This window comes from Bufo bufo, chromosome 3, assembly GCF_905171765.1.
Source record: "Bufo bufo chromosome 3, aBufBuf1.1, whole genome shotgun sequence".
In the NCBI taxonomy this organism is placed as follows: domain Eukaryota; kingdom Metazoa; phylum Chordata; class Amphibia; order Anura; family Bufonidae; genus Bufo; species Bufo bufo.
The window spans coordinates 7913185-8035080 of NC_053391.1; the positions used below are offsets into that span (position 1 = coordinate 7913185).

At 45.4% G+C, this 121896-nt stretch overlaps 1 protein-coding gene across 1 annotated transcript; it reads right to left on the reverse strand.

Annotated features, from left to right (window-relative positions):
• Nucleotides 1-46940: 46940 nt before the first annotated feature.
• Nucleotides 46941-120584, reverse strand: LOC120994366. Its single transcript, XM_040422858.1, has 5 exons — nt 120376-120584; nt 61587-61937; nt 52180-52288; nt 48595-48649; nt 46941-47644 (listed from the first exon to the last, which is right to left on the reverse strand). Exons 1-5 carry the CDS (start codon nt 120434-120436, stop codon nt 47543-47545), a joined length of 678 nt encoding a protein of 225 aa, XP_040278792.1. The 5' UTR covers nt 120437-120584; the 3' UTR covers nt 46941-47542.
• Between the last annotated feature and the right edge of the window lie 1312 nt (nt 120585-121896).

The following is a 121896-nucleotide window of genomic DNA, read 5'->3' on the forward strand; positions in this document are numbered from 1 at the left end:
GCTTCTGACTGTACTAGGTAGGGTCTGGGGAGAGTCTGAGTAGTGTGAATGTGAAGTTTTATTCTGCCAGGTTCTGTTCTTGCAAGATGTCCAGGAGGTGGAGCTTCACTGTGAATGTTCTCTGTATTGAGATACTTTATAGCCCCTCCCCCCTGCTGAGTGACAGCTGTAGCACCCAATCAGGAGACCACTACAGCTCTCCCCAGCCCCCACCTAGTTCTGTCAGCAGTTTAGCATGCTCCAAACTGCTGACAGACTTCCTTCAAAGTGAATGTATCAGATTTATTTATTTATTTTTACTAAAATTAAATATTTTCCTAATTTGTTTTTATTTTGTGATTGCAGATTTTTTTATCCCGTTTTCCGTACATAATTTTCAGAGGCGGCCATATTTCTTGAGCTGCCATGGGAGAGTGTTGTGGGCATGCTTTGTGGCCTGTGGAAGGGAGGAGGGTTGAGCTGTGCTGGAGATATTGTGCAGGGAGGGGGAGGAGGTGAGCTATAACCAGTATCTGCAGACTTGTGTGTGAGAGTGTTGTGGGCATGCTTTGTGTCCTGTGCTGATGTCACTGTGTGGGAAGGAGGAGTGAGCGGTAACCATTATCTATAGATTTGTATGTTACAGTGTGGGTATGCTTTGTGACCTGTACTGGAGATATTGTGCAGGGAAGGGGAGGAGGTGAGCTATAACCAGTATCTGCAGACTTGTGTGTGAGAGTGTTGTGGGCATGCTTTGTGTCCTGTGCTGATGTCACTGTGCGGGAAGGAGGAGTGAGCTGTAACCATTATCTATAGATTTGTATGTTACAGTGTGGGTATGCTTTGTGACCTGTACTGGAGATATTGTGCAGGGAGGGGGAGGAGGTGAGCTATAACCAGTATCTGCAGACTTGTGTGTGAGAGTGTTGTGGGCATGCTTTGTGTCCTGTGCTGATGTCACAGTGTGGGAAGGAGGGTGAGCTGTAACCATTATCTATAGATTTGTATGTTACAGTGTGGGTATGCTTTGTGACCTGTACTGGAGATATTGTGCAGGGAGGGGGAGGAGGTGAGCTATAACTAGTATCTGCAGACTTGTGTGTGAGAGTGTTGTGGGCATGCTTTGTGTCCTGTGCTGATGTCACTGTGCGGGAAGGAGGAGTGAGCTGTAACCATTATCTATAGATTTGTATGTTACAGTGTGGGTATGCTTTGTGACCTGTACTGGAGATATTGTGCAGGGAGGGGGAGGAGGTGAGCTATAACCAGTATCTGCAGACTTGTGTGTGAGAGTGTTGTGGGCATGCTTTGTGTCCTGTGCTGATGTCACTGTGCGGGAAGGAGGAGTGAGCTGTAACCATTATCTATAGATTTGTATGTTACAGTGTGGGTATGCTTTGTGACCTGTACTGGAGATATTGTGCAGGGAGGGGGAGGAGGTGAGCTATAACCAGTATCTGCAGACTTGTGTGTGAGAGTGTTGTGGGCATGCTTTGTGTCCTGTGCTGATGTCACTGTGCGGGAAGGAGGAGTGAGCTGTAACCATTATCTATAGATTTGTATGTTACAGTGTGGGTATGCTTTGTGACCTGTACTGGAGATATTGTGCAGGGAGGGGGAGGAGGTGAGCTATAACTAGTATTTTCAGACTTGTGTGTGAGAGTGTTTTGGGTATGCTCTGTGGCCTGTGCAGAGTTGCAGGGAAGAACAGGAGGTTTGCTGCGACCATTATGTATAGACTTCTATGGGAGAGTGCTATAGGCATACTCTGTGATCTCTACAGGGGTCATTGTGAAAGGAAGGGGGGTAAATAATCTGTCACCATAACCTATTGTGAATTCTGGATGTATATACTCTATAGATGTTATCTGTCATTGTAATCATGTCTGTGATTATAATGAGATGACTGCTGAGAAGCAATCTGTACAGAACGGGAAGGTCAGCCTCTTATAGTATTTTTATAAAATATTACAATTTAGCATTGCTTAAACAAATCGTGGCAAAAAGAAGGTAACAAGACTGCGGAGGCGACGGTGAAATACTACATTTGGCAATTAAATATTAATTTGAAATAATAACTTGGATAGCGGATGGTATTTTTGGACAAGGGGGGGGGGGTCGTCACAGCCTCATGGTTTCACACTTTCTTACCCTAAACTCTAAGAACTCTCATAGAATCTGTTGATGGATGCTCGTTAAGTGACTATTAATGAATTCGTTTTCTCCTTGTTGGTTCCCTCTGCTCAGACTTTCTGGATTATTAGGCGCCGGATTAATGAGATTTTGCTATCCAGCAACTAAGATTTGTTTCCATAAAAGTGCTAAATTTTCACTAAATCCCCTTTATTATCCTCTTATTAGTATTATTATGATTATTGCTATTATTATAATATTGCACTGGATATAATTGGATGAGTAACTCTATGTCCCTCTGTCTTTCAGGTCCGTCCATCGATCCCTGTGTCATCCTGCAGTGGACGCTCCTGGGAAAGCTTCTCCTCGTCTGCGCTGCAGCGTTAGCGCTTGCTGTGAAGTACTACAAACGTGTCTTTCATCCGGATTGCAGTATAGTGAATTGTAGCCATGTGTGCCATGGATGCCAGGAGCTTCCAGAAGATGTGGAATGAGGTCATGTTCAGAATGTTGAAAACAGCAACAGCCCTTCCAATATGTCTCCTAGAATTACTGGACACTAGTCACCCGGAAACGACCTCAATCCCTTTTTAAATAGAGATATCCCATTTACTTGCCCGCCATCTCAATATTACCAACACGGGTACAGAAAAAACTGGACTGAGCTCTGTGAGGACTCGGGGGTGTAGCCACATCTACAATACTTTGCTTTGATTGTCTCCTGATTAAGGCAATTTTTCTGAATTGCTTTATTCACTGTAAGCTCATTAAAAAATTAATGTTGATTAATTCATATATTTTTTTTTTTATAGAGGTCAAAGAATCATTTTATTCAGATAGACCTAACGCTAAACTATGCATTTGTTGACACCTGTAGTGACCATTAGGGGGAGCTCAATGTATATAGATTATACAGTCACCACAAAAGGAAGCTCACTACATACAGATTATACAGTCTCCACTAGGGGAGCTCACTACATACAGATTATACAGCCACCACTAAAAGGGAGCTCACTACATACAGATTATACAGCCACCACTAGAGGGAGCTCACTACATACAGATTATACAGTCTCCACTAGGGGAGCTCACTACATACAGATTATACAGCCACCACTAGAGGGAGCTCACTACATACAGATTATATAGCCACCACTAGAGGGAGCTCACTACATACAGATTATACAGCCACCACTAGAGGGAGCTCACTACATACAGATTATACAGCCACCACTTGAGGGAGCTCACTACATACAGATTATACAGCCACCACTAGAGGGAGCTCACTACATACAGATTATACAGCCACCACTAGAGGGAGCTCACTACATACAGATTATACAGCCACCACTAGAGGGAGCTCACTACATACAGATTATACAGCCACCACTAGAGGGAGCTCACTACATACAGATTATACAGCTACTATTAGAGGGAGCTCACTACATACAGGTTATACAGTCACCACTAGAGGGAGCTCACTACATTCAGATTATACAGCCACCACTAGAGGGAGCGCACTACATACAGATTATACAGCCACCACTAGGAGGAGCTCACTACATACAGATTATACAGCCACCACTAGAGGGAGCTCCCTACATACATATTATATACATATTATATAGTCATCACTAGAGGGAGCTCACTACATACAGATTATACAGCCACCACAAAAGGGAGCTCACTACATACAGATAATACAGCCACCACTAGAGGAAGCTCACTACATACAGATTATATGGCCACCCCTAGAGGGAGCTCACTACATACAGATTATACAGCCATTACTAGAGGAAGCTCACTACATACACATTATACAGCCTCCACTAGAGAGAGCTCACTACATACAGATTATACAGCCACCACTAGAGGGAGCTCACTACATACAGATTATACAGCCACCACTAGAGGGAGCTCACTACATACAGATTATACAGCCACCACTAGAGGCAGCTCACTACATACAGATTATACAGTCACCACTAGAGGGAACTCACTACATACAGATTATAAAGCCACCACTAGAGGGAGCTCACTACATGCAGATTATACAGCCATCACTAGAGGGAGCTCACTACATACAGATTATACAGCCACCACTAGAGGGAGCTCACTACATACAGATTATACAGTCAACAGTAGAGGGAGATCACTACAAACAGATTATACAGTCACCACTAGAGGGAGCTCACTACATACAGATTATACAGCCACCACTAGAGGGAGCTCACTACATGCAGATTATACAGCCATCACTAGAGGGAGCTCACTACATACAGATTATACCGCCACCAGTAGAGGGAGCAAACTAAGCTGCAAAAACCAGTGTCAGGCAGCTGCTGCCAAGGCCAATAAGATAATGGGTTGCATCAAAAGGGGCATAGATGCCCGTGATGAGAACATAGTCCTACCACCTTACAAATCATTAGTCAGACCACACATGGAGTACTGTATACAGTTCTGGGCTCCTGTGAACAAGGCAGACATAGCAGAGCTGGAGAGGGTACAGAGGAGGGCAACTAAAGTAATAACTGGAATGGGGGGGACTACAGTACCCTGAAAGATTATCAAAATTAGGGTTATTCACTTTAGAAAAAAGACGACTGAGGGGAGATCTAATTACTATGTATAAATATATCAGGGGTCAGTACAGAGATCACTCCCATCATCTATTTATCCCCAGGACTGTGATTGTGACGAGGGGACATCCTCTGCGTCTGGAGGAAAGAAGGTTTGTACACAAACATAGAAGAGGATTCTTTACGGTAAGAGCAGTGAGACTATGGAGCTCTCTGCCTGAGGAGGTGGTGATGGTGAGTACAATAAAGGAGTTCAGGAGGGGCCTGGACGTATTTCTGGAGCGTAATAATATTACAGGCTATTGCTACTAGAGAGGGGTCGTTGATCCAGGGAGTTATTCTGATGCCTGATTAGAGTCGGGAAGGAATTTTTTATTCCCCTAAAGTGGGGAAAATTGTCTTCTACCTCACAGGGTTTTTTTTTTGCCTTCCTCTGGATCAACTTGCAGGATGACAGGCCGAACTGGATGGACAAATGTCTTTTTTCGGCCTTATGTACTATGTTACTATGTATACAGTCACCACTAGAGGGAGCTGACTACGTACAGGTTATACAGCCACCACTAGAGGGAGCTCACTACATACAGATTATACAGCCACCACTAGAGGGAGCTCACTACATACAGATTATACAGCCACCACTAGAGGGAGCTCACTACATACAGATTATACAGCCACCACTAGAGGGAGCTCACTACATACAGATTATACAGCCACCACTAGAGGGAGCTCACTACATACAGATTATACAGCCACCACTAGAGGGAGCTCACTACATACAGATTATAGAGCCACCACTAGAGGGAGCTCACTACATACAGATTATACAGCCACCACTACAGGGAGCTCACTACATACAGATTATACAGCCACCACTAGAGGGAGCTCACTACATACAGATAATACAGCCACCACTAGAGGGAGCTCAATACATACAGATTATACAGCCACCACTAGAGGGAGCTGACTACATACAGATTATACAGCCACCACTAGAGGGAGCTCACTACATACAGATTATACAGTCACCACTAGAAAGAGCTCACTACATACAGATTATACAGCCACCACTAGAGGGAGCTCACTACATACAGATAATACAGCCACCACTAGAGGGAGCTCACTACATACAGATTATACAGCCACCACAAAAGGGAGCTCACTACATACAGATAATACAGCCACCACTAGAGGAAGCTCACTACATACAGATTATATGGCCACCACTAGAGGGAGCTCACTACATACAGATTATACAGCCATTACTAGAGGAAGCTCACTACATACACATTATACAGCCTCCACTAGAGAGAGTTCACTACATACAGATTATACAGCCACCACTAGAGGGAGCTCACTACATACAGATTATACAGCCACCACTAGAGGGAGCTCACTACATACAGATTATACAGCCACCACTAGAGGCAGCTCACTACATACAGATTATACAGTCACCACTAGAGGGAGCTCACTACATACAGATTATACATCCACCACTAGAGGGAACTCACTACATACAGATTATAAAGCCACCACTAGAGGGAGCTCACTACATGCAGATTATACAGCCATCACTAGAGGGAGCTCACTACATACAGATTATACAGCCACCACTAGAGGGAGCTCACTATACAGATTATACAGTCAACAGTAGAGGGAGATCACTACAAACAGATTATACAGCCACTACTAGAGGGAGCTCACTACATACAGATTATACAGCCACCACTAGAGGGAGCTCACTACATGCAGATTATACAGCCATCACTAGAGGGAGCTCACTACATACAGATTATACAGCCACCAGTAGAGGGAGCAAACTAAGCTGCAAAAACCAGTGTCAGGCAGCTGCTGCCAAGGCCAATAAGATAATGGGTTGCATCAAAAGGGGCATAGATGCCCGTGATGAGAACATAGTCCTACCACCTTACAAATCATTAGTCAGACCACACATGGAGTACTGTATACAGTTCTGGGCTCCTGTGAACAAGGCAGACATAGCAGAGCTGGAGAGGGTACAGAGGAGGGCAACTAAAGTAATAACTGGAATGGGGGGGACTACAGTACCCTGAAAGATTATCAAAATTAGGGTTATTCACTTTAGAAAAAAGACGACTGAGGGGAGATCTAATTACTATGTATAAATATATCAGGGGTCAGTACAGAGATCACTCCCATCATCTATTTATCCCCAGGACTGTGATTGTGACGAGGGGACATCCTCTGCGTCTGGAGGAAAGAAGGTTTGTACACAAACATAGAAAAGGATTCTTTATGGTAAGAGCAGTGAGACTATGGAGCTCTCTGCCTGAGGAGGTGGTGATGGTGAGTACAATAAAGGAGTTCAGGAGGGGCCTGGACGTATTTCTGGAGCGTAATAATATTACAGGCTATTGCTACTAGAGAGGGGTCATTGATCCAGGGAGTTATTCTGATGCCTGATTAGAGTCGGGAAGGAATTTTTTATTCCCCTAAAGTGGGGAAAATTGTCTTCTACCTCACAGGGTTTTTTTTTTTTGCCTTCCTCTGGATCAACTTGCAGGATGACAGGCCGATCTGGATGGACAAATGTCTTTTTTCGGCCTTATGTACTATGTTACTATGTATACAGTCACCACTAGAGGGAGCTGACTACGTACAGGTTATACAGCCACCACTAGAGGGAGCTCACTACATACAGATAATACAGCCACCACTAGAGGGAGCTCACTACATACAGATTATACAGCCACCACTAGAGGGAGCTCAATACATACAGATTATACAGCCACCACTAGAGGGAGCTGACTACATACAGATTATACAGCCACCACTAGAGGGAGCTCACTACATACAGATTATACAGCCACCACTAGAGAGAGCTTACTACATACAGATTATACAGCCACCACTAGAGGGAGCTCACTACATACAGATAATACAGCCACCCCTAGAGGGAGCTCACTACATACAGATTATACAGCCACCACTAGAGGGAGCTCACTACATACAGATTATACAGCCACCACTAGAGGGAGCTCACTACATACAGATTATACAGTCACCCCTAGAGGGAGCTCAATACATACAGATTATACAGCCACCACTAGAGGGAGCTCACTACATATAGATTATACAGCCACCACTAGAGGGAGCTCACAACATACAGATTACACAGTCACCACTAGAGGGAGCTCACTACATGCAGATTATACAGCCACCACTAGAGGGAGCTCACTACATACAGATTATACACCAACCACTAGAGGGAGCTCACTACATACAGATTATACAGCCACCACTAGAGGGAGCTCACTACATACAGATTATACAGTCACCTCTAGAGGGAGCTCACTACATACAGATTATACAGCCACCACTAGAGGGAGCTCACTACATACAGATTATACAGTCACCACTAGAGGGAGCTCACTACATACAGATTATACAGCCACCACTAGAGGGAGCTCACTACATACAGATTATACAGTCACCTCTAGAGGGAGCTCACTACATACAGATTATACAGCCACCACTAGAGGGAGCTCACTACATACAGATTATACAGTCACCACTAGAGGGAGCTCACTACATACAGATTATACAGCCACCACTAGAGGGAGCTCCCTACATACAGATTATACAGCCACCACTAGAGGGAGCTCACTACATACAGATTATACAGCCACCACTAGAGGGAGCTCACTACATACAGATTATACTCACCAGTATTCAGCTCCCATGTTGAATTTTCTTTGAGCTGTAGTTCCCTGTTGGCCATTTCTTCAGTTATGTTTTTACCCAAAAGCAATATTCACACAAATGTAATGATGAGTACATTCACTTTAATGGGTCAAAAAGAGTTTGAGTAATATCTTTTCCTTTTAAAAACATTTTTTATATTCAGTGCATTTCCTCCACTAGATGTGATTGTACACTTATCAGTGCCACAGATCTTGTCCTCTCAGATCTTGTACCTGTAGATGTGATAATTTACCTGTGAAATCTGCCATTACTATCACTGAGCTTTGCAGTGTGTTTAAATGGGAGGGGGGGTGGGGGTAACATGGATGGGGGAGGGGCATATTTTCTCCCTCCTATTAAAGCCATTATATTTGCATAGTTACATGGTTGCTGAGGTTGGTAACAGACAGGTCCTAGTCTGGCCTATAACACCCCAATAATGTGGTTGCCAGTAACCCTGATTCGAAATCATAATGAATCCCTGGATGATCCCCTGATCTCCAATAATCTGGTAACACTAACCTATGATATGATTACAGTGCAGGCCTAGACACAAGGAATCGGCCATCACACCTCCTCTGGCAGACAGCTCCATAGTGACCCTGCTGTTATAGTAAAGAATCCTGGCCAAGGTGAAGCAAAGGATTGGACTATGGAGCCTCAGACAGCTCACTATTGAGGGCAAAGCACTGCTCCTGCGTAACGAAGTTTTCCTGTACTACAGTACACCACACAGGCATGGCCCCCTCTTCCCACTGTTTCTAGGGCCATCACCAGGACAGTGTTTTCCAAAATGGACAGAGTGAAGTGAGCCATCATGTACATAGCAATATTCCAATAGTCTGCTGACCATAATTTCCTGTTTCTGGTCTTATATTAAAATCTAACTTTTTTTTTCCTTTTATTAAACTCTATATTTCACACACAAAAAAACACTCTTTGGTGGTGACTCTAGTGGTCAGAACTCTGGAAACTGAAATTTAATGTGGATAAGTGCAAGATAATGCACCTGGGGCGTAAAAACCCAAGGGCAGAATATAGAATATTTGACACAGTCCTGACCTCAGTATCTGAGGAAAGGGATTTAGGAGTAATTATTTCAGAAGACTTAAAGGTGGGAAGACAATGTAATAGAGCAGCACGAAATGCCAGCAGAATGCTTGGATGTATAGGGAGAGGTATAAGCAGTAGAAAGAGTGAAGTGCTTATGCCGCTGTACAGAACACTGGTGAGACCTCACTTGGAGTATTGTGCGCAGTACTGGAGGCCATATCTCCAGAAGGATATAGATACTCTAGAGAGAGTTCAGAGAAGAGCTACTAAACTAGTACATGGATTGCAGGATAAAACTTACCAGGAAAGGTTAAAGGACCTTAATATGTATAGCTTGGAAGAAAGAAGAGACAGAGGGGATATGATAGAAACTTTTAAATACATAAAGGGAATCAACTCGGTAAAGGAGGAGAGCATATTTAAAAGAAGAAAAACTACCACAAGAGGACACAGTTTTAAATTAGAGGGGCAAAGGTTTAAAAGTAATATAAGGAAGTATTACTTTACTGAGAGAGTAGTGGATGCATGGAATAGCCTTCCTGCAGAAGTGGTAGCTGCAAATACAGTGAAGGGGTTTAAGCATGCATGGGATAGGCATAAGGCCATCCTTCATATAAGATAGGGCCGGGGGCTATCCATAGTATTCAGTATATTGGGCAGACTAGATGGGCCAAATGGTTCTTATCTGCCGACACATTCTATGTTTCTATGTTTCTATGTAAAATGTATATGGAGGGCTTGGACCTGTGGGCTCAGTATCCTTATTTTCTGGTTAATCAGGAGGACATTCTCTCATGGACATAATATGTGGATTTCTCTATATTTAACCTATGTAATGACACTTCAGTGCCTGTAGGTGTCAGCCGACACCCGGCACACGCCGCACTTGGTAACAATGTTGCGTCCTGGACTATGTCTTTATTATATTGTCCCTCACTGACAGTTTCACGGTTGCTATATTACTTGTATACTTCTGATCTGGCCCTCACACAGGTTCGGCGTCTGCAGATCGCCTCTCCCTAGTCCATCCTCATTCTTATTAAAATGTTACCGACGCAGCTCCCCCCAACATGTTTCACCGCAAACGCGGCGTCTTCAGGGGGATGGAGCTACTATCAACACGAGCGCTTCCTGTCTGCGATCTTTTATGTCAGAAGGGTGGGTCTCATTTAGAAGCCACCTATCGCATTGCACTCTCATGTTGATTGATGTCCACTAACGGCCAGTCACATTCTTTCAGGGTGGGCTCTGCGCTTGCGTCTGGTGTGGGGGGTTGTGCGCATGCGTCGGGAGATAGACTTACTCCCGGTTGCGTACCTAAGTTCAAAGCGCACGCTCCAAGACTTTGAATTTTTCTCCATTACTCAATTATTTCCCCATGTCCTCTGCGCTCCGACTTCAAGCTGCCGACTCATACGATTTCACCTATCTTGCCATCGGTTACGTCCGGACTTAGAGGTTATTTCCTCCTTCTTCATTATGTCCGCGGATGCGTTAATATTTACACTGCGTGCAGAATTATTAGGCAAATGAGTATTTTGACCACATCATCCTCTTTATGCATGTTGTCTTACTCTAAGCTGTATAGGCTCGAAAGCCTACTACCAATTAAGCATATTAGGTGATGTGCATCTCTGTAATGAGAAGGGGTGTGGTCTAATGACATCAACACCCTACAGGGAGTGCAGAATTATTAGGCAAGTTGTATTTTTGAGCATTAATTTTATTATTGAACAACAACCATGTTCTCAATGAACCCAAAAAACTCATTAATATCAAAGCTGAATATTTTTGGAAGTAGTTTTTAGTTTGTTTTTAGTTTTAGATATTTTAGGGGGATATCTGTGTGTGCAGATGACTATTACTGTGCATAATTATTAGGCAACTTAACAAAAAACAAATATATACCCATTTCAATTATTTATTTTTACCAGTGAAACCAATATAACATCTCAACATTCACAAATATACATTTCTGACATTCAAAAACAAAACAAAAACAAATCAGTGACCAATATAGCCACCTTTCTTTGCAAGGACACTCAAAAGCCTGCCATCCATGGATTCTGTCAGTGTTTTGATCTGTTCACCATCAACATTGTGTGCAGCAGCAACCACAGCCTCCCAGACACTGTTCAGAGAGGTGTACTGTTTTCCCTCCTTGTAAATCTCACATTTGATGATGGACCACAGGTTCTCAATGGGGTTCAGATCAGGTGAACAAGGAAGCCATGTCATTAGATTTTCTTCTTTTATACCATTTCTTGCCAGCCACGCTGTGGAGTACTTGGACGCATGTGATGGAGCATTGTCCTGCATGAAAATCATGTTTTTCTTGAAGGATGCAGACTTCTTCCTGTACCACTGCTTGAAGAAGGTGTCTTCCAGAAACTGGCAGTAGGACTGGAAGTTGAGCTTGACTCCATCCTCAACCCGAAAAGGCCCCACAAGCTCATCTTTGATGATACCAGCCCAAACCAGTACTCCACCTCCACCTTGCTGGCGTCTGAGTCGGACTGGAGCTCTCTGCCCTTTAACAATCCAGCCACGGGCCCATCCATCTGGCCCATCAAGACTCACTCTCATATCATCAGTCCATAAAACCTTAGAAAAATCAGTCTTGAGATATTTCTTGGCCCAGTCTTGACGTTTCAGCTTGTGTGTCTTGTTCAGTGGTGGTCGTCTTTCAGCCTTTCTTACCTTGGCCATGTCTCTGAGTATTGCACACCTTGTGCTTTTGGGCACTCCAGTGATGTTGCAGCTCTGAAATATGGCCAAACTGGTGGCAAGTGGCATCTTGGCAGCTGCACGCTTGACTTTTCTCAGTTCATGGGCAGTTATTTTGCGCCTTGGTTTTTCCACACGCTTCTTGCGACCCTGTTGACTATTTTGAATGAAACGCTTGATTGTTCGATGATCACGCTTCAGAAGCTTTGCAATTTTAAGAGTGCTGCATCCCTCTGCAAGATATCTCACTATTTTTGACTTTTCTGAGCCTGTCAAGTCCTTCTTTCGACCCATTTTGCCAAAGGAAAGGAAGTTGCCTAATAATTATGCACACCTGATATAGGGTGTTGATGTCATTAGACCACACCCCTTCTCATTACAGAGATGCACATCACCTAATATGCTTAATTGGTAGTAGGCTTTCGAGCCTATACAGCTTGGCGTAAGACAACATGCATAAAGAGGACGATGTGGTCAAAATACTCATTTGCCTAATAATTCTGTACACAGTGTATATTAGGTGTGCATAATTATTAGGCAACTTTCCTTTGGAAAAATGGGTCAAAAGAAGGACTTGACAGGCTCAGAAAAGTCAAAAATAGTGAGATATCTTGCAGAGGGATGCAGCACTCTTAAAATTGCAAAGCTTCTGAAGCGTGATCATAGAACAATCAAGCGTTTCATTCAAAATAGTCAACAGGGTCGCAAGAAGCGTGTGAAAAAACCAAGGCGCAAAATAACTGCCCATGAACTGAGAAAAGTCAAGCGTGCAGCTGCCAAGATGCCACTTGCCACCAGTTTGGCCATATTTCAGAGCTGCAACATCACTGGAGTGCCCAAAAGCACAAGGTGTGCAATACTCAGAGACATGGCCAAGGTAAGAAAGGCTGAAAGACGACCACCACTGAACAAGACACACAAGCTGAAACGTCAAGACTGGGCCAAGAAATATCTCAAGACTGATTTTTCTAAGGTTCAAGGGTCCAGGACAAACTCAACATTTTTCATTCTAGATGGGATGTATGGCGTAACAGTAAATACTACTCTTCACAGATTTAAAGGCGAATTCTGCATCGACTCTATTATGTTGGGTTCACCCCCTTGAATTTGTTCTTTGTTCTTCTGTTCCTTCCCTCCCTTCCCTTTTCCCTTTATGTGTGTATTTTTCTCTCCAATGTCACGGTCTGCTTTATCAGAAAACGAGTCATTAGCTTTATTGATCCAGTTCCAATATTTGTTTACAATTATGTTTGCATTTACTGTTTGCATTGTTAATGGTACGTGACGTGAGGGGAAGAGTTATGTGTTTTTCCCTTTTTTTTTTTTTGTTTGTCCCTGTTTTTCCATTGTTTTCATTTCTTAAAATATTTGAAAAATTTATAAATAAAATATTGCATAGAAATGAGAGTGAGCCTTGATGGGCCAGATGGATGGGCCCGTGGCTGGATTGGTAAAGGGCAGAGAGCTCCAGTCCGACTCAGACGCCAGCAAGGTGGAGGTGGAGTACTGGTTTGGGCTGGTATCATCAAAGATGAGCTTGTGGGGCCTTTTCGGGTTGAGGATGGAGTCAAGCTCAACTCCCAGTCCTACTGCCAGTTTCTGGAAGACACCTTCTTCAAGCAGTGGTACAGGAAGAAGTCTGCATCCTTCAAGAAAAACATGATTTTCATGCAGGACAATGCTCCATCACACGCGTCCAAGTACTCCACAGCGTGGCTGGCAAGAAAGGGTATAAAAGAAGAAAATCTAATGACATGGCCTCCTTGTTCACCTGATCTGAACCCCATTGAGAACCTGTGGTCCATCATCAAATGTGAGATTTACAAGGAGGGAAAACAGTACACCTCTCTGAACAGTGTCTGGGAGGCTGTGGTTGCTGCTGCACGCAATGTTGATGGTGAACAGATCAAAACACTGACAGAATCCATGGATGGCAGGCTTTTGAGTGTCCTTGCAAAGAAAGGTGGCTATATTGGTCACTGATTTGTTTTTGTTTTGTTTTTGAATGTCAGAAATGTATATTTGTGAATGTTGAGATGTTATATTGGTTTCACTGGTAAAAATAAATAATTGAAATGGGTATATATTTGTTTTTTGTTAAGTTGCCTAATAATTATGCACAGTAATAGTCACCTGCACACACAGATATCCCCCTAAAATAGCTAAAACTAAAAACAAACTAAAAACTACTTCCAAAAATATTCAGCTTTGATATTAATGAGTTTTTTGGGTTCATTGAGAACATGGTTGTTGTTCAATAATAAAATTAATCCTCAAAAATACAACTTGCCTAATAATTCTGCACTCCCTGTATACTCTGGTACGTCTGTATATCCCTTAATGCGCATCTATTTGTGTTTTAATTTCCAATGTTAAATCCGATTTCTTAATTTACTAGATCTTCCATTATACAGCGCATGCGATGACGCTCATTTTTTTCTTTTTCTTTCCAGTAGCATAATCGCATTCGCCCATGTTGTGACTAGGATTATATTCCCCTGATATTAATCACGCTTCTACATTCGGACTTTAACCCCAGAGATCTCCATCCGGCAGTTTACAGTTTATTCTATGGAGATGGTACGCACTTACCGTTAATCTTTTGCTATTTCAAAATCCCAGGATCTTCTTATATAGGTATATATCCACATCTATCAGATCAATTGTCATGTATCCATAGTATATTCTTATTTTTCCACATGTATGTAGACTTAAAGGATTTTTATGGGATTTTTTATCCATATAGATGTTTCAGGATTAGTTCTTATTTCTTTTTCTTTTTTCTTTTTTTACATGTCAGTTCACCTCCAGCCTTTCTGGGGTATCCATCTTTTAGATTCCCTAGATATGCGATGGCCTATGTTTTTCTGGACTAATCATTACGTTTGACAAATTTTTCTATTTTTTGTAGTAATTATCTACAGATATATCATTGAGAAAAGAAAAGTATTTTCCAAAAGGGGTCCATCAGGACTCTCTTCCATTATTTATAGTTCCCATTCTTATATTCAGGGCATTATATAAATGCAGTATATGTGAAGCCCTCATTCAAACCAATTGGACTCATTGTATTGAGTCACTGAATCCATCTTGCTTCATTTTGCAAGAGTTTTTTTTATCAAGGTTACCCCCTCTAGGACCCATAGTTAATTTCTCTATGCCCCAGAAACGTAGAACTGATGGTTTGTTTCCATGCACATATTTTATGTGTCTTGCGATCGGTGTATCTTTGTCGGTTTCTATCGAGCTTAGATGGCCCGATATCCGACGTCTCAGTTCCTGCGTGGTTTTACCCACATACAACCTGGGGCAGGGACATGATGCTATATATATGACTCCTTGAGTTTTGCATGTGATTAATTGTCTGATATCATATTCCCTTTTGTCAGCAGGATTTGTAAATTTTTTAATCCGTGGAATAGACTTACAAAAAGAACAGTCCCCACAGGGTGATGATCCTTGATATTTCCCTCTGTTTTCTTTTTCTTTCTCCTTTAGGTAGCTGTGCACCAATTGGTCCTTAAGGTTGGGACCTCTTCTGTATGTCACACTTGGATTGATGGTAAGTACCGTTTTTAAATCTCTATCAGTCTGTATTATATGCCAGTACTTCTTTAGTATATTATGTATCTCTCTATTATACCCATCAAAGGTTCCTATACACCGGATGATGTCATTCTTTTTTTGAGGTGAAGGTTTCAGAAGGTCCTCTCTATTCACAGTCTTTGCTCTGTTATAGGCTTTCTTTAGGGGAGCCGACGGATATCCCCTCTTCTTGAATCTCTCGAGAAGATTCCTGCTCTCATTCTCGAAAGTTCCTTCATCAGAGCAATTCCTACGGGCCCTCAGGTATTGACCCGTAGGTATTCCTCTCCTGAGTGGCTCTGGATGCCAACTCGTCCAGTGTAGGTAGCTGTTAGTGGAGGTTGGCTTCCTGTGTACTTCCGTATTAAGACGTCCATTTTCCATAATTTTAATTTTTAGGTCCAGGAAAACTATCTCTCGCTCCTGTATTTCGTATGTGTATCTCATCCCTATATTGTTATTATTTAACACTTGAGTGAATTCTTTAAATAGTGGTTGTCCGCCATCCCAAAGGATGAGGATGTCGTCGATATACCTGCCCCAAAAGAGGATGTGACAGGTATACGACGACATCCCCTCCGTGAATACTATCTCATTCTCCCACCACCCTTAAAATAAATTTGCATAAGTAGGGGCACATGACGTCCCCATAGCGGTCCCATTGACCTGTTTATAGAAGTGTCCTTGAAAAATAAAAAAATTGTGCTCCAAAACAAATTCCAACATAGATAATACTAGGTGATTGTGTTGGTGAAAAATACTGCTTCTTGTGCTCAGGAATTGGTGAACAGCATTAAGGCCTAGTGAATGTTTTATGTTACTATATAGGGACTCGACATCCAGACTCGCTAAGATGGTATTTGATGTTATTGTCATTTCATTAATTTTCAGAAGGAGATCTTTTGTGACCCTAATATAAGAGGGTAATGTGGTGACGAATGGTCTCAATATCTGGTCCACATATTGGCTTATACCCTGAGTCAGGTTATCATTCCCAGACACTATTGGTCTCCCTGGAATCTGAATTTTATCCTTATGCACCTTGGGTAATGCATAGAAAGTAGAGATGGTGGGGTCTTTTTCTAGGAGGTACACAAATTCATCCTTTGATATCAGATCTCTGGATCTGGCATCAGAAAGTAGAGTTTTTAATTCATTCGTATAGGCCCTAGTAGGGTCATTTGGGATTATTTGATACGTTTTTTTATCCCGTAACAGTCTCAGTACCATCTCAACATAGTCATCTCTATTTTGGATGACTATGTTTCCGCCCTTGTCGCTAGGCTTAATTATGATATTTTCATTTTTCTTGAGTTCTTCCAGGGCCTCTAGTTCCTGAGTACTTAGATTAGATGTGATATGATCCTTTCTCATTTTCAGAGACTTGATATCCTGCGTTACGAGATTTACAAACGTATCAATCTCTTTAAATTGTGCAAAAGAGGGCGTGATTTTTGATTTAGGTTTTAAAGATGAGAAAGGGGGGTCTGGAGCGATACATTGTCCCTCATTTTCTTTAAGTAGGTCTTCCAATGTCTGAACACATCTCTTTTCATTTTCATATACCTTTCTTAGGTCCCACTCTTCCTGTTTATGGACCTTATGTAAGGCCAGTTTCCCTCAATTGGACCCCTGTCTGACCTAAAAAAAAAAGAGGAGCTATTGGTGCATTTAACTGTGTATTCACCTGTGTTGTTGGTGCAGGGCTTGCGGTTACATTCTGAACTGGCTGACCAAAGGAGAAAGGGTGCACAGAGGCAGAGGTAGATGTTATACCTATAGATGGGTTTACACCCATATTGGTCATGATGTTGCTTGATCCCATGTAGGGCTGTCTTGTGGTCACTGTGGGGCATGATTGTGGACTTGATCTATTTTCTTGGGCAGGCCTTTTTGGTTGTTGATACCTCCCTTTCTTGGTTTTCCATTTAATTCCTATTCTCAAATTTTGAAAGCCACCACTCTGTACTGAGCCTTCTGTACCTGATGTGTCCGTATCAGAAGTCTCTGTATTTCTCTGATAGGTATTTCTAGTATTATTCCTATTTTTCCAAATATATACCCTGTTTGTTTCAAAATCTTGGCGATCTCTGATATATTTAACGTGTTTACGTTCCTTGATCTCGTTTTGTAGGAGATCGATATTTTTCTTCATATTTTGCTCCAGGTTGGTAAACTCTGGGTGTTGACTGAATTCCTGTATTTCCTTGATCTCTTTTTCTAGTTGTTGATCTAGTTTCGCGAAGGAATTTTTTTCATATTCGGATAGATATTTTATTAATCGCAAGTTAGAAGTTGCTCCCAGCCTTTCGTGAATTGTGGATCTTCAAGATGTGTGTTAGGTCGTAGGGGAATACGTAATCCTCTATATACAATTCCTTGTTGTATGTACGTATCAAGGCTGGCTATTTCCCACCAGGCCCTAATGTGCTGGCTATATGTTTTATTCAAATTCCTGAATGCTATATTAATATCTGTTTGGTTTAGTGGAATATTGGTATTGGAGAATACTTGACTGGCTTCAATACTTAGACTATCCAGGTTTAATTTTTGCTTTAAAAATCCTGCCATTTAATACTATGGACCCAGGGCTACCAGGATCCCTTATTTCACAGATGGACACTAGTTGTACTGTCCCTTTAAGAGAGGGCTCTCACATATACTGCACCCAATCCCAGGGAAGATTCCTTTCTCTTTTAAACGGGGTCATATAATTTGAGGGTTCACCTCGATTAAACATACACTATTTCAGATGACCCACTAAACCCAGGAGGTCAAATCAATATTCCAATAGTCTGCTGACTATAATTTGAATTAATTCATATTTATTCACAGTAATTTTCAAACTACTTGCGGGTCCCTCCTCGGTGAAGAGCCCCCTCCCCCCATTGCAACAAATCATAAGAACCCATATATTTCGATTTCGGCATTTAATCCTGCTGGTGTCACGAGGGTGTCAAGAACCACGCCTGACTCCGTTGTACCCGGGGTCAGGAAGTCGCAGCGGTTGGCTGCACGCTCTATTTAAGATAGGGCTGTTTCCTTATGGTAGCTTTCTGGGTTTGCTTTGCAACCCTTTTTGGCTCACTCAGGGATCCGTAGCTTCTCCTCCTCAGCTGTTCCTTGTCCAGCACTCCCAACTTCCTTATATTCCCCTCTCACACTTCTCTGGTTGCCAGATATAGAGCTTCCTGCCTGGACATCTATTCTGACCTTCTGGAGCTGTGTTGCTGCGTTCTCTGGTAGTTGGTCCAGAACGCTTCCCTCCGGATCCCTGTTGGACCTTTGTGGTCTGCTGTGGTCGCCCACCTGGGTGTATGTGTTTGTCTGTATTGTCTGTCCTCTCTTTGGTGTTTTCCCTCTTAGTGTTCACTATCCAGGGCTCATTTTAGGGAAAGCCAGGGTTTAGGCACGTGATCGCCGCACGGGTGAGGAACCCGTCTAGGGACGTCAGGGCAGTCAGGTGCCAGCCGCAAGGTGAGTCAGGGGTCACCATCTTTCCCTCTCCCTTGGACAGGGCTTTCCCTTTTCCCTCCATGTGCGTGACGCCGGTCATTACAGCTGGTAACAGGGTGTTAAAGTCAAAGATGTGTCTTGATTCAATCCTCAACATTTTTTTTATATGATTTCCACCCCTCCAGTCTATTTCTACTTTTTCAAGAGCCGAAAAAACAAGTCCTTTTGGGTTCTGATTGTGTGTGGTTTTGAAGTGATTTGACAGGGTATGTTTTTTGTAACCCTTTCTTATGTTAGAGATGTGTTCTGCTATACGGACCTTCAGTTGTCTTTTGGTTCTTCCCACGTAAGTGCTAAGTAGCACTTATGGTAGCACCAACAATTCAAAAAATTAATAAAAATAGAGCAGATTCATCCATACAAAAATGGACAAATACCACATGTTTTTTCCGGTGTGGAAAATGTATGGGTTGCAAAAACACTACGTTCCCTAAAAAAACATCTATAGTAAAATCTACAACAAGTATTCATGAACATACAATTAAAGACTTCCTTACATGTAATTCTAATAGCGTCATTTACATCATACAATGTCCCTGCAAGAGACAATACGTGGGAAGAACCAAAAGACAACTGGACCCCCTCTCCCTACTTTCCCCAAATGTTGAATATTTCTCTGAATGGAATTTTCCCCTCTGAATCAAACAAATAGAACATCTGTCTTGAATAAATTAAAAAAATTACTGTGAATAAATATGAAAAAGTTTTTTTGTGGGAAGAGACTTCTATGAAGATTTTATGAAAATTCTTTGTAGAAATTTTCTATCGTAAAAATTCTCTATTTATCTGTCCCATTAGAAGAATATATATTGACTTAATAATACACGTAATTTCTGACTATCTGCTGGAAGTTTAATGTCATATATCTATTATAAACAGTATTAGAAGGAATATAAGATTGTGCTATTCAAATATGAGTTAATAATAGTTAGATAATAATAATCATCGGTATAAGACTGAATTATAGTAAAAACGCAATGAAACCGCACTGTATAAAAATCACAGGATTACCGCATAGCGGGTTGTGCGTTGTTCAGTCTTTCTTGCAATTTACAATTACTGTCATAGATAATTACCACAAAAAAACTATGGATTTGTAGGTGATATATATGTCTCTTCAATATAAAAAGAAACCTACGTCACTTCCTATTCACAATACAAGTTAATCACCTGTTCAGGTGTATAAAAACTAGCCATTCTCATGGGAAATTTAGCCACTGAAGAAGGAGTCGTAGCCCACTCCGAAACGCGTATGGTAATCCCATGAAATAAAGGACAACCGGAGGATTAAAAGCGCTTAAAGAAAAGGAAGAGGAGAGGGATCGGTGATTTTCCGCCTTTAAACGCAAAGAAAAGCTGGATACCTGTTTGTTTGGAAAGTCTTCCCCGGTGAGGTTCAACCCTGCGAGATATCAACTAAAAGCGCAGAAAGAATATACTACCAGCCGACCTCCAATACAGCACAGCCGTATATGATCACCGAGGATCCCGAATCCGTACAAGTCCTGTGGAATCTAAATCGCCATACATTGCAGCCTGTAAAGAACTCCATCACACGTGGGACGCCACCAGTGATGAAATAAAAACCGCCACTACTCCATCTAAAATAGTGAGTAAAACAGCTCCGGCTTACTCCTACTAACAGGCAGTAACATTGTAGCGATAACACCTGTGAAGTGACGATTAAGTCGCAAAGATACAAGTGACTATTTAAAGGACTGCATCCGAATATTAAATCTACCTTCACTATTGAAGTATTGGGATATTGATTTAATTAACCCCTTGAAGGACATTATTACACCATACAAAAGACCCTGAAACTCTGGGCAAAATACAGAGAACTATTATAACCTACTTTTATTTATTACTGTATTTAAATATTTTACTAATTTTAGAGTGTTCAATTTTAGCATGTTTACTTTAATTTTATATATCACGACTAATAAATATTGTTATACCAATCATCCATGTGGAACCAAATAGCGGTGTGCCCTACTACTTTTTATTTCTGTTCTTAATAATTTTAGAGGATTGGGTGAATCCTCTTTGTAGGAGCACCCATACCATTCTTGAATAATAGGTGAGCCCTCTCTAATATCTACTTTTTGATAATCTGTATGTAGTGAGCTCCCTCTAGTGGTGACTTTATAATCTGTATGTAGTGAGCTCCCTCTAGTGGTGGCTGTATAATCTGTATGTAGTGAGCTCCCTCTAGAGGTGGCTGTATAATCTGTATGTAGTGATCTCCATTAAGTGGTGGCTGTATAATCTGTATGTAGTGAGCTCCCTCTAGTGGTGGCTGTAACATCTGTATATAGTGAGCTCCCTCTAGTGGTGGCTGTATAATCTGTATGGAGTGAGCTCCCTCTAGTGGTGGCTGTATAATCTGTATGTAGTGAGCTCCCTCTAGTGGTGACTGTATAATCTGTATGTAGTGAGCTCCCTCTAGTGGAGACTGTATAATCTGTATGTAGTGAGCTCCCCCTAGTGGTGGCTGTATAATCTGCATGTAGTGAGCTCCCTCTAGTGGTGGCTGTATATATCTGTATGTAGTGAGCTCCCTCTAGTGGTGGCTTTATAATCTGTATGAAGTGAGCTCCCTCTAGTGGTGACTGTATAATCTGTATGTAGTGAGCTCCCTCTAGTGGTGGCTGTATATTCTGTATGTAGTGAGCTACCTCTAGAGGTGGCTGTATAACCTGTATGTAGTGAGCTCCCTCTAGTGGTGGCTGTATAATCTGTATGTAGTGAGCTTCCTCTAGTGGTGGCTGTATTATCTGTATGTAGTGAGCTCCCTCTAGTGGTGGCTGTATATATCTGTATGCAGTAATCTCCTGAGCTCCCTCTAGTGGTGACTGTATATATCTGTATGCAGTAATCTCCTGCGATCCCTCTAGTGGTGGCTGTATAATCTGTATATAGTGAGCTCCCTCTAGTGGTGGCTGTATAATCTGTATGTAGTGAGCTCCCTCTAGTGGTGGCTGTATAATCTGTATGTAGTGAGCTCCCTCTAGTGGTGGCTGTATAATCTGTATGTAGTCAGCTCCATCTAGTGGTGGCTGTATGATCTGTATGTAGTTAGCTCCCTCTAGTGGTGGCTGTATATTCTGTATGTAGTGAGCTACCTCTAGAGGTGGCTGTATAACCTGTATGTAGTGAGCTCCCTCTAGTGGTGACTGTATAATCTGTATGTAGAGAGCTCCCTCTAGTGGTAGCTTTATAACCTGTATGCAGTGAGCTTCCTCTAGTGGTGGCTATATAATCTGTATGTAGTTAGCTCACTCCTTTAGTGGTGGCTCTATAATCTGTTTGTTGGACGTCCCCAGCAAACCCTCCAGCTCACACTGACCCCACAAAAGTCACATTCATAGTGCTCAAATAACAGTGGTGGCTGTATAATCTGTATGTAGTGAGCTTCCTCCAGTGGTGGCTGTTTAATCTGTATGTACTGAGCTCCCTCTAGTGGTGGCTGTATAATGTGTATTAAGTGAGATCCCTCTAGTGGTCGCTGTATTATCTGTTTGCAGTGAGCTCCTTCTAGTGGTAGCTGTATAATCTTTATGTAGTATACTCCCTCTAGTGATGGCTGTATTATCTGTATGTAGTGAGCTCCCTCTAGTAGTGGCTGTATAATCTGTACGTAGTGAGCTCCCTCAAGTGGTGTATGTATAATTTGCATGTAGTGAGCTCCCTCTAGTGGTGGATGTATAACCTGTATGTAGTGAGTTCCCTCTAGTGGTTGCTGTACAATCTGTATGTAGTGAGCTCCTTCTAGTGCTGGGTGTATTATCTGTTTGTAGTGAGCTCCCTCTAGTGGTGGCTGTATAATCTGTATGTAGTGAGCTCCCTCTAGTGGTGGCTGTATAATCTGTATGTAGTGAGCTCCTTCTAGTGCTGGGTGTATTATCTGTTTGTAGTGAGCTCCCTCTAGTGGTGGCTGTATAATCTGTATATAGTGAGCTCCCTCTAGTGGTGGCTGTATAATCTGTATGGAGTGAGCTCCCTCTAGTGGTGGCTGTATAATCTGTATGTAGTGAGCTCCCTCTAGTGGTGGCTGTATAATCTGTATGTAATGAGCTCCCTCTAGTGGTGGCTGTATAATCTGTATGTAGTGAGCTCCCTCTAGTGGTGGCTGTATAATCTGTATGTAGTGAGCTCCCTCTAGTGCTGGGTGTATAATCTGCATGTAGTGAGCTCCCTCTAATGGTTGCTGTACAATCTGTATGTAGTGAGCTCCTTCTAGTGCTGGGTGTATTATCTGTTTGTAGTGCGCTCCCTTTAGTGGTGCCTGTATAATCAGTTTGTTTTGCCCTTCCTCTTGTAGTGGCTGTATACTCTGTATGTAGTGAGCTCCCTCTAGTGGTGGCTGTATAATCTGCATGTAGTGAGCTCCCTCTAGTGGTGGCTGTATAATCTGTATGTAGTGAGCTCCCTCTAGTGGTGGCTGTATAATCTGTATGTAGTGAGCTCCCTCTAGTGGTGGCTGTATAATCTGTATGTAGTGAGCTCCCTCTAGTGATGGCTGTATGATCTGTATGTAGTGAGCTCCCTCTAGTGGTGGCTGTATACTCTGTATGTAGTGAGCTCCCCCTAGTGGTGGCTGTATACTCTGTATGTAATGAGCTCCCTCTAGTGGTGGCTGTATTTTTTGTATGTAATGAGCTCCCTCTAGTGGTCGCTGTATAATCTGTATGTAGTGAGATCACAGTTTAGAATAAATGACTATACTTGCACATTAGAGAGGGTAAAATCTCCCCTCTAAGATACAGCGCCACTTATGTCTATAGGCGGTGTCTGGAATTGCAGTTCATCGCTATAGAACTTAGGGTATGTGTCGAGTCTAAAGAAGAAGCCTAATGTTAGGGTTTTACTTTTTGTCTTCATCTCTCCCCTAACTTCTTATCAATGCTGCTCACCGATGACTTTGGACTATCACTCTCATCCTCCTCAGGGGAATTTGCAGAATTATTATCAGACGCAGGAATCGACAATGTTTTAATGTTTTTAGTCTATACGAAGGAATGTACTTTGTGAATGTAGGAAGATGAGGGTTGTGGTTTCACATCTCAATCTGATTAGGAGTAATCAGGAGAAGGGTGCGGCTCCATGAATAGAGATGACGATAATCTCCAGATCTCTACATGCCACACAACATGAGATGAGCAGGAAGGGTTGTGTCACATTGAGGCGAGAAATTGCATAACTAGCGATTATCTGATAATGCGTGATCACAAGCCACATTGTTTCTGATACCAACGCTACAGGACAATTCAAAGATGAGCACTGTCCTGAAATTCTCTGTGCTGCTGGGAGGACCCTGCTCCTTCCACTATGTAACTCTCATCCTGTGACCTCCACAAGATCTGCACACTCCTCTCCTGAAATCTTCTGTGCTGCTGGGACCCTGCTCTTTCCACTATGTAAATCTCAGCCTGTGACCTCCACAAGATCTGCACACTCCTCTCCTGAAATCCTCTGTGCTGCTGGGAGGACCCTGCTCCTTCCACTATTTAACTCCCAGCCTGTGACCTCCACAAGATCTGCACACTCCTCTCTTGAAATCCTCTGTGCTGCTGGGGACCCTGCTCCTTCCACTATGTGACTCTCAGTCTATGACCTCCACAAGAAAAGAACTGGATATGGACTGCCTGCCTGCTGTCTGCTATGTACCTGGACCAGAATTGCGAGGCGAGTGCTCCAGATTGGGCAGGACATAGCTGCAGCACTGGAGAAACCACTGCTTCCATTGACACCAACCAGCCCAGCACCTTGCATTTTGGCCCCTTGCAGCAGTCTACCCAGGAGCCACTGGTGAGGGAACCTCCTTCATTTGTACAAGCAGCCAGAGCTTCTTCAATACCACATGTGGCCACAGAAGGTCCCCAAAACTCCACCCCAGCAAGAGCTTCTGCCACAGGATCCGCACCAGAAGGTCTTCTCATATATCTTGGAGAGAAGGAGGCTGAAGAGGACTTCTCTCTTGTTCAAAGATAAGAAAGTCATCTATAGGGACACTGCCGGATGATGCAAATTGGCCCCTGTTGTGTTTTCCATTTGCCATTGGCCTTATATAGTCCACCCTATATTTGCCTGTCATTGTTTCAGGACTCTAACTTCCCAAGTTCCCCCTTCCCTTTCTCAGGTTGCATAAACTACCTGAGATGTTTCTGCAACATTCCAAGTGTATACCAGCCACAAAGACTGTTTCATTCATTGGAGCCACAGGTCCAGGACTTGTATTTGCACTTTAAATGGACTTTTACCTTTTATACGTTTTAGCTAGATAGGCAACACCCTACCTCATGGACTGTCTCTCAAGACTTTGCACCTGATTATTTGTCACTGTGGTAGATGCCCATGTGCTCTTATTTTCTCCACAGCATAGGGCGTGGCGGAATCCAACTCAGATCTGCGTTTTTGGGAACATGTGACATACTACCACAGATGGATTCAGGCACAACCTGAGGACGGCTTGCCTTTCAATAGGGGGGTGTGCAATACCCTAGAGAGGATATTTGCAATTGTTATGTTTTATACGTGTTGCTATGTATTTTAATATATTGGTCACTTATTCCAGTAGGAAAGGTATGGTTTTGCTAGGAGTGGTCTAGTCCTGCTTCCTAACACCAAAAAAGCGAGGATGCTCTTGATAAAAAAAATATGTCTTTTATTCAATAAAGTAGCACAATCAATACAGGTAAAGTCAAAAGGGACAGGACATGAAGAACTGAGCCTCCACATTGTTGAGCCCCATGAGGCTCAGTTCTTCATGTCCTGTCCCTTTTGACTTTACCTGTATTGATTGTGCTACTTTATTGAATAAAAGACATATTTTTTATCAAGAACATCCTCGCTTTTTTGGTGTTAGTTTGTGATTGCTTTGAGGAGTTGTGTGTCATAACTGTGGGTTGTTGTACCCTTAACTAGTCCTGCTTCCTACCAGGATGGGGAGGTCCTGTCTAGTTAGGAGAGGAGAGGGAGTTCCTGTTCCGATAGTGGAGGAGTGAGGAAGCACATGCAGAGCTCCTAGGAACTGTGTCTTATTTCACTGTGAGACCAACAGTCTATTGGGATATTAAGGAACCAGATACAGTTTCTCCTATGAGACCAATACTCCAGATAGATCTTCAGAATCAAGAATACTGCTTCCAGAAAGCAAAAGTGTGACAAGACACCAGAGTGATCAACGAAATACAGCTTTACAGACACTGCTGCAAAGTGGGGGACAACAGCTCAGACACCACCACCTACCTAAACCACAGCTAGGCTAAACTAACCTATATTACAGCGGGCACCTATCTCCACAAGTGCTTGCTAGTGCCAAGTATTAGCCACTCAAGGGGCCACCATACCTCCTCACCTGGTGCAAGAAACTGAATTTTGGATTTATTGCTGCTGGATGTGCCACAAGTTATATGTTGCACTAAGTAAAGAGAGGCTTTTGTACGTTCACTTCCGGCCTACATTGCCACTACCAGGGCCACTACCACTACCACTCCCATCCGCTGCAACGGCTCCTCAGGGGTTGTAGGACGTGATGTCTGCCCACCTGCTCCATGTCCTACTCGCCCTTCTTTGCACTGTATGTGAAAAGACAATAAATTTGACTTGCAGAACTGGTGAGTGCGGAGGAACTTCTTTATTTTCAGTTCACTATTAACCCTTTAGTTTTTCACAATGATGCACAGAGCAAAATGTCTCTTTTTAGAATTCTATATTCTTATTGCTATTATTATTATTACTATTATTATTATTATTACTATTTTTATTTTCATTAGTATTATTATTTCTTAGTTGTTCCCAAAAATTTGTGTATTTTTATTTTTATTTTTTTTGCTGGACACATGGGGCTTTCTTATTATTGGATCTGATTCCTCTTTGTATGCAAAAAATGGTCAGAAGCAGGAAAAAACGAATTTTTTTATATTCTCCTTTAAAGAATCACTATTTAGTAACGAATGATGTAACTAGCAAATTTTTAAAAGACTTCATTTAAAAGATCTTCCTGCATCCACTTGAAAGAGAGCTGTAAAGTTGAGGCCACTAGAGGTCTCACTTCCACCTAAGATGCAGTTCACTGCCTGTTGTCAGACAAGATTCATCCCTGAAGACAGCTGATAGAAAGCGGGGGCATGTCAGAGCTAGCGGAGATACTGAGCCTTATAAAAGAACTGCTTTAACACTGATTTCTGTCTTGTTGTGTGAGGAATAGGACCTTTGATGACGTCACTACGCTCATCACATGGTCCGTCACATGATCTTTTACCATGGTGACATTGTTTTCTCATCACATGTTGTACTTTACTTAGGTGGTAAAATTTTACCGATAAAATATGCGTATCTTTATAAAAAAAAATAATAAAAAAATTGGCATATTTTCCTATTTTCAACTGCAATATTTCACATACATACATAAATACTATTCAATATTTTGAATACTATAATGAATGCTAAGAAGGTGAAAAAAAATATTTTTACACAAAAGTGTCAATTTAACCCCTTAGGGACGCATGACGTACAGATACGGCATGTTTCCCGAGTCCTTAAGGACCCATGACGTACCGGTACGTCATCGGTTTAAACCGCGATTGCGGCGGGGGTTAATTGTGACAGGATGCCCGCTGAAATCATTCAGCGGTCATCCTGTCACAACGCCGGGGGGGGTCATGTGACCCCCCCGTATCGGCGATCGCCGCAAACCGCAGGTCAATTCAGACCTGCGGTTTGCGGCTTTTACCTGCGGTTGCGGCGGTGGCCGGTGGTGCCATCGGGTCCCCATGCGGCTGTGGGGGGGGGGACCCAATGGCATGGAAGGCAGCGCGATGTTTAAGGAAGGCATCGCACCGCCTTCCGGTGAAGAGCCTGTGAGATCCAGCCCCCTGGATCTCACAGGCCCCGGAAGCTGTATGAGTAATACACACTGTATTACTCATACAGCCAATGCATTCCAATACAGAAGTATTGGAATGCATTGTAAAGGAATATACCCCCCAAAGTTCAAGTCCCAAAGTGGGACAAAAAATAAAGTGAAAAAAAAAGTTGAAAAAATAAAGTTTTCCCCCCCAAAAAATTAAAGTTTCAAGCAAAAATAAACAAAAACGTCATTTTCCCCAAATAAAGTTAAAAGAAAATTGGTAAAAAATAGGGGGGGGGGAGTATATATATTAGGTATCGCCGCGTCCGTATCGACTGGCTCTATAAACATATCACATGACGTAACCCCTCAGATGAACACTGTAAAAAATAAAAAATAAAAACTGTGCTAAATAATCAATTTTTTTGTCACCTTAAATCACAAAAAGTACAACAGCAAGCGATCAAAAAGGCGTTTGCCCACCAAAATAGTACCAATCTAACCGTCACCTCATTCCGCAAAAAATGAGCCCCTACTTGAGACAATCGCCCCAAAAAATAAAAAAAGATGACCCCAAAATAGTGCCAATCAAACCGTCATCTCATCCCGCAAAAAATGAGACCCTACTTAAGATAATCGCCCAAAAACTGAAAAAACTATGGCTCTCAGAATATGGAGACACTAAAACATGTTTTTTTTTGCTTCAAAAATGAAATCATTGTGTAAAACTTACATAAATAAATAAAAAGTATACATATTAGGTATCGCCGCGTCCGTATCGACCGGCTCTATAAAAATATCACATGACCTAACCCCTCAGATGAACACCGTAAAAATTTTTAAATAAAAACTGTGCTAAATAAACCATTTTTTGTCACCTTACATCACAAAAAGTGTAATAGCAAGCGATCAAAAAGTCACACGCACCCCAAAATAGTGCCAATAACACCGTCATCTCATCCCGCTAAAATCATACCCTACCCAAGGTAATCGTCCAAAAACTGAAAATATTATGGCTCTCAGACTATGGAAACACTGAAACATGATTTTTTTTGCTTCAAAAATGAAATCATTGCGTAAAACTTACATAAATAAAAAAAAAGTATACATATTAGGTATTGCCGCATCTGTGACAACCTGCTCTATAAAATTACCACATTATCTAACCTGTCAGATGAATGTTGTAAATAACAAAAAATTAAAACGGTGCCAAAACAGCTATTTCTTGTTATCCTGCCTCACAAAAAGGGTAATATAGAGCAACCAAAAATCATATGTACCCTAAACTAGTACCAACAATACTGCCACCCTCTCCCGTAGTTTCTAAAATGGGGCCACTTTTTTGGAGTTTCTACTCTAGGGTTGCATCAGGGGGGCTTCAAATGGGACATGGTGTCAAAAAAACTAGTCCAGCAAAATCTGCCTTCCAAAAACCGTATGGCATTCCTTTCCTTCTGCGCCCTGCCGTGTGCCCGTACAGCTGTTTACGACCACATATGAGGTTTTTCTGTAAACTACAGAATCGGGGCCATAAGTATGGAGTTTTGTTTGGCTGTTAACCCTTGCTTTGTTACTGGTAAAAATGGATTAAAATGGAAAATTTGGCAAAAAATTGAAATTCTGAAATTTTATCTCCATTTGCCAATAACTCTTTTGGAACACCTAAAGGGTTAACAATGTTTGTAAAATCTGTTTTGAATACCTTGAGGGGTATAGTTTCTTAGATGGGGTCACTTTTTTGGAGTTTCTACTCTAGGGGTGCATCAGGGTGGCTTCAAAAGGGACTTGGTGTAAATAAACCAGTCCAGCAAAACCTGCCTTCCAAAAACCGTATGGCATTCCTTTCCTTCTGCGCCCTGCCGTGTGCCCGTACAGCAGTTTACGACCACATATGGGGTGTTTCTGTAAACTACAGAATCAGGGCCATAAATATTGAGTTTGGTTTGGCTATTAACCCTTGCTTTGTAACCGGAAAAAAATTATTAAAATGGAAAATCTGCCAAAAAAGTGAAATTTTGAAATTGTATCTCTATTTCCCATTAATTCTTGTGGAACACCTAAAGGGTTAACGACGTTTGTAAAATCAGTTTTGAATACCTTGAGGGGTGTAGTTTCTTTTTGGGTGGTTTCTATTATGTAAGCCTCGCAAAGTGACTTCAGACCTGAACTGGTCCCTAAAAATTGGGTTCTTGAAAATTTCTGAAAAATTTCAAGATTTGCTTCTAAACTTCTAAGCCTTGTAACATCCCCAAAAAATATAATATCATTCCCAAAATGATCCAAACATGAAGTAGACATATGGGGAATGTAAAGTAATAACTATTTTTGGAGGTATTACTATGTATTATAGAAGTAGAGAAATTGAAACTTGTAAATTTGCATTTTTTGTAAAAATTATTGTAAATTTTGTATTTTTTTATAAATAAAAATGATTTTTTTTTTTTACTTCATTTTACCAGTGTCATGAAGTAAAATATGTGACGAAAAAACTATCTCAGAATGGCCTGGATAAGTCAAAGCGTTTTAAAGTTATCAGCACTTAAAGTGACACTGGTCAGATTTGCAAAAAATGTCCTTAAGGAGAAATAGGGCTGAGTCCTTAAGGGGTTAAGAAGTATCTCCCCAAAATGTATCACCCCATTTCTCTTGTCTTCATAAAGATTCCCATTGTGGCTCTAATCTTATGTCTTGACAAATGGCAGGGTCCAAACATAAAGGAGCACCCAGGGGCTTTCAGAACACAAAATTTGCTTGAAAATGTTTTAGGCCCCATTGCACACTTGTCAGGGCCGGCGCTTCCATTAAGGCAAGGGGGCAATTGCCCCCAGGCCCCCAAGTCTTAGGGGCCCCCGCCGTCCCCCATGGCGGCAAGTGGGGGGCGGCGGCGGCAGGGCACAGGGAGATGAGCGCTTCCATTGTGGAAGCGTTCATCTCCATAGTCCTCTGTATCGCCGTCCTCAGGACAGATGGCTGTGCTGCGGCGTGGCAAGGGAGGGAGAGGCGTGTCCCTTCCCCTGTTCCTCTGATAGGCTGCAGGCACTAGGCCGGCAGCTTATCAGAGGCCAGCGCAAGTGGCGTGATGACGTCATCGCGCCGCCTGAGCCGTACAGCGCGGGACACAGGACGGAAGAGGCTGCATCGCATCACTGACATGGAGGTAAGTATAAGAGGGTTTTTTTGGTGTGTGTGTTTTTTGTGTACAATACTGGCGGCTACTGATATGAGGGGGGGCTCTGGCTACTGGCACATTATAGGGGGGCCTCTGGCTACTGGCACATTATAGGGGGGGCCTCTGGCTACTAGCACATTATAGGGGGGCCTCTGGCTACTGGCACATTATAGGGGGGTTCTGGCTACTGGCACATTATAGGGGGGCCTCTGGCTACTGGCACATTATAGGGGGGTTCTGGCTACTGGCACATGATAGGGGGGGCTCTGGCTACTGGCACATGATAGGGGGGCTCTGGCTACTGGCACATGATAAGGGGGCCTATGGCTACTGGCACATTATAGGGGGGCCTATGGCTACTGGCACATTATAGGGGGGGCCTCTGGCTACTGGCACATTATAAAGGGGCCTCTGGCTACTGGCACATGATAGGGGGGGCTCTGGCTACTGGCACATGATGAGGGGGCCTATGGCTACTAGCACATGATGGGGGGGCTCTCGCTACTGGCACATGATAGGGGGGGGCTCTGGCTACTGGCACATGATGGGGGGGCTCTGGCTACTGGCACATGATATGGGGGGCCTATGGCTACTGGCACATGATATGGGGGGCCTATGGCTACTGGCACATGATATGGGGGGCCTATGGCTACTGGCACATGATGGGGGGCCTATGGCTACTGGCACATGATGGGGGCCTATGGCTACTGGCACATGATGGGGGGGGCTCTGGCTACTGGCACATGATGGGGGGGCTCTGGCTACTGGCACATGATATGGGGGGGCAATTGTTACTGGCACAAGATGGTGGGGGGGCTCTTTTTACTCACACATGATTCGGGGGCATCTATGGGGGCATTTCTTACTGGCACATTATTGGTGGGCACTATAGGGGCATCTACCGAGGCCACAAAGAACGGGTATTTTATATGGGGGGGCTCTGTATAGGGGCATTTTATACTGTGACACATTATGGTGGGTACTATGGGGAAGAGGGAGAGTAGAACTATGGGGTCATCTATGGGGGGCACTAATAAGGGGTATTTTATACTTGCAAATTATGGGGGACACTGAGGGCATCTACTGGGGCACGATATATGGGGCATTTTATACTGGTACATTATGGGGGCACTAGGAGGAAGGGGGGAGAGGAGCACTATGGGGGCATTTACTGGGGCACTATATAGGGGTATTTTATACTGGGACATTATGGGGGCACTATTTGGAACATTAGCTCAACTGGGGGCATTACAAGGGGGTATTTTCTGCACTGTCACATTATAAGGAGAATTATTTCTACTGGGGGGGCATTATGGTGGGCTTTATTACTCCCCCATGGTATGACCCCCTAGTAGCAGCACCAGCCTCTCCCTGCTCTGCTATTCCTCTGCCCCTTCTCCAAATCCTTATTATGAAATCTTTCTCATTAGGATAAAACACAACATCAGCTCCGCCGAGCCCCCGGCCAAAGTGTGGAAGTGGCGTCCGAGATCCCCAAGGGCCAAGCCAAGTAATTGTAAGTTTTCATGTGAAATATGTTTGTTATACACATAGAGCCTACACTGTGCCACACAATATACAGTATACCTCTACACTATGCCCCACAATATACAGTATACCTCTACACTGTGCCACACAATATACAGTATACCGCTACACTGTGCCCCACAATGTACAGTATACCTCTACACTGTGCCACACAATATACAGTATACCTCTACACTGTGCCACACAATATACAGTATACCTCTACACCGTGCCACACAATATACAGTATACCTCTACACTGTGCCACACAATATACAGTATACCTCTACACTGTGCCACACAATATACAGTATACCTCTACACTGTGCCACACAATATACAGTATACCTCTACACTGTGCCACACAATATACAGTATACCTCTACACTGTGCCACACAATATACAGTATACCTCTACACTGTGCCACACAATATACAGTATACCTCTACACTATGCCCCACAATATACAGTATACCTCTACACTGTGCCCCACAATGTACAGTATACCGCTACACTGTGCCCCACAATATACAGTATACCTCTACACTGTGCCACACAATATACAGTATACCTCTACACTGTGCCACACAATATACAGTATACCTCTACACCGTGCCACACAATATACAGTATACCTCTACACTGTGCCACACAATATACAGTATACCTCTACACTGTGCCACACAATATACAGTATACCTCTACACTGTGCCACACAATATACAGTATACCTCTACACTGTGCCACACAATATACAGTATACCTCTACACTGTGCCACACAATATACAGTATACCTCTACACTGTGCCACACAATATACAGTATACCGCTACACTGTGCCACACAATATACAGTATACCTCTACACTGTGCCACACAATATACAGTATACCTCTACACTGTGCCACACAATATACAGTATACCTCTACACTGTGCCACACAATATACAGTATACCTCTACACTGTGCCACACAATATACAGTATACCTCTACACTGTGCCACACAATATACAGTATACCTCTACACTGTGCCACACAATATACAGTATACCTCTACACTGTGCCACACAATATACAGTATACCTCTACACTGTGCCACACAATATACAGTATACCTCTACACTGTGCCACACAATATACAGTATACCTCTACACTGTGCCACACAATATACAGTATACCGCTACACTGTGCCCCACAATATACAGTATACCTCTACACTGTGCCACACAATATACAGTATACCTCTACACTGTGCCCCACAATATACAGTATACCTCTACACTGTGCCCCACAATGTACAGTATACCTCTACACTGTGCCACACAATATACAGTATACCTCTACACTGTGCCACACAATATACAGTATACCTCTACACTGTGCCCCACAATATACAGTATACCTCTACACTGTGCCCCACAATATACAGTATACCTCTACACTGTGCCACACAATATACAGTATACCTCTACACTGTGCCCCACAATATACAGTATACCTCTACACTGTGCCACACAATATACAGTATACCTCTACACTGTGCCACACAATATACAGTATACCGCTACACTGTGCCCCACAATATACAGTATACCTCTACACTGTGCCACACAATATACAGTATACCTCTACACTGTGCCCCACAATATACAGTATACCTCTACACTGTGCCACACAATATACAGTATACCTCTACACTGTGCCCCACAATATACAGTATACCGCTACACTGTGCCACACAATACACAGTATACCTCTACACTGTGCCACACAATATACAGTATACCTCTACACTGTGCCCCACAATATACAGTATACCTCTACACTGTGCCCCACAATATACAGTATACCTCTACACTGTGCCACACAATATACAGTATACCGCTACACTGTGCCACACAATATACAGTATACCTCTACACTGTGCCACACAATATACAGTATTCTTCTACACTGTGCCACACAATATACAGTATACCGCTACACTGTGCCCCACAATATACAGTATACCTCTACACTGTGCCACACAATGTACAGTATACCTCTACACTGTGCCACACAATATACAGTATACCGCTACACTGTGCCACACAATATACAGTATACCTCTACACTGTGCCCCACAATATACAGTATAGCTCTACACTGTGCCCCACAATATATAGTATACCGCTACACTGTGCCACACAATATACAGTATACCGCTACACTGTGCCCCACAATATACAGTATAGCTCTACACTGTGCCCCACAATATATAGTATACCTCTACACTGTGCCACACAATATACAGTATACCGCTACACTGTGCCCCACAATATACAGTTTCTTCTGTATGAACGTCCAGAAATTAAATCTCCAGAGTCAATACAGGACGTTAAAGTCAGCAAGTGTCATGAGGGAAGGGGGGAGGGGCCCCCTTATTGTTTTTTGCCCCAGGGCCCCATTTCACCTAGAACCGGCCCTGACACTTGTAATAGCGTTGAGCTGCCAAAACAATAGAAAACCCCCATAAATGACCCTTATTTTGAAAACTAGACCCCCTAAGGTATTTATCTAGAGATGTAGTGAGCTTTTAGACCCCCTAGTTTTTGTAGAAATTAATGCTAAGCAGGCGGAAAAAACGTTTGGGATGGGTGTTTTGTTGTGTAGATTTTATTATTTTCCCTTATAACATGGTTATAAGGGGAAATAATAGCATTCTTAATACAGAATTACAGTGTAAAATAGTGATGGAGGGGTTAAAAATAAAAAAAACAATTAATAAACTCACCTCAATCTACTTGAACGCTCAGCCTGGCATGTCTTCTTTCTTTTTTTTGATGAAAAGGACCTGTGGTGACATCACTGCGCTCATCACGTGGTCCATCACCATGGTGATGGACCATGTGATGAGCGCAGTGATGTCATCACAGGTCCTTTAGCCAGGTCCTGAAGAAAGTAGAAAGAAGAGGAGATCCGCTACGCGATCAAGTGAATGGGGTGAGTTAAATTTGTTTATTATTTTTAACCCCTCAATGGACATTTTAGTAAGCATTCTGTATTAAGAATGCTATTATTTTCCCGTATAACCATGTTATAAGGGAAAATAATAAAAATCTACACAACACCGATCCCAAACCCGAACTTCTGTGAAGAAGTCCGGGTTCGGGTCTGGGTACCAAACATGCCGATTTTTCTCACGCGCATGCAAAACGCATTAAAACGCTTTGCACTCACGTGGAAAAATCACGCATTTTCCCGCAATGCACCCGCATCTTGTCCGGCCTTCACACGCGACGCCCGCGTCAAAGAGGCCTTAGTGTACTGGTGAGGAACAACTCAATCATTAGAGATCCTCCAAATAAAAAGAATATCATGCCAATAGTGTGGAGGGACATAGTCATAAAAAATGAAATTAGGAAAATTAAGAAAACAAGTCAGAAAAGGTAAAATTTGTTCCACTGTCTGAAAAACAAAAAAATGTGTTCCACAACCCATCCCAAAAAGATCCCTCCCTCCCTGGAAAGCCCACAAACTAAACAGGAAATTAGAATAAATTGACTTCCTGAAAAGACCCCCCCACCCACCGTTTTTTGCATTAAATAAAAAAACCGCCATCGTTCCTGAGGATATGTCTTGCTGGCAGTGGCAGGGACGGGGTGAGGGAAGTACGTTCTGAAAGCCTTCGAACGTCCTCAGATTCAAAGGCTTACCCAGGTGCGGGGGACTCAAACAGGAGACTCTCAACCTCCTTCTCCTGGAACTCGAGGAATCTGAGGGCTCCTTGGGCCTTTTTAAATAAAACTAAATTATTATAGGTAGCAATCTGAATGAGGTAGATCGCTACCATTTCATACCAGGCCCTGTTTTTTCATTTCACCAGGTAGGGTTAAGGCGCCTGGTCCAAGAGGTCTACACCTTCCATAAATGTATTATAACCTGTTGTCACACACAGGGGAGCACCCAGGAATTTTGTCTAGGGGGGGTCCGAAAGGCAAAAAAATGTGGCATCTGTAGTGCGCTGTGCTAATTAAATTTTTCAAAGTCCCCTTTATATTTAAAAATGCAGGGAAAGGGTGTAGTGTGTTGCGCGGATTCTTTAATTGGCGATTCTAAAAGGCCTGCAGGAAAATAACAATGCGGCGCGCGAAGTGCGCCGCAAATTTTTTGGACCCGCCCATTATTAAAAGCCCCTCCTACATATAATAGGCCACTCCCAACAAACACTGTACAGCTGACATTCTATAGTTGAGGCCTGTCTCTACACATCATACGGAGAGGGGGGGTCTGTCCTGGCTGCACTGCCTGCTTATATAACAAGCTACAGCCAGGAAGCTCCTCCGCTCTCCTCCCTCCCCTGATCCTGCTCAAGGCCTGTGGTTCCCCCCACCATCTGACACCCGCCCGTGGCCTGCTGCCCCCCTTGACCGTCCTCACCCAGCTCTGAATCCTCCTTCTGCAAATGGCAGGGGGGGAGCCGGAGCATCTCCTCTCCTACATAGCGCCCCCTACCTCTTACATCCAGTGATGTCACCTTTGTTGTAGACGTTCACTTTCCTCATCTTCTCCATTCAGACCAGACCGCCATGATGATTTTTCAGCCATCTCCCGTCTCTGCAGAGATTGAGAAACAGACATTAGTTTCCCACATTTCCATTATCTTCACATCTTCTGAACACCCTTTCCTGCCACCCCCAATACTGTGCCCGCTGTGCCCCCAATACTATACTACAGAAACAGTCCCCCTGGAAATACTACTACCACACAGATAGTGCCCCCAATACTGTGCCCACTGTGCCCCCAATACTATACTGCAGAAACAGTCCCCCTGGAAATACTACTACCACACAGATAGTGCCCCCAATACTGTGCCCACTGTGCCCCCAATACTATACTGCAGAAACAGTCCCCCTGGAAATACTACTACCACACAGATAGTGCCCCCCTCAACAATTATTGGCTCACAGTGCTCTAAAAAAATAACTGCGCCCAGACACTAATAGTATAACGATAATGTCCCCCAAAAATTATTGTGCTAAGCTGATACTGTGTCAGGGTGCCCCCCAAAGTAACAGCGCTCCCCAAAATAGAAATAATTCTCTGCCAGAGCACACTTAGTAGTAATAATGCCCCTATAGTGCCCATACTAGTAATCATGTTCCTCATAGCCCCCAGTATTAGCAAAGCTCCGCATAATACCTCCTAGTACTAATAATTCTCCCTACAATATGACAGTACATAAAATACCCCCGCTTAGTGCCCGCTGTTGAGCTAATGTCCCCATAATGTATGTCAGTATAAAATACCCCTATATAGTGCCCCAGTAAATTCCCTCATAGTGCTCCTCTCCCTTCCCCATAGTGTCCCCCATAATATGCCAGTAAAAAATGCCCCTTCTAAGTGCCACCATATACCCCAATAGTGCTCCACTCCTCAATAGTGCCACTCTCCCCTATAGTGCCTACCATAATGTGCCAGTAAAAAAATGCCCCCTTAGTGCCACCAGATGCCATAATGCCCCCATAATGTGCCAATAAGAATAAAGGCCCCTTTAGAGCCCCCACTTCCCCTTAGTGCCCCCAAATAATGCCCCTATAGTGCCACCAGATGCCCCATAGTGTCATTCTCCCCTATAGTGCCCCCATAATATGTCAATTAAAAAAAGCCCCTTTAGACCCCCCAGATGCCCCCATAGTGCTCCTCTCCCCCATGGTGCCGCCCCATAATGTGCCAGTAAAAAATTCCCCCTTAGTGCCACCAGATGCCATAATGCCCCATGTGCCAATAAGAAAAAAAGGCCCCTTTAGAACCCCCACTTCCCCATAGTGCCCCCAAATAATGCCCCTATAGTGCCACCAGATGCCCCATAGTGCCGTTCTCCCATATAGTGCCCCCCATAATGTGTAAAAAAAAAAAGCCCCTTTAGAGCCCCCATAGTGCTCCTCTCCCCCATGGTGCCCCCCAAATAATGCCCCTATAGTGCCACCAGATGCCCCCTAGTGCCGTTCTCCCCTATAGTGCCCCCCATAATGTGTAAAAAAAAAATAATGCCCCTTTAGAGCCCCCATAGTGCTCCTCTCCCCCATGGTGCCCCCCAAATAATGCCACCAGATGCCCCATAGTGCCGTTCTCCCCTATAGTGCCCCCCATAATGTGTAAAAAAAAAAAAACCCTTTCGAGCCCCCATAGTGCTCCTCTCCCCCATGGTCCCCCACCCCATAATGTGCCAGTAAGAAGTGCCACCTAAAAAAAAAGTACCATCAGATGCCCCATAGTGCCGTTCTCCCCTTTAGTGCCCCCATAGTGCCAGCTCCCCCCCTCCAAAAAAACAAAATAAATAAATAAATAAAAAATACACTGATACTTACCTCCATCAGCAGCGATGCGATGCAGGCTCTTCCGGCCTGTGTCCCTGCTGTGTGCTGCCCGGCTCAGGCGCGTGATGATGACGTCATCTCGCCTGAGCCGGCCTCTGATAGGCTGCAGGCATTAGTGCCTGCGGCCTATCAGAAGAACAGGGGAGGGACACGCCTCTCCCTCCCCTGCCGCAGCACAGCACAGGCATCTGTATGGCTGTCCTAAGGACGGCGATACAGATGGATTAGATATGGAGATGAGCGCTTCCATGGAAGCGCTCATCTCCTAGTACTCCCACTGCCCCCCCGGCCCCCCCCCACCACCGCCGCGGCCGCAATTACATCCAGGGCCGCGCCGCCTGTGGTGATCGGCGGTGCGGCCCTGAAGGATTAAAAAAATACAATTTCGGCTGGTTGTTCTAGGGGGGGTCCAGACCCGCTGTACCCCCCCTGTAGGTGCGCCACTGGTCACACAGACCGGTTTGCGTTTGTCGGCAGTAGCCCCCCTCTCCCTAACTGTTACTGTGGTGTCCGCGTGCACGGTGGTTGGCATGTAGACATCCTTCCTGTCCTTCCACTTCACTGCAAGCAGCTGGTCACTTGCAAGGGGGTGAAGGATGCTCCTTTCTCCAAACGCTTGGACACCAGCGGTTGTGGGTATCCCACTCTATTTCTACGGACCGTCCCACAAGCCCCCGTGTTTGCAGCATGGAGGGATTTATAAAGGGGTATACTGCTATAAATATTATCGGTGTACACGTGGTACCCTTTCTGTAGCAATGGAGCCAAAGATCCCACACAATTTTTCCCGATGTCCCAATATTTTCGGGGCAGCCTGGGGGGTTTAAGTTGGGAGTCTCTTCCCTCATATACGGACAGACCGCAGGTGTAGCCGGTTGTGCTCTCGCACACCTTGTATAATTTTACCCCATATCTGGCACGCTTGGAGGGAATAAACAAACGGAAGGAAAGGCGGCCTTTAAAAGGGGCATATCATTTTAAGAATAAATCCGTAAGGAGGGAAATAAGGGGTCTCAATTTATTTAGCCGGTCGTAGGCTGGGTCAGTTCTGGGGAATTGTCCAAAAAATGCATAAACCGCATTAGGGCTTCATAGCGGTTTCGGGACATAACTGCTGCAAACACAGGGGTTGGGTGGACAGTACTCGCAGCCCAATACGATCGGACAGATGGCTTTTTTACAATGCCCATGTCCGGGGTAAGCCGCAAATTTTTATTTTTATTTCAGGGACACTTGTGGGGGTCCACCGTCTTATATAGATAGATGTGGGCTTTTGTACAGAAAACTGTGTGGCGTACAGATAAGGCTACTTTCACACTAGCGTTTTTCTTTTCCGGCACCGAGTTCCGCCCTAGGGGCTCTACACTGGAAAATTGGGGTACTTGGGGGGAAAATTAAGTGGCAGGAACCCACATAATAGAAGGGAGGGAACGCTGGGTGGCGAATGAGATGAGGTGGCTACTTCTACCACCATAGGGCTGTGGGGTCTGGAGATGGAAGCTTCCTCCGGTAGCTGCGGGCACGGAGCTCCAGCGCTTGATTTAAACGCTAACTTGGGCTGAAGTGCCGTCGTAAAAAGGCGGCGCTCCAGCCCAAGGCCCCTTAGTGACCGCTGTAAAAACACGTATGGGTGGTCACTAAGGGGTTAAAGATGCTTATCACATTGTGGTCCCGCCTGGTCCTAGGACGTGTGTGTTGGGACTGTTGGACATTACAAATGGCAATTCGCGCCTGGGGGTGCAGCGTTTGCTCTTCCAGGTCAGGAAATGAATTGCTAAATACTGGCTCAGACCCCAGCCCCCTTCTAGGGTTGAATTATTCAACAGAACGGACGACATTCTTCGTCCGGAAAAAAGGAGTATATATTAAAAGGCAGTGCTTGGACAAGTTTACAAAAATTTGGGACCAGTGGGTATCTTATAGGATCAATGCGGCCTAGTTTGGCTTATGATGTGATGGGAGGAGTAGCCTCGGAGTTGCGCTTGGTTTCTGAGTTTGCATATATGAGACCGGGATTGGGAAGGATAACTATGGTGGGTGATCTGGGGCGGAGGAGAGACAAGTTTATCATGGAAAGTGAAGGAGCTAAGACCTGATCCAGGGTGACCGTTCTATCTTCTTCAACGTGCTGACACACACTACCTATACAAGTGTCATAGTATCCGTCTCATCGCTGGGAGGTGGGTTGGGGTTGTGGGGCGGTTTATTTTGTGTTACATCTGAAAGGGTATATTTTTGTTTCTTTTGCTTTCACTATTGAAATATAGATGTCAATTATGAAAAAAGTCTTGATTTTCTATACTCATCTTTTTTTTGTTGTTGTTCTGTATCTTGAATACTTTAATAAAAAACTATCTGATTTAGGCCTCATGCACACGACCGTTGTTTTATTCCGTGTCCGTTGTTCCATATTCCGTGATTTTCTGCGGACCCATTGACTTTTAATGGGTCAGTTGAAAACTCGGCTAATGCACCGTTTGTCATCCGCGTCCATGATCCGTGGTTCCAGTCCGTCAAAAAAATATAACCTGTCCATTCAAGTCAATGGGACCGTGAAAAAACGCGGAGGCACACAAGATTGTCATCTGCGTCCATTTTTTTCCTATCATTTGCATGGCAAACTTGACTTAGACTTTTGTTTACTTTCCTTCATGTCTGGTGGTCCTCCAAAAATAAAGGAAGACACACGGAAACAAAAACGGAAACGGATCACGGAACAACGGAACCCCATTTTGCAGAACGGAACACAACAACGGTCGTGTGCATGAGGCCTTAAAAAAATTAATGACTGGGTCCCCCAGCAATTTTTTGAATGGGGCCACCCCACAGAAACTTCTCCCATGCAACTCTCACTCCTGTAGTCAAAATCACTCTCTGACAAGGCCCAACAGCCGCTCCGTCCGTTTTCTACAGTGTCACTGTATATAATATCATTGTATAATACTGTGGAGGGGGCCCTGACAATAAAATCCTATAGTCTGACTCCTGGGGGCACTGGTCCCATTGGGTTGTCACTGGTGCAGCTCCCCTTGGCTCACTCTATTCTGGTATCGTTATTTATGGGTTATGCGTGATGTTTTTTTATGTGGTTATCATGTTGCAGTTACTGCTCCGTCGGTTGTGACACATACCTGCGTGTAACGTTGTCTATATCAGTGCCCCATAGTCCGTGCTGTGGTCAGGCGGAGGATGAGGCTTCTTGTAGTGAGAACTGTTTTTTCAGGAAGTGCTCATCAAAAAAATATAGCAAAATGTCAGCAACCATTAACCCATTCCTTGCTGGGGGGGTCTGCACCTTTTCAGCACTTAAGAGAATTAAACTGTTATTAATATCCGCTGGTGGAAAAGGCCACAAAAAATAACAATATTTAATTAAATTAGATGGATCTGCAGAGGAATTTTTTGTGAAGCTTCCAGATCGCATATAAAACTAAGTGGGAGGGGATAGAAAATCCTATGTCCCTGAGAAACCTCTGAAAATCACCTTCTAGCTCAGCTACTACATCGGCTTAACCTCTTCTATATATAATATTGCCAACCACTGCTCAAATACTGTAATACTGCGTTAGGATGCCCAAATAATACCACAAATAACACAATAGAGTGCCCAAATACAACAAAATGCATAGATAATAGTACAACAGAGTGCCCAAATAATATCACAAAAGAGTGCCCAGATACTGCTACAATAGAGTGCCCAAATAATATAGCAACAGCGTGTCTACATATGATGCAAGAGTGCCCAAAAATAATGCAATAGAGTGGTCAAATAATACAATAATACGGTTCCCAAATAATACCACTTATGAATACCCAAGAATATCATAATAGTAGCAAACATACCACAACTGGACTGTCAAACACACAAGAGAATGCCAAAATAATACAGCAGCAGAGGACCCAAATAATACTGCAATACCGCAGTGCCTCGAAATATTGCAATAGAGTTCCCAAATAATATTGCAATGTGTGTCCAGAAAATAATGCCACAATAAAGTCCCAAAATACTTTACTACAGGTTCCCAAATAATACCACAATACATTACACAAATATTAGGTAACAGAGTGCCCAAAATAATACCATAAGAGAGAGCCTAACAGTGGCGTACATAGAGAAGTAAGAGCCCCATAGCAAGGATCAAAACCGGGCCCCCCACACAGGACAGAAGGGTTTCCACCTAAACCCTTTTCAATGATCTTTGGGCCATTTTTTCACTGCCTCATTTTGCTAAAAGTCTTGACCAAGTTTTCCCCCCAGTAGAAGAGGAGACGATCCCAACTGGACCCCCTCTTGCCCTGGGCCCCATAGCAGTTGCATGGTCTGCCGCTATGGTAGTTATGCCCCTAGTGCCTAAATAATACTACAATACAGTACCCAAATAATACCATAAGAGAGTGCCTAAATAATACTACAATACATTACCCAATAATACCACAAGAGAGTGCTTAAATAATACTACAATACAGTATCCAAATAATACCATAAGAGAGTGCCTAAAAAATACTACAATACAGTACCCAAATAATACCATAAGAGAGTGCTAAATAATACTACAATACAGTATCCAAATAATACCATAAGAGAGTGGCTAAAAACTACTACAATACAGTATCCAATAATACCTTAAGAGAGTGCCTAAATAATACTACAATACAGTACCCAATAATACCATAAGAGAGTGCCTAAATAATACTACAATACAGTACCCAAATAATACCTTAAGAGAGTGCCTAAATAATACTACAATACAGTATCCAATAATACCTTAAGAGAGTACCTAAATAATACTACAATACAGTACCCAATAATACCATAAGAGAGTGCCTAAATAATACTACAATACAGTACCCAAATAATACCATAAGAGAGTGCCTAAATAATACTACAATACAGTATCCAAAAAATACCGCAACAAAGTGCTCACAGAATATTGAAAAATATTCCAATAGTGTTCCCAAATAATATCAGAAAAGTACCCATGTAAAACCGCAATCAAGTGCCCAAGTAAAATACATAAATTCATACATATATATGCTCCCAGCCTGCACATAGACGCACATAGCTCTCTACATACAGTACAGACCAAAAGTTTGGACACACCTTCTCATTCAAAGAGTTTTCTTTATTTTCATGACTATGAAGGCATCAAAACTATGAATTAACACATGTGGAATTATATACATAACAAACAAGTGTGAAACAACTGAAAATATGTCATATTCTAGGTTCTTCAAAGTAGCCACCTTTTGCTTTGATTACTGCTTTGCACACTCTTGGCATTCTCTTGATGAGCTTCAAGAGGTAGTCCCCTGAAATGGTCTTCCAACAGTCTTGAAGGAGTTCCCAGAGATGCTTAGCACTTGTTGGCCCTTTTGCCTTCACTCTGTGGTCCAGCTCACCCCAAACCATCTCGATTGGGTTCAGGTCCGGTGACTGTGGAGGCCAGGTCATCTGGCGCAGCACCCCATCACTCTCCTTCATGGTCAAATAGCCCTTACTTTCAAAGTTTTCCCAATTTTTCGGCTGACTGACCTTCATTTCTTAAAGTAATGATGGCCACTCGTTTTTCTTTAATTAGCTGCTTTTTTCTTGCCATAATACAAATTCTAACAGACTATTCAGTAGGACTATCAGCTGTGTATCCACCTGACTTCTCCTCAACGCAACTGATGGTCCCAACCCCATTTATAAGGCAAGAAATCCCACTTATTAAACCTGACAGGGCACACCTGTGAAGTGAAAACCATTTCAGGGGACGACCTCTTGAAGCTCATCAAGAGAATGCCAAGAGTGTGCAAAGCAGTAATCAAAGCAAAAGGTGGCTACTTTGAAGAACCTAGAATATGACATATTTTCAGTTGTTTCACACTTGTTTGTTATGTATATAATTCCACATGTAATTCATAGTTTTGATGCCTTCATAGTCATGCAAATAAAGAAAACTCTTTGAATGAGAAGGTGTGTCCAAACTTTTGGTCTGTACTGTACATGTGAGCATTCACGACATATATTTACATACCGCATAGAGACATTTACTTTCAGCACGTAGGCAGAAACCCACACATGCATATACAGTACTGTGTCCTTTCTCCTCTCTCTGCTGCTATCTGGACAGTGGGGAAGAAGAGCAGATGGCGGAAATATTTGTGTTATGCTATACACTGCGTGCAGAATTATTAGGCAAATGAGTATTTTGACCACATCATCCTCTTTATGCATGTTGTCTTACTCCAAGCTGTATAGGCTCGAAAGCCTACTACCAATTAAGCATATTAGGTGATGTGCATCTCTGTAATGAGAAGGGGTGTGGTCTAATGACATCAACACCCTATATTAGGTGTGCATAATTATTAGGCAACTTCCTTTCCTTTGGCAAAATGGGTCAAAAGAAGGACTTGACAGGCTCAGAAAAGTCAAAAATAGTGAGATATCTTGCAGAGGGATGCAGCACTCTTAAAATTGCAAAGCTTCTGAAGCGTGATCATCGAACAATCAAGCGTTTCATTCAAAATAGTCAACAGGGTCGCAAGAAGCCTGTGGAAAAACCAAGGCGCAAAATAACTGCCCATGAACTGAGAAAAGTCAAGCGTGCAGCTGCCAAGATGCCACTTGCCACCAGTTTGGCCATATTTCAGAGCTGCAACATCACTGGAGTGCCCAAAAGCACAAGGTGTGCAATACTCAGAGACATGGCCAAGGTAAGAAAGGCTGAAAGACGACCACCACTGAACAAGACACACAAGCTGAAACGTCAAGACTGGGCCAAGAAATATCTCAAGACTGATTTTTCTAAGGTTTTATGGACTGATGAAATGAGAGTGAGTCTTGATGGGCCAGATGGATGGGCCCGTGGCTGGATTGGTAAAGGGCAGAGAGCTCCAGTCCGACTCAGACGCCAGCAAGGTGGAGGTGGAGTACTGGTTTGGGCTGGTATCATCAAAGATGAGCTTGTGGGGCCTTTTCGGGTTGAGGATGGAGTCAAGCTCAACTCCCAGTCCTACTGCCAGTTTCTGGAAGACACCTTCTTCAAGCAGTGGTACAGGAAGAAGTCTGCATCCTTCAAGAAAAACATGATTTTCATGCAGGACAATGCTCCATCACACGCGTCCAAGTACTCCACAGCGTGGCTGGCAAGAAAGGGTATAAAAGAAGAAAATCTAATGACATGGCCTCCTTGTTCACCTGATCTGAACCCCATTGAGAACCTGTGGTCCATCATCAAATGTGAGATTTACAAGGAGGGAAAACAGTACACCTCTCTGAACAGTGTCTGGGAGGCTGTGGTTGCTGCTGCACGCAATGTTGATGGTGAACAGATCAAAACACTGACAGAATCCATGGATGGCAGGCTTTTGAGTGTCCTTGCAAAGAAAGGTGGCTATATTGGTCACTGATTTGTTTTTGTTTTGTTTTTGAATGTCAGAAATGTATATTTGTGAATGTTGAGATGTTATATTGGTTTTACTGGTAAAAATAAATAATTGAAATGGGTATATATTTGTTTTTTGTTAAGTTGCCTAATAATTATGCACAGTAATAGTCACCTGCACACACAGATATCCCCTAAAATAGCTAAAACTAAAAACAAACTAAAAACTACTTCCAAAAATATTCAGCTTTGATATTAATGAGTTTTTTGGGTTCATTGAGAACATGGTTGTTGTTCAATAATAAAATTAATCCTCAAAAATACAACTTGCCTAATAATTCTGCACTCCCTGTATATCAATTGAAGCATCTGGCGGTAGCAGCAGTTCACAAACGGCAGTCGGGGGTATTCGTGAAATTGCCCCCCATTTATTATCCACAGTAACTGTGATTACAGAACATATTATACCACCGCGGAGGGGTGCACTTTTATATCCAGGACTGGTGTGGAGCATGTCCAGATAACTGTAGAGCGGCTCCCTGGTGCTCCCTCTGGCACCCAGCACCTCATACCCCTCCAGTGCTCCACAGCTACCCCCCCTGAGGCCACCCACAGAGATTATAGTGCTGCTCACTACAACGCCCTTGACTTTGCAGACACAAGGTGCCCGTGGACTCTTGGGTGAGGGAATCATGGTGGGCCCCCTGTGTGCTTCACATCCAGCTTGAAGGCTATAGAGAATGTCTATTTAGGTCACCCCAGGTCCACCACGCCCAGGAGGCCATAGCATCTTTGAAGGCTTCTGTTGACGTTCCTCAACCGCTGAGATCTTCTCCCCGATACATCTTGACTTCCCCTCTCCTGACCAAGGAAGGAGAATATAATAGAAGTCAATTAGTCCATGTAAAGGGTTCCCAGCAAACACAAAAACCATCCTTGTTTCTCATGGCGGCTCTTCCACTATAGATTGTGAGGTCTCTGGGCCATCGAACTGGCCGGCGTCCTATCATACAGAGCGTTAAAACGAAGAAAGTAGTCCTCCTGAGCATTATCATACACCGGCTGGAAGGAAAACACAAAAATACCCATTTAAAGTGGCATATAGTGCTAGATTTTACTTTACAATTCAGTGATGTCATTATTGGGGGCGGGGCAGTGACAACCACTTATTCTCATGAGGTTAAGACTGGTAGTCACCCTTAATAAATATCAGATAGTCAAGTAAATAAAGTGCGGATCTAATAGGCGTTGCCAATCAGCGCAGATGGCGCCGGGGGCAGTGACATTTGGATGGACCCTTTAAATATATTTTCAATAGATACCCTATACCATAAGGTACAATAATACACACAGAAATCCAGAAGACTGAGGTCTACTATGAATCGGTAAGGGTTAAAGGGTGTGTATACTTATTCAATCCAATTTTGTTTCTTTGTCCAATGCATTTAAACAAACAAAATAAAGCAACTTTGCCAATAGCAATGATGGTCAGTCTCCTCCCGTTCTGTGTATACAGCCGCCATGCCGATCTATGCGTCTCCATGGTTACAGACTACAAACAATCCCTGCGCAGTCTGGCCCTGCACTCAGGTTTTGCTCTCTTCCGGCGTTCTTCTTCATGACTGCAGGATCAGACTACACAGGGGGGTTTGTAGTCTGTTACCATGGGAACACAGGGCTGCACAGAAGCTGTATGCACAGAATGTAGGAGGACAGCTATAGGAGGTGCAGAGGAAACAGATGCATCTGATCCCTGGTGTCTGAGGAGGCCAAAAGTTACCTCCGTCACATAAGAGGCCCCAGTGTTATGGGGGTCCTGGACAAATTATGCATTTGATGCCAGGAGGTGTAAGTTATGGATGTGAGCAGGAAGGCATAGGAGCAGTGTACATCACCGATCCGGGCATACAGAGATAATGGGGGGAGGGGGGATTTGCAATAACAAATATTAATCACAAGATCCTCCAATTTTCCCTTTTTGCAATAACAGTTCGTGAGTATTAGCGACTTACCTCTTCCTTCTCATTCTCTTCCGGGCTGGTCTGGTGAATCTGAGAAGGAATTGTGCTGCAAAAGAAAAAATGGTTAAAACTGAAAAGAAATAAAACCACAAAACCTTATATCATTTATTATACTCCAGTCACATCCAAAGAGAAAACAAGATAATTCCCCCTGTATTATAGGAGCTTAGCTGCCAGCAGCAGAATAGTGAGTGCAGCTCTGGAGTATAATACAGGATGTAACTCAGGATCAGTACAGGATCAGTAATGTATGTACACAGTGACTGCACCAGCAGAATAGTGAGTGCAGCTCTGGAGTATAATACAGGATGTAACTCAGGATCAGTACAGGATAAGTAATGTATGTACACAGTGACTGCATCAGCAGAATAGTGAGTGCAGCTCTGGAGTATAATACAGGATGTAACTCAGGATCAGTACAGGATAAGTAATGTATGTACACATTGACTCCACCAGCAGAATAGTGAGTGCAGCTCTGGAGTATAATACAGGATGTAACTCAGGATCAGTACAGGATAAGTAATGTATGTACACAGTGACTGCACCAGCAGAATAGCGAGTGCAGCTCTGGAGTATAATACAGGATGTAACTCAGGATCAGTACACGATCAGTAATGTATGTACACAGTGACGGCACCAGCAGAATAGTGAGTGCAGATCTGGAGTATAATACAGGATGTAACTCAGGGTCAGTACAAGATAAGTAATGTATGTACACAGTGACTGCACCAGCAGAATAGTGAGTGCAGCTCTGAAGAATAATACAGGATATAACTCAGGATCAGTACAGGATAAGTAATGTATGTACACAGAGACTGCACCAGCAGAATAGTGAGTACAGCTCTGGAGTATAATACAGGGTGTAACTCAGGATCAGTACAGGATAAGTAATGTATGTACACTGTGACTGCACCAGCAGAATAGTGAGTGCAGCTCTGGAGTATAATACAGGATGTAACTCAGGATCAGTACAGGATAAGTAATGTATGTACACATTGACTCCACCAGCAGAATAGTGAGTGCAGCTCTGGAGTATAATACAGGATGTAACTCAGGATCAGTACAGGATAAGTAATGTATGTACACAGTGACTGCACCAGCAGAATAGCGAGTGCAGCTCTGGAGTATAATACAGGATGTAACTCAGGATCAGTACACGATCAGTAATGTATGTACACAGTGACGGCACCAGCAGAATAGTGAGTGCAGATCTGGAGTATAATACAGGATGTAACTCAGGGTCAGTACAAGATAAGTAATGTATGTACACAGTGACTGCACCAGCAGAATAGTGAGTGCAGCTCTGAAGAATAATACAGGATATAACTCAGGATCAGTACAGGATAAGTAATGTATGTACACTGTGACTGCACCAGCAGAATAGTGAGTGCAGCTCTGGAGTATAATACAGGATGTAACTCAGGATCAGTACAGGATAAGTAATGTATGTACACATTGACTCCACCAGCAGAATAGTGAGTGCAGCTCTGGAGTATAATACAGGATGTAACTCAGGATCAGTACAGGATAAGTAATGTATGTACACAGTGACTGCACCAGCAGAATAGCGAGTGCAGCTCTGGAGTATAATACAGGATGTAACTCAGGATCAGTACACGATCAGTAATGTATGTACACAGTGACGGCACCAGCAGAATAGTGAGTGCAGATCTGGAGTATAATACAGGATGTAACTCAGGGTCAGTACAAGATAAGTAATGTATGTACACAGTGACTGCACCAGCAGAATAGTGAGTGCAGCTCTGAAGAATAATACAGGATATAACTCAGGATCAGTACAGGATAAGTAATGTATGTACACTGTGACTGCACCAGCAGAATAGTGAGTGCAGCTCTGGAGTATAATACAGGATGTAACTCAGGATCAGTACAGGATAAGTAATGTATGTACACAGTGACTGCACCAGCAGAATAGTGAGTGCAGCTCTGGAGTGTAATACAGATCGTAACTCAGGATCAGTACAGGATAAGTAATGTATGTACACAGTGACTGCACCAGCAGAATAGTGAGTGCAGCTCTAGAGTATAATACAGGATGTAACTCAGGTTCAGTACAGGATAAGTAATGTATGTACACAGTGACTGCACCAGCAGAATAGTGAGTGCAGCTCTGGAGTATAATACAGAATGTACCGCAGGATCAGTACAGGATAAGTAATGTGTATATACAGTGACTCCACCAGCAGAATAGTGAGTGCAGCTCTGGAGTATAATACAGGAGGTAACTCAGGATCAGTACAGGATAAGTAATGTATGTACACAGTGACTGCACCAGCAGAATAGTGAGTGCAGCTCTGGAGTATAATACAGGATGTAACTCAGGATCAGTACAGGATAAGTAATGTATGTACACAGTGACTGCACCAGCAGAATAGTGAGTGCAGCTCTGGAGTATAATACAGGATGTAACTCAGGATCAGTACAGGATAAGTAATGTATGTACACAGTGACTGCACCAGCAGAATAGTGAGTGCAGCTCTGGAGTATAATACAGGATGTAACTCAGGATCAGTACAGGAAAAGTAATGTATGTACACAGTGACTGCACCAGCAGAATAGTGAGTGCAGCTCTCGAGTATAATACAGGATGTAACTCAGTATCAGTACAGGATAAGTAATGTATGTACGCAGTGACTCCACCAGCAGAATAGTGAGTGCAGCTCTGGAGTATAATACAGCATGTAACTCAGGATCAGTACAGGATAAGTAATGTATGTACACAGTGACTGCACCAGCAGAATAGTGAGTGCAGCTCTGGAGTATAATACAGGATGTAACTCAGGATCAGTACAGGATAAGTAATGTATGTACACAGTGACTCCACCGGCAGAATAGTGAGTGCAGCTCTGGAGTATAATACAGGATGTAACTCAGGATCAGTACAGGATCAGTAATGTATGTACACAGTGACTACACCAGCAGAATAGTGAGTGCAGCTCTGGAGTGTAATACAGGATGTAACTCAGGATCAGTACAGGATAAGTAATGTATGTACACAGTGACTGCACCAGCAGAATAGTGAGTGCAGCTCTGGAGTATAATACAGGATGTAACTCAGTATCAGTACAGGATCAGTAATGTATGTACACAGTGACTCCACCAGCAGAATAGTGAGTGCAGCTCTGGAGTATAATACAGGATGTAACTCAGGATCAGTACAGGATAAGTAATGTATGTACACAGTGACTGCACCAGCAGAATAGTGAGTGCAGCTCTGGAGTATAATACAGGATGTAACTCAGGATCAGTACAGGATAAGTAATGTATGTACACAGTGACTCCATCAGCAGAATAGTGAGTGCAGCTCTGGAGTATAATACAGGATGTAACTCAGGATCAGTACAGGATAAGTAATGTAATGTATGTACACAGTGACTGCACCAGCAGAATAGTGAGTGCAGCTCTGGAGTGTTCCTTGTTTCCAGTTTCCTAGTATCAGAGATGTAATACTGCTGGTAGTGTCCTAGGTAGAAGAGGTCCACAGAGGGAATTTAACCCTTTTGCCCCCGAAATGTATGTAACGACATGTAAAATTTCCATTAGGGGTTCACTTACTTGCGCTTTGAACAGAACTTGCAATAAATTATTCCAGCTATTAAAATCAGTATGACGAGCGCTCCAATTACTGAAGACGATATTGAAATATGAAGAAAGTTGGAGGAGTCTGAGTCTGAGGAGAAATGAAAGAAACAATGACTCAAGTTTCCTCAGTCTTCACTGAAATTCTGAAGCTCCTTAAAAGGGGTTCTCCGGGAACGATTCAAAATGGCCGCCACAACCTGTCCTAGAATGTGAGCAGGACGTCAGAGCTGCCTTAAGGGGTGAGGGGTCGGGGCCTCACTACACTGCTCTACAATAGATGGTAATGATGTGATCCTGCCTATGATATGCCATTATGGCTGAGCAGCCTGACAGGAACACTCACCAAGTGCCAGAGCTTAGTGCATAGTGAGGACCTCCCCCAGGGACCTCTGTAAGTGGGGGCAACCAGCCCTGCTCACACTATAGAGCTGGTTTCTGGCAGCCATTTTAAATTATTCTCGGAGAACCCCTTTAAGTAGAATCAGTGGGAGGGTTAGCAGGTACCAGGCATTGCATTCAGGGAAAGATATGGAAATAGCTCCCCCTTAAGGACAGTGTCATTGCCTTATCTCGCAGCAGATAGTAGCCTCTGCTCCCTGCCTACAGGATCCCTGTAAGTGTAGAAGGGAGGAGGGAGATGCGGCTGCAGCTTCTCAGCCTACTTTGTCTGTGAGAGAGGAAAGGGAGCAGCAGAGGTCACATCTGATCTGGCAGAGAGCACACAGCTCATCTGTCCCCCCACTCAGCAAATATAATAAACTTTATCAGATAAATACACTTCTTTCTCCACTTACCAGTTTCTTGCTCATCCTAAACTAAAATAATGTGTCCCGAGAGAATGGGACAGGGTATCAGCTCCCTCCATACACATTTATGGACAGCGTGTAATCTGATTAGTCAGCTGGCAGTCTATCTGGTGTTACTAAACAAGGAGCTCATTAGTTTTAGAGATAAGGGGGGAACATAGCAGATCAGTGGAGAAAGAGACATTTTTTTGTAGATTAGCTATATAACAAGGTTTCTTATATTCACTTGTACTATTGGTTTATGTATGGTTTATTGAAAGGTTAATTGCCCTTTAATATCCTTAATCATAGCATAGCATGGGGGATCTGTGGATGACACTGTTCTGGGGGGGTTCTGTGGATGACACTGTTATGGGGGATCTGTGGATGACACTGTTATGGGGGATCTGTGGAGGACCCTGTTATGGGGGATCTGTGGATGACACTGTTATGCAGGATCTGTGGATGACACATTATTATGGGGGATCTGTGGAGGACCCTGTTATGGGGGATCTGTGGAGGACCCTGCTATGGGGGATCTGTGGAGGACACTGTTATGGTGGATCTGTGGAGGACACTTTTATGGGGGATCTGTGGATAACACTGTTATGGGGGATCTGTGGATGACATTGTTATGGGGGTCTGTTATTGACACACTGTTATGGGGATCTGTGGATGACACTGTTATGGGGGATCTGTGGATGACACTGTTATGGGAAACTTATGGATGACATATTGTTATGGGGGTTTGTGGATGACATACTGTTATGCGGGATCTGTGGATGACAAATTGTTATAGAGGATCTGTGGAGGACACTGTTATGGGGAATCTGTGGATGACACTGTTATGGGAGATCTGTGGATGACACACTGTTATGGGAGATCTGTGGATGACACACTGTTATGGGGGATCTTTGGATGACACTCTGTTAAGAGGGGTTTGTGGATGACACTGTTATGGGGGATCTGTGGATGACACACTGTTATGGGAGATCTGTGGATGACACACTGTTATGGGGGATCTTTGGATGACACTCTGTTAAGAGGGGATCTGTGGATGACACACTGTTATGGGGGATCTGTGGATGACACACTGTTATGGGGGATCTGTGGATGACTCACTGTTATAGGGAGTCTTAGGATGACACTCTGTTAAGAGGGGTTTGTGGATGACACACTGTTATGGGGGATCTGTGGATGACACACTGTTATGGGGGTTCTGTGGAAGACATACTGTTATGGGGGGGCTCTGTGGATGACACTGTTATGGGGATCTGTGGATGACACATTGTTATTTGGGGATCTGTGGAGGACACACTGTTATGGGGGATCTGTGGAGGACACTGTTATGGGGATCTGTGGATGACACTCATGGGGGATCTGTGAATTACACTGTTATGGGGATCTGTGGATGACAATATTATGGGGATCTGTGGAGGACACACTGTTATGGAGGGCTCTGTGGATGACACACTATTACGGGGGATCTTTGGATGACACACTGTTATGGGGGATCGGTGGATGACTCACTGTTATGGGGGCTCTGTGGATGACACTGTTATGGGGGGGTCTGTGGAAGACACACTGTTATGGTGGATCTGTGGATGACACTGTTATGGGGGATCTGTGAATGACACACTGTTATGGTGGATCTGTGGAGGACACTGTTATGGGGGATCTATGGATGACACATTGTTATGGGGCGTCTGTGGATGACACTGTTATAGGGAATCTCTGAATGACACTGATATGGGGGATGTGTGGAAGACACACTGTTATGGTGGATCTGTGGATGAAACTATTATGGGGGATCTGTGGATGACGCACTATTATGGGGGATCTGTGGATGACACTGTTATGGAAGATCTTTGGATGACACACTGTTATCGGGGTTCTGTGGATGACTCACTGTTATGGGGGATCTGTGGACGACTCACTGTTATGGGGAGTCTTTGGATGACACTCTGTTATGAGGGGTTTGTGGATGACACACTGTTATGGGGGATCTGTGGAAGACACACTGTTATGGGGGATCTGTGGAAGACATACTGTTATGGGGGGCACTGTGGATATTATGGGGGATCTGTGGAGGACACTGTTTTGGGGGATCTGTGGATGACGCATTGTTATATGGGGATCTGTGGATGACACTGTTATGGGGGATCTGTGGAGGACACTGTTATGGGGGATCTGTGGATGACACTTATGGGGGATCTGTGAATCACACTGTTATGGGGGATCTGTGGATGAAAATATTATGGGGATCTGTGGAGGACACACTGTTATAGAGGGCTCTGTGGATGACACTGTAATAGGGGATCTGTGAATGACACACTGTTACGGGGGATCTTTGGATGACACACTGTTATGGGCGATCGGTGGATGACTAACTGTTATGGCGGCTTTGTGGATGACACTGTTATGGGGGATCTGTGGAGGACACATTGTTATGGGGGGTCTGTGGATGACACTGTTATGGGTAATCTGTGGATGACACACTGTTATAGGGGATCTGTGGATGACACTGTTATGGGGGGTCTGTTGATGACACCGTAATAGGGGATCTGTGAATGACACACTATTACGGGGGATCTTTGGATGACTCACTGTTATGGGGGCTCTGTGGATGACACTGTTATGGGGGGTCTGTGGAAGACACACTGTTATGGTGGATCTGTGGATGACACTGTTATGGGGGATCTGTGAATGACACACTGTTATGGTGGATCTGTGGAGGACACTGTTATGGGGGATCTATGGATGACACATTGTTATGGGGCGTCTGTGGATGACACTGTTATAGGGGATCTCTGAATGACACTGTTATGGTGGATCTGTGGAGGACACTGTTATGGGGGGTCTATGGATGACACATTGTTATGGGGCGTCTGTGGATGACACTGTTATAGGGGATCTCTGAATGACACTGATATGGGGGATGTGTGGAAGACACACTGTTATGGTGGATCTGTGGATGACACTTTTATGGGGGATCTGTGGATGACACTGTTATGGGGGATCTTTGGATGACACACTGTTATCAGGGTTCTGTGGATGACACTGTTATGGGAGATCTATGGATGACACTGTTATGGGGGATCTGTGGAAGACACACTGTTATGGGGGATCTGTGGAAGACATACTGTTATGGGGGGGCACTGTGGATGTTATGGGGGATCTGTGGAGGACACTGTTTTGGGGGATCTGTGGATGACGCATTGTTATATGGGGATCTGTGGATGACACTGTTATGGGGGATCTGTGGAGGACACTGTTATGGGGGATCTGTGGATGACACTCATGGGGGATCTGTGAATCACACTGTTATGGGGGATCTGTGGATGAAAATATTATGGGGATCTGTGGAGGACACACTGTTATGGAGGGCTCTGTGGATGACACTGTAATAGGGGATCTGTGAATGACACACTGTTACGGGGGATCTTTGGATGACACACTGTTATGGGCGATCGGTGGATGACTAACTGTTATGGCGGCTTTGTGGATGACACTGTTATGGGGGATCTGTGGGAGACACACTGTTATGGGGGATCTCTGGAGGACACTGGTATGGGGGATCTGTGGATGACACACTGTTATGGTGGATCTGTGGATGACACTGTTATGGGGGATCTGTGGATGACACATTGTTATGGGGCGTCTGTGGATGACACTGTTATGGGGGATCTCTGAATGACACTGTTATGGGGGATCTGTGGATAAAACAGTTATGGGGGATCTGTGGATGACACTGTTATGGGGGATCTGCGAATGACACTGTTATGGGGGATCTGTGGATGACACTGTTATAGGGGATCTGTGGATGTCACTGTTATGGGGGGTCTGTGGAGGACACTGTTATGGGGGGTCTGTGGATGACACTGTTATGGGGGATCTGTGGATGACACTGTTATGGGGGATCTGTGGATGACACTGTTATGGGGATCTGTGGATGACACTGTTATGGGGGGTCTGTGGATGACACCGTAATAGGGGATCTGTGAATGACACACTGTTACGGGGGATCGGTGGCTGACTCACTGTTATGGGGGCTCTGTGGATGACACTGTTATGGGGGGTCTGTGGAAGACACACTGTTATGGTGGATCTGTGGATGACACTGTTATGAGGGATCTGTGAATGACACACTGTTATGGTGGATCTGTGGAGGACACTCTTATGGGGGATCTATGGATGACACATTGTTATGGGGCGTCTGTGGATGACACTGTTATAGGGGATCTCTGAATGACACTGATATGGGGGATGTGTGGAAGACACACTGTTATGGTGGATCTGTGGATGACACTATTATGGGGGATCTGTGGATGACACACTATTATGGGGGATCTGTGGATGACATTGTTATGGGGGATCTTTGGATGACACACTGTTATCAGGGTTCTTTGGATGACACTGTTATGGGGGATCTATGGATGACACTGTTATGGGGGATCTGTGGAAGACACATTGTTATGGGGGCTCTGTGGAAGACATACTGTTATGGGGGGCACTGTGGATGTTATGGGGGATCTGTGGAGGACACTGTTTTGGGGGATCTGTGGATGACGCATTGTTATATGGGGATCTGTGGATGACACTGTTATGGGGGATCTGTGGAGGACACTGTTATGGGGGATCTGTGGATGACACTCATGGGGGATCTGTGAATCACACTGTTATGAGGGATCTGTGGATGAAAATATTATGGGGATCTGTGGAGGACACACTGTTATGGAGGGCTCTGTGGATGACACTGTAATAGGGGATCTGTGAATGACACTGTTATGGGGGATCTGTGGATAACACAGTTATGGGGGATCTGTGGATGACACTGTTATGGGGGATCTGCGAATGACACTGTTATGGGGGATCTGTGGATGACACTGTTATAGGGGATCTGTGGATGTCACTGTTATGGGGGGTCTGTGGAGGACACTGTTATGGGGGGTCTGTGGATGACACTGTTATGGGGGATCTGTGGATGACACTGTTATGGGGGGTCTGTGGATGACACCGTAATAGGGGATCTGTGAATGACACACTGTTACGGGGGATCTTTGGATGACACACTGTTATGGGGGATCGGTGGCTGACTCACTGTTATGGTGGCTCTGTGGATGACACTGTTTGGGGGGTCTGTGGAAGACACACTGTTATGGTGGATCTGTGGATGACACTGTTATGAGGGATCTGTGAATGACACACTGTTATGGTGGATCTGTGGAGGACACTGTTATGGGGGATCTATGGATGACACATTGTTATGGGGCGTCTGTGGATGACACTGTTATGGGGGATCTCTGAATGACACTGTTATGGGGGAAGTGTGGAAGACACACTGTTATGGTGGATCTGTGGATGACACTATTATGGGGGATCTGTGGATGACACACTGTTATGGGGGATCTTTGGATGACACACTGTTATCGGGGTTCTGTGTATGACACTGTTATGGGGGATCTATGGATGACACTGTTATGGGGGATCTGTGGATGACTCACTGTTATGGGGGATCTGTGGACGACTCACTGTTATGGGGAATCTTTGGATGACACTCTGTTATGAGGGGTTTGTGGATGACACACTGTTATGGGGGATCTGTGGAAGACACACTGCTATGGGGTATCTGTGGAAGACATACTGTTATGGGGGGGGCTCTGTGAATGACACTGTTATGGGGGATCTGTGGAGGACACTGTTTTGGGGGATCTGTGGATGACACATTGTTATATGGGGATCTGTGGATGACACTGTTATGGGGGATCTATAGAGGACACTGTTATGGGGGATCTGTGGATGACACTTATGGGGGATCTGTGAATCACACTGTTATGGGGGATCTGTGGATGAAAATATTATGGGGATCTGTGGAGGACACACTGTTATGGAGGGCTCTGTGGATGACACTGTAATAGGGGATCTGTGAATGACTAACTGTTATGGGGGCTCTGTGGATGACACTGTTATGGTGCATCTGTGGATGACACTGTTATGCGGGATCTGTGGATGACACATTGTTATGGGGCATCTGTGGATGACACTATTATGGGAGATCTGTGGATAACACGGTTATGGGGGATCTGTGGATGACACTGTTATGGGGGATCTGTGAATGACACTGTTATGGGGGATCTGTGGATGACACTGTTATAGGGGATCTGTGGATGACACTGTTATGGGGGTCTGTGGAGGACACTGTTATGGGGGGTCTGTGGATGTCACTGTTATGGGGGCACTGTGGATGTCACTGTTATGGGGGATCTGTGGATGTCACTGTTATGGGGGATCTGTGGATGACACTGTTATGGGAGATCTGTGGATAACACTGTTATGGGGGATCTGTGGATGACACTGTTATGGGGATCTGTAATGACACTGTTATGGGGGATCTGTGGATGACACTGTTATGGGGGATCTGTGGATGACACTGTTATGGGGATCTGTGGATGACACTGTTATGGGGGGTCTGTAGAGGACACTGTTATGGGTGGGTCTGTGGATTTCACTGTTATAGGGGCACTGTGGATTTCACTGTTATGGGGATCTGTAATGACACTGTTATGGGGGATCTGTGAATGACACTGTTATGGGGGATCTGTGGATGACACTGTTATAGGGGATCTGTGGATGACACTGTTATGGGGGTCTGTGGAGGACACTGTTATGGGGGGTCTGTGGATGTCACTGTTATGGGGGCACTGTGGATGTCACTGTTATGGGGGATCTGTGGATGTCACTGTTATGGGGGATCTGTGGATGACACTGTTATGGGAGATCTGTGGATAACACTGTTATGGGGGATCTGTGGATGACACTGTTATGGGGATCTGTAATGACACTGTTATGGGGGATCTGTGAATGACTAACTGTTATGGGGGCTCTGTGGATGACACTGTTATGGTGCATCTGTGGATGACACTGTTATGCGGGATCTGTGGATGACACATTGTTATGGGGCATCTGTGGATGACACTATTATGGGAGATCTGTGGATAACACGGTTATGGGGGATCTGTGGATGACACTGTTATGGGGGATCTGTGAATGACACTGTTATGGGGGATCTGTGGATGACACTGTTATAGGGGATCTGTGGATGACACTGTTATGGGGGTCTGTGGAGGACACTGTTATGGGGGGTCTGTGGATGTCACTGTTATGGGGGCACTGTGGATGTCACTGTTATGGGGGATCTGTGGATGTCACTGTTATGGGGGATCTGTGGATGACACTGTTATGGGAGATCTGTGGATAACACTGTTATGGGGGATCTGTGGATGACACTGTTATGGGGATCTGTAATGACACTGTTATGGGGGATCTGTGGATGACACTGTTATGGGGGATCTGTGGATGACACTGTTATGGGGATCTGTGGATGACACTGTTATGGGGGGTCTGTAGAGGACACTGTTATGGGTGGGTCTGTGGATTTCACTGTTATAGGGGCACTGTGGATTTCACTGTTATGGGGATCTGTAATGACACTGTTATGGGGGATCTGTGGATGACACTGTTATGGGGGATCTGTGGATGACACTGTTATGGGGATCTGTGGATGACACTGTTATGGGGGGTCTGTAGAGGACACTGTTATGGGTGGGTCTGTGGATTTCACTGTTATGGGGGCACTGTGGATTTCACTGTTATGGGGGATCTGTGGGTGACACTGTTATTGGGGATCTGTGGATGACACTGTTATGGGGGGGTCTGTTGATGACACACTGTTATGGGGGATCTTTGGATGACACATTGTTATGGGGGATCTGTGGAGGACACTGTTTTGGGGGATCTGTGGATGACACTGTTTTGGGGGATCTGTGGATGACACTGTTATGGGGGATCTGTGGATGATACTGTTATGAGGGAACTGTGGATGACACACTGTTAAGGGGGATCTGTGGATGACACTGTTATGGGGGATCTGTGGATGACACACTGTTATGGGGGATCTGTGGATGACACACTGTTATGGGGGATCTGTGGATGACACACTGTTATGGGGGTTCTGTGAATAACACTGTTATGAAGGTTCTGTGGATAACACTGTTATGGGGGATCTGAGGAGGACAAACTGTTATGGTGGATCTGAGGAGGAGACACTGTTATGGGGATCTGTGGAGGACACTGTTATGGGGGATCTGTGGATGACACTGTTATAGGGATCTGTGGATGATGCACTGTTATGGGGGATCTGTGGATGACACTGTTATGGGAGACCTATGGATGACACTGTTATGGGGGATCTGTGGAGGACACACTGATATGGGGCATCTGTGGATGACACTGTTATGGGGATCTGTGGAGGACACTGTTATGGGGATCTGTGGATGACACTGTTATGGGGGATCTGTGGATGACACTGTTATGGGGGATCTGTGGATAACACTGTTATGGGGGGTCTGTGGAGGACACTGTTATGGGGGGTCTGTAGAGGACACTGTTATGGGGGATCTGTGGATGACACTGTTATGGGGGATCTGTGGATGACACACTGTTATGTGGATCTGTGGATGACACACCGGTATTGGGGGGTCTGTAAAGGTTGTACTGTTATGGGGGTGCACATATGGAAACATGTATACAATGTACCGGATATCTGAAGAGTCCAGGATTTGTAGATAATTCCTGATCCAACAATAGTTATCGTACATGTATAATTTCCAGCGTCGTTGGGTCGGGCGTCTCTTATCTGCAGTGCGGGGGGGATCTGTGCGCTCCGGAAGAAGATTCTGGGGTCTGTGAAGTTGGATGTATGTTTATTGCCGTCTGATACATAATGCAGAGAGTGCGCCCCGTCTTCTCTCCTCCATATGATTAATGTCACCTCTGACAAGGTTCTGGTTCTGTTGGACTCATCTGAGCAGCTGAAGGTCACGGTCTCCCCAGCGGAGACTAAAACAACCAGGGAGGAGGACTGGACCCGGGAGGAGGAGGGGGACGCTGGAAGAGAAGACGAGATCATTATCAGATTGTATGAACAATCGATGTAATAACACAAAATGTATCACTGGAGATTAGGATTTAAAGGGGCAGTGTAGATTAGATGACATAGGCTATCATTGTACCCCTGCCCTAGTGTCAAACACTACATTGAACATCATGTTCTACCAGGCTGTCCCCAAATAATAGGGGACATGTCACTGGCAGTACCAGCCACTATTTAGGATTTGACATAGGTACGACCTTCCAACACTGGACAGGCAAACGTGCGCTGTGTGGGAAACACAGAAGGGACAAGGGATTGGCCCAAATATCAGTGTCAGCCAAAGTGTTCACAGCGCAGTGTCAGTCACACTGCCCCTACATCAGTGTGGCTATAGTAGTGCCATCCATCCACTATGTCCCGATAGCAGTGCCAGGCAGACTACCCCACATAGCACTGTCTCTATTGTAATATGTAACAGTCACAGTGCCAGCCACACTATCTGATTACCTCCATAGCAGTGCCAGCCACATTTCCCCCTATATTACTGTAGCCACCCTCTCTTAGTATCAGGTATATTGTGCCAAAGCATTTCAGATGTTGTGTCCCCACATAACAATGCCATCCTGTTGCCCTATAACAGTGACAAACACTACCTTCATAGCAGTGCCAACCACTGTGCCCCCATAGCAATACCAGACATGCAACACCTTGTAGTGCCAGTCAGTGTCCCAAGAAAAATGCCAGCCACAGTGCCACCATAACAGTGCAACCAACTGCTATCATAAGAGTACCAGTCTCCAAAAGTAGTGCCAACAAGAATTCTTAAAAAACAGTGCATAATGTATCTGTGTAGCCACTGCGCCCTCCTATATCAGTATACCCACAGTGCCCCTTATATCAGTGCCCTCCTATATCAGTATAACCACAGTGCCCCTTATATCAGTGCCCTCCTATATCAGTGCAGCCACAATGCCCCTTATATCAGTATAACCACAGTGCCCCTTATATCAGTGCAGACACAGTGCCCCTTATATCAGTGCAGACACAGTGCCCCTTATATCAGTGCAGACACAGTGCCCCTTATATCAGTGCAGACACAGTGCCCCTTATATCAGTGCAGACACAGTGCCCCTTATATCAGTGCAGACACAGTGCCCCTTATATCAGTGCAGACACAGTGCCCCTTATATCAGTATAACTACAGTGCCCCTTATATCAGTGCAGACACAGTGCTCCTTATATCAGTGCAGACACAGTGCCCCTTATATCAGTATAACCACAGTGCCCCTTATATCAGTGCAGTCACAGTGCTCCTTATATCAGTGCAGACACAGTGCCCCTTATATCAGTGCAGACACAGTGCCCCTTATATCAGTGCAGACACAGTGCCCCTTATATCAGTGCAGACACAGTGCCCCTTATATCAGTGCAGACACAGTGCCCCTTATATCAGTGCAGCCACAGTGCCCCTTCTATCACTGCAGCCACAGTGCCCCTTATATCAGTGCAGACACAGTGCCCCTTATATCAGTGCAGACACAGTGCCCCTTATATCAGTGCAGACACAGTGCCCCTTATATCAGTGCAGCCACAGTGCCCCTTCTATCACTGCAGCCACAGTGCCCCTTATATCACTGCAGCCACAGTGCCCCTTATATCAGTATAACTGCAGTGCCCCTTATATCAGTGCAGACACAGTGCCCCTTATATCAGTATAACTACAGTGCCCCTTATATCAGTGCAGACACAGTGCCCCTTATATCAGTGCAGTCACAGTGCCCCTTATATCAGTGCAGACACAGTGCCCCTTATATCAGTGCAGACACAGTGCCCCTTATATCAGTGCAGCCACAGTGCCTCTTATATCACTGCAGCCACAGTGCCCCTTATATCAGTGCAGACACAGTGCCCCTTATATCAGTGCAGACACAGTGCCCCTTATATCAGTGCAGCCACAGTGCCCCTTATATCAGTGCAGACACAGTGCCCCTTATATCAGTGCAGCCACAGTGCCCCTTCTATCACTGCAGCCACAGTGCCCCTTATATCAGTGCAGACACAGTGCCCCTTATATCAGTGCAGCCACAGTGCCCCTTCTATCACTGCAGCCACAGTGCCCCTTATATCACTGCAGCCACAGTGCCTCTTATATCAGTGCAGACACAGTGCCCCTTATATCAGTGCAGACACAGTGCCCCTTATATCAGTGCAGACACAGTGCCCCTTATATCAGTGCAGACACAGTGCCCCTTATATCAGTGCAGACACAGTGCCCCTTATATCAGTGCAGACACAGTGCCCCTTATATCAGTGCAGACACAGTGCCCCTTATATCAGTGCAGCCACAGTGCCCCTTCTATCACTGCAGCCACAGTGCCCCTTATATCACTGCAGCCACAGTGCCCCTTATATCAGTATAACTGCAGTGCCCCTTATATCAGTGCAGACACAGTGCCCCTTATATCAGTATAACTACAGTGCCCCTTATATCAGTGCAGACACAGTGCCCCTTATATCAGTGCAGTCACAGTGCCCCTTATATCAGTGCAGACACAGTGCCCCTTATATCAGTGCAGACACAGTGCCCCTTATATCAGTGCAGCCACAGTGCCTCTTATATCACTGCAGCCACAGTGCCCCTTATATCAGTGCAGACACAGTGCCCCTTATATCAGTGCAGACACAGTGCCCCTTATATCAGTGCAGACACAGTGCCCCTTATATCAGTGCAGCCACAGTGCCCCTTCTATCACTGCAGCCACAGTGCCCCTTATATCAGTGCAGACACAGTGCCCCTTATATCAGTGCAGCCACAGTGCCCCTTCTATCACTGCAGCCACAGTGCCCCTTATATCACTGCAGCCACAGTGCCTCTTATATCAGTGCAGACACAGTGCCCCTTATATCAGTGCAGACACAGTGCCCCTTATATCAGTGCAGACACAGTGCCCCTTATATCAGTGCAGACACAGTGCCCCTTATATCAGTGCAGACACAGTGCCCCTTCTATCAGTGCAGCCACAGTGCCCCTTATATCAGTGCAGACACAGTGCCCCTTATATCAGTGCAGACACAGTGCCCCTTATATCAGTGCAGACACAGTGCCCCTTATATCAGTGCAGACACAGTGCCCCTTATATCAGTGCAGCCACAGTTCCCCTTATATCAGTGCAGACACAGTGCCCCTTATATCAGTGCAGTCACAGTGCCCCTTATATCAGTGCAGCCACAGTGCCCCTTATATCAGTGCAGTCACAGTGCCCCTTATATCAGTATAACCACAGTGCCCCTTATATCACTGCAGCCACAGTGCCCCTTATATCAGTGCAGACACAGTGCCCCTTATATCAGTGCATCCACAGTGCCCCTTATATCAGTATAACCACAGTGCCCCTTATATCACTGCAGCCACAGTGCCCCTTATATCAGTGCAGACACAGTGCCCCTTATATCAGTGCAGACACAGTGCCCCTTATATCAGTATAACCACAGTGCCCCTTATATCACTGCAGCCACAGTGCCCCTTATATCAGTGCAGACACAGTGCCCCTTATATCAGTGCAGACACAGTGCCCCTTATATCAGTGCAGCCACAGTGCCCCTTATATCAGTGCAGACACAGTGCCCCTTATATCAGTGCAGACACAGTGCCCCTTATATCAGTGCAGCCACAGTGCCCCTTCTATCACTGCAGCCACAGTGCCCCTTATATCAGTGCAGCCACAGTGCCCCTTATATCAATGCCCTCCTATATCAGTGCAGCCACAGTGCCCCTTATATCAATGCCCTCCTATATCAGTGCAGCCACAGTGCCCCTTATATCAGTGCAGCCACAGTGCCCCTTATATCAGTGCAGCCACAGTGCCCCTTATATCAGTGCAGCCACAGTGCCCCTTATATCAGTGCAGCCACAGTGCCCCTTATATCAGTGCAGACACAGTGCCCCTTATATCACTGCAGCCACAGTGCCCCTTATATCAGTATAACCACAGTGCCCCTTAGATCAGTGCAGACACAGTGCCCCTTATATCAGTGCAGACACAGTGCCCCTTATATCAGTGCAGCCACAGGGCCCCTTATATCAGTGCAGACACAGTGCCCCTTATATCAGTGCAGCCACAGTGCCCCTTATATCAGTGCAGACACAGTGCCCCTTATATCAGTGCAGCCACAGTGCCTCTTATATCAGTGCAGACACAGTGCCCCTTATATCAGTGCAGACACAGTGCCCCTTATATCAGTGCAGACACAGTGCCCCTTATATCAGTGCAGACACAGTGCCCCTTATATCAGTGCAGACACAGTGCCCCTTATATAAGTGCAGACACAGTGCCCCTTATATCAGTGCAGACACAGTGCCCCTTATATTAGTGCAGCCACAGTGCCCCTTATATCAGTGCAGTCACAGTGCCCCTTATATCAGTGCAGTCACAGTGCCCCTTATATCAGTGCATCCACAGTGCCCCTTATATCAGTGCAGACACAGTGCCCCTTATATCAGTGCAGTCACAGTGCCCCTTATATCAGTATAACCACAGTGCCCCTTATATCAGTGCATCCACAGTGCCTCTTATATCAGTGCAGCCACAGTGCCCCTTATATCAGTGCAGTCACAGTGCCCCTTATATCAGTGCAGACACAGTGCCCCTTATATCAGTGCAGACACAGTGCCCCTTATATCAGTGCAGCCACAGTGCCTCTTATATCAGTGCAGACACAGTGCCCCTTATATCAGTGCAGACACAGTGCCCCTTATATTAGTGCAGCCACAGTGCCCCTTATATCAGTGCAGACACAGTGCCCCTTATATCAGTGCAGACACAGTGCCCCTTATATTTGTGCAGCCACAGTGCCCCTTATATCAGTGCAGACACAGTGCCCCTTATATCAGTGCAGACACAGTGCCCCTTATATCAGTGCAGACACAGTGCCCCTTATATCAGTATAACCACAGTGCCCCTTATATCACTGCAGACACAGTGCCCCTTATATCAGTGCAGCCACAGTGCCCCTTATATTAGTGCAGCCACAGTGCCCCTTATATCAGTGCAGACACAGTGCCCCTTATATCAGTGCAGACACAGTGCCCCTTATATCAGTGCAGCCACAGTGCCCCTTATATTAGTGCAGCCACAGTGCCCCTTATATCAGTGCAGACACAGTGCCCCTTATATCAGTGCAGTCACAGTGCCCCTTATATCAGTGCAGTCACAGTGCCCCTTATATCAGTGCAGTCACAGTGCCCCTTATATCAGTGCAGTCACAGTGCCCCTTATATCAGTGCAGTCACAGTGCCCCTTATATCAGTGCATCCACAGTGCCCCTTATATCAGTGCAGCCACAGTGCCCCTTATATCAGTGCAGACACAGGGCCCCTTATATCAGTGCAGAAACAGTGCCCCTTATATCAGTGCATCCACAGTGCCCCTTATATCAGTGCAGACACAGGGCCCCTTATATCAGTGCAGAAACAGTGCCCCTTATATCAGTGCATCCACAGTGCCCCTTATATCAGTGCAGACACAGTGCCCCCTATATCAGTGCAGTCACAGTGCCCCTTATATCAGTGCAGTCACAGTGCCCCTTATATCAGTGCAGTTACAGTGCCCCTTATATCAGTGCAGACACAGTGCCCCTTATATCAGTGCAGACACAGTGCCCCTTATATCAGTGCAGACACAATGCCCCTTATATCAGTGCAGACACAGTGCCCCTTATATCAGTGCAGACACAGTGCCCCTTATATCAGTGCAGAGACAGGGCCCCTTATATCAGTGCAGACACAGGGCCCCTTATATCAGTGCAGCCACAGTGCCCCTTATATCAGTGCAGACACAGTGCCCCTTATATCAGTGCAGCCACAGTGCCCCTTCTATCACTGCAGCCACAGTGCCCCTTATATCAGTGCAGACACAGTGCCCCTTATATCAGTGCAGCCACAGTGCCCCTTCTATCACTGCAGCCACAGTGCCCCTTATATCACTGCAGCCACAGTGCCCCTTATATCAGTGCAGACACAGTGCCCCTTATATCAGTGCAGACACAGTGCCCCTTATATCAGTGCAGACACAGTGCCCCTTATATCACTGCAGCCACAGTGCCCCTTATATCACTGCAGCCACAGTGCCCCTTATATCAATGCCCTCCTATATCAGTGCAGACACAGTGCCCCTTATATCAGTGCAGACACAGTGCCCCTTATATCAGTGCAGCCACAGTTCCCCTTATATCAGTGCAGCCACAGTGCCCCTTATATCAGTGCAGCCTCAGTGCCCCTTATATCAGTGCAGACACAGTGCCCCTTATATCAGTGCAGTCACAGTGCCCCTTATATCAGTGCAGCCACAGTGCCCCTTATATCAGTGCAGCCACAGTGCCCCTTATATCACTGCAGCCACAGTGCCCCTTATATCAGTGCAGACACAGTGCCCCTTATATCAGTGCATCCACAGTGCCCCTTATATCAGTATAACCACAGTGCCCCTTATATCACTGCAGCCACAGTGCCCCTTATATCAGTGCAGACACAGTGCCCCTTATATCAGTGCAGACACAGTGCCCCTTATATCAGTATAACCACAGTGCCCCTTATATCACTGCAGCCACAGTGCCCCTTATATCAGTGCAGACACAGTGCCCCTTATATCAGTGCAGACACAGTGCCCCTTATATCAGTGCAGCCACAATGCCCCTTATATCAGTGCAGACACAGTGCCCCTTATATCAGTGCAGACACAGTGCCCCTTATATCAGTGCAGCCACAGTGCCCCTTCTATCACTGCAGCCACAGTGCCCCTTATATCAGTGCAGCCACAGTGCCCCTTATATCAATGCCCTCCTATATCAGTGCAGCCACAGTGCCCCTTATATCAATGCCCTCCTATATCAGTGCAGCCACAGTGCCCCTTATATCAGTGCAGCCACAGTGCCCCTTATATCAGTGCAGCCACAGTGCCCCTTATATCAGTGCAGCCACAGTGCCCCTTATATCAGTGCAGACACAGTGCCCCTTATATCACTGCAGCCACAGTGCCCCTTATATCAGTATAACCACAGTGCCCCTTAGATCAGTGCAGACACAGTGCCCCTTATATCAGTGCAGACATAGTGCCCCTTATATCAGTGCAGCCATAGTGCCCCTTATATCAGTGCAGCCACAGGGCCCCTTATATCAGTGCAGACACAGTGCCCCTTATATCAGTGCAGCCACAGTGCCCCTTATATCAGTGCAGACACAGTGCCCCTTATATCAGTGCAGCCACAGTGCCTCTTATATCAGTGCAGACACAGTGCCCCTTATATCAGTGCAGACACAGTGCCCCTTATATCAGTGCAGACACAGTGCCCCTTATATCAGTGCAGACACAGTGCCCCTTATATCAGTGCAGACACAGTGCCCCTTATATCAGTGCAGACACAGTGCCCCTTATATTAGTGCAGCCACAGTGCCCCTTATATCAGTGCAGTCACAGTGCCCCTTATATCAGTGCAGTCACAGTGCCCCTTATATCAGTGCATCCACAGTGCCCCTTATATCAGTGCAGACACAGTGCCCCTTATATCAGTGCAGTCACAGTGCCCCTTATATCAGTATAACCACAGTGCCCCTTATATCAGTGCATCCACAGTGCATCTTATATCAGTGCAGCCACAGTGCCCCTTATATCAGTGCAGTCACAGTGCCCCTTATATCAGTGCAGACACAGTGCCCCTTATATCAGTGCAGACACAGTGCCCCTTATATCAGTGCAGCCACAGTGCCTCTTATATCAGTGCAGACACAGTGCCCCTTATATCAGTGCAGACACAGTGCCCCTTATATTAGTGCAGCCACAGTGCCCCTTATATCAGTGCAGACACAGTGCCCCTTATATCAGTGCAGACACAGTGCCCCTTATATTTGTGCAGCCACAGTGCCCCTTATATCAGTGCAGACACAGTGCCCCTTATATCAGTGCAGACACAGTGCCCCTTATATCAGTGCAGACACAGTGCCCCTTATATCAGTATAACCACAGTGCCCCTTATATCAGTGCAGACACAGTGCCCCTTATATCAGTGCAGCCACAGTGCCCCTTATATTAGTGCAGCCACAGTGCCCCTTATATCAGTGCAGACACAGTGCCCCTTATATCAGTGCAGACACAGTGCCCCTTATATTAGTGCAGCCACAGTGCCCCTTATATTAGTGCAGCCACAGTGCCCCTTATATCAGTGCAGACACAGTGCCCCTTATATCAGTGCAGTCACAGTGCCCCTTATATCAGTGCAGTCACAGTGCCCCTTATATCAGTGCAGTCACAGTGCCCCTTATATCAGTGCAGTCACAGTGCCCCTTATATCAGTGCAGTCACAGTGCCCCTTATATCAGTGCATCCACAGAGCCCCTTATATCAGTGCAGCCACAGTGCCCCTTATATCAGTGCAGACACAGGGCCCCTTATATCAGTGCAGAAACAGTGCCCCTTATATCAGTGCATCCACAGTGCCCCTTATATCAGTGCAGACACAGGGCCCCTTATATCAGTGCAGAAACAGTGCCCCTTATATCAGTGCATCCACAGTGCCCCTTATATCAGTGCAGACACAGTGCCCCCTATATCAGTGCAGTCACAGTGCCCCTTATATCAGTGCAGTCACAGTGCCCCTTATATCAGTGCAGTTACAGTGCCCCTTATATCAGTGCAGACACAGTGCCCCTTATATCAGTGCAGACACAGTGCCCCTTATATCAGTGCAGACACAATGCCCCTTATATCAGTGCAGACACAGTGCCCCTTATATCAGTGCAGACACAGTGCCCCTTATATCAGTGCAGAGACAGGGCCCCTTATATCAGTGCAGACACAGGGCCCCTTATATCAGTGCAGCCACAGTGCCCCTTATATCAGTGCAGACACAGTGCCCCTTATATCACTGCAGCCACAGTGCCCCTTATATTAGTGCAGCCACAGTGCCCCTTATATCAGTGCAGACACAGTGCCCCTTATATCAGTGCAGCCACAGTGCCCCTTATATCAGTGCAGTCACAGTGCCCCTTATATCAGTGCAGACACAGTGCCCCTTATATCAGTGCAGTCACAGTGCCCCTTATATCAGTGCAGTCACAGTGCCCCTTATATCAGTGCAGTCACAGTGCCCCTTATATCAGTGCAGACACAGTGCCCCTTATATCAGTGCAGACACAGTGCCCCGTATATCAGTGCAGACACAGTGCCCCTTATATCAGTGCAGACACAGTGCCCCTTATATCAGTGCAGACACAGTGCCCCTTATATCAGTGCAGACACAGTGCCCCTTATATCAGTGCAGACACAGTGCCCCGTATATCAGTGCAGACACAGTGCCCCTTATATCAGTGCAGACACAGTGCCCCTTATATCAGTGCAGACACAGGGCCCCTTATATCAGTGCAGCCACAGTGCCCCTTATATCAGTGCAGCCTCAGTGCCCCTTATATCACTGCAGCCACAGTGCCCCTTATATCAGTGCAGACACAGTGCCCCTTATATCAGTATAACCACAGTGCCCCTTATATCACTGCAGCCACAGTGCCCCTTATATCAGTATAACCACAGTGCCCCTTAGATCAGTGCAGACACAGTGCCCCTTATATCAGTGCAGACACAGTGCCCCTTATATCAGTGCAGCCACAGTGCCCCTTATATCAGTGCAGCCACAGGGCCCCTTATATCAGTGCAGACACAGTGCCCCTTATATCAGTGCAGCCACAGTGCCCCTTATATCAGTGCAGACACAGTGCCCCTTATATCAGTGCAGACACAGTGCCCCTTATATCAGTGCAGACACAGTGCCCCTTATATCAGTGCAGACACAGTGCCCCTTATATTAGTGCAGCCACAGTGCCCCTTATATCAGTGCAGACACAGTGCCCCTTATATCAGTGCAGCCACAGTGCCTCTTATATCAGTGCAGACACAGTGCCCCTTATATCAGTGCAGACACAGTGCCCCTTATATCAGTGCAGACACAGTGCCCCTTATATCAGTGCAGACACAGTGCCCCTTATATCAGTGCAGACACAGTGCCCCTTATATCAGTGCAGACACAGTGCCCCTTATATCAGTGCAGACACAGTGCCCCTTATATTAGTGCAGCCACAGTGCCCCTTATATCAGTGCAGTCACAGTGCCCCTTATATCAGTGCAGTCACAGTGCCCCTTATATCAGTGCATCCACAGTGCCCCTTATATCAGTGCAGACACAGTGCCCCTTATATCAGTGCAGTCACAGTGCCCCTTATATCAGTATAACCACAGTGCCCCTTATATCAGTGCATCCACAGTGCCTCTTATATCAGTGCAGACACAGTGCCCCTTATATCAGTGCAGACACAGTGCCCCTTATATCAGTGCAGACACAGTGCCCCTTATATCAGCGCAGCCACAGTGCCTCTTATATCAGTGCAGACACAGTGCCCCTTATATCAGTGCAGACACAGTGCCCCTTATATCAGTGCAGACACAGTGCCCCTTATATCAGTGCAGACACAGTGCCCCTTATATCAGTGCAGACACAGTGCCCCTTATATCAGTGCAGACACAGTGCCCCTTATATTTGTGCAGCCACAGTGCCCCTTATATCAGTGCAGACACAGTGCCCCTTATATCAGTGCAGACACAGTGCCCCTTATATCAGTGCAGACACAGTGCCCCTTATATCAGTATAACCACAGTGCCCCTTATATCACTGCAGACACAGTGCCCCTTATATCAGTGCAGCCACAGTGCCCCTTATATTAGTGCAGCCACAGTGCCCCTTATATCAGTGCAGACACAGTGCCCCTTATATCAGTGCAGACACAGTGCCCCTTATATTAGTGCAGCCACAGTGCCCCTTATATTAGTGCAGCCACAGTGCCCCTTATATCAGTGCAGACACAGTGCCCCTTATATCAGTGCAGTCACAGTGCCCCTTATATCAGTGCAGTCACAGTGCCCCTTATATCAGTGCAGTCACAGTGCCCCTTATATCAGTGCAGTCACAGTGCCCCTTATATCAGTGCAGTCACAGTGCCCCTTATATCAGTGCATCCACAGTGCCCCTTATATCAGTGCAGCCACAGTGCCCCTTATATCAGTGCAGACACAGGGCCCCTTATACCAGTGCAGAAACAGTGCCCCTTATATCAGTGCATCCACAGTGCCCCTTATATCAGTGCAGACACAGGGCCCCTTATATCAGTGCAGAAACAGTGCCCCTTATATCAGTGCATCCACAGTGCCCCTTATATCAGTGCAGCCACAGTGCCCCTTATATTAGTGCAGCCACAGTGCCCCTTATATCAGTGCAGACACAGTGCCCCTTATATCAGTGCAGACACAGTGCCCCCTATATCAGTGCAGTCACAGTGCCCCTTATATCAGTGCAGTCACAGTGCCCCTTATATCAGTGCAGTTACAGTGCCCCTTATATCAGTGCAGACACAGTGCCCCTTATATCAGTGCAGACACAGTGCCCCTTATATCAGTGCAGACACAATGCCCCTTATATCAGTGCAGACACAGTGCCCCTTATATCAGTGCAGACACAGTGCCCCTTATATCAGTGCAGAGACAGGGCCCCTTATATCAGTGCAGACACAGGGCCCCTTATATCAGTGCAGCCACAGTGCCCCTTATATCAGTGCAGCCACAGTGCCCCTTATATTAGTGCAGCCACAGTGCCCCTTATATCACTGCAGCCACAGTGCCCCTTATATTAGTGCAGCCACAGTGCCCCTTATATCAGTGCAGACACAGTGCCCCTTATATCAGTGCAGACACAGTGCCCCTTATATCAGTGCAGACACAGGGCCCCTTATATCAGTGCAGCCACAGTGCCCCTTATATCAGTGCAGCCACAGTGCCCCTTATATTAGTGCAGCCACAGTGCCCCTTATATCACTGCAGCCACAGTGCCCCTTATATTAGTGCAGCCACAGTGCCCCTTATATCAGTGCAGACACAGTGCCCCTTATATCAGTGCAGCCACAGTGCCCCTTATATCAGTGCAGTCACAGTGCCCCTTATATCAGTGCAGACACAGTGCCCCTTATATCAGTGCAGTCACAGTGCCCCTTATATCAGTGCAGTCACAGTGCCCCTTATATCAGTGCAGACACAGTGCCCCTTATATCAGTGCAGTCACAGTGCCCCTTATATCAGTGCAGACACAGTGCCCCTTATATCAGTGCAGACACAGTGCCCCTTATATCAATGCCCTTCTATATCAGTGCAGACACAGTGCCCCTTATATCAGTGCAGCCACAGTGCCCCTTATATCAGTGCAGACACAGTGCCCCTTATATCAGTGCAGCCACAGTGCCCCTTATATCAGTGCAGACACAGTGCCCCTTATATCAGTGCAGACACAGTGCCCCTTATATCAGTGCAGACACAGTGCCCCTTATATCAGTGCAGTCACAGTGCCCCTTATATCAGTGCAGACACAGTGCCCCTTATATCACTGCAGCCACAGTGCCCCTTATATCAGTGCAGCCACAGTGCCCCTTATATCAGTGCAGACACAGTGCCCCTTATATCAGTGCAGACACAGTGCCCCTTATATCAGTGCAGACACAGTGCCCCTTATATCAGTATAACCACAGTGCCCCTTATATCAATGCCCTTCTATATCAGTGCAGACACAGTGCCCCTTATATCAGTGCAGCCACAGTGCCCCTTATATCAGTGCAGACACAGTGCCCCTTATATCAGTGCAGACACAGTGCCCCTTATATCAGTGCAGACACAGTGCCCCTTATATCAGTGCAGTCACAGTGCCCCTTATATCAGTGCAGACACAGTGCCCCTTATATCACTGCAGCCACAGTGCCCCTTATATCAGTGCAGCCACAGTGCCCCTTATATCAGTGCAGACACAGTGCCCCTTATATCAGTGCAGACACAGTGCCCCTTATATCAGTGCAGACACAGTGCCCCTTATATCAGTGCAGACACAGTGCCCCTTATATCAGTGCAGCCACAGTGCCCCGTATATCAGTGCAGACACAGTGCCCCTTATATCAGTGCAGACACAGTGCCCCTTATATCAGTGCAGACACAGTGCCCCTTATATCAGTGCAGACACAGTGCCCCTTATATCAGTGCAGACACAGTGCCCCTTATATCAGTGCAGACACAGTGCCCCTTATATCAGTGCAGCCACAGTGCCCCTTATATCAGTGCAGCCACAGTGCCCCTTATATCAATGCAGCCACAGTGCCCCTTATATCAGTGCAGCCACAGTGCCCCTTATATCAGTGCAGCCACAGTGCCCCTTATATCAGTATAACCACAGTGCCCCTTATATCAGTGCAGACACAGTGCCCCTTATATCAGTATAACCACAGTGCCCCTTATATCAGTGCAGACACAGTGCCCCTTATATCAGTGCAGACACAGTGCCCCTTATATCAGTGCAGCCACAGTGCCCCTTATATCAGTATAACCACAGTGCCCCTTATATCAGTGCAGTCACAGTGCCCCTTATATCAGTGCAGACACAGGGCTCCTTATATCAGTGCAGTCACAGTGCCCCTTATATCAGTGCAGACACAGTGCCCCTTATATCAGTGCAGCCACGGTGCCCCTTATATCAGTGCAGACACAGTGCCCCTTATATCAGTGCAGACACAGGGCCCCTTATATCAGTGCAGCCACAGTGCCCCTTATATCAGTGCAGCCACAGTGCCCCTTATATCAGTGCAGTCACAGTGCCCCTTATATCAGTGCAGACACAGTGCCCCTTATATCAGTGCAGTCACAGTGCCCCTTATATCAGTGCAGACACAGTGCCCCTTATATCAGTGCAGACACAGGGCCCCTTATATCAGTGCAGCCACAGTGCCCCTTATATCAGTGCAGCCACAGTGCCCCTTATATCATTGCAGCCACAGTGCCCCTTATATCAGTGCAGACACAGTGCCCCTTATATCAGTGCAGTCACAGTGCCCCTTATATCAGTGCAGACACAGGGCCCCTTATATCAGTGCAGCCACAGTGCCCCTTATATCAGTGCAGCCACAGTGCCCCTTATATCAGTGCAGCCACAGTGCCCCTTATATCAGTGCAGACACAGTGCCCCTTATATCAGTGCAGCCTCAGTGCCCCTTATATCAGTGCAGACACAGTGCCCCTTATATCAGTGCAGCCACAGTGCCCCTTATATCAGTGCAGACACAGTGCCCCTTATATCAGTGCAGACACAGTGCCCCTTATATCAGTGCAGCCTCAGTGCCCCTTATATCAGTGCAGACACAGTGCCCCTTATATCAGTGCAGCCACAGTGCCCCTTATATCAGTGCAGACACAGTGCCCCTTATATCAGTGCAGACACAGTGCCCCTTATATCAGTGCAGTCACAGTGCCCCTTAAATCAGTGCAGACACAGTGCCCCTTATATCAGTGCAGACACAGGGCCCCTTATATCAGTGCAGACACAGTGCCCCTTATATCAGTGCAGACACAGTGCCCCTTATATCAGTGCAGACACAGTGCCCCTTATATCAGTGCAGACACAGTGCCCCTTATATCAGTGCAGACACAGTGCCCCTTATATCAGTGCAGTCACAGTGCCCCTTATATCAGTGCAGCCTCAGTGCCCCTTATATCAGGGCAGCCTCAGTGCCCCTTATATCAGTGCAGCCACAGTGCCCCTTATATCAGTGCAGACACAGTGCCCCTTATATCAGTGCAGCCACAGTGCCCCTTATATCAGTGCAGACACAGTGCCCCTTATATCAGTGCAGTCACAGTGCCCCTTATATCAGTGCAGTCACAGTGCCCCTTATATCAGTGCAGCCACAGTGCCCCTTATATCAGTGCAGACACAGTGCCCCTTATATCAGTGCAGTCACAGTGCCCCTTATATCAGTGCAGTCACAGTGCCCCTTATATCAGTGCAGTCACAGTGCCCCTTATATCAGTGCAGACACAGTGCCCCTTATATCAGTGCAGCCTCAGTGCCCCTTATATCAGTGCAGACACAGTGCCCCTTATATCATTGCAGACACAGTGCCCCTTATATCAGTGCAGCCACAGTGCCCCTTATATCAGTGCAGACACAGTGCCCCTTATATCAGTGCAGCCTCAGTGCCCCTTATATCAGTGCAGACACAGTGCCCCTTATATCAGTGCAGCCTCAGTGCCCTTGTATCAGTGCAGACACAGTGCCCCTTATATCAGTGCAGACACAGTGCCCCTTATATCAGTGCAGACACAGTGCCCCTTATATCAGTGCAGACACAGTGCCCCTTATATCAGGGCAGACACAGGGCCCCATATATCAGTGCAGCCACAGGGCCCCTTATATCAGTGCAGTCACAGTGCCCCTTATATCAGTGCAGCCACAGTGCCCCTTATATTAGTGCAGACACAGTGCCCCTTATATCAGTGCAGACACAGTGCCCCTTATATCAGTGCAGCCACAGTGCCCCTTATATCAGTGCAGACACAGTGCCCCTTATATCAGTGCAGCCTCAGTGCCCCTTATATCAGTGCAGACACAGTGCCCCTTATATCAGTGCAGCCTCAGTGCCCTTGTATCAGTGCAGACACAGTGCCCCTTATATCAGTGCAGACACAGTGCCCCTTATATCAGTGCAGACACAGTGCCCCTTATATCAGGGCAGACACAGGGCCCCATATATCAGTGCAGCCACAGGGCCCCTTATATCAGTGCAGTCACAGTGCCCCTTATATCAGTGCAGCCACAGTGCCCCTTATATTAGTGCAGACACAGTGCCCCTTATATCAGTGCAGCCACAGTGCCCCCTATATCAGTGCAGACACAGTGCCCCTTATATCAGTGCAGACACAGTGCCCCTTATATCAGTGCAGTCACAGTGCCCCTTATATCAGTGCAGACACAGTGCCCCTTATATCAGTGCAGACACAGTGCCCCTTATATCAGTGCAGACACAGGGCCCCTTATATCAGTGCAGCCACAGTGCCCCTTATATCAGTGCAGACACAGTGCCCCTTATATCAGTGCAGTCACAGTGCCTCTTATATCAGTGCAGACACAGTGCCCCTTATATCAGTGCAGACACAGTGCCCCTTATATCAGTGCAGACACAGGGCCCCTTATATCAGTGCAGACACAGGGCCCCTTATATCAGTGCAGACACAGTGCCCCTTATATCAGTGCAGACACAGTGCCCCTTATATCAGTGCAGACACAGTGCCCCTTATATCAGTGCAGACACAGTGCCCCTTATATCAGTGCAGACACAGGGCCCCTTATATCAGTGCAGCCACAGTGCCCCTTATATCAGTGCAGACACAGGGCCCCTTATATCAGTGCAGTCTCAGTGCCCCTTATATCAGTGCAGCCACAGTGCCCCTTATATTAGTGCAGACACAGTGCCCCTTATATCAGTGCAGACACAGTGCCCCTTATATCAGTATAACCACAGTGCCCCTTATATCAATGCCCTTCTATATCAGTGCAGACACAGTGCCCCTTATATCAGTGCAGCCACAGTGCCCTATATATCAGTGCAGACACAGTGCCCCTTATATCAGTGCAGACACAGTGCCCCTTATATCAGTGCAGACACAGTGCCCCTTATATCAGTGCAGACACAGTGCCCCTTATATCAGTGCAGTCACAGTGCCCCTTATATCAGTGCAGACACAGTGCCCCTTATATCACTGCAGCCACAGTGCCCCTTATATCAGTGCAGCCACAGTGCCCCTTATATCAGTGCAGACACAGTGCCCCTTATATCAGTGCAGACACAGTGCCCCTTATATCAGTGCAGACACAGTGCCCCTTATATCAGTATAACCACAGTGCCCCTTATATCAATGCCCTTCTATATCAGTGCAGACACAGTGCCCCTTATATCAGTGCAGCCACAGTGCCCCTTATATCAGTGCAGACACAGTGCCCCTTATATCAGTGCAGACACAGTGCCCCTTATATCAGTGCAGACACAGTGCCCCTTATATCAGTGCAGTCACAGTGCCCCTTATATCAGTGCAGACACAGTGCCCCTTATATCACTGCAGCCACAGTGCCCCTTATATCAGTGCAGCCACAGTGCCCCTTATATCAGTGCAGACACAGTGTCCCTTATATCAGTGCAGACACAGTGCCCCTTATATCAGTGCAGACACAGTGCCCCTTATATCAGTGCAGACACAGTGCCCCTTATATCAGTGCAGCCACAGTGCCCCGTATATCAGTGCAGACACAGTGCCCCTTATATCAGTGCAGACACAGTGCCCCTTATATCAGTGCAGACACAGGGCCCCTTATATCAGTGCAGCCACAGTGCCCCTTATATCAGTGCAGCCTCAGTGCCCCTTATATCAGTGCAGACACAGTGCCCCTTATATCAGTGCAGCCACAGTGCCCCTTATATCAGTGCAGTCACAGTGCCCCTTATATCAGTGCAGACACAGTGCCCCTTATATCAGGGCAGACACAGGGCCCCATATATCAGTGCAGCCACAGGGCCCCTTATATCAGTGCAGTCACAGTGCCCCTTATATCAGTGCAGACACAGTGCCCCTTATATCAGTGCAGACACAGTGCCCCTTATATCAGTGCAGTCACAGTGCCCCTTATATCAGTGCAGACACAGGGCCCCTTATATCAGTGCAGACACAGTGCCCCTTATATCAGTGCAGTCACAGTGCCCCTTATATCAGTGCAGACACAGTGCCCCTTATATCAGTGCAGACACAGTGCCCCTTATATCAGTGCAGACACAGTGCCCCTTATATCAGTGCAGACACAGTGCCCCTTATATCAGTGCAGCCACAGTGCCCCTTATATCAGTGCAGCCACAGTGCCCCTTATATCAATGCAGCCACAGTGCCCCTTATATCAGTGCAGCCACAGTGCCCCTTATATCAGTGCAGCCACAGTGCCCCTTATATCAGTATAACCACAGTGCCCCTTATATCAGTGCAGACACAGTGCCCCTTATATCAGTGCAGACACAGTGCCCCTTATATCAGTGCAGCCACAGTGCCCCTTATATCAGTATAACCACAGTGCCCCTTATATCAGTGCATCCACAGTGCCCCTTATATCAGTGCAGACACAGGGCCCCTTATATCAGTGCAGACACAGTGCCCCTTATATCAGTGCAGCCTCAGTGCCCCTTATATCAGTGCAGCCACAGTGCCCCTTATATCAGTGCAGACACAGTGCCCCTTATATTAGTGCAGCCACAGTGCCCCTTATATCAGTGCAGACACAGTGCCCCTTATATCAGTGCAGTCACAGTGCCCCTAATATCAGTGCAGACACAGTGCCCCTTATATCAGTGCAGACACAGTGCCCCTTATATCAGTGCAGCCACAGTGCCCCTTATATCAGTGCAGTCACAGTGCCCCTTATATCAGTGCAGACACAGTGCCCCTTATATCAGTGCAGTCACAGTGCCCCTTATATCAGTGCAGTCACAGTGCCCCTTATATCAGTGCAGTCACAGTGCCCCTTATATCAGTGCAGCCACAGTGCCCCTTATATCAGTGCAGTCACAGTGCCCCTTATATCAGTGCAGACACAGTGCCCCTTATATCAGTGCAGTCACAGTGCCCCTTATATCAGTGCAGACACAGTGCCCCTTATATCAGTGCAGACACAGGGCCCCTTATATCAGTGCAGCCACAGTGCCCCTTATATCAGTGCAGCCACAGTGCCCCTTATATCAGTGCAGCCACAGTGCCCCTTATATCAGTGCAGACACAGTGCCCCTTATATCAGTGCAGCCACAGTGCCCCTTATATCATTGCAGCCACAGTGCCCCTTATATCAGTGCAGACACAGTGCCCCTTATATCAGTGCAGTCACAGTGCCCCTTATATCAGTGCAGACACAGGGCCCCTTATATCAGTGCAGCCACAGTGCCCCTTATATCAGTGCAGCCACAGTGCCCCTTATATCAGTGCAGCCACAGTGCCCCTTATATCAGTGCAGACACAGTGCCCCTTATATCAGTGCAGCCTCAGTGCCCCTTATATCAGTGCAGACACAGTGCCCCTTATATCAGTGCAGCCACAGTGCCCCTTATATCAGTGCAGACACAGTGCCCCTTATATCAGTGCAGACACAGTGCCCCTTATATCAGTGCAGCCTCAGTGCCCCTTATATCAGTGCAGACACAGTGCCCCTTATATCAGTGCAGTCACAGTGCCCCTTATATCAGTGCAGTCACAGTGCCCCTTATATCAGTGCAGCCACAGTGCCCCTTATATCAGTGCAGACACAGTGCCCCTTATATCAGTGCAGTCACAGTGCCCCTTATATCAGTGCAGTCACAGTGCCCCTTATATCAGTGCAGTCACAGTGCCCCTTATATCAGTGCAGACACAGTGCCCCTTATATCAGTGCAGCCTCAGTGCCCCTTATATCAGTGCAGACACAGTGCCCCTTATATCAGTGCAGACACAGTGCCCCTTATATCAGTGCAGCCACAGTGCCCCTTATATCAGTGCAGACACAGTGCCCCTTATATCAGTGCAGCCTCAGTGCCCCTTATATCAGTGCAGACACAGTGCCCCTTATATCAGTGCAGCCACAGTGCCCCTTATATCAGTGCAGACACAGTGCCCCTTATATCAGTGCAGACACAGTGCCCCTTATATCAGTGCAGACACAGTGCCCCTTATATCAGTGCAGACACAGTGCCCCTTATATCAGGGCAGACACAGGGCCCCATATATCAGTGCAGCCACAGGGCCCCTTATATCAGTGCAGTCACAGTGCCCCTTATATCAGTGCAGCCACAGTGCCCCTTATATTAGTGCAGACACAGTGCCCCTTATATCAGTGCAGCCACAGTGCCCCCTATATCAGTGCAGACACAGTGCCCCTTATATCAGTGCAGACACAGTGCCCCTTATATCAGTGCAGTCACAGTGCCCCTTATATCAGTGCAGACACAGTGCCCCTTATATCAGTGCAGACACAGTGCCCCTTATATCAGTGCAGACACAGGGCCCCTTATATCAGTGCAGCCACAGTGCCCCTTATATCAGTGCAGACACAGTGCCCCTTATATCAGTGCAGTCACAGTGCCTCTTATATCAGTGCAGACACAGTGCCCCTTATATCAGTGCAGACACAGTGCCCCTTATATCAGTGCAGACACAGGGCCCCTTATATCAGTGCAGACACAGGGCCCCTTATATCAGTGCAGACACAGTGCCCCTTATATCAGTGCAGTCACAGTGCCCCTTATATCAGTGCAGACACAGTGCCCCTTATATCAGGGCAGACACAGGGCCCCTTATATCAGTGCAGACACAGTGCCCCTTATATCAGTGCAGACACAGTGCCCCTTATATCAGTGCAGACACAGTGCCCCTTATATCAGTGCAGACACAGTGCCCCTTATATCAGTGCAGACACAGGGCCCCTTATATCAGTGCAGCCACAGTGCCCCTTATATCAGTGCAGACACAGGGCCCCTTATATCAGTGCAGTCTCAGTGCCCCTTATATCAGTGCAGCCACAGTGCCCCTTATATCAGTGCAGACACAGTGCCCCTTATATCAGTGCAGACACAGTGCCCCTTATATCAGTGCAGACACAGTGCCCCTTATATCAGTGCAGTCACAGTGCCCCTTATATCAGTGCAGACACAGTGCCCCTTATATCAGTGCAGACACAGTGCCCCTTATATCAGTGCAGACACAGTGCCCCTTATATCAGTGCAGACACAGTGCCCCGTATATCAGTGCAGACACAGTGCCCCGTATATCAGTGCAGACACAGTGCCCCTTATATCAGGGCAGACACAGGGCCCCTTATATCAGTGCAGTCACAGTGCCCCTTATATCAGTGCAGCCACAGTGCCCCTTATATCAGTGCAGACACAGTGCCCCTTATATCAGTGCAGCCACAGTGCCCCTTATATCAGTGCAGTCACAGTGCCCCTTATATACACTACTCACAAAAAGTTAAGTATATTTGACTTTGGGGTGAAATTTATGGAAAGCGTAAAAAGTTCCGGCTCCAGTGATATTATATCATGGAAGTCGGGCATTAAGTAGAAGCAGCGATGGTGATTTCCTCATCTCCAACAATTTACTGACACAGAAGCCGACCCCAATGCTGGGTATACAGCCACAAAATGTCTGTGTCTCAGGAACTTGTCCTGTGGCCTTGAGCATCAATTACAGCCTGACTATGACGTCTCCTGCTGTTCACAAGTGATGAGCGGCAGGGGCTGTATTCGAATTTTCTATATTTCACGAATATTTTGGCGAATATTCATCATATATTCGCGAATTCAAGATTATTTTCTTGATTGCGAGAAATCGGCAATGTAATATTCGCATAATGCGCGCGCGATACAGGCGTGGGTCACTTTTGCTACATTTTCCAAGCTGCTAGAAGTTTCCTGAGACTGGAGAAAATGGTTGGCACGGCAGAACATTAAAAATGGCTTTATATGCAGATAGAGTGCGCCAATATATTCGCGATTGCGCTAATCTGCAATTAATGATGGGCATATTTTGGCGCAATATGTGAAACTTCACATTTTAGCAGGTCTGACCACATATTACTGATTGGTGCACTAAGTATTGTTGTGACATCACAGCACTATGTCTGTAGCATGTATGTATGGACAGCAGAGAAACAGTAATCCCTATCACACTACCTAACACCCTGCACTGGAACCTATCAGCTACACTATATCAGGATATAATCTACAGTGCCTTGCAAAAGTATTCACCCCCCTTGACTTTTTCGTATTTTGGTGCCTCACAACCTGGAATTAACATGGATTGTTTGAGGATTTGCATCATGTAATTACAGAACCTGCCGACAACTTTGAAGATGTTGTTTTTTTTATTGTAAAGCAAACAACAAATAGGACAAAATAACAGAAAAAGTCAATGTGCAGAACTATTCACCCCCCTAAAGTCGGTACTTTGTAGAGCCGCCTTTTGCGGCAATCACAGCTCCAAGTCGCTCTGGATAAGTCTCTATGAGCAGTCGCCACATCTGACCGCTGGGATTTTTGCCCATTCCTCCTTGCAGAACGGCTCCAGCTCCTTCAGGTTGGATGTTTGCGCTTTTGAACAGCCATCTTTACGTCTGACCACAGATCTTCTATTGGATTGAGATCTGGGCTGTGACTCAAGTGTTGCTTTAGCCGTGTGTTTGGGGTCATTGTCCTGCTGGAAGGTGAACCTCCGTCCTAGCCTCAGATCACGCACAGAGTGGGGCAGGTTCTGCTGAAGGATATCCCTGTATTTAGCCCCATCCATCTCTCCCTACCCTCTGACCAGTTTCCCAGTCCCCCCAGTATGATGCTGCCACCACCAGGTCTCACTGTGGGGATGGTGTTCTTTGGGTGATGTGATGTGTTGGGTTTGCTCCAGACATAGCGATTTCCTTGATGGCTGAAAAGTTCAGTTTTAGTCTCCTCAGACCAGAGCCCCTTCCTCCATACATTTTCGGAGTCTCCCACAGGCCTTTTCGCAAACTCACACCACGCCTTATTGTTTTTACCTGACAGTAATGGCTTTCTTCTGGCCACTCTGCCATAAAGCCCAACTCTATGGAGCGTACGGCTTATTGTCGTCCTCTGTACAGATCCTCCAGTCTCTGCTGTGGAACTCTGCAGCTCCTCCAGGGTCACCTCAGGTCTCTGTGCTGCCTCTCTGATTAATGCCCTCCTTGCCCGGTCCGTGAGTTTTGGTGGGCGCCCGTCTCTTGGCAGGTTTGCTGTTGTGCCATGTTGTTTCCATTTGGTTATGATAGATTTGATGGCGCTCCTGGGGATCATCAAAGATTTGGATATTTTTTTATAACCTAACCCTGACTTGTACCACATTGTCCCTTACTTGTTTGGAGAGTTCCTTGGTCTTCATGGCAGTGTTTGGTTAGTGATGCCTATTGCTTAGGTGTTGCAGCCTCTGGTGTGTATATGTGCAGTACGCAGCCCTGCAGGGTGAGCGAATGTGAGGTCACAGGGGTAGTTAACAAACCGAGGGTTGCTCTTTGTACTCACAGTTTTTATATACCCTGGGCAGGCGTACAGCAGTGATGGAGAGGCTGGCACATGGATCCTCTGGGGCACTCTCTGTGTATAGGGACCAGGCCAGGTGGTAGGTGAGGTGCCCTGGGTGTTGTAGGTTTAGTGTGCCTGTGGCAAGATCCCTTAAAGTTCGTGACGCCAGTGCCTGTAACGGTGGCACACCGATTTGTTGTAGGAACAATTGAGGTACACAAAGTTGTAATGAACCAGAACTTCTTTTTACTGAACAGTCCAACTATGTACAGGTTTCAGTTAGTTCCACATGTAAAATGTTGGTAACAGGCAGGCTTCATACAAATGGCAGGCAAAGTCTTTGCAAGATACTCAGAGGGAATAACACTTACAGATCAGGCTGCGCTTTTCCTCAGATCCTGTCTGTCTTTCTCCAAGGCCCGTATGCCCTATAGCTGGCTTTATCCTTGGGTAGGGAAAACTTCCTCTGTTATAAATCCTCTTGCTATAAATATCCTTCTGCCCTTCAGCTTTCTACTTGGCTGGAATACAGTGGCTCTGCTCTGTACTTTTTAAGGTGCTAGATATCTTCAGGAGGTAACTTCTTCCCCTGGTGGCAAGCTAGGAGCCTAGGCTATCTAGCTGCATGTCAGAAGCTGCTCCTCAGCTACCCTACGGCTAAGGTGCACACTTGGCTTCTGAACACTCAACCCCTTCTCTGTACTAGACCTGACTATATATACTAGGGGGTTCCCTAGCTCCCTCTACTGCCTAGGAGGAGGAACTACACCCCTAACAGGCCTGGTACACAGGAGACAATAGGACAATATACATTAAAATGCAATATAAAATACAATGACCATGTTCCACAGGAGTTGGAGAACAACGTGACCCAATTGACCCTTGAGTAGTGCCCACATTTACATAGTGGGACACTACATACCCCGTTGCTTTGAAGTTGCCCGTCCTCGGCGCAACACAGGGGGCCCACCCAGCTGGACACTGTGACCTGAAAGACAAAAATGCAAAGCAGGCATATACATCTACATTTGAAATGAAAATATCAGGCAGCTTCTCTGGCAAAGGAACAAGTGCGGTGAAAAGGGGCGTCGTTCTCTTCATGCAGGATAGAACAGGGAACAGGGGTGCTGACCTGGCACAGCGTATCAGGAATAATCAGGATAGTCCATAATAATAAAATACAATAGTCCCATAAAACAGCATCTCAGAGGCCCTCACGCGTTGGGGTCATCTCTGGGCATAGTTCTTGAATAAATAAGGCATATAAAAGTCACAGCACAGAACTCTACATTTCAGGGATACTTTCCCCTGACAAGTCCTGGTAGATAAAAGTAGTGCTGTAATATCCCTATTCAACCTGAAAAGGGGGTTAAAAAGGGTAATGTGCAAAACAGAAAAAGCAGGCACAACTTGGATTGGCACTTAAGGCAGGCAGGATGTCCTGGTAAACAGTATGGCAGCAGAGCAATTGGTATTCTCAGTGGCCTTTCAACCACCACTGGGCCGTGGGATAATTGGCAGCAGCTCATTGTGCCAAAACATAGGACTCCTGTCCTGAAACAGTTAAACTCAACATATATGGGTCCTTCAGCAGTTATGGCCTAGCAGGCCTACTCACAGGTATGTATCCATTTCTAACTGCTCATCAGATGGGGTGCATCCTGGCTCCGCTCTGAGTCATGGCCTGTGTGGATCAATACTTGGCTGGGCCCACAAAATGGTATTAGAAGGCAACTGTAGAATAACTGGGCCTGTCAATTGCACAGGCTCCGCAAGCCTGGGGGCTGATGCTGCAGGAGGCTCCATGGGTCTGGGTGTCGCCGGCTTTATGCGACGGACCCGACTCCTGGTATAGCAAAGTTTCTCGGGTACAGCAATGGTGGGCGCCGAGCTGGTGGCGACGGGATCTTTTACTGCAGGCCCGGGGACATCAGAGTTCTTAGAGGAATTGTCCTGTGGTATTGGTGCCACTCTGGACGCAGCAATTTGGTGCAGGCCATCGAGATGGATTTCCAACCTGGCAATCTGGTCCTCTAGCGTCTCATGCGATGCTCCGCTGCAAGGAATCCAGTACATTCACAGCAGGTTCAGGCGCTGGGTCCGAACTCTTTCCTCGCCGCAAGGCATCAAGTGCCTCATGGAATTTCTGCAAATTTTCCATCTCCGCTTGTGTCTTCTCCCTGCGGGGCAACTCAGGTGAGGGATAGGGACTCACCCATTTTTCTAGTACGGTGGGCTGCCAGAAGATATTGGGGCCGGTGAAGGAACCCCTCTCTTGGTACGTATTGTGAGCAGGTTCCACCAGGCTCTCTTGCTCGCATTCCGGACTGGTGGGCTCTTCAGGCTCTTCCCAATCCTCTCGTCCCGGCTTGGGACGGGCTACTGCCATGGCATACGGACCTCTCAGGCCCTCAGCGGGGGTGAACTCCACTTCTTCTCCTTCGCGGAGGTTGTGCAAATGTTCGGGTAGAAAGCTGCGCTTTACAGACCTCCGATTCACAAAAAGGTAATATAAAATACAATGACCATGCTCCACAGAAGGTGGAGAACAACGTGACCCAATTGACCCTTGAGTAGTGCCCACATTTACATAGTGGGACACTACATATGTAATGACAGATCATGTGACACTTAGATTGCACACAGGTGACATCATTTCACTAATTATGTGACTTCTGAAGGTAATTGGTTGCACCAAAGCTTTTTATGGGCTTCCTAACAAAGGGGGTGAATACATACGCACAGGGCAATTTTCTGTTTTCTATTTGTAAACAATATAGTAAACCGACAGTAAAATGGTGGCTCACTCAAGGCGGAAATGTGGAACAGGTGCTGCTAGCCCAAATGTGAGGGACACCCACCCTCAAAGGGTAATGTAGATAAACTAAAATAATGGGCGAGCACACTGCATTTGTATCATCCAGTGCATAAAATTTAATTAAATCCAATAAATGAACACGTGGTAGAGTTAAAATCAGTCACACAATAAAATAAAATACAATAAAATACTAAAAACAATAAGCTTGGATAAATACACTTGAATAAATACCGCAGATAGATGGGATGGTATACACAATAGGTAAAGTCCAATTAATGGTATATGGAGCAAAGTGACATCAGAAAGTCCATTAGAATCGATATCTCTAATTCTCCTAGCCAGGAGATCTTAGTCACAAGTCTATTGTATAATCAGTACACCAGAGATGTGTGCTGGTGTTGTAGCTCCAATATGGAGAGAGTGTCCTCTTACAATCTCTGGCCGACTGCTTAGAATAAACTCCTATATAGAACCTTCGGTGTTAATATTTGTGCACCAATTGGCTGTATAATGTTACAAAGTCCCGTAGTCACTGTGGGTATAGCAACTTGTGAATACAGTGCTTCTTACCTCCCTCGTGGTGGACAGATTGTTTCCAGCGTGAGTCGGGCGACGCGGGATATTGCCGGCGTCTGGCTTCGTTCAGCTGCAGCTGACTTACCCGAAGTCTCACGAGATTTCTAAACGGGATTTCGTCCGGCACGACAGGGAGGACACAGTGAGTCTCCAATATGTTCTTAGTTATTGGAATCCTTCAATTTCATTTACAGCATGGCCATGCTAGTGGAGGTGCTTTGATTACAGGTATGCGATCCGGCCCATACGCGTTTCGGGAACTCCCCTTCCCTTCATCAGTGGTGTCACATCACCTGTGAGCCTCCACCTTTTATATCTTAGATAGCACCAAAATATGGATCACTGGATTGTTTCTTCTCAAATGCAAGACATGTGATTTTTTATACATGCAGTTGATAGACATCTCTTTGGGTACTTATGCGTTTTTCACATCATTTTATATATATTTTTGTTTACACATAATAAATAGTATTAGTGGCATATGAAGATTGTTCAATTTGAAACGCCAACTGTTAGTCACTAGATCTCTTCCTCTAAAGGTCTGCCAGCGTCTTATATATATATATGCGTTTTTTGTGCATGCGGTTTTGATGCGTTTTTTTGCAACACATGCGTTTTTTGGCTCTATTTGTTCCTTCAATCAATATGAACAGAAGTGTGTGGACAAAATTTATACTAAAGACTGCATATCAAGTTTATGCGATATTAAAGTGAAAGTGCATTTTTATTTCAAAAATTAAGATATTCTATTAATAAATACTCTATTTATACATAGGCCTTTGTATTACATTCCAATTGTCTACACATAATAAATAGTATAAGTTGCATATAAAAATTATTCAATTTAAAATGCCAACTGTGGGTCACTGGATATCTTCTTCCAAAGAGGTCTGCATTCGTTTTATATGTATATATGCGTTTTTTATGCATGCGGTTTTGATGCGTTTTTTTGCAACACATGCGTTTTTTAGCTCTATTTGTTCCTTCAATCAATATGAACAGGAGTATCTGAACAAAATTTATACTAAAGACTGCATATCAAAATTATGCGATATTAAAGTAAAACTGCATTTGTATTTCAAAAATTAGAATGTTCTATTAATAAATACCCTATTTATACATAAGCCTTTGTGTTAAAATGTTAAGATGGGACTTCATAATTATAAAAGTATATAAATATATAGAATGATATTGGCGAATAGACTAGTTCATATAAATTCATAAGGATCCGTGGTCGGAACATCCAACCATGAGGTAGCCTTCCAATATACTTATTTGTAGGCAGGGATCTGTGTAGATGGTATATGGCTGGAGGCCCCCATCCGAGTCCACGACGCAGTGCCGAGGATCGGCCAAACTGCGGCGTGTGAGTCAGACTGGGGGCATCCAGCCTACAAGAACCCAAATAGTTCCAGTTCTGCATTTAGACCCGCTGGTATCATTGATCCAAACTCATATATCCGTCTTGATTCTAGTTTTGACATCTGTTTAATATAATTTCCTCCTCGCCAGTGTCTATCCACCTTCTCCAGTGCCATGAAGATCAGTTGTGAAGGGTCTTTGTTATGGACGTCCCTATAATGTTTAGACAGACAATGTTTATCGTAGCCCTTCCTTATATTGGCTACGTGTTCTGCCAATCTAGTTTTCATTGGACGTTTAGTTCTTCCTATGTACTGTCTTTTACATGGACACTGGATCAGGTAGATGACACCGGCGGTATTGCATGTGAGGCATTCTTTTATTTCCCATTTATACGTGTTTTGGGTGGAAGAAATAGTGGTTGTTTTCCTGGGGGTTGGGTTTAACTTACAGGCCATACATTTGCCACATTTGAAGAAACCAGTAAGTTTCATCCAGGTCCCCATAATTGTATTCTCTTTATTTATCAGTTTAACTGGTTTAATAGAAGGAGCTACCTTTAGGCCTAAATTCGGTGCTCTAGTAAATGTCAGAGATGGTGTGGTTGGTAAAAGATGGCCTATCACCCTATCTCCCAGGATATGATGCCAATGTGTTTTAATTATTTTCTGCATTTTTTTATGATTATTATTGAAAGGGAGAACAATTCTAGTATTTATTACTGTATTTTCCGGTTCTATCCCAGTCTTAGACTCTTTGTCAATAAAGAATGTTCGTCTATTAAGATTCCTTGTCCTCTCCAATGCTATATCTAAAATTTTCTCAGGGTACTGTTTGTCCAAAAATTGACTCTTCATTTTTTCCGCCTCTATCTCAAAATCTTCGTCATATGTGCAATTTCTTCTAATTCTGCGAAACTGGCCGAACGGGACATTAGTTAGCCAGCTAGGCAGGTGACAACTGGAAAACTGTATAAAGCTATTTTTTGATGTAGACTTGGAGAATGTTTTACATATGTATTTCCTATCCACCTGTTTGATTTTTATATCTAAAAATTCTGTTTCATCTTTAATATTCGAGGTAAATTTCAAGTTTAGTTGGTTCTGATTAAGATCCAACAGAAATACTTCTAATTCCTCCTTACTACCTTTCCAAACAAAAATAATATCATCTATGAACCTTCGCCATAGGACCAGATCCGCCCCAAGTTTGGGTATGATGAATTGGGTTTCCCATTCTGCCAAAAATAAATTAGCATAACTTGGGGCGAATCTGGTTCCCATGGCGGTCCCACACTTCTGGAGGTAATAATTACCCTCGAAATAAAAGTAATTATGGGTTAGGATATAATTAATCCCCTCTGTAATGAAACCTATATGTGCATCGTCTATTGTCCCTTCTCTCTTCAGTTGTTCTTTTATTGCTGAAATCCCTTGTTGATGGTCAATCACTGTATATAGTGATTGTACATCAAGTGTACCCATAATCCATTCGGGTTCAGCTTCTAACTCTTCTAATATTTGTATAATATGGGTAGTGTCTTTAATGTAAGAGCTAGTTTTTTTAACAATTGGTTGTATTTGAATATCTATATATTTTGATAAGTTGGAGGATATTGAGTCTATACCCGAGACTATTGGTCTCCCTGGTGGTTTTACCAACCACACCATCTCTGACATTTACTAGAGCACCGAATTTAGGCCTAAAGGTAGCTCCTTCTATTAAACCAGTTAAACTGATAAATAAAGAGAATACAATTATGGGGACCTGGATGAAACTTACTGGTTTCTTCAAATGTGGCAAATGTATGGCCTGTAAGTTAAACCCAACCCCCAGGAAAACAACCACTATTTCTTCCACCCAAAACACGTATAAATGGGAAATAAAAGAATGCCTCACATGCAATACCGCCGGTGTCATCTACCTGATCCAGTGTCCATGTAAAAGACAGTACATAGGAAGAACTAAACGTCCAATGAAAACTAGATTGGCAGAACACGTAGCCAATATAAGGAAGGGCTACGATAAACATTGTCTGTCTAAACATTATAGGGACGTCCATAACAAAGACCCTTCACAACTGATCTTCATGGCACTGGAGAAGGTGGATAGACACTGGCGAGGAGGAAATTATATTAAACAGATGTCAAAACTAGAATCAAGACGGATATATGAGTTTGGATCAATGATACCAGCGGGTCTAAATGCAGAACTGGAACTATTTGGGTTCTTGTAGGCTGGATGCCCCCAGTCTGACTCACACGCCGCAGTTTGGCCGATCCTCGGCACTGCGTCGTGGACTCGGATGGGGGCCTCCAGCCATATACCATCTACACAGATCCCTGCCTACAAATAAGTATATTGGAAGGCTACCTCATGGTTGGATGTTCCGACCACGGATCCTTATGAATTTATATGAACTAGTCTATTCGCCAATATCATTCTATATATTTATATACTTTTATAATTATGAAGTCCCATCTTAACATTTTAACACAAAGGCTTATGTATAAATAGGGTATTTATTAATAGAACATTCTAATTTTTGAAATACAAATGCAGTTTTACTTTAATATCGCATAATTTTGATATGCAGTCTTTAGTATAAATTTTGTTCAGATACTCCTGTTCATATTGATTGAAGGAACAAATAGAGCTAAAAAACGCATGTGTTGCAAAAAAACGCATCAAAACCGCATGCATAAAAAACGCATATATACATATAAAACGAATGCAGACCTCTTTGGAAGAAGATATCCAGTGACCCACAGTTGGCATTTTAAATTGAATAATTTTTATATGCAACTTATACTATTTATTATGTGTAGACAATTGGAATGTAATACAAAGGCCTATGTATAAATAGAGTATTTATTAATAGAATATCTTAATTTTTGAAATAAAAATGCACTTTCACTTTAATATCGCATAAACTTGATATGCAGTCTTTAGTATAAATTTTGTCCACACACTTCTGTTCATATTGATTGAAGGAACAAATAGAGCCAAAAAACGCATGTGTTGCAAAAAAACGCATCAAAACCGCATGCACAAAAAACGCATATATATATATAAGACGCTGGCAGACCTTTAGAGGAAGAGATCTAGTGACTAACAGTTGGCGTTTCAAATTGAACAATCTTCATATGCCACTAATACTATTTATTATGTGTAAACAAAAATATATATAAAATGATGTGAAAAACGCATAAGTACCCAAAGAGATGTCTATCAACTGCATGTATAAAAAATCACATGTCTTGCATTTGAGAAGAAACAATCCAGTGATCCATATTTTGGTGCTATCTAAGATATAAAAGGTGGAGGCTCACAGGTGATGTGACACCACTGATGAAGGGAAGGGGAGTTCCCGAAACGCGTATGGGCCGGATCGCATACCTGTAATCAAAGCACCTCCACTAGCATGGCCATGCTGTAAATGAAATTGAAGGATTCCAATAACTAAGAACATATTGGAGACTCACTGTGTCCTCCCTGTCGTGCCGGACGAAATCCCGTTTAGAAATCTCGTGAGACTTCGGGTAAGTCAGCTGCAGCTGAACGAAGCCAGACGCCGGCAATATCCCGCGTCGCCCGACTCACGCTGGAAACAATCTGTCCACCACGAGGGAGGTAAGAAGCACTGTATTCACAAGTTGCTATACCCACAGTGACTACGGGACTTTGTAACATTATACAGCCAATTGGTGCACAAATATTAACACCGAAGGTTCTATATAGGAGTTTATTCTAAGCAGTCGGCCAGAGATTGTAAGAGGACACTCTCTCCATATTGGAGCTACAACACCAGCACACATCTCTGGTGTACTGATTATACAATAGACTTGTGACTAAGATCTCCTGGCTAGGAGAATTAGAGATATCGATTCTAATGGACTTTCTGATGTCACTTTGCTCCATATACCATTAATTGGACTTTACCTATTGTGTATACCATCCCATCTATCTGCGGTATTTATTCAAGTGTATTTATCCAAGCTTATTGTTTTTAGTATTTTATTGTATTTTATTTTATTGTGTGACTGATTTTAACTCTACCACGTGTTCATTTATTGGATTTAATTAAATTTTATGCACTGGATGATACAAATGCAGTGTGCTCGCCCATTATTTTAGTTTATTTGTAAACAATAGTTTTATTTATATATTTTTCTCATTTCACTTCACCGACTTAGACTATTGTTCTGATCCATCACATACAATTCAGATTAACAAAACATTGAACTTAAGGCTGTAATGTAAAAAAACACAAAAAAAGTCAAGGGGGTGAATACTTTTGCAAGGCACTGTACACTGGCTATCTCCCACTTACTATCTGTATTATATATATATAAACTAACTAACTAACTAACTAATGTAATTGGATAAGGAATAGGATCCAGATGAAAGCACAGAGCTCAGCAATGTCACTGCTCTCGCTCCCAGATCTGCAAAAAACTGCAGAAAATGGCTGCTTATATAGTAAGGGGTAGGCAGCAAGAAGGGAGAATATTTTGAATATATATCACTATATTCTAAATATTCGCAAATTCTCAAAGTGCTGCAATTCGAATATTCAAGCCCAACACTACTGTTCACAAGTCACCTTATTGTCTGCTGAGGCATGGCATCCCACTCTTCTTGAAGGGAGGCCCTCAGGTCATGGAGGTTCTGAGGTACAGAGTTATGAGCCTCTACACGGCAACTCAGCTGATCCCATAGGTTTTCAATGGGATTCAGGTCTGGAGAAAGTGCAGCCGCTCCATGTGAGGTCCCCCGGTCTCCAGCCGCCGTTCCCTAATGATGGGACCTCGATGAGCTGGTGCATTGTCCTCCATGAAGATGACATTAGGCCTATGTTGTTCCTGCAGAGGCACAATGACTGGATTACTGAAGTTCTTCAGGTGGTCTGGGCTGTCACTGGAACATTCACAAAGTGTAGGGCAGTTCTGTATGGACTAGACACCACCACCACAGGCTTGTCTGGTGACCACAGTGGCTGATGCATCTCCTCGTTGGCAGCCATCATTTCTGCTCAGCGTCAATTGACTTTCATCAGTAAACAGCACTGAGGCCCACTGGTCCCTGGCCCATACAAGACGATGACGCCTGTGCATGTGGTAAGGTACCATACTAGCACGCAGACCACACTGATATATAGCGCTACTATATTCCACAGAACTTTACAGAGATTAGCATTCAACTGTCCCCAATGGGGTTCACAATCTAAGGTCCCTATCAGTCTGTCTTTGGAGTGTGGGAGGAAACCGGAGAACCCGGAGAAAACCCACGCAAACACGGGAAGAACATACAAACTCCATGCAGATGTTGTCCTTGGTCGGATTCAAACCTAGGACCCCAGCGCTGCAAGGCACCAGTGCTGACCACTGAGCCACCGTGCTGCCCGCTGATCAACTGTTAGGTGTCGTCTTGGTCTCATGATGTCACAAGGTGAACAGCATGATGAGGAGGACTGTTTAATTCCAATTCTAATTGAACCAGGAAATGTATTGGGCGATTCATGGAAACACCTGGTGTGAATTTTGCCTTTAAGCCCCTTGTTAAAGAACAGCAAGTTGTGCAAAAATTACTGTGCATTCATAAGTTTAGAGAAGGTCCCATTAAGTTCTCCTGTAAAAGTTAGAGGGCATTTTAGGTTCATCTTGAACCCACAAGCCAAATATCCCGAACTTTTTGCGAGTAGTGTAAGTGACGACCACATTGCCCCTTATTTTAGTGACCACCACATTGATCCCTATATCAGTGCAGCCACAATGCCCTTTATATCAGTATAACCACAGTGCCCTCCTATATCAGAGTAGACCTAGTGCCCCATATATCACTGCCTTAATAAAATGTTGCCTTAAAATCTGCTGCCGTCACTTTTGATTAGAACAGACTCAAAGAAGGTTCTCTATCCTCAGTTTTCTGCGTTTTGTCTTGTGCAATCCCAGATTTACTGATCTTTCAGTCAAATGTCAGGTCATGCATGTACGGCAGCCCTTGGGGGTGGGGCATGTTATGTGGATAATAGGAGTGGTAGTAGCTATGTCGGTGGCAGTGGTACCCACAGTTGACGGTGGCAGTCCTCCTTCTGCTGCTTCCTGGGGCTGTGCAGCAGTGAATAGAGGGGCACAACCCTTCTTCCACTAGGGTCACTCCCTGGTGATGGGACTCCTGCTTGGTAATAGGCGGGTGCCCTTGGTGTTAGGTGGGTGCTTGACTGGATACAAGAATTGTGTTCAGGTATAGTTTCCCCAGGCAGCAACAATGATGGAGGTTGCAGTACTCCCAATCTCTCTCTATATACAGTACAGACCAAAAGTTTGGACACACCTTCTCATTCAAAGAGTTTTCTTTATTTTCATGACTATGAAAATTGTAGATTCACACTGAAGGCATCAAAACTATGAATTAACACATGTGGAATTATATACATAACAAACAAGTGTGAAACAACTGAAAATATGTCATATTCTAGGTTCTTCAAAGTAGCCACCTTTTGCTTTGATTACTGCTTTGCACACTCTTGGCATTCTCTTGATGAGCTTCAAGAGGTAGTCCCCTGAAATGGTCTTCACTTCACAGGTGTGCCCTGTCAGGTTTAATAAGTGGGATTTCTTGCCTTATAAATGGGGTTGGGACTATCAGTTGCGTTGAGGAGAAGTCAGGTGGATACACAGCAGATAGTCCTACTCAATAGACTGTTAGAATTTGTATTATGGCAAGAAAAAAGCAGCTAAGTAAAGAAAAACGAGTGGCCATCATTACTTTAAGAAATGAAGGTCAGTCATTTAGCCGAAAAATTGGGAAAACTTTGAAAGTAAGGGCTATTTGACCATGAAGGAGAGTGATGGGGTGCTGCGCCAGATGACCTGGCCTCCACAGTCACCGGACCTGAACCCAATCGAGATGGTTTGGGGTGAGCTGGACCGCAGAGTGAAGGCAAAGGGCCAACAAGTGCTAAGCATCTCTGAGAACTCCTTCAAGACTGTTGGAAGACAATTTCAGGGGACTACCTCTTGAAGCTCATCAAGAGAATGCCAAGAGTGTGCAAAGCAGTAATCAAAGCAAAAGGTGGCTACTTTGAAGAACCTAGAATATGACATATTTTCAGTTGTTTCACACTTGTTTGTTATGTATATAATTCCACATGTGTTAATTCATAGTTTTGATGCCTTCATAGTCATGAAAATAAAGAAAACTCTTTGAATGAGAAGGTGTGTCCAAACTTTTGGTCTGTACTGTACATTTTACACTCTTTCCAAGTAACCCTAGGCGTGCTGTACTGTTCTTGGTAACACTTCTTCTGCAGTTCCTGAACTGAGGAGTGCAGACTAGACTGTTGGTAATAACCAAGGATGAAGGGGGGGGGGGTGACCCCTACCCACACTGGCCCACACTTAACAACCATCCCAAATAAGGACACTGACCACGTTCTTTCTTTTAACCTTTCTTTATTGCTGAGTGGTAGTCGGCCACAGCTATATTTTTATTCATCAAAACGGCAACAGTATAAAACCCGTGCGATCCGCCAGCCGCTGGACTCCCAACGGGCAGATTTTGCCAAACCCATCATTAATAACTTTTTTATTTGCAGTAACTTGCTGCCAGCTGTGACTTATAAAATTCTTCAATCCTGCATACAGCCTCCTTGAGGACATAACGCACAGACAAACAGAAATATAAATTATCATTAAAACTTCCAAATACAGGAAACAAAAGGGAGGGAGGGAGGGGGCACCGCGCTTCCGATAAAGAGGAAGAGGATAGGCGGGGACAGCACATAAGTACCCTCCCGCTACCCGCCTCCTCTTCCTGTCGTGCAATAAGTTAACCCTACATACTCCCACCAACTAACAACTCTAAATCTAGGGCCATACAAGTGCCCTAAGGATGGGGAAAAGGGGGGGGGGGACAGTCCCTGTCTACCCTCCCTAAACAGTCGGGCAGCCACCAAGATGCGGGTGGCCATCCCATATCCCAGTGTGGTAGGTGCCTGAGCTATGTATACCTCCCAGAGCAGTAAGGTCCCATGCCATAAACAGACTGCATCTTACTGACGTTGCGTGCAGACCTTGCAGGTTCTAGACCTTCTCAAGATGTCTGTCCTCCTTTACTCAGAAATACTATGGTGTAGAAGTTGTTCTGTAGCAGCTGAAGTCTCACAGATGGCAGTTCTCTGGACCTTGAGGCCTGATCTGCAGAGTCACTCTCACACACACATCTTTACTGTAGACTCTCTCTTTAACTAAGCAGGAGACAGACCTTGGTCCATCCCCCTAGCAACTTAACTAGTAAACAAAGTTTAACCACCGAGTTTCCTGTACACTTGCTACTGAGCTTACATAACACAGGGGAAAAAAAGCATTTAAACCATAATCACAACATAAATCACATACTGGTTTAGCTATAGTTAACCCTTCAAAGTGCCCCTCTGGGGTACTGCATTTGTACCTTCTGTTACCAGGATGCTCAAGGGAGGTAAATGCATGTAAGGATGTGGTCAGGAGATCAACAGAGACAACATATTTCAAGAGCAAGCCCCCAAGGAACTCCCTACAGCGCCATGACTGAAAATCCAACTTCCCATAAACTTCTGAGTTTCAAAAATTTCAGAAACTTGAGTCCTTCTCTTTTCCGGGCTACTCTCTGTCCTTCCTTCTACGCTCCTGTTCTCTCCCGATCCTGGTTAGAGATGAGTGAATCGATTTTAATCATACTGGATTGGTTCCAAATTTCGCAAAAATTCTTCTGCCAAAGGAGTCCAAAGTTTTTGCACCACCATTTTACTTTTACAGGGAAACAAGAAAGGGAGGATGAAGATGGAGGATCACGTGACCCTGGTCCATGGCCTGGCTGGCGGGATCGCCCACAATGCTCTGCAGGCAGCCTGTCATCCTATCAGAGGAAGCATGGCCCTTCACGCTCTGTGCTATGTGTAAAGCACCGATGCCATTTTTAGCTGAGCCACTGATGCGAGAGGACGTGTTTGCTGTGACAGACACGAATGACAGACACAAGGCAGGGTTTATCAGTAGGGAGACATCGGGACAGTGTTCTATGGGTGTGTTTTATGGTGAAGGCAGCTGCTGGCAAGTGGAAAGCTTCACTGCAATCACAAAAATCCTGCACAAACACCATTTTTCTGTGCATGAGCAGCCAGGCTTTAAAAAAAAAAAGAAATCAAGCTTTTACAGTTCATAAGTGTTTTATAGGCAAATTCCCAGCACCTCCAGCAGCATACATATCACTGGATACGCTGAGCAGTTGCACCTTATTTTTATTTTTTTGTAAAAACCAGTTGCAATTTTGCTACCATTTTTAAATTGCACAGTTCAATATATTTTACTGTGTCAATATAGCAGTTTAATTCAGTGCATTTTACTGCCTTTATATACCAGTTTAATACAATGTATCTTTCTGAGTTAATATAAACAGTTAATTCAGCACATTTGTTACGTTAATATACTAGTCTAATTCAGTGCATTTTACTGTGTTAAATCTGTCCCCCCGATTTTGGACCATTATCTACAGTAATACGTTAGTAATACTGCACATAATGGAAAGGATTCGTGTGCACATGTTACATTTACATTTCAACGCAGCTGACAATGAGGGAATGAGGGGCAGTAGTAAAATAAAAAATAGTGATCTGCATTCCTTATGTGCAGTACTACTCATGTATTACTGTAGATAATGGTCCTTCATTGGGGTGACAGATTCCCTTTACTATACCAGTTTAATTCAATGCATTTTTCCCACTAATATACCATTTTTATTCAATGCATTTTATTGCATTAATATACCCGTGTAATTCATCATATTTTACTGCATCAGTATACCAGTTTAAATACAAACCGGATTCCAAAAAAGTTGGGACACTAAACAAATTGTGAATAAAAACTGAATGCAATGATGTGGAGATGGCAAATGTCACTATTTTATTTGTAATAGAACGTAGATGACAGATCAAACGTTTAATCCGAGTAAATGTATCATTTTAAAGGAAAAATACGTTGATTCAAAATTTCACGGTGTCAACAAATCCCAAAAAAGTTGGGACAAGTAGCAATAAGAGGCTGGAAAAAGTAAATTTGAGCATAACGAAGAGCTGGAAGACCAATTAACACTAATTAGGTCAACTGGCAACATGATTGGGTATAAAAAGAGCTTCTCAGAGTAGCAGTGTCTCTCAGAAGCCAAGATGGGTAGAGGATCACCAATTCCCACAATGTTGCGCAGAAAGATAGTGGAGCAATATCAGAAAGGTGTTACCCAGCGAAACATTGCAAAGACTTTGCATCCATCATCATCAACTGTGCATAACATCATCCGAAGATTCAGAGAACCTGGAACAATCTGTGTGCGTAAGGGTCAAGGCCGTAAAACCATACTGGATGCCCGTGATCTCCGGGCCCTTAAACGACACTGCACCACAAACAGGAATGCTACTGTAAAGGAGATCACAGAATGGGCTCAGGAATACTTCCAGAAACCATTGTCAGTGAACACAATCCACCGGGCCATCCGCCGCTGCCAGCTGAAACTCTACAGTGCAAAGAAGAAGCCATTTCTAAGCAAGATCCACAAGCTCAGGCGTTTTCACTGGGCCAGGGATCATTTAAAATGGAGTGTGGCAAAATGGAAGACTGTTCTGTGGTCAGACGAGTCACGATTCAAAGTTCTTTTTGGAAATCTGGGACGCCATGTCATCCGGACCAAAGAGGACAAGGACAACCCAAGTTGTTATCAACGCTCAGTTCAGAAGCCTGCATCTCTGATGGTATGGGGTTGCATGAGTGCGTGTGGCATGGGCAGCTTGCATGTCTGGAAAGGCACCATCAATGCAGAAAACTATATTCAGGTTCTAGAACAACATCTGCTCCCATCCAGACGTCATCTCTTTCAGGGAAGACCCTGCATTTCTCAACAAGATAATGCCAGACCACATTCTGCATCAATCACAACATCATGGCTGCGTAGGAGAAGGATCCGGGTACTGAAATGGCCAGTCTGCAGTCCAGATCTTTCACCTATAGAGAACATTTGGCGCATCATAATGTCACAGCCAGACAGCTGAGAAGCGCTCACAGGAGCTTCTCAGATCCTCCTCCTTGAATTTCTTTGTTTTGGTTTAGTTTCTCATCTCGTTAGTCTATCTCAGCTGTCATGCAGTCAGACTGATCGCTACCCTTTAAGTTCCTCCCCATAATGCAGTAGTGTGCGGCTGATACAACTTCCTGGAGTGTGTGTGCATGCTGTTCCCAGTTCCCAGTCCCCAGTCCTCAGCCGTCAGTCGTCTGCAGATAAGTGCTGTTTATGTATTTATGTTTTTGTCTTTTCTGGATCCAGGTGACCCTGACTCCCTCCGTGTCAGTGTAGGGAGCCGGTGGTCGTGTCCCTTCACTATTGTAGGGTCTTCAGGTAATAGATAGCTGAGGAACGTGGATATGCGGCCATCCACCTTTGGGGTGTTCGCATAGGCTGAGCAGTGAGGGAGAGCGGCAGCTCTATTGCAGGGGTCTCCCTTTGTTCCTTAGTTGTGGATCCAGAGAGACATTGTTTATATGGTATTGTCTTGTTTCCTGTACACCATCCGTGACACATAAAGAGGAAGGTGCAACAAAGAAGGCCCAAGACGATTGAACAGTTAGAGGCCTGTATTAGACAAGAATGGGAGAAACTGGTCTCCTCGGTCCCCAGACGTCTGTTGAGTGTTGTAAGAAGAAGGGGAGATGCCACACAGTGGTGAAAATGGCCTTGTCCCAACTTTTTGGGGATTTGTTGACACCATGAAATTCTGATTCAACATATTTTTCCCTTAAAATGGTACATTTTCTCAGTTTAAACTTTTGTTCCGTGATTTATGTTCTATTCTGAATAAAATATTAGAAGTTGGCACCTCCACATCATTGCATTCAGTTTTTATTCACGATTTGTATAGTGTCCCAACTTTTTTGGAATCCGATTTGTAAAATCTTTTTAGTGCATCAATATACCAGTTTAATTTAGTGCATTGTACTGCGTCAATTTACCAGTGTAAATTGTCGATACCAGTGTGCAGTGTGTTGGTAGAAAAGGAAGGACAAAGCTCCTGCTCCTTCTCCTTGCAGCCCCAGAGAGGTTTTTCAGTGGCATCCTCTCTGTCTTCACTGGCCCCTCCTAGTGGGTTATCTTCTTTTTTCCTAAGAAGAGGCAACAGAACCCCATGTATTATGGAAGATACTGAAGAGAGTTTCCCTATTGATGACTTGTGTGAAAACAGTCAGTGGTTGAACTGCCAGAAGGAGGAGGTGGAGGACACCATCCATAGCTGTTTGGTGGTGGCTGTAGGGGAAGTGATAGCAACAGTGGCCCTCAGGGTAAATACAGAGCAGGGAATGGGGACGGGGGAAAATTAGCCCAAGATGGCATATTACCAGGGCCGGACTGGCCATAGGGCAGACCGGGCATTTGCCCGGTGGGCCGGGCCGAACACAATCAGATTTTTTATTTATTTTTTAATTAATGTGGCAGCAGCCGGGCAGGAGTGGAGATGAGCGCTTCCATTGTGGAAGCGCTCATCTCCATATTCATCTGTATCGCCGTCCTCAGGACAGCGATACAGATAAATGGAGCAGGGGAGAGGCGTCTCCCTTGCCCATTCCTCTGATAGGCTACAGGCACTAGGCCTGTAGCCTATCAGAGGCCGGTGCAGGCGGAGCGGTCTGCATCGCTGACAGCAGCATGGAGGTAAGTATATGAGTTTATTGTTTTTATTATTACATTTTATACTATACTGTGGCAAGAAGGGGGGTGGGGGCCCTATATACTGGCACAATATAGGGGGGGGGGTCGGCACTATGGAGATGAGGGGAAGCACTATGGGGCCATATATACTGGCACAATATGGGGGGCCTATATACTGGCACAATATAGGGGGGGTCAGCACTATGGAGAAGAGGGGAAGCTCTATGGGGCCATATATACTGGCACAATATGGGGGGGCACTATGGGGCCCTATATACTGGCACAATATGGGGGGACACTATGCAGAAGAGGGGAAGCACTATGGGGCCCTATATACTGGCACAATATGGGGGGGTCTGCACTATGGAGAAGAGGGGAAGCTCTATGGGGCCATATATACTGGCACAATATGGGGGGGCACTATGGGGTCCTATATACTGGCACAATATGGGGGGGACACTATGCAGAAGAGGGGAAGCACTATGGGCCCTATATACTGGCACAATATGGGGGGGTCTGCACTATGGAGAAGAGGGGAAGCACTATGGGGCCCTATATACTGGCACAATATGGGGGGGCACTATGGAGAAAAGGGGAAGCACTATGGGGCCCTATATACTGGCACAATATGGGGGGGCACTATGGGGCCCTATATACTGGCACAATATGGGGGGGACACTATGCAGAAGAGGGGAAGCACTATGGGGCCCTATATACTGGCACATTATGGGGGGGCACTATGGAGAAGAGGGGAAGGAGCACTATGGGGGCATCTACTGGGGGCCCTATATACTGGCACGCATTATAGGTAGGCACTATGGAGAAGTGGGGGACAAGAGCATTATGAGGGAATTATATAGGGGCATTTAATACTGGCACCCATTTTGATGCCACTATGGGGAAGGGAGGAAAGGAGCATTATGGGGGTATCTATGTGGGGCAGTCTATAGGGGCATTTTATAGTGCCACATTATGGAGGGCACTATGGAGACGGGGAAGGAGCACTATGGGGGCATCTTCTGGGGGCACCATATAGGAGTATTTTATACTGGCACAAATTATAAGGTCACTATGGGCACCTAACTCAACTGGTGGCACTAAGTGTTTTTTGTAGTGGCACACAGTACGGGTCATTGGAACACATGAGGGCACTCTGGGGACATTGGCTCTACTGGGGGCACTAAGAGGAGGTATTTCTTTTTTTACTGCCACACAACGGGGCATTTTTTGTACTGGTGCACATTATAGGGGGGGGGGTTCTACTGTCACACATTATAAAGAGAATTATTACTATCGGGGCATTATGGTGGGCTTTATTACAACTGGGGGACTATGGGAGCATTATTACTTGTGGGACACAATTACTGTTGGGGGCCCTGTAGGAGCACTATTACTACTAAGTGCACTCTGGCAAAGAAATAATTACTATTGTTGGGACTTTGGGGGCACCATTACTGTGGGAGCACCATTACTGTGGGGGCACCATTACTGTGGGGGCACCATTACTGTGGGGGCACCATTACTGTGGGAGCACCATTACTGTGGGGGCACCATTACTGTGGGGGCACCATTACTGTGGGGGCACCCTTACTGTGGGAGCACCATTACTGTGGGGGCACCATTACTGTGGGAGCACCATTACTGTGGGGGCACCATTACTGTGGGAGCACCATTACTGTGGGGGCACCATTACTGTGGGAGCACCATTACTGTGGGGGCACCATTACTGTGGGGGCACCATTACTGTGGGGGCACCATTACTGTGGGAGCACCATTACTGTGGGGGCACCATTACTGTGGGGGCACCATTACTGTGGGGGCACCCTTACTGTGGGAGCACCATTACTGTGGGGGCACCATTACTGTGGGAGCACCATTACTGTGGGGGCACCATTACTGTGGGGGCACCATTACTATGGGAGCACCATTACTGTGGGGGCACCATTACTGTGGGAGCACCATTACTGTGGGGGCACCATTACTGTGGGGGCACCATTACTTTGGGAGCACCATTACTGTGGGGGCACCATTACTGTGGGGGCACCATTACTGTGGGGGCACCCTTACTGTGGGAGCACCATTACTGTGGGGGCACCATTACTGTGGGAGCACCATTACTGTGGGGGCACCATTACTGTGGGAGCACCATTACTGTGGGGGCACCATTACTGTGGGAGCACCATTACTGTGGGGGCACCATTACTGTGGGGGCACCATTACTGTGGGGGCACCATTACTGTGGGGGCACCATTACTGTGGGGGCACCATTACTGTGGGGGCACCATTACTGTGGGGGCACCCTTACTGTGGGAGCACCATTACTGTGGGGGCACCATTACTGTGGGAGCACCATTACTGTGGGGGCACCATTACTGTGGGGGCACCATTACTATGGGAGCACCATTACTGTGGGGGCACCATTACTGTGGGAGCACCATTACTGTGGGGGCACCATTACTGTGGGGGCACCATTACTGTGGGGGCACCATTACTGTGGGAGCACCATTACTGTGGGGGCACCATTACTGTGGGGGCACCCTTACTGTGGGAGCACCATTACTGTGGGGGCACCTGGCACCGCATCAGCTTGGCACAGTTCTTTTTGCAGTGTAGTTTTGGGGAGCACAGCTTCTCAATATTGGGGGTGCATGATGGGATGTTAATTGGAGGATGATGGAAAAGTAGGAAACTAAGATGTCTGTCAATCTCTGCAGAGACGTGAGATGGCTGAAAGAAATCATCATGGTGGTCTGGTCTGAATGGAGAAGATGAGGAAAGAGAACATCTACATCCGAGGAGACGTCACTGGATGTAAGAGGTATGGGGCGCTGTATGAGGCTACATCTGCGTTAGTGATCCTGGCGGCTGTTCTAGCTGAGAATTCACTGGATCCGGCACTGCTGGATGCAGACAGAATGCCCGCCAGCCCCAATAACTATAATGGGGTACGGCAGAGATCCAGCCACAATCTGGGAAAAATGCAGAGAATCAGCGGGACATAAACCACTGCATGCTGTGCTTTGTGTCCAGTCGATTCCTTGCATTTTCTGCCGGATTAGATGGCCGGATCGTACTAAGACCCCTAATGTCACCTGGGGACCCCCAAAGAAGCTCGTGTGTTGGCTGAAGCCTTCCTATCTTACTGGTGGCCGGCCCTGCCTCTCAATTGTGCTTCCGGTTTTGGCTCCGCCCCTAGACTGCAAGGGGGTGGGGACTGTTGGGGTCATGTGATTGGGCTGCTCAGTCAAAAATGCCCGGGCCTATTTTTTGTCCCAGTCCGGCCCTGCGATATTACAGTCTGATAAAAGTGGAGAGGAGGGTGAGGACTATTACGATGATTGTGTGTTGGACAGGACCTGCTAGCCGAATAAGAGTTCTGAGGAGGAGAAGACATCAGAGGAGGAGGGTGGTGCCAACAGCAGCAATAATGTACGGCCAGAACCTCCCTAAAGACTGCCAGGGCCAGATCTGTTTCTATTGAGGTTAGTTTGGGAACTGGTAATGCCACTGTTACTGTGGGTACAGGCTCAAAACGTACCAGCCTAAGCCAAGCTCAACTGCCTCTAGCTCCAGTATGGTGTTTTTTCTCCACAAGGCCGGCATGCAAAAGCCCAGCCGTGTGCAAGATCTGCAGGATTAGAATGAGCTGTGGGCGTTCAAACACAATCATAGGTACCACAGCTGTATGACAACGCATGAGGTGGGATCACCAGATCCAGTGGGAATATATAACTGGCGATAATTCCCAATCAGAACACGTCTGTCCTCCTTTACCGGTCTTCTTTGTGGCAGGCAGCCCGCATCCTGAAGCAGCACAATGTCCTTGTCATCCATAATGGAACGTGTGGCCATGAGAAAAACTATTCTGAACCAGCAACTAGCCTGTCTACAAGCTGAATCCCCACCTGGCCACGTTGCTGCGGTATCACTTAGTTGTGGTAATTCTTGCGCACCTCCACGCCTTCGCCAAAGTGTAGTTCAGCAGGCATTACTCCCTTCCGTAAAAATTGTCTCATTCTCCGAATGTCGCACTTCAGTGCTTTGAGCTGAATTTTATTCTGTTATATGTTATTCCTAATTCTGGCCAGCTGTATAAAATTGTCTAATTTTCTAAATGTCGCGCAGTTCCACACCTTCACCAGAATTTAAGTCACCGCTCTCCAGCTGTCTCTGATAAAACAAAGAACAGAACCCACCGCAGCCGCCAGTTCAGTATCATGAACATGGTGGAGAAGTTTTTTCATGTGATGCACATCAGCAAATGTAACGTCTAATATAATGTCCTGCATAATGTGTATGTATTTTCTATGAAACTGTTAAGTTAAAATGTAATGTGCCTGGTTCACCAGCAGATGGCGGCGATATTGGCAGAGTTAGTTTCCCTGGAGGGGAAGCTCCTAGTTCCATTCCAGTTTAGTTCAGTCTAGCTAGTGAAAGTCAGTTCCAGCCTAACCCCCTTTGGGGGAGGTTGAGTGCCAGCTTGTCCCCTGTTGGGGAAGGAAGCAGGCCTAAAACAAAACTACGTAAGTGATCTTGAAGTCAGGAAGAAAGATTTCTTGACATAAAGACAGATAAAGACAAAGATACAGAGTCAGACTACAGAAAGCTAAGTTGCAGCCTACAGCAGAAAAGGAAAAGTTCTATTTAATCCAGCCAGCATAGCAGAGCTGAGTGAGTTCAGATGTAGTAGGGCTGATTGTGTTCGCCTGCCGAAAGTTAAGCCAAAGTCTGCTGAGGACCAAGATAAAGCTTGTCTCTGATGCAAGTTTACTCAAGTAAAGCTGTTAACTACTTCAATACAAGTCTGGACTCAATTTATTCTGCAAATCTCTCAACTGTGAACCATTTTATCACTGCTTCGGACGACCACGCTTGGGGTTCAGGATATCCAGGTAGGAGCACCGTGACAAGTGCAAAAGCCGCACCTAAGGGACACTATAGGCAACCCTTACACCACTCTGGCGTTCCTACACCTGGGTTCCACCATCACCTTCTACATAGGGGGATTCATTCCCTCGTTGCTGAAATGCAACTAGCGACACGACAAAAACTCTAAAAACTCACAAAACACCTGTAGAAGAGACCCCGGCCTTGGTAGTAGCCCGCTGCACAAACTAGGTTCAGTTGCATCTGAACTGCGCTCTTTCTCCAGCACATACCATGACCCCGTGGGAAAAAAACCACAATTCTGCCACAGTTTTATAGGTTTTGTTTTTACGGTGTTCCCTATAAGATAAAACGGACCTGTTCCCTTTATTCTCCGGGTCAGTACGATTACAAAATTAAAACTTTGTAAAAAAAGTTTTTTTTTCTTTTCATCTCCATAGTCTGACCCCCATCACTTTTCTGTAATTTTTATTAATACGATATAGGAGTGTGTATGACTTTTTGATCACTTTTTATGAATTTTTTGGGGAGAGATGAAGTGATAAAAAAAATGAACAATCTGCCGTTTAGATTTTTTTCCCCATTATGCCATTCGCTGCATGGGATAAATATTTTAAAATTTTAATAGTACGGGCATTTTGAGATGCGGTGATGCCTATGAGGTTTATTTTTTTTGTTATTTTCATTTGTATTCTGAAAAAAGGGGAGTGGTTTGAATTTTTCTATTTTTTTCTATTTTAAAAAACCTTTTTTACTTTTTTTTAATGTTTTTTTTTTCCAGGCCCCCAAGGGCCTAACAACGTGCAATCATCAGACAGGCAACATCTACATGGTATGTGAATGCTTCCTCCGGGTTGGGGCTCGTGTAGAAAGCAATGTGCCCCCTGCGTGCCACTGTATGGAATAGAAATGGGGAATGTGGTACAGGGGCCACAGGGCCCTCTCAGAAATCATCTGCTATGGCCCTAGAATCAGTCATATAACAAACAATGGTCACTGCATCAACAGCCACTGAGTGAGTAGACGTCCTGGAACGTGTGGTTTAGGGCTCATGCCCATGAACGTGAAGGTCCTGTACCGGGACACCTCAAATAGCGGTTTGCAATGCACTCCGTGCCGCGGATGCCGACCCATTGACTTGAATGGGTCTGCGATCTGCAAGATACTGCAAAGGAAAGGACATGTCTTATCTTTTGTGGTGCGGAGGTGTGGACCCGAAAGCCCACGGAAGGGCTTCCGAGTGTTGCTGTGGGCTTCCGATGCGTGCCTCCACTCCTCAAAAGATAGGAATTGGTCCGCAATTGCCGATCGCAGACCCATTCAAGCGAGTAGGTCCGCACTGCAATACGGATTTCACGCGGCTCGTGTCTGGTCATTGTGGAGTCGCCGTACGGGGAATGGAGGCATTACGTTCATGGGCATGAGCCCTTATATAGAGAGAAATGCAGGGAAGACACAGACGACGACTAAAAGGCAAATATAAAAGACTAGAATAAAAGCAAGTGATAAGGATGGGGGGATGGGGAAGACTGGGGGGGCTTCTCTTTTCCATAGAAAATACTGAAAAATCAAGTAATAAGTTTGGGGGGGGGGGGGGGTTCTCTCCTCTATGGAACATACTGACGAATCAAGTGATAAAACAATTCTACCTCTCTTCTGGATATTTGGGGGCATTTTGGGGGAAGTACCCAGAACCATAGGGTGAGGACCCCTTAGGACAGTTTGGGATAGTGTCTTCGGGGGTAGTTGAGGCGCGGTGCGGCGTCCACTGCTCTCTCTCGCTTCCTATAGAATTCCTGATGATTGTATTTCTGGGGTTTCTGGTTTCTGCGGTCGGATGTGATATCTCAGAACACGACTGTTGCTTCTTTCAATTCCTGTCTCTCATCATCTGATGCGGAGTCTTTACCGAAGAAATAAGGCGACTTATAAATAGTCTATGCACCGTTTCGTGCACACAGCCCCGATGCAGACTAACAGGTCTCCACGGTTACAGGCCGCAGACAAGCCCGGCGGCACAGCCTAATCCTGCAGTCATGTGTCACCTTTCTTTACAGTCTGTATGTTATCAAGAAGAGAAGGAAGGGCTGCAGGATCAGACTACACAGGGTGGGTTTGTAGTCTGTTACCATGGAGACTTTTAGTCACTACCAGAGCTTTGGGACGTTCTCACAGCTCTGTTTCTCCACCCCTGTGATGATGTCACTACTAGAGCTGGGAGGAGTTCTCACTACTCTGTTTACTTTTGGTTTCCTTCCTCCCAGCTGTTCTTCATGTGTTTGATTTCCCTCTCTTTATATCACCCCTCCTCCTATTGTAGCATGTGGATTATAGTTCTCACTTCAGTTGTAGCTCTTGCTTTAGTTTCTTCACTTGTAGCTATCAGTTCACTGGACCTGTGTTCTGCTGCAGCAAGCACTCCGGATATTGCCAGCCTGTCCTTGGATCCATCTTCTCTGCGGCTACAACACCTCCAGCTAAGTCTGCAGACATTGTTGTATTCCTGTTTGTTTTCTGACTGGATCTGAGGTGGCAACGGTTCACTCCATATACTGAGTAGGGCACTGGTGGCCGTGCCGCTTCCACTATTGTAGGGGTTACAGTGGTCATTAGTCTTAGGCACGTGGGCATGCCTCGTTCCGCCATTTGGATCCAGGCATGTGCTTTAGCAGAATAGGGAAAGCGTTGAGGGTCGGACAGGGGTCACCCTTTATCCTCCCTAGTTCTGGGTCCAGTCAGTTGCTCTGTACTGTGTATTACTATTGTTGCTCACATACAGCCGTGACATTATAATCCACCAAAACCGTCCTTTTTTTACATGGATCCGCTTTCTGACCTGGTTGACCGCATGCAGGGTCTTTCTTTGGAGGTAGCGGATCTCAGTCAATCTATGACTCAGCTTCAAGCATTGGGCTCTGCTCCGGCTCATGGAGTCTGTTGCGAGCCAAAGGTCTCACTTCCGGAGACGTTCTCCGGGGGCAGTGAGAATTTTGTTCGTTTCAGAGAGGCATGCAAACTCCATTTTTGCTTGTGTCCCCACTCCTCTGGTGGGGAGGAGCAGAGGGTGAGGATTGTCATTTCCCTGCTCAGGGGTAATGCTCAGACTTGGGCTTTTTCGCTGCCATCAGGGGATCCCTCCCTTCGATCCGTGGAGGGATTATTTTGTGGCCCTGGGGCAGATTTATGATGACCCGGATAGTGTTGCTCTGGCCGAATCTAACCTACGTGTTTTATGCCAGAACAAACGGTCTGCGGAGCTTTATTGTTCTGAATTTCGGAGATGGGCAGCTGATTCGGGTTGGAATGATGCTGCACTCCGGAGTCAGTTCTGTCATGGTCTCTCGGAGAGATTAAAAGATGCGTTTGCTTTCCATGAGAGACCAACGTCCTTAGAGTCTGCCATGTCATTGGCGGTACGCCTTGACAGGCGTCTAAGAGAAAGAAACGAGACCTCTCTGATCAGCCATTGTCAGTCTAGGGGCAGTGGTGCGGACTCATTCAGTGTGCAGGGGCCTCATCCTGTCTCGGTCCCCTCTGAGGAGGAGCCCATGCAGCTAGCTCGACTTGCCCCTGATAAAAGAGGATTTAGTCCTCAGAGTATGGTGTGTTTTTGTTGTGGGGGCATAGGTCATTTGGCAAATGTTTGTCCGTCTAGGAGATTCTTGAACTGTACTAAGAGCGATTATAAGAGAAAAATCTCAAAAGGTAAATCATCAGGTTCTGCTTCATCTGCTACTTTGGGCAAAGTTGATGTAGGATTTGATGCTTTTCCTCTGACCTGCAGTTCCCGTTTTCTCCTGTCTGCCAGGGTGGCGCTAGAGAGCAAAGTCATTTCTTGTGAGATTTTTGTCGATAGTGGAGCGGCCGTCAATCTTATTGACACTCAATTTGTAGCCATGCATGGTTTTCAGGTTTGCACATTAGATAAAGATATACCTGTTTTTGTTATTGACTCTGCTCCACTCTCACAGAGATCTCTGAAGGGCATTGTTCACAATATCCGGCTAGCTGTAGGTGACACTCATGTGGAGGATATATCTTGTTTTGTCCTTAACGGATTGCCTTCTCCTCTAGTTTTGGGGTTACCCTGGCTCACTAGACATAACCCCACTATTGATTGGCAAGGAAGGCAAATAAATGAGTGGAGTGACTTTTGTAGAGAGAATTGTCTCACAGCGACTTTTGCAGAGGTGTTTACTAAAACTGTGCCATCATTTCTCTCAGATTTCTCGGACGTGTTTTCCGAGAGCGGTGTTCAGGAGCTACCTCCTCACCGGGAGTTTGACTGTCCCATTAACCTCATTCCTGGCGCCAAGCTGCCAAAAGCACGCCTCTACAATCTCTCACAACCGGAAAGAATCGCTATGCGAACTTACATCTCCGAGAGTCTCGAAAAGGGGCATATTCGTCCCTCAAAGTCACCTGTGGCCGCGGGTTTTTTTTTTGTTAAAAAAAAAAGATGGCTCTCTGAGACCTTGCCTAGATTTTAGGGAGCTGAACCGTATCACGATTCGCGATCCCTATCCCCTTCCTCTGATCCCGGACCTCTTCAACCAAATTGTTGGGGCCAAGGTGTTTTCCAAATTGGATTTGAGAGGCGCGTACAACCTGGTCAGGGTCGGAGAGGGGGATGAATGGAAAACGGCCTTTAATACCCCTAACGGGCATTTCGAGAATCTCGTTATGCCTTTCGGCCTGATGAATGCTCCGGCCGTCTTTCAGCATTTTGTTAATAGTATTTTCTATCATTTAATGGGGAAATTTGTATTGGTGTATTTTGATGATATTTTGATTTTTTCCCCTGATGTTCAGACCCATCAGGATCATCTTTTTCAGGTTCTGCAGATTCTGCGGGAAAATAAATTGTACGCCAAGCTGGAGAAATGTCTTTTTATGGTATCGGAGATTCAATTTCTGGGTTTTCTCCTCTCTGCTTCTGGTTTTCGCATGGATCCCGAGAAGGTCCGTGCTGTACTTGAGTGGGAGCTTCCTGAGAATCAGAAGGCATTGATGCGCTTTCTGGGTTTTGCGAACTATTACAGAAAGTTCATTTTGAATTATTCCTCTGTTGTCAAACCCCTCACTGACATGACAAAAAAGGGGGCGGATTTTTCCTCTTGGTCGGAGGAGGCACTTGCAGCCTTTTCTAAGATTAAAGAGAATTTTGCGTCTGCTCCCGTCTTGGTGCATCCCGATGTTTCCTTACCTTTTATTGTTGAGGTGGATGCTTCCGAGGTGGGTGTGGGTGCGGTTTTGTCCCAGGGCCCTTCCCCTGCCAAGTGGCGACCCTGTGCCTTTTTCTCTAAAAAACTCTCCCCGGCAGAGAGAAACTATGTTGTGGGAGATAGGGAGTTGTTGGCCATCAAGTTGGCTTTCGAGGAATGGCGCCATTGGTTGGAGGGGGCCAGGCACCCTATCACCGTTTTTACCGACCATAAGAATCTGGCATACTTAGAGTCGGCCAGGCGTATGAATCCGAGACAGGCCAGATGGTCTCTGTTCTTCTCCAGATTCAATTTTGTTGTTACATTCCGACCTGGGATAAAAAATGTGAAGGCTGATGCTCTCTCTCGCTGTTTTCCGGGAGGAGGAAACTCCGAGGACCCGGGTCCCATTTTGGCGGAGGGGGTAGTTGTTTCTGCTCTATATTCCGATTTGGAGGCCGAGGTCCAGGCTGCCCAGACTGAGACACCTGCCCGTTGTCCTTCTGGGAAGTTGTTCGTGCCTCCTGAGCTACGTCACAAACTCTTTAAGGAGCATCATGATACGGTTCTTGCTGGTCACCCCGGGAGTAGAGCCACGGTAGATCTCATTGCTCAGAGATTTTGGTGGCCGGCTCTTCGTAAGTCGGTGGAGGGTTTTGTGGCTGCTTGTGAGACGTGCGCTCGAGCTAAGGTCCCTCGTTCACGGCCTTCAGGTTCCCTTCTCCCGTTACCCATTCCTTCCCGTCCTTGGACACACCTGTCCATGGACTTTATCACGGATCTTCCTCGTTCCTCGGGGAAGTCGGTGATCCTGGTGGTGGTGGACCGTTTAGCAAGATGGCTCATTTCGTACCTTTCCCTGGTTTACCCAATGCTAAAACGTTGGCGCAAGCTTTTGTCGACCATATTGTTAAATTGCACGGCATTCCCTCTGATATTGTTTCCGATAGAGGCACGCAGTTTGTGTCCAGGTTCTGGAAGGCTTTCTGTTCTCGCCTGGGGGTTCGGCTGTCCTTCTCTTCTGCTTTTCATCCGCAGTCGAATGGTCAGACTGAGCGCCTCAATCAGAATCTGGAGACATATTTGCGCTGTTTTGTGGCAGAGAACCAGGAGGATTGGTGTTCATTTCTCCCTCTTGCTGAGTTTGCTCTGAACAACCGTCGTCAGGAATCTTCTGATAAGTCACCATTCTTTGGTGCATATGGGTTCCATCCGCAGTTTGGGACATTCTCGGGAGGGGCTCTTTCTGGTTTACCTGAGGAGGAGAGATTTTCCTCGTCTTTGTCTACCATTTGGCAAAAGATTCAGAGTAATCTTAAAAAAATGAGTAAGAAGTATAAGCGTGTGGCTGATAGGAGACGTGTGCCTGGTCCGGACCTGAATGTGGGTGATCTGGTGTGGTTGTCTACTAGAAACATTAAGTTGAAGGTTCCCTCCTGGAAATTGGGTCCCAAGTTTATTGGACCTTATAAAATCTTGTCAGTCATCAATCCTGTTGCCTTCCGTCTTGATCTTCCACGGGTTTGGAAGATACATAATGTATTTCACAGATCTCTCTTAAAACCATATGTCCAGCCCACGGTACCCTCCTCTTTGCCTCCTCCTCCGATTTTGGTTGATGGCAATCTGGAGTTTGAGGTTTCCAGAATTGTGGACTCTCGCATTGTCCGCGGTTCTCTTCAGTACCTCGTTCATTGGAAGGGTTATGGTCCTGAGGAGAGGATGTGGGTTCCGGTGTCGGACATTAAAGCCACTCGCCTCATCAGGGCATTTCATAGGGCTCATCCTGAGAAGGTGGGTCCTGGGTGTCCGGAGTCCACCCGTAGAGGGGGGGGGGGGGGGTACTGTCACTACCAGAGCTTTGAGACGTTCTCACAGCTCTGTTTCTCCACCCCTGTGATGATGTCACTACTAGAGCTGGGAGGAGTTCTCACTACTCTGTTTACTTTTGGTTTCTTTCACCACAGCTGTTCTTCATGTGTTTGATTTCCCTCTCTTTATATCACCCCTCCTCCTATGATAGGATGTGGATTATAGTTCTCACTTCAGTTGTAGCTCTTGCTTTAGTTTCTTCACTTGTAGCTATCAGTTCACTGGACCTGTGTTCTGCTGCAGCAAGCACTCCGGATATTGCCAGCCTGTCATTGGATCCATCTTCTCTGCGGCTACAACACCTTCAGCTAAGTCTGCAGACATTGTTGTATTCCTGTTTGTTTTCTGACTGGATCTGAGGTGGCCACGGTTCCCTCCATATACTGAGTAGGGCACTGGTGGCCGTGCCCCTTCCACTATTGTAGGGGTTACAGTGGTCATTAGTCTTAGGCACGTGGGCATGCCTCGTTCCGCCATTTGGATCCGGGCATGTGCTTTAGCAGAATAGGGAAAGCGTTGAGGGTCGGACAGGGGTCACCCTTTATCCTCCCTAGTTCTGGGTCCAGTCAGTTGCTCTGTACTGTGTATTACTATTGTTGCTCACATACAGCCGTGACACTTTTAGTCAAGACTGGAAAGTTGTTTCATTTTTATATTATTATTATTATTATTAATAATAATAATAATAATAACAATACTGATGATGATAATAATATTAGTATTATGATTATTATTATCAGTATTATTATTATTTACTCAGCGACACCCACATGTTTCTCACACGCAAACTGTGATATTAGATCATGTCCACCACAATGCCACGCGGATGTCAAAACAATAATGAGGGGGGGGGTCATCCCCGCTGTCTGTGGGGTGACAGGGCTGTTAAGCTGGGTGACTGCACACACTAATACGGTCACCCTTTAACTGGGGCAGATTTATTAAAAGGATTTTCCAGTTTTACACAAATAAAGCTTAATGAGAAAGTTATGAAACTTAAAACGATATATTCCATTTTCTCACCACTGTCCAGATATCTGTTTGCTGTCAGTGAATGTTTCCCTCTGGATTACCCCTTTAAGGGGTCCTCAGCACCGGGACAAACCTTATGTTAGAAGCACATGATAAGCTGATCACAGACGGGGACCCCCAAAGATCTGTTTCCCCGCAGCGCCTCCACAGGAGGAAGGAAGCAATACACTGTCCAGACCCAAGGTGATTACACAGACACAGTACTCTGGTCAGTGGGAAGGTGGAAGCTCAGCACATACAGAACCAGGGTAATTACAGCCTCAAGGCAAAGAATACCCTATTTTCACTTTACTGTTACCAAATGTAGCGACGTGTGATACAAAAAGTAACGTATTGTTCTGTATCGCATGACAAACACATTCAGCTTTAATACAGCACACTGACGAAGGAACAGGGCGGAAAGTGCAGCAGGACGACGGCAGAACGTGGCAGGGGAGCTGTCCTTACTTGTAATCGTTTTTTGCAGATAAATACGTAGACTGAAGCAAATTTCATAGAATTTGTTTTGTTCCAATTAATCCAAATTGGCAAACAAAATTAAATCTGGTTATGAATCTATTCTACCCGAAATGAAAGTAATTTTAATGGCTCAGAGAGAGAGGAAAGCCCAGTAGGCATGAGGAGTCTTACAGGCCAAGCAATGCTCCTCTGGATTTCTGGGTAAAAGATATGCAAATTAGTTTTCCTTCCAGAAGGAAAAGAAAGCTAAGTCTCTGATGCCACCAGATGTAAGGCATGCATCCTACATAAGTCAATGCTTGACCTTTTAAACTGGCCTTGAGGCATAACTTGGATAATAGCTAATTCAGCATCTGAACTGAAGAGGTTTTTTTATTGAGAGCATGAGATAGTAACTTTCTTCACCCTGTGCAACTAAGAAAGTGAACTAGGATGCGGTCTATTGCAGGCCCTCTCAGTAAAAGAAGGCCCCCCATAAACCAATCTCCGACCCTCTGGGCCAAAATGCTCCTGCAAGGGTCTAGGACCAGTGGCCATCCTCAGCCAAAGCAGAGAAAGTGCCGGTCTTGCTCTAGCTTCCACCTGAGCTGCCACGCTGCCACGCCAAAGGCCAATGTCTAGGTCTGGCTTCTCCCTAGAGGGAGAAATCAAGGGGTTTGAAGGAGGGGTATGGAACCAGATGGCCACAAGCACACCCCGAGACCTCCAGGGGGTTGCCTGTTAGGGTACCACAGCATGGTCTGTCCTAATGAGAAATCTAACATGGAAAGTGAATAAAGCATATTTTTTTTTTTAAATCCTGTTTTAGTGTTTCATATTCTGAGAGCCATATTTTTTATTTTTTTTTTATGCGATTGTCTTAGGTAGGGTCTTAATTTTTGCAGGATGAGATGACGGTTTGATTGATATGATTTTGGGGTGCATATGACTTTTTATCGCTTGGTATTACACTTTGTGTGATGTAAGGTGACCAAAAATTGCCTTTTTTTACACCGTTTTTAAATTTTATTTTTTTACGGTGTTCACCTGAGGGGTTAGTTCATGTGATATTTTTATACAGCAGGTTCTTATGGATGCGGCGATACCTAATATGCATACATTTTTTAGTTATTTAAGTTTTACACAATAATATCATTTTTTTAAACAAAAATAAATCATGTTTCAGTGTCTCCATAGCTTGAGAGCCATAGTTTTTTGTTTTTTTTTAAGCGATTGTCTTAGGTAGGGTATCATTTTTTGCAGGATGAGATGACTGTTTGATTGGCATGATTTTGGGGTGCGGATGACTTTTTAATCACTTGGTATTACACTTTTTGTGATGTAAGGTGAAAAATAGCTTTTTTTACACAGTTTTTATTTTTAAGGGGTTAGGTCGTGTGATATTTATTTAGACCTGGTTGTTACGGATGTGGCGATATCTAATATGTATACTTTTATATTTTTTTCAGTTTAACACAATAAAAGCATTTTTTAAACAAAAAAATCATGTTTTAGTATCTCTATATTCTGAGAGCCATAGTTTTTTATATTTTTTGGGCGATGAGATGGGTAGGGTCTCATTTTTGGGGGATGAGATGACGGTTTGATTGGCACTATTTTGGGGGGCATATAACTTTTCGATCGCTTGCTATTATACTCGTTTTTTTTACTCCGTTTTTATTTTAGTTTCTTTACGGTGTTCACCTGAGGTGTTACATCATGAGGTATGTTTATAAAGCAGGTTGTTACGGATGCGGCAATACCTAATATGTCTACTTTTTTTAATTTTTTTTACATTTAACACAATAAAAGCATTTTTGCAGCAAAAAAAAAATCATGTTTTAGTGTCTCCATAGTCTGAGAGCCATAGTTTTTTTTATTTCTTAGGCGATTGTCTTAGGTAGGGGCTCATTTTTTGTGGGATAAGGTGACGGTTAGATTTGTACTATTTTGGGGGGCATACGCCTTTTTGATCGCTTGGTGTTGCACTTTTAGTGATGCAAAGTTGTTTAGCACAGTTGTTTTCTTTTTTTTATGGTGTTCATCTGAGGGGTTAGGTCATGTGATATTTTTATAGAGCCGGTCCATACAGACGCGGCGATACCTAATATGTCTACTTTTTTCACCTTAAGTCACGACCAGATATGACGTACATGTACGTCATGGGTCCTTATGGGGTTAAACAGGACTTTAGGCACAACTTGGATAATAGCTAAGCCAGCAACTCACCTTCAGGCAGCTGTATTCGGATGATTGCCCCTCATCACCGCAGAGTGTAGAGAACTGGCTTAGCTAGGTGCTCTCTGTACTGATGAGGAGCAGTCTGTCTGCAAATGAGATGCTGACCAGCATGAATGCGGTCACACGTTCTTCCACTGTCACCAGCTGTATCTAATGTTAGAAGCCTTGACAGTTACAGGGAAAGTGCTTCAGCAGAAAGGACATGCCCCCTGGGAAAACACATGGCCCCTGTGGTAGGAAGTGAGATGCAGCAGGAAGGACACACCTCTGAGCTGTGATAGGGTGAGAGTTACAGCAGAAAGGACACTTTCCCAGAGCTGTGATTGGGAGAGAGCTGCGGCAGAAAGGACACACCCACTAAGCTGTAACCAGTTTGTCTATTTATATTATGAGAATGAACTGTGTTTAATGGTAAAATGCATTTGTATAAGAAGATCATCCGCAGGATAATTGGGAGGGGGTTCTTTATAATAAACCTATATTATTGTATGCCTCTCATGTCATCGCAATAAAGCGCAAAAAAATATTCAGTGTCGGGGTCAGGGCGATATTCTGCTTTTCTCCAGGGAACCAGCAGCCGATCGTGTAACCAGTGTGTGAGAACCAGTAAGGACTGGCAGAGCCCCCACCCCTGGTGCCCATTGTCAGGGATGCCACAGTGATGGCGGTGTGCAGTGCTTGCAGTGACTGGCCTGAGGACTCGTGCGATGGCATGGGGCCTGTCAACCGTCGGTGTATCAGCCTTAGGGCTCATGCACACGGCCGTGGCCGTATTGCGGCTCGCATACGGCGGGTCCGCAATACACGGGCAGCGGCCGCGTGCATCCCGCTTCACAGATCGCGGACCGCCCTGCACTGCACTGCACCTTTAATTGGCAGTGCCCCGTATGGTATATGCTAATAATGATATCCTATGATAACAGCGCCATATGCTGCCCAAATAACACTACAATAGAGGTCACTAAGGAGAGATGATATGCAGTGCCGCCACAACTATAATGTATTGTACAAAGCTTACATAGCAGGGCCACACAGTGCACATAGCAGGGCCACACAGTGCACATAGCAGGGCCACACAGTGCACATATACTAGCATACAGTACTCAAATAACACCACCATGCAGTACTGGAAATATACTAACCCTACAGTGTCCAAATAATATCACCCTCCCGTGTCCAAATAATATCACCCTCCAATGTCCAAATAACACATACCATACAGTACTGAAAAAATACTAACATATAGTGCTGAAATAATACCACCCTTTAATGCCCAAATAGCACCACCCTACAGTGCTTAAATAATACCAATATACCACCATAGAGTACGCAAGTAATATCACTATAAGGGACTCATATATTGCCACCATATATTGCTCAAATGAAACCAATATACAGTGCCCATATAATACCACAATATTATAAACATACAGAGCTTAAATAATACCGCCATAAGGGGCTCAGATAACATGACTGTATAGTGCCAAAATAATACCAACACACGGATAATACCGCCATAGAGAGCCTACTGTAAATGTCAGCTCCATATGGACGGTAATCTATTCACGCTGAGGTCCCTATGATTTCTGCAGTGAACACATTGATATCCGTGATTACTGAGGCAGATACTCACCTTTTCTATCTATCTAGGCCTCTTGCACACGACCGAATGTATTTTGCGCTCCTCAAAAAATGGATCCGCAAAGAAAACGGATGACATCCATGTGCGTTCCGTATTTTGCGGAATTGAACAGCGGGCCCCTAAAGAAAAGTACTATCCATGTCCGTAATGTGGACAATAATAGGACATGTTCTATTTTTTTTGCGGAACGGAAATACGGAGATACGGAAACGGAATGCACACGGAGTAACTTCGGGTTTTTTTGTGAACCCATTGAAGTGAATGGTTCCGCATACGGTCCGCAAAAAAAAAACGCAACGGACACGGAAATAAAATACGTTCGCGTGCAAGAGGCCAAATTCTATAAACTTTTGTGACAGCTTCAGAAACTGTGAAAACATCACTTTCCCTAATGGGCGGTATAGTGCAGAAGTAGCAGAGCTGATTATGTCATTCAGCACAAATCCAGGTAATGATTTGTTATGTTCCCTGTGGCTTTCCAACGGACTGTAGGTAAACCTTCAACACCAGCTTTTCATATAGCATGCAACCTCAAAGGGATATGACAAATCCAACTCTGCTATATCGCACCTGCTCCACAGCAAACACACATCACGGGAAATTAAAGACTGGCAACTCAGTGTATAGAGCACAGCCTTCTTGCTGACTGTCTCCTTACCTGTGACTAGCAGAACACATAGGAGCATGCTGGTCCTGAGGGCAGCGGTGGCAGGCATCATGCTGCCTCATAGCGCGCTGGCGCGGAGTGCAGTACAGAGCACTGAGGTTGGCAGATGCCCTAAACAGATCACAGAGGAAGTGGCTTTCTGATAACATGTTCAGTGCGGCTCCAAATTCTCAAGAAATTCATCAGAGGCGGAAGTTCTAGATGTGTCTTTTCCTACAGAGGAAGTAAGAACATCAAGAGGCATCGCAACCATCAAAGGTCAGTGCTGTACTCGGCATGTCACAGCTATAGGGCCCCCGCACATAGGGTAACAGTTATGGATGTCTGCAGATATCACAAGGAGCAATCACTACATTACACACAAAATACACAGCCACCACTAGGGGGAGCTCACTACACACAGATATATATATACAGCCACCACTAGAGGGAGCTCACTACACACAGATATATATATATACAGCCACCACTAGAGGGAGCTCAGGAGATTACTGCATACAGATATATACAGCCACCACTAGAGGGAGCTCAGGAGATTACTACATACAGATATATACAGCCACCACTAGAGGGAGCTCAGGAGATTACTGCATACAGATATATACAGCCACCACTAGAGGGAGCTCAGGAAATTACTACATACAGATATATACAGCCACCACTAGAGGGAGCTCAGGAGATTACTACACACAGATATATACAGCCACCACTAGAGGGAGCTCAGGAGATTACTGCATACAGATATATACAGCTACCACTAGAGGGAGCTCAGGAGATTACAACATACAGATATATACAGCCACTACTAGAGGGAGCTCAGGAGATTACTGCATACAGATATATACAGCCACCACTAGAGGGAGCTCAGGAGATTACTACACACAGGTATATACAGCCACCACTAGAGGGAGCTCAGGAGATTGCTACATACATATATATATATACAGCCACCACTAGAGGGAGCTCAGGAGATTACTGCATACAGTTAAATACAGTCACCACTAGAGGGAGCTCAGGAGATTACTACACACAGATATATACAGCCACCACTAGAGGGAGCTCAGGAGATTACTGCATACAGATATATACAGCTACCACTAGAGGGAGCTCAGGAGATTACTACATAGAGATATATACAGCAACCACTAGAGGGAGCTCAGGAGATTACTACACACAGATATATACAGCCACCACTAGAGGGAGCTCAGGAGATTACTGCATACAGATATATACAGCTACCACTAGAGGGAGCTCAGGAGATTACTACATACAGATATATACAGCCACTACTAGAGGGAGCTCAGGAGATTACTACACACAGATATATACAGCCACCACTAGAGGGAGCTCAGGAGATTACTACACACAGATATATACAGCCACCACTAGAGGGAGCTCAGGAGATTACTGCATACAGATATATACAGCCACCACTAGAGGGAGCTCAGGAGATTACTACACACAGGTATATACAGCCACCACTAGAGGGAGCTCAGGAGATTGCTACATACA

Bases quoted from the DNA above. Each gene is read 5' to 3' on its own strand.
- LOC120994366 (XM_040422858.1), bottom strand. From the start codon at position 120,436: ATGATGCCTGCCACCGCTGCCCTCAGGACCAGCATGCTCCTATGTGTT. The intron at 61,938-120,375 runs GTAAGGAGACAG...CTTCTCTTCCAG, and splicing joins ATGTGTTCTGCTAGTCACAG to CGTCCCCCTCCTCCTCCCGG. The intron at 52,289-61,586 runs GTACATTGTATA...CCTCAGACTCAG, and splicing joins CTGGACTCTTCAGATATCCG to ACTCCTCCAACTTTCTTCAT.